We start from the raw sequence: 132478 nt of genomic DNA on the forward strand, positions 1-132478 counted from the left end.
CCAGTTCGTGAATCGCTCTCCATTGAAAAAAAAAAAACATGATTTTTAATGGGAAGATAAATATTGTCTGTTTATTGTGCACAATATGTTATCTCGAAAAATGTCTGTGCCACGGAAGGGCCCTGCTGAGCTGTTCACGTTTGTCCATCACACACACTGACCATTTTTGTAGTGAGAACACCTTTGCGGGCCTTTTTAAGAGTCCAGTAGGCCATTGTGGAACCCTGGTGTTCACTGGGTCTCTTGAACGATCCTGCCGTCTGACTGAAATTCCCTGTCCTTTGGCCCCTCTTCCCGGGGTCTCGCAGCCGCCCCCAGCCAGGAGGGCCCGTCTTTCAGCCCCGGCGTGGGAGGAGACCACACGTGCTTGTCTCTCTGTGCTCAGCTCACTTCACTTGACACCCTCCAGGTTTGTCCATGAACACCACAGCTCCAGACAAGTGACAGGAGTTCCTCCTTCCGAAGTCTAACCAGTACCCTGTTGTGTATCTACGGCACGTTTGTCTACCCATCCATTCTCCCACGGGTGGACACTTCATTGATTCCTATCCTGCCTTTTTATGGTGAGGCCTCACCTCCCACCAATTAAGGTGGCTATTGTCAAAAAGGCAAAAGCTAAATGTGCCCACAGGTCTCCAGATGAAGTGCGCACAGTGTGCCCATAGGTCTCCAGATGAAGCACACAGAGTGTGCCCACAGGTCTCAGATGAAGCACACATGTGCTGGTAGGTGCGGCTGCGAAGCCCAGAGCTGTCCCCTGCCAGCGCCTCACTAGGGTCTGCCCCGGGGATCTCTGAAGCGACGGCACCATGCATTCCCAGCACCAGGGTCCTGTTGCTCCTGGCAGTGTCCCATGCCCAGCTGATGGGCGTGAAGCAGTGCCACCTTATGGCTTTTCGTCAGGATGGCAGACGTGGCACCAGGGTTGCTTTCGTGAGCACCTGAAGACTGTGGGAGGGAGGCACTCAGGGGGTCCCCATTTTGCAGGCGAGGCAACAGGCTCTGGAAGCCAGGCAGTCTGCTCCCGCCCCTGGCCTCTTGGTCTCGGCTTCACTCTGCCTCCCAGGAGCCCAGGGCCAGGGAGCTACCTGGCGCCTGCTCTGTGCCAGTCTCTGAGAACCAACGCGCCTCTTTCCAGGGCTCACATCCAGCGTGGGGAGAGACAGAAGCCTGCAGCATCTCACAGGCTCTAGGAGAGCACAGCAGCCCAGGCCTGGGGAATAGTGTCCCCCGGGAGCTCCGGCAGCCTTCTCCATGAGGGACAATAGCACCGACTGGAATGGAGGAGGGAGCGAGCCTGCAGGAAGAGCTTCCCCTGCAGAGGGAGCACCCTGTGCCAGGCCTGGCGGGAGAGCCCCTGGGCGTGTCTGAGGAACCGCAGGAAGCTGTGGGAGGTGGATCCCAGTGCTGCCCCCCAAGATTCCCATTCTGTGGTTATTCAGTCAGTCGGGTGTGTTGGTGCTGCCGTGAAAGGTTTGCTGTTTAACAAAGTCACAGGTCAGGTGGCCTCAGGATATGGAGGTGATCCTGGGAGGGCCTGATCTAATCAGGACAACCCTGAAGAGCAGAGCACGGTCTCTGGCTGGCAGCAGACATCCGAGGGATTGGAAGAATTGGAAGAAGGAGGAATCAATGGCCCCTGGCTGGAGAGGGAGGGAGCCATGAGACTGGGAACACAGGTGGCCTCTCTAGGCAGCTGTCCTCAGTTAACAGCCCCGAAGGACCTGGGGACTACAGTCCTACGACCACAAGCAACTGAATCGTGCCAGTTTCCAGAACAGACTTGGGACAGAACTCCAGTTCCAGGTGGGAACGTGGCTGGCAATGCCTTGGCTTTGGCCTGAGCGGAGATGGCAGCCTTGCCGCCGGGCTCAGCAGGGGACCAAAGGTCCCCAGAGTACACAGCTGCCAGGCCTCCCGGGGGCTCTCACCCATTGCTTTTGTGCTACCATCACGCCCCCGTTTCTTCTGTCTGTCCATCTATCCTCGTGTGTATGTGAGTCAGTCAGGGCCCTGCTGAGTGAGGGACAGGAAAGCAGCACCGACCACGCAACCTCCAGAGCCGAGAACTGCAGGCCGAGCCGAGGCCAGCAGCTCAGTCTTGGAATCAGGTCCCAGGGTGCCCACGTCCCCAGCCCTCTGCTCGGCTTTCTTCATTTGTCTTTATTCTCAGGCAGGTTCCCCACCATGGTGACTGCAACTGTCACCGCCGCTCTGAGTCCACCCTTTGCCACCTTGGCACTCCAACAGAGACTCCGCCTTCCCCCGGTGGTTGCCCTGGAAGCCTCGGGGACCATGTGCATTGGCCTGGCTGGGGCACGTGACCTCTGCAGAACCAGCCCCCAAACTGAGAAGAGAACAAAGTTGGTGGCCTCCCCTGGCTGGGGACCTGTTTCTGGGGTGTGGGCAGAGGCTGTGGGCCCACCTTGAAACCCCCCGGACTAAGTGAAGGGCTGTCCTGTGGGGGTGAGGTTCGCTGGAATGCTGTGAGCAGCAAAAGAAGGAACAGATGTTGGTGGCCATGTCTGCAGATGTCCTGCAGAGAGGCCAGACAGGTCCCCGCCACTGGAGCACACGGGACAGGGCGACAGGGCTGCTGTGCGGAGACTCGGAGCCTCCTGCTCTGCTGTGCCCTGATGGCCCCTTGTTATCTCTATGAGATCTTGGCACTCGCAGCGGGAGTCGTGGAAATAGGACAGAACCTGCCTTTACCCTGATTGTTTACTGGAGAAATAAATAGAGAAAATCGGCTGAACAGATGCTTGGGAAACGGAGCAGCCCTGGGAGGCACATCCAGCTGAGGCTTGGTAAACAGGCACACGCTGCTGAGAGGAGCTGCTCAGAAAGTCAGTCCAAGCCCCCAACAAATGAGGACCTGCTGCCAAATGCGAAGCCAGCTGGAGGCTCCCCAGCCAGTGAGGAGGAGGACCCCAGATCGGAGGTTGACTGGGGGCCGGGAAGGTGGCGCGGGGTGCTCGGCCTGTATAGGGCTGGGGGCAGGTACTGACCGCTGGGCCTTCTCGTGGTATTTCCTAAGGGCAGTGTTGGAGATGGCTCCAGGAGGGTGGAGCTGGTTGGCTCTGTCAGAGAGCCCCTTCCCCAAATACCAGTGATCTCCGTATTACTGTAAAGACATCTCCAGCCTCCCTCCTTCTCAGTGCATGCCTCTGACCCCATCTCTCCCACCTCCCTCTGCTCAAACTTCTCCACTCACACGGCCTCCTCACTGGTCCTGAAATACACTGGGTATTCTCCTGTCTCAGGGCCTTTGCACATGCTCTCCCCTCTGCCTGCAGCACTCTGTAACACACACAGCCCTGTGGCTCAGCCCGTCACTCCTCTGCTCAACGCCGCAAGAAAGGGCAGAGCCAGCTCCTTGACCTCAGAGAGGCTCTCTGGCCCCAGCCAGTTGTGACCAGTAGGGCAGAGTCACAATATCCCAGCACAGCACTGAGGGTCCACCATGCAGGGGGACAGGAAGTAACAATGGCAGAAAACAGTCAGAGAATCCCCAGTTATCGAGTGCCCGACCCTGTGCTAAGGGAGGCACGTGCACCCTCTTAGTTCATGCTCCTGATAATCACTGGAGCAAGTTTGTGCAAATCCTCGTTGAACAGAGGAGAGCTCTGAGGGCTGACGGCTGTCCAGGGCTCAGCTCATCTTTCAGGGACTCTGAGGCACTTGCCCTCCAGATGTGGAGCTGGAGAACTAACCACACAGCTGCCCTGCCACCCTGCTGACCTCACATCCAGGGTATCAGCCCAGAGTCTGAGGCCCTGGCAACTCAGTGGGAGCCACTTTCCCTCCCTGACCGTGAAGCCCAGTGATGGGGACGTAGTGCAAGATGTTTCATCGAGCTGGGCAGCCTTGTCGCTGCAGGGTGGCTCTACTTCTCCAGCCCAGAGAGAGCCTCTGTTTTCTTCTGTGCGTGGGTACACAGGTGTGTCTCTGGCTTCTGCCTGGCCCGTTCCCTCTCCCGCTCTGCCCTGGCCTTCTCTCTGGATCGTTGCACAATTGTGTACAGATTGGGTGCAGGCCTTCCTCTCAGGTGCTTGATCCCGGTTCCAACCCACCCCTTACTAGCCCGTGGCTCTGAGCATGTCTCAGCCTCCCTGAGCCTCAGTTTCCCCACCTATAAAATAGGGCCTAAATGCATTGACAATATAAAGACATGCAGTAGGTGCTCAATAGCAAGAGCACCCTTGGTTCCGAGGCTCGAGTGGTTCCCGATGCCTCTTATAAAGCTTTGGGTGTCCATAAAAATGGGCAGAGTACCATCGTTCCCTCACTATTTGGAAAAGCAAAAACAAACAAACATTGCGGACACTCAGTGTTCAGTGATATAAGATCGATTCAATCTGTGTTTTGCATACATGCAAGTGCCACAGCAAGACAGGAACAAAGTGGTGCCTGTGTAGAATTTGGAAGAAAAACATAGTAAATTACATTTTGGGGACTTCACCTTCCATAGTCTGTGTTTCTAGAGTGTTTAAGCTGTTTTATAAGCTGTTTTTTTTTTTTTTTTGTAATCAGAAAAAATCAAGAAGAGACACCAGTTTCGTGTGATGGAATTCGCCTCGGAGCTTTGTGTTTCTGTGAGTCTGTTTCCCCACCTTTCCTGGCTCAGCTTCAGAGAGTTTTGGGATCCTGAAAACAGAAAACCTCGTTTCTGGTGTTTTGGGAACTCTTCATTTGCTGATGAAGAAAAGTGGAGTTCAGAAAGCGTTGAGGGCTTGACTGTGGTCTTGCTGTCAGGGCGTGGTGGCCTTCCTCTTGCCCTGCGCGGATGCCCTGCCCACCTGTCCTTATGAAGGTGGCCTTATGTGGTGGCGCAGACGCCCACTGGCCCTTAGCCTCTGTTCCGGAGCAGCCGTGCGTGGGTCGGTGGGTCAACATCTGTCCACCTCTTGCTGTGCTTTCCTCTACCCACCTTGAAAGCCATTTCCCCGTGCTTATCTCTCCCTGTGAAGGTGCTGCCCACGCTGCGCAGCCCTCCAATGCAACGGTCCCTCCAGCGTGATTCCTGCACTCCACACCCCTGCAGGCTCCCGCCCCTGGGTTTGCCTGCCAGCGCCTCGTCGGTTTCGTGAAGAAACATGCTCTGTGGTTCAGACCTTCTGGGTGAACTCATTAGCATGGAGTCCAGACAGGTCACTTTTGGGGGAGAAAACAGCAGGCAGGAAGAGGAGTGGCCACACCTGCTGCTGGTGAGCTTCTTGGAGACTGCCCCACGATGACAGGGCTCCTCCCTCTACTGGGTTTCGTGGGGCCTTGGGTTGGCATCTCTTTCAAAAAACTGGCTCGAGGCTTGGCTGTCAGGAGAGGCTCCCGGAGAGCGGGCCAGCTTCCCAGCCACAGACACCAATGAATAAAAGTGGAGTTCAGTAGGGGTGGGGGCAAGTCCAGGTGCAGTCCGAGGTTCCAGTGCACGGGCCCAGGGGACACAGGGCCACAGGCTGGGGGAGGCTTCTCTCCCGAGTAAGGAGCATGGGCTCTACCCACCAGGCTTCCCACCACCACTCAGGACAGCTGGTTTGCATAGATAGGGAGCAAGAGGAAGGGCGGGTTTGAGGGCCTGAAGACTGTGCTGAGACACGTGCTGGGAGAGGATGCTCTGTCCCCATCCTTCAGTTCCCCTGGGCTCTGCTGTGAGATGAATTCTGACTGAGGGCATAGCAACAGACTTCGGTGTTGGTGGCTGCAAGAAGTCGCCGAGTAGCCTTGTTTATAGAGCACTTAGCGCAGCACTTCTGCCTGCGTGGGCTGGATCTGGCTGGCCGCGTGGTGGCTGGAACACAGGAGCCTCTGACCGGGTGACTGCAGCAAAGCTAGCGCCCCAGGGGCTCCCGCTGGCCCTGGCTGGCTGTCATTCAGTGCGCCATAGCTCACTGAGTCCTTGCAAAGGGCGTTAGAGGTTGGCACTATTCTCATCCTCATTTTAAGTGCCAGGAAACTCAGGCTCAGAGACATTAAGGAGCTTGTCTAAGGGTCTGCAGCGAGTACGTGGGGGGATGGGATCTGAGTGTTGGCCTGTCCCTGACCCTCCAGCATTCATCTATCCAGGTGTTCCCCTGCGGCAGGAGCCCCGCCCTCCCTGGCAGGTGGAGGTACTGGCATGTGAGGCTGCACCTGTGGGGGGAGGGGCCCTCACTCCTGGAGCTCAGCTGCAGAGGCGGGAAGAGCCCCAGGCCCCTGGCTCAGAGGCCTCACTGGTAGAATTAGAGTGCTCTGTCAGGAAGCAGGCCACATCCTCAGGACAGAGGGACATGTCACTCAGCCCTGGCACTTCAGTCTCCCGGAGGGGTACAGAGAGGGCCTGTTAGTAACACACCAAGTCCAGCTTCCCTGAGGGAGCCGTTTTGGTTGTTGGACACTCTTCCTGTTTCTGTCCTGTCCCCTTCTTCTGAGGCCACTCTCAGTGTCAGCCTGTAAGACCCCAATTGCTGGGGCAGCAAATGGTGGTAGTGTGACCCCCTCTCTGGGGGTCTTGCCATCTGATCAGCCCGTGAAGCGGGAGGGAAGCGAGGGGGGTCCTGTCAACGTCCTTCACATCTCCTATGTAGCAGAATGCAGGCCAGGGGAAACCCAGGGACAGAAAATGTCATTTCTGTTTGCTTTGAGACCCTGCCCGACTCTGCCTGCGGATTTCCATGGCCACTTCACGGTCAATTCCCTGTGGAGCACTGGAGCTGGACGCTAATTAAGTCACCACAGAGCTCCCTGGAGTCTTCAAAGAAGGCAGAGAAACCAGGAGGCAGCAGCGGAGGCTGGCAGCGGAGGCCAGCAGCCTGCAGATCACAGCCACCCTGGGGCTCACGTGCCTCGTGACTCAGGACAGGGAGATAGATAATCGCAGGCAGATCTGTTTTCCTTCTCCTTATCCATTTATCTGCAGCTCCACGATTCCCACCCTCTTTGGCATCATATGCAGCAAGGAAGGCTGTCCTCCTCGCCATGTGCTGATAGATGCTCCTCTGAATTAGCGTCTTGCACTGGGTGGCTGCCGGGGTGCGGCCCTGTGCTTGCACCCTGTGGAATGCCACCTGAGGGTTGCGTTTTCTTATGTGCTGGTCACAGCTGATAAAGTCACATTTGAGGTTATGGCGGTCTTCTTGCCAGCGGCTGGACAGTAGGCATAATGCAGGTGCAAGAGGCCCCTTCCAAGATGTCCAGCTGCCTGCAGAGAGGCACGTGGCCAGTTCTTGCTGGGGGCTGGCCCCTACCCTCACCCTGTGCTGCTCTGAAAGCCAGGAGAGTGGGGTAAGGAGTCCACTCCTGGGCGACCTCCACAGCAGACTGTCAGGATCCCCGTGCAGCAACTGGGGCACGGCAGGAGCCTGTGGAGTGCTCACAGCTGGGGGCCATCAGGGCCCATCCAGCCCTCGTGGCGTGCAGTCTCCTGTGCCAGAGGAGGCTGGCAAAGAGCAACTGAACTATGCATCGCACTTTTGAAAAGATCAAGTGCAAGCTAGGCATGGTGGCACCCATAATCCCAGCCACTTAGGAGGCTGAGGCCAGGGGATCACAAGTTCAAGGCCAGACTCAGTGATTTAGGAGAACCCATCTTAAAAAAAAATGCTGGGGGTGGAGCCAAGTGGTAGATTGTCCCTGGGTTCACTCCCCAGTACCACTCCCCTTACCCACACAAAGGTCAAGTGCAGACACTGCTCTTCACTAGGACCCTCCCAAGCCTATGCCCAAACCTGTATTCCGTGACTTGAAAGCCTCGGGCTGATTCACCTGGTTCCACACAAGGACACGGGCTGGGTGGTGCCCAGGTGTCACGTGCTGTGGAGCTTTTTACATGAACTTTAGGCTGTTTGAAGAGCTCCGAGTGAACAGGGAGAGCTCCAGCCATATAGATCCCTACCCAGCAGTATGCAGGTGATGGTGTCAAGGGCACGCTGCTCTAACTCACTCCTAGGCCAAGTGCAGCTTCAGGGCTTCTGTACGTGCCCTCCGGCAGGGCACATGCTGACTGCCAGTTCCTTCCTGCTTCACAAACGCTGAGCCTGGAGATGCAGCCAGACAGCATGGCTCCTGCGTGCTGCTTATGCCCAAGGCTGAGACGCACTGCTCCTTGCAGTTCAGACCTGGGCTGCAGCCTCGCCACAGAAGCGCCCTTGCCCGGGCAGCAAGCCGAAACCTGCCTGGGAAGGGCCCACGGGTACTCATTACCTGGCCCTCGTCTTTGAACCTTGCGGATGGTGGTGTTTACAGTCTGAGGACCTGGCTGAGCAGACCGGCCTTTCCTGGGGGTGGGCCTCATTTGAGGGGTGAAGCCATCAACGAGCATGCTGCAGATGACTTCACAGAGACGTTCGAGGACATGGCCCAGGGCCGGCATGCTCCTCAGTCCTCAAGGTCACTGATGACCATGGGCCTTGTGGTAGACTCGGGCTACAACATCCTGGGGAGAGAGGGTCAAGTTTACAGTAGTAGCCATGAGTGCTTCCTCTGGGCCAGGCCCTTCTTTAAAACTCCCACGAGGAGGAATTATTATATCCACATCCCAGGAAAGGAAACTGGATCTTGGGGAGGTTAAGAAACCTTCCTGGATCACACAGCTGGGAGGTCGGGGCTTGGTGTCCACACTCGTGGGATGGATGACTCCAGATTCCATATCTGAGCCTTAACCGGTCCACAGTTCTCCTCCTTAGGAAACAAGACCACCTCTGAAGGAGAGAAGGGGAGAAGACGAAGAGAGACAAAGGATGGCAGTGACAGAGAGTGAGCTGGTGGCCTTGATGGTTTGCCCCAGGCCTCCAGAGGAGCCAGACCTGTTGGGCAGGAGGGTCAGCGCATGCCTTCTGCAGAACTTTGAGGGCATATCTTGGAGGTGTGGTCACCAAACCAGCTTCAAAAGCAGCCGGTCATGTGCTGCATAACGACCCCGCTGTGCAAACCTCACTTGATCCCTGCAGCCAGGTGGGTGATGGGATGTGCCAGGTTTGAGCAAGTGCATTGGGATGTCCCACCAGGAAAATCACCCAGTGACGCATTCTCGTTAATCAAGGGTGGCCGTGTGTATGAGTGTATGAGTGTGTGTATAAATGTGTGTGTGAGTGTGAGTGTGTGTGTGTGTGTGTGTGTTCTGCCTTTGGGTATCAGCATATCAGCAGGACTCCAGGTTGCAAGTGACAAAACCTAATCACACAGCCCAACAGAACAAATATTGGCTCATGTAACTGAAATTTGCTGAGTAGATGCTTCAGGCAAGGCTGTTTCCAGGTGCTCGGACAGTGCTCTTCTCTGCCGTCTCGGGCAGGCACTCTCCCAGAAGGATGGTGGTCAGGGCTGCAGCCTCGTGCCCCGTGTTCTCAGCAACTCTGTGGGAAAGAAATAAATGCCTCTCCCAGGATTTCCAAAGGGCAGCCCAGGCCTGAGTGGCACTGGCTCTGACTCACTGGCCTGTTCGATGTCCATTGCTGAGCAGTCTCTGTGGCTGGGTGGGGATGGCACCCTCTGATGGGCTCCTGCACACCCAGAGCCCCCGCCCCGCCTGAACCTCTTGCTGGCCTGGAGGGTGGTCTCCATGCTGGTCCCCCCACACTGCTGAAGCCCACTGCTGTAGGCTGGGGCTCAGGCCACAGAGGGGCACCTCCGGTTCTACAGGCTGAAGGTTCTGGAGCAGGGTACCAGCGGGGTCAGGGAGTGGGGAGGACTCTGCCAGGTGGGAGCCCACGTCTGCCTGCTGGTGTGGCTCTTGTGTGGGGAGTGGGCAGCAGGTCGGAGGGGCACTGTTCCCACCAGCTCTCCCCTCACCCTGCCCCCCGCTCTCCCAAAGCCTCCTCTTTGAACACCACCCCCTGGGGGTCAGAGCTGCAGAACCAGGGTGACCCCAATGTTCAATCCACATCAATCTCCAAAGAAGCACACAGAGGAGGGTGTTGAACAGGACGAGAAGGCAAGGACTCCGTCTCCCACTAGGACTTTCAATAAATAAAAATCTCATGTCCACACTGCTGCATTTCCAGTGTCACCACGGGAGCCACAGAAACCCTGGCTGTCACTCCCAATGTACCACCTACTGTTCCTCCGGACCCTGAGGGGCAGGCTCTTGCTCAGGGCTGCTCAGGAATCATTTCCCCTCCTAGCTGATCATGTGACCATGTAAGAAAAAATAGAAAAAGAAAACACCCATAACCTTGCACCCGAAGAAGCCACGTGTCCTTCCAGCCTCTTCCGTGAGCAGAGGCCCTTCTCCATCGCGGAGCTCACTGGGTGTCTCAGTTGTGTGTCTCCGCGGCTTAGTGTGGAGCCATTTCCCTGTATCATTAAAATCTTGTTGTAGGGATGTGGCTCAGCGGTAGAGCACTTGCCTAGCGTGTGTGAGGCCCTGGCTTCGATTCTCAGCATAGGAATAAATAAAATAAAGGTCTATTGATTATATATATATATATATATATATATATATATATATATATATTTTTTTTTTTTTTAAACTTCATCATAAAGGCCGCTGTGGTGCAGGGGTTTTTGGGTGGTGAGTCTCGTGCCCCACACCAGGCCTTGAGATCTGGGCACAGGGGCCTGCAGCCCCACCAGGACTGCGTAGGATGAGTTGAAGAAGGAGTTTCAGGTGAAGGTCGAGATCTCCCCCGTGCAGACGCATGAGTACCTGTGGGTTGTGCCTTACTCCCCAGGCCCCGCATGTCCTCGCCTCCAGCTGGGCCAAGGGACACACTGTGGGGGCCTTGCTCAGAGAATGGCCCTGCAGCCCCGTCCCTGTCCTCTCCAGGGTTCTTTCCCCACAAGGCCCTGGCTCCCTGCCTCCTGCATGTCCCAGCTGGAGACCACTCAGCCCCTCCCCAGCTCTGAGCTTTCCAGCATGTTTCCTGTGGCTCCTGCAGTGGTCACTCAGTGAGCATCCTTGGGGCACTGTGCTTGGTGCCAGAGAGACCACAGGCAGCAGAGAGACGTGGCCCTGTGCTCCTGGTGCACACATGACCATCCTCACACTCACACCAGGTGCTCTGGACCTTGAGGGCTACCCTCGAGAGACTTCCTCTAGGGAGTTGGGGCTGACTTCTCAGAGGAGGTGAGGCCCGCGCTGTTGTCTGACTGACGAGAAGTTACCTGGCCCAGGAGGCAGAGCCTAGCCGTAGGCTAGAGGAACTGTGTGTGAAATGCAGGGTTGGGGTCCTCCCTCGAGAGGCTGACGGGAGGGTGTGTGCCCCTTCACCCACATGGCACACCCAGAAGGCACTGTCCACGAGGAACAGCCCTCCCAGATGCCAAATCTGCCGGTACCTCCATCTGGGACTTCTCTGCTTCCAGAACTGTTAGCAACACATTTCTGTTGTTTATAAAGAATCCAGTCTAAGGTATTTTGTTACAGCAGCTCAAACAGACTAAAAATAAGAAGATAAACTAGCCCCAGGCATTAGTCATGCTTTCCTGCAGAGCAAATGACCACAAATTGAACAACTTAGAGCCACACATGCATATGATTTCAGCCTGTGGCAGGAGTCCACAGCCAGTCTGGCTGCTCTCGGCCACCTCGTTTCTCTGAAGGTTGCTGTCAGGCCATTGGCTGGGGCCGAGGTCTCATCTGAAAGCACAGAGGGTGTGGCTACGTTCCTAAGCTCCCTGAAGTTGTTGGCAGGATCTGGTGTCTCTCAGGCTGTGCAATCCAGGGCCTCAGGTCCTTGTGGTGGGACCTTTCCAAGCACAGAACCCCAGGAAGCCCCATCAGCAGGGGGCAGCTGGTCGCATGGAGAGCCACGGTCTCCTGTGGCCCAACCAGCATGGAACACCCCTATATCACTGCCACTTGATGTTGGTTAAAAGTAAGTCACCTGGCAGCAGGTCCCTGGGGAAGGGTCACACAGGACTTGGACACCAGGAGGTGGGGATGGGAACAGAGTCTTGGAGTCAGTCATCTGTGCCCAGTTTCAAAGACGCAGGGCAAGCGAAAGGGTGGACTTCTCTGCCGAAGATTCCAATCTTGCAATCTTGGGCAATGCATGGTGCGAGAGCCCTGGAGAGGAGTTTGACAAACAGAGAAGGTGTCCTGAGTCCTGCTGCTGGTGGTGGCTGGCCCTGTGGCCAAGGACCAGCCAGGAGGGCCTCTCGGGTCCCCAGCTTCACTGGGCTGCAGAACCCTGGGACGAGGTCTCCGCCCTGGAGTGGCCCCTCCCTCCCAGCGCACGAGGGCGCCAAGTTTATCATCTGCCCAGAGAAGAACAACTGATTTGTTCCCATCAACGTCTGAATCCGGCATCCTCCTGCTGGATGGGTTCCCTTTGTCTTTCTTTCATGTGTTCTTTCGAGTCACGAGATGAAACACAGAGTTTATGGTCAGTTAGCTCATTAACAGATAGACATCAGCATGAGTAATTAAGGCCACACCTTAAGATCTGCTCCATAAAGAAGCCCACATGTTTTTTTCTTTTGATCATGACAATTTCAAAGACATAAAAAAGTGGGGAAAAAAATCGCAAAAAAAGTGGGAAAAAAAAATCATACCGTCGACTCCCCTAGCCCCCTAGCCCCGGTTCCATCAGGAACATTTGACTCAAGTTGCTGTCTCTCGTATCTCCCTCCCCGTCTGTCTGCCCACCTGTCACTCCATCTTACCTTCTGGGCTTGTTTCTGAATAAGTTCTAGACACCAGTATAAGGAAGTATAGTTTTGAATGATATTGTGAAAGGCTTCAGATAAACCTGAAGCTCAATAGACTAAGGTTTTAAAGGATCAGGGTGGAGAATTATGTTGTACACTCATTTACGTTTTTGAAAATATGTGGTCATGTTTAGGACAAGTGTGTTCCCTTTCCCAACTCATCGAAATACATCAACTAGGTTTTGATCTAGGAATTTTAAAGTAAACTTTCGGTATGGCAAGTGCATGTGAAAGATCCTTGTTCACAGCCACTCACTCATTCTTGCATTCACTTCAAAACACTAATTGAAGCTGGAAGCAGTGGTGTATACCTGTCATTCCAGCTACTTGGGAGGCTGAGGCAGGAGGACTGGAAGTTGGAGGTCAGCCTCTGCAACTTAGTGAGAAATCTCACAATAAAAAAGGGCTGGGAATGTAGAACCCTCCTGGATTCCATCCCCCAAACACACAAAATAATAAAATAAAATATATATAAAACACTAGTTGAAGTCCTGGGAGGTGTTGGAGCTGTTTGAAGTCCTGGCAGCCTCTCGGGGCCTAGAGCAGGTGGACAGGTCGCTGGGTGGCAAAGACACTTGGTAAAAATGTTGGGCAACAAGATGAATTTCTGAAGAGCTTCTCCAGCAAGGACGTTCTTGTTCATTGATTGGTTTACTTATTGTTTTGTTTTGTGATGATTTCAACAGACAGTGAGTTGAAATTCCAGCATTTACAGTTTCTGACAATTGAACCAGGAACCCCAAGATATTCAAATTTGTGAATTTCACCATTTCTGATTTGTGTGGCTCTTCAGGTTCTTGACTGCCACCCACAGGCTTGTTCTAGGGTGCAGTGTAAGGAACACAGCAAGGGTTCAGCACGCTCGAGGCCCCCCCCGGGGGACCCACGATGACATCCTCAGTGCCCATGACCCAGAGGGCCCATGTCATTGCATGAACTCAGCATGGCTGAGAATGCTGTGTGAGGGACGGGGAAGGAGGGGTGGCTGGTGGCACCCCAGAGTGGAGGAACCCGTCTGTCGCCTCCAGACCCAAAGACACCATGGTTGGAGCATCCATGATCTCAGTAGGTGGCCCAGGTGGGCTGGTGGCACCGCGATCCCACTCTTGATCGCCTGCACCTCTGACCAGCAGACCATCTCCCAGCCCGGCCCTCGGGTCACCCATGTAAAGCCACACTTGGCACTTGAGCGTCCCTCTGAACGGTATGTGACAACCCTTCCTCCCGGCCAGGCGTCCTCCCACCCTCTCTAGGCAGCACCACCGAAGCCCTTCTCCTGCCTGCTGTCTTGATGGTGTTATTTTTAGATTACGGAAGTCCTATGTCCTCCTGATAAACCTGTGGACATGTGAATGTAGGAAGCAGATCCTTTTCTCCAGAAACGGGCTGTTTGGGAATTTCCCTGCCTCTCCTGATGACTTTTTATTTTTTTAAACAAAAAAAGGGACAGCACCCTGCACGTTGCTTGGTTTCCTCCCGTCCACTTCAGGCACACCTCGAATGTCATTCCAAACTGACCCCTTCTTTGTCAACAGCTGCAGAGAATCCCACGGTGTGGAGGAGCTGCGGCACGGCCCTAGGGGTAGGTATTCAGGTGGTGCCGAAGCCTTGCTCGCCCAGGCACTGCCACACCGGCCAGCCTAATACTGTGTTAGAGAGTATTTGAGGAATTGAAAAAGGTAACGCTGAAATCAGAATTGGAAAAATAGAGTCCCTGGTGAAGTAGGAGTGATAATATTCACCCAGCGCTTGCTCCGGCCCGGGCAGGAGGCACTGCTGGCCCCATTTACAGTGGGGGAAACTGAGGCACAGAGCCGGGAGGTCAGGTGAGATCACGTAGCTGGTAAGGTAGGTTTCGACTTGGGCTCGTGTTCCAACAGTCTTCCAGAAAGATGGCATCCAAGTGTGCTTCTGCCAATGGCCGTCTCCCACCCCCCATCAAAGCAGGGCACTGAGAAACCGCAGCTCTCGGTGACCGGGGCTTTATTTATTTATTTGAATCAGGCCATTGGGATCCTCCAGCCAGCCTGCTGGGTGGGGGCTGTCATGAGCCCACCTTTCGGAGGAAACCCAGGCACAGAAGTTAAGTGCTCAAGGCCACCCAGCGGGTACAAGGGGATTTGGGGGTATGGCATCCGTTTAATATCTAAATTAGAAACACTTTACGTGACGGTGATTTTAAGATGTCCATGGCCATTTATTTGAAGCACCCCTCCCTCTGTCACTCCCTGATTGTCATTAGGAATCTGGGGGTCATCATGGATGACAGTGATGATGCCCTGGAGGGTGGCTGGGCCCAGATGTCAGAGTTGGGCAGCAAACGGCTCCAGGGTGAGGCTCTGATGTCCTGGGGCAGCAGGGGGAGGCCAGGTGAGAACCCCAGAGGTGAGGAGGCAGCAGGGGCTGTGCTTGGAGATAACAAGGTCAGCCCTATCCCCAGCAGTGCTGGGGCCGTCCCCTGCCTGCCCTCCCTGACTCCCGGTGGCTCTTCTGTGGCCTGTAGGTCCTCCTCAGGGGAACTGGTCACTCACACCCCAGTGCCAATTGCTTTACTGGCTAATGAGATCAGCCCTCCTCCCCAGATGTCCCCTGGCTATCCACATGTGCACCTGGGCTGAGAAGAGGACTGCCCGCCCTGAAGGCTTAGCAGGAAGCAGACAGGCTCCTTTCTAAGGACCAAGTGGGAGTGACAACCAAGACACCTCCAGGAGGGCCCGGCACCAGGAAGTGGCCTTGTTCCCAGCCACTGAAGAAGGAGGCGGGTGGAGTCGCCCTGAGGTGGGCCAGAGGAAGGTGCTGGGCCTGGGATGGCTCGGAGGAAAGGCGGGAAGGCCCGAGGCTCCCGGTGGCCTTGTGCCTGCACCAGCGACACCTGGACTGATGCAACCGGGAGCTGAGCCCATGCCCTGTCCCAAGTCTGTCCTGGGAACCGGGGTCCTCAGCAGGTTCTTAGTATCTTTGTGGAGTCTTGGACTCCGTCTTCACTCATTCCCTTGGAATGAAGATGGACCCTGAGAACTGGCCAGGGGTCCCCCTGCCTGCGGGAGGCTGGGTCTGCCTCACACCACCCCTGCTGTCCCTCACCCCACCTCTAGCTGCGCCCAGCAGACCACAGCGTGCTCCCCGCTCTCTTCAGGTCCTCCTCCTCTGCAGACACCGTCACCCTCTGGGGAAGGCAGGATCCACCCTCTGGCTCACCTTCCCACCCCTCAGCTGAGATGACCTTCCCCCCAGCTGACCGCTCCTTGTGGTCGAGCACAGCTGCTCCCACAGATGCCTCAGCACGAATTTTTTAAAAAGATGCCCTTGAACGAGATGATGTACAAACCGGGGGAAAGGGGGTGAGGGGTGCACAGAAACTTGGGATGATTTTTGCAAATTTACTGTAAACCTAAAATTGTTTCCAAAATAAAAAGTTAATAATCAAAGTTGTTTGTACCTCCCGACAATCTCAGTGGGCTTGATTCCAGTCCCCACTGGTCCCATGGGCGGGGCAACCTGGGTGGCCAGACCTACTGGCCCCATGAATCCTGTAGCCCCAGCCCAGGTGAGTCCCCAAAATGCACACACTGGCTCACGGATACCCCTGGACTTGGCTTCCAAACACCTAGCACAGTCTGCCTCCTGACATGCTGTTCCGAAGGGCTGTGCTGCATGTCTCTGCATCAGTCAGTTCCCCAAGCAGACCCTGAGCCACCGGTTCACATGCTGGGGCCGGGGAACCGATCAGGGAAAGGAGGAAGCCCAGCCATGCCGCCTGATCCTAGGCACAATCCCAGCCTGGCCTGACCCCTGAGGAGCTCCGGGCTGTGGACACCCTGCAGAACTGGACCAGCCCAGAGGCAGGGACTGCACTTTCAATCATTGGTGGTGGACTGTGGGCCGTGACACTGGGTACTTCTGTCCCTACACCTGCAGGCAGAGCAGCGTGTGGGGCAGGTGCGGTGCCTGGGGGTGTTGGGAGGAGAGTGCAAAGCAGAAGGGTCTCCGAGAGCACGGGTCAGAACAGTGGCTCAAGGTCCAGACCACGGACAGGAAGGGAGGGCAGAGGCAGAGTGGGGACAAGCTGCAGCCTACAGGTTTGGGCTGCAGCCCAAGAGAATTGGGGCAAAGCCCAGGCCAGCTCCTGTGGCCTCTGACTGTGGTGCAGAGGGTGTCCTGGCCCCTGCATCATGAAGCTGATCACATACCTGCACAGGGTTTTGAAAAGCTGCAGGAGGAGCTAGAGAAGATAGATCAATATCAGCCCAGCTGCTGGGGACCAAGGGGCTGGGCCAGCAGATACGGTCACCACTCCTTTTCTGTGGGGATGCACTCTGAGAGCCCCAGTGGTTGCCAGAAACCACAGACAGTACCAAATGCTATATATCCTATGCTGTTTCCTGTACATACATGCCTCTGATGATCTTTGATCTTTTTAAATTAAAGCACCTTGTCGCTTCTCTTTGGTATATCCAAATTGCCAGCATCACTATTCTTGCACTTTGGAGACATTATTAAGTGAAATATGGGCTACTTGAACACAAGTGATACCAGGGCAGTCGGTCTGACAACTGAGACTGCCACTAAGCGACTAACGGGCAGGCAGTATATACAGCACGGATACACTGGACAAAGGCACAATTCACTTCTCAGGCTGAACAGAACAGGATGGTGAGAGACGTCAAGAAGCTGCTCACAAAATGAGAACTTGTGAATTGTTCCTTTAGGAAGTTTTCCATTTTGGATTTTCAGATCATGGTTGACTGCAGGTAACCAAAACGGTGGAAAGTAAAATCAACGATAAGCAGAGATGCTGGGAACCACAGAATTCAGCCAAGTCTCCACTTCACCCTCCAGGCCTCATCCAGGAATCTCTCTGAAGTGCGTCAAAAGATGTGGAGGTTCTAACCCCCAGCACCTCAGGATTTGGAAGTAGTCTGGGTGCACGTGTAGTCCGTTGAGTTAATGAGGAGAATCAGGGCAGGACGGCCCTTGATCCAGCAGCCCTGTGTTCCTCCTGAGGAGCAGGGCATTTGGACCTGGGCACATGCAGAGGGAAGACGGTGGGCAGCCCAGGAAGCGGGCAGAGCCAGCAGCCACCAGCCAGTCTCACTGGGCTTCGGAAGCTGGAAGAGGCCGGAAGGACCTGCCTGCAGAGTTCTGCAGGGATCCCGGCCCTGCCAACATCTTGATTTTGAGCCCAGCCTCCAGGACCATGGGAATGAAACACTCCTGTAGGTTAAGCCCCTGCATTTTGGGAACTGTCACAGCAGACACTTAGAGAAGGGGACCCTGGGAAGTGTGGTTTGGCTGGTCATGTTGATGCATCAGAAGCATCACAGCCTCCCAGGTGAAGTCACCTCCTGGTAGAGGTCCCTCGGAGCACCCAGCCTGGCCAGGCCACGGTGGCTCCTTGCCTGGGCGAGCATCCTGGAGACAGAGCAGCAGACTGGACCTGGACAGCTGGCCTGGCTCTCTGGAGCCTCAGGAAGTGTCCCGAGGGCAAGCAGGCCCACTGTTCCCTTCTCCCCTGTGGCCCAGAGAAGCACCAGGCACCTTCGCAGAAGCACGGCGGGGGTTTGCAGGAAGAGACTCGTGCTAGTCCTGGTGGCACGGCAGCACCTGGCCTGGGTGGGAGGTGGCCACTCCCAACATGCTCTGTCCAGCCATCAGTGACTCCATGCCCTGGAGAAGCCCCAGCCTGTGGGACAGACAGCCCCCACCCCTGGCCTCCCCATCTCCTCCCAGTGTTAATTGATCGGGATAATAATAATCCTCCTATGATTTACGGTTTGGAGGGATTAGCAGGCCTCCGCGGAGCTGATAGGCGTTTATTACCTCCTTAGCCATTTAGGTAGAACCCCAGGAACTTCCACGGTGCACAAAAGGTGGTGAGGGTTTCTGCCAAGACAACGATTAAAATGACTCACTAGCGTGACAGAGTCCCCGGCCGCCACACAGCCAGGAGCATCGGGAGGGACGGGCACTCTGGAGAGCCCAGGAATCGGGGTTGTTCCCTGTTGGGGGGATTCGTGGGCCGGCTGCGTTGTGGGGTGTGGGTGTTTACAGAACCCAGAGGTCCCCACAGTCTGCTGCTTACTGAATCTTCTGCCCGACAAGCACCACCACTGTGCCGTCTGAGGACGGGGCTGGGGGCCCTGCGGCTGACGTGTAATAGGCTGACTGAACGTTAATGGATGGAAACAGGGCAGAAAGACCACCTCGGAACAACTGACCACCTCGGAGCAAGTGACCACTGGAGTTGGAAAGTGGGTCGCGGTACTTTGGACTGGCCTGGGTTGGCATGCTCTTTGCCCTGCCCTTGCTGTGTGCCTTGGAGAAGCGACTCCTCCTCTCCGAGCCTCAGTTTCTCCACCTGTAAAGTGGAGCCGTACCTGGACTTTGTTCTTGGGTTGTGGCCAGGGTTCAGGGAGAGAAGAGCTTCGACCTGCGGGGCAGCTCAGACTTCCACCTGCCCAGCACAGGGGACCTGCTGCCAATGTCACGTCCCTGCGGGTCTCTTCAGCTGCCACGGGGCCTGCCCAGCTGCCAGTTCCACCCTGTGCGCCTCCTCCTCCCCCAGGCTGCAGGGTCCTGTTTCCCAGGTAAGGAGAAGCGAGGCTCAGGAAGGGTTAAGACAGAGACTCTGCCAAGGTCACACGGCCAGTCAGTGATGTGTGTCCAGTTTGAGCCCTAATCTGTCTGAATCTTTGCCTTCGGTATTTACAAATGTGTCTTGCCAGTTGGGAGAGGCAGGAAATGGGCAAGTGCTTCTTACAGAATCTCGAACCAAATCTCTCATGCCCTTTATCTCATTGAATCACCACGGCAGCACTTCAAAGTAGATACTCCGTCTTGATTTATAGCTCCTTGCTCAGAACATGTTAGCCCTTCAGTGGGAGGAACAGACTTGGGGAGGGAGGGAGGCTTTGGAAGCGAACCATGTTTGGGGCCCAGGTCACTATGGAGCTGTGTGACCCATAGTAAGCTGCTTAACCTCTCTGGGCTTCAGCTTCTCCACTGGATGTCTTGGCATCTGCCTTCCAGGGTGGTCCCAGGCTCAGTGAGTGTGTATCTCTAGGAAGGGCTCTGCCCAGTGCCTGGTCATGGTCAGGGTTGGGCCTCATTTCTGGGGACCATTTGGCAGCAGCAAACTGGCCACCTTGTCATTGCACGGGGGGCCACACTGATCTACGCGGCTTCGCTGCTGGAAACCGTCCACACTGACCTGACCCCACTGATCACTGCAGCCAGCAACACATCTCCCCGTTTCTTTTTAATTTGGAGATGAATTTATATTTCCACTATCTTCTCTAGGTGTGTCTGAGAGGCACAAAAGGAAGGAAAGAGTAGTTGAAGGGTTGGAATTCGAAGCCCTCGAGCCTTTGAAGCCCCAGCCAGCCGCCAGCCGCGGTGGACTGCAGTCACTCAGGATTATCAGGGAGAGGAAGGTGGACTCCAGACAAAGGCCCTTACCAGGGCGAGGGAAAGTATGAGAGGCATTTGGTCAGATGCCTCGGCGCCCGGCCTGCCCTGAGCGCTGGCCAGCCTGCTCCCCACTGCGCGGGCCTCCCCACGCCTGGGAAGTTATTGAGTCGAAAATAATTCGGGTTGCTAAGTGATTTTGCCCCCTGTGGAGCCCCGAGGAAAGGCATCCTGTCGTTGTTTAATTAAAAAATGAAGGGAAAGAAGGGAAAGAAGGAGGAAGAGAGGGAGGGAGGAAACGTGGGATCTGCCCGTGGACGGCCCGTTTTGGGGGGCACCTCTTCCTATCACCCTGCCATTGCCCTGGGCTGGCTCCTTGCTGGCAGGTGCCTCCTCTTTGCCCTGGGGGAGAAGGAGGCCTCATGGGCTGACGTCTAAGGGGACGAAGGGACCCAGCGAGAGTCAAGCAGGATTCTGACCCAGGGCCGGCTCCGGCTTCTCGGGTCCTGTGTCCGTGGGGACATGCCCTGTGCGCTTGCTGGACTGTAATCTTACTTATCTGCAAGACCCACAGAGCCTGTGCCCGGGTGGAGGCGGCCCCACCAACACCTTGGAAGGTCAGCTGGAGGGCGGCACTTCCATAGGCCCTGCCCGGGCGGTGAGCAGGGTGTGTGGCGGGCTGGAGTTGGGCACGTGCCCGTGAATGGAGCTTCCGCAGCAGCCACCAAGGCCACAGTGGCACATCTGTGCATGCTCCCGAGTCCCCGCCGCAAGCAGAAGTTGTGGGTCTGCCCCCGTGTGTGGAACAGGAAACCAAGGCTCCTGGGGTCCAGGGCACGGGCCAGGCGTGGTCCCCGGGGGCCAGAGCAGCCAGCCTGGCTTCAGAGTCTGGGCCCTTGACCGCCTATCAGTCAAGCATCGGGTATTTGCCTTCATTTGTTCAGGAAATGTTTATGGAGGTTTTGCTGGTTTTTAACAAACGTGGTGATGAGGAAGTCACTGTCCACTCGCTGAGGCTGGAGAGAAAGCCCAGCAGGTCAAGGAAAGGTAGGGCAGAGGGGCAGCCCCTGGAGGGCAGGGGAAGTGGGGCTGTTTTGATAGGGAGGTCTGCGCGGTGATGTTGGAGGAGGGGTCAGGGCGGCTGGAGATCTGGAGTGGGTCAAGAGAGGGAAGGGCAGTCAGACAGCGGGGCAGGTGTGGACTGCAGTGTGGGACTTGAAGGGCCGGGGTGGATGCCTGGCTGCTGTCCAGGCACAGGTAGCCAGAACCCTGCGGGTGGAGGAAGTGGGCAGAGCCAGCATCTCCTGAGGTCAAGGCAGTGGGACATGTTGGTGGGCCCGACGTGCAGGAGGGAAACCAACTTGACTGCAGAGAAGGTTCTAGAAGCCCAGCTCCCTCACCGGCAAAGTTCTCTTCACCCTCGCGCCTTCCTCGGGCCTCCATCAAGTGCTACCGCGTGCCTGGCACAGATACCTTCCACTTTCCCTCACCAGCGCCTTCGGGACCTGTGGTCCGTGGGTGTGGAGAGGCCAGGCCCCAACAACCCACCAGGGTGGGCCTCAGCACTCCAGGTCCCCTGGAGCCTGCAGAGGAGCGGCTACACCCTCAAAGCAGCCAACACCTGTTGACCATGTCTCGGGGTCAGGAGTGCGCCCAGCAGTGGACACTGTGGTCCACTCCCTGGACCCCAGGAGGGGGGCCTTTCTCACTCCCTTTGAAGGGATGAGGGATCCCAGGTGTGGAGCCGAGAGGCAGCGAGGGGCACGGCTGCTGGGGGTCCCATGCCTGGGACTTGGACGCTGCATCTCACCCCGCTCTGTTCAAAACCCTCCCCTACAGCCTTCCTGGAGCTTCCTGGAGGAAGAGAGGGTGGTGAATAAATCAATGTGTCAAGTACGTCGCAGGTTCCATTGCAGATGGTCCCTGGCGGTGGAAGCAGGTGCGTCTCCGGGGTCGCGGGGGAGGCTGAGCCCGAGCAGAGCTTGGTGAAGGGCCAGCGCTGCCCCCGCAGAGTCCATGTGAGCCCCCGTCACTTACGGACTTCACAGGACACGGCTCCGCGTGATTTATCCCTCTCAGAGATGGTGAAGTATCGTAACGTGAATTTGGCTCCATCTCCCTGTGTAATTGAAGAAGATTTAGTGCCACATACAGGCGAACCCCAAAGCCTTTCTTCTGAGAGCCACAGGCTGCCCGTGGTCTGAGGCGTCTGGGAGGGAGATGCGCTTCTGGGGGTCAGAAGGCAACTTGGCCTTCCCTGACCTCCGAGCCCCGAGGCTCCAGGTCCTTCCACCCTGAGGTCGGCGGGTGCTTTGAAGGGTCTGGGCACCTCCTCCAGCCCAGGTTCTCGGCCCCAGCCCTGTGGACGTGTGGGCAGACCCCTCGCTGTTGGGGGCTGTCCTCTGCCTCTCAGTGCGTTAGCAGCGTCCCCACCCCCGCCCCGTAGACGCCCTCTTCCTACCGTGACACCCAAAATGTCCCCAGACCATGGCACACATCCTCTGTGGGGCACGATCATGCCCTGCTGGGGACATCCACCTAGATGTCACTCCTGTGAGGCACGGGGCACACTAGGAACCTCACTGGCAATTACAGGGGCAATCGTCTCTCTGGTCCACGTGGCCACTAGCTTTCAGGTGCCACCTGGAGGCCCTCGATGATGGACCTCTGCCCACCAGGGCTTCATGGGGTGTGGAGCAGGAGGCCAGCTCCTGGCCCAGTGCAGGGGTGGCCGGTGCCCGGGGCCTTTTCCTCCCTCTGGGCTCCAGGGTCTTCCTGAGCCCAAGGCCTCCAGACAAAGGAGGCGGCGTGACTCCCCGCGTGGTCGAGAGCGGGGGCAGGCCACACATGTTGCTCCACTTCACAGACCTGCCCGGGTAGTTTCTGGGAACTCCTGTCCCTCCAGACGCCGTCTGGCGTCACGGGCGTGCGTGCGTGCGTGCCTTGGTGTGTGCGTGCAAGGCACTAACACTTTACAGGCACTAATTATTGAAATTCGAGGGACAGTCCTTGCCTCACCCAAGCCCTTCCCCTTTTCCATCTTAGACAAACAAAAGGGCCCGCTCTCCTCTGTGGCGGGACCACCAAGGCTGAGCAAAGGGCCGCGGCCCCTCCCGTGGGCTCCCTCGCGCCCAGCCCAGCTTGGCTCTTTCAGGGCGTCTCAATGAGCGGCCTTGTTGAGCGTCCGCTGAGGCCCAGCCTGGAAGGGACCATTAAACACAGTTTCATCAGAACAAAAGAAGTTTTGTTCTTATTGTCCCCCGGCTGCAGTTTGGACGCAGCAGCTGAAAATCTATCTGGACCAAGCAGCAAAGCCGAGTCCAGCCGGGTCTCCGAGTCCTGGCCTCGGCAGAGCTGTCTGGACAGATCCTTGGAGCAGATAATTTACGGCTGAAGCAAAACACAGGCAGAGGCCTTTTTATTAGGCCCAAGTGTTTTCTATTAAAAGCCTTCGGAAGCCCCTGGAAGCTGGAGCTCCATCTCCCTGCGAGGAGCTTGGGGTGATCGTCTGTGTGCACAGAGCCCCCACCCGAGATCCTGGTTTGGACGCTGCTCCCGTCTGTGGGGACAGTGCCCACGGGGCAGATGCCTGTGCAAGGAGAGGACCGTGGAGTTCCAGGGCCTGCCCTGGAAGCGCCGTGGTCGGGATTTTCTGCTGCCGAGAAGTGCCAACAGGCGGGGGCGTTGGTGGTGAACCTCCAGAACCTTCCGGATGCAGAATTACCCCAGAGGGGAGCTGCTTGGGTGTCACAGGGGAAAGTGGGGGTTTGCGGCCAGCTCTGTGGGTCAGGCGACAAGGTCAGTGTCAATCATTTTTCCGGGCAGATCACCCGAAAGACGTCATTTAAAATTTTCTAAGTCAGTTCTGGATGGCATTGGCCGTCCCTGTATTGGCAAAGGGGAGGTCTTGAGGGGGGACTGGGTTCTGGAGGCTCCTTTTGAGTGACCTCTGAGTTCTCTGTTCAGATGTCCAGATGGTCATCCTGCAAGCTGCCGGCTATGCGGGCTGGGCAGGGCCTAGTACAGTCCAGAGCCACTTTCGTTCAGGCTCCTGGGTTAGTTCAGAGGGGTCAGAGGGACAAGTCTCTCTGTTTTGAATGCAGAACAAGCCACGAAGGCGGAGGAGGACCCGCAAGAACTAGCCAGAGAGCGACGGGTGCTGAGCCTTCCTGCCTGATACGGAGTGAAAATCCCCAAGACAACTCCATGCCGGCGGGAGTCGCGAGACTTCCATCCGGGCACCCAGACGGGCAGAGCTCTGCTTCCCCTGAGGAATTTGGAAGTGCCCACTAAGGAAATATCTTTTTATTGTTTGGTCCTGGGGATTGAGCCCAGCAGCACTTATCCTCTGAGCTGCGTCCCCAGCTCTTTTTATTTTCATTTTGAAACAGGGTCTTGTGAAATTGCTTAGGGCCTCTCTAAGTTGCTGAGGCTGGCTTTGAACTCCCCATCCTCCTGCCTCAGCCTCCCCAGCCCTGGGATTGCAGGTACCACTGCACGTGGCTGAGGAAATGTCTTCTGTGCCTCTAGCGATTAGATATGATCCTAAAGCAGGGATGTGACACTTCCTGTGGGTTATCTCAGGGATTCTCTGAGGCAACACGCAGGAGATAAGCAAGAGGAGTAATTCTGCCCGAGATGCAGGAAGGTTTGGGAAACCGTGGGGTCACCCGGGAGTGGCGGGTTCTGGTTCAGGCCCAGGGGGTTCCGGCCACAGGTGGATCGCAGGGTTCAGTGCAGGGCTGGACAAACATTTCCTGTAAAGGGTGGGACTGTAAATCTGTTCTGGCTCTGTGGATACAAGGTCCCGGTCATGACGTCTCACCTGACATTGTAGGAAAAGAAAATCAGCCACAGAGAATACGTAAGCAAAAAAGCAAAGACCACGATTGCTCCAATGAAACCTTTCAGAGGAACCCAGGCAACTGCAGCTGGTCTTCGGCCATTTGCCGGCTCCTTGTCCAGTGAGGGACATGGTCCCTGCCTCGGATGGATGCTCGTGGTGAGCAGAGGCAGCCGCTGGTTGCTGACCTGGCGTCCTTTCTCCTCCTTCCTGTCTACCACAACTGGCACCGTGCCAATTAAAAAGGCTCACCCTTCTGCCGTCCTTGCAGCTAGGTGTGCCTGTGTGATCCTGTGCTGGCTGAGATGTGAGGATAAGATGTGATGATATCAAGAAAGGCCATTATTTTCTTCAAACAATGGGACAGATTCAGCCAGCAGTTGCCTCTCATCCTTCCTCTTTTTGCCATTCGTTCTTACTGGAAGGATGATGTGATACCTGGAGCTGGAGCAGCCACACTGCATACCATAGGCTAGGAATAGCCAAGCAGTAAGCTTAAGAGGAGGAGGGTACCTGCAACTCCTTCCAAAAAAACTGCATTAGTCTTCCTCCTCGTAGAATCCCCGCATGGAAAAAAGTGAATAAACAATCATACTCCTGGTTGGCATGACGGGCAGGTTTCTGTTACAGCCAAACACCATTCTCCAGATTTAAATCCTGAGCTCAGTGCTGGGCACACGGTGAATGCAGGACAAGCACTCGGTGTGCAGTGCTGGTCAGGGGGGGACCGCGCACCCTCTGGGGCGTCCTGAATGATGGGGTGGCAGTGAGGTGGCGTGTTTGGGCACGGAGTTGATTGAACACCTGAGTTTTTTCTTTTTTCCGATTCAGTGAGCAGTCGGGTGGGTAGGGAGGTGCAGAGGGCCACGCTGACGGCCCCTCTGCACAGTGTTCCCGCTGGTCAGAACGTGGCTGTGCCTCTCCCTCTGGGGCTGGCACCTGGAAGTCGTCCACCACGACCTGCGGAGCCTTGTGCCCAGCGGCCGCTCTCTAGCTGCTCTCTCCTGCCAGCAGGGTCAGGGCTCGGACAGCAGCAGAGCCAGACAGGACCTTCCCTCCCAGCCTCCCTTGCAGCCAGGGACGGCCATGTGACCTGCTCTGACCAATGAAGGGCAAGGGGCGGTCCCTGAGCACCTGGGAAAGGAGGCAGAGGAGGGCTCTACCCACCTGGCTTCCATCTTAACACCTGGAGCTATGGCAGCCACTTGTGACCTTAAGGTGTCAAGTCCAAAGAAGAAAAGCCAACTGCTGCAGGGGCACACTGTGGGGAGATGGAGACACTGGACTGCCCTTTGCTCAGCTGCTCAGGCCCCCACCTTAGTGCCTCTGGGGCCCTGTCTTCCTCCACCCACATCCAATCCATCTGAGAATGTTGGTGACCTACTTTCAAAACGGACCTGGAATCCTGCCACAGGGCCTTTGCACTGGGTTCCCTTGACCTGGATGCTTCTCCCTAGTGAGGCCTCCTTCCCTGTTGCCTTCAGGGGTCTCTGCTCAGATACATCTTCTCCAGAGGGCTGTTCCTGAGTGTCCTTGTCCCTTTCTGAGTCTCTGCTCTTGTCACCGGCTCCTCGATCTGACACCCTGTGAGGGTAAAATTCCCACAAGCCATCAGGACTGGCCACGCTGTTCCCTCCTGGACAAGCCCCTCTGCGCCTGGCCCAAAGCGACGCTCAAGGACACTCACTGTGTGAGGATGGAGCAAAGCCCCAGAAAAATAAACCCGAGAAGATAAACAAATGGGTTTAAAGGTAGGACGGAGACGGGAGGCGCCCACCACTGGCCCAAGTAAGCCCGTGGTGCCGTCTGCTCTACTTCAGCTGACCGGGCCCTGCCTGCCTGCCCTGTGGAGAGCAAGGTGAGCCCCCGCCCACGGAAGCCCCTTCCAGGAGGTGGGGGGGGCTGGGTGCAGGGCAGTGGGGAGCTGGGTGGGATGGGTGGTGGGCAGGGGCTGGGCCAGCAGGCTTCACTGGGCACTGACCATGCAGGGTCCCCTGTTGGGCACAGGAAGTACCTGAGCCTGCAGGCCAGTGGGCCTCAGCGTGCGTGTGATGACAGGTGACAGCCGGGCGGGACAGAACTGTGGGGTGGGGGTCCTGCTAATGGTGGGTGCCGAGCCCCAAGGCCAAGCCCCGTGCTGGCCACGCAGCACCCCCCCCCCCACCAACCTGCTTTTGTTCTCTCCCTCTGGCCCCTCCCTGGGCTTCCTGTGTCCTTGGGGACAAGTGCCCCGTGCATGACATGGTGGGTCCCACCCTGTGCACTGACCCCGCCCCGACTCAGGGTGGGCAGGTGGCCGAACCCCTCCACCGCTGCTCTGCTCCAGGGGCTGGGGCCTGGGTCCCCTCCCGGCTCTTCCCCTCCTGGGCTCACGAGCCAGCACTGTCCACCCCTAGCCGTGGCCGGGGCCAGCAGTGCTGGACAGCCTGTCTGTGGCAGGACAGAAGGAGGCCAGCAGACAGGCGCAGAGGAAAAGGGACAGTGGTCGCCCCGGCCCTGGGGCCAGCCGCACTCCCCTGCTGGGACACCACTCTGGTGGGCCTCGGTCCATCCTGGCCCCTTGCTCTCGGCAGACTGGGGTGTGGCTCAGGGGAGAGCCCTGGTCTGTGCCAGCACGAAGTTCCGATCTGTCCCCAGCACCACACGCACACACCCAGGCAGGGACAGAAGAGGGCAGCTGGGGGCGCCCCCCGCTCCCCACCACACAAGACGAGAAGTCCTGGTGGAGGAGGCTTTCCTGAGTGTGGGGCAGGAAGTCCACGGGACAGGTGCGGGCATTCTGAGGACCTGAGAGGAAGGAAGAGAGCGAGAGAGGGTGGGCAGGGGAAGAGGGCGGCCCCGGGGAGGCCCAGAGGGCGGTGGAGACCCCACCTTCCCTGCCGTGGAGGGCTGCAGTCAGACGAAGGAGCTTGCTGGCCACGCTCACAGTGCCACCGCTGAGTCCCGTCCCCCTTGTCACCTATGGAGACCTGCCCGGAGTCGGGCCTGGCTTCTCAACGGCTCATCTGCTGGGAGGGCTGCTTAGGGCCGGAAGGCTCCCCCAGGCCTGTCCCCGCCGGGGGCCACTCCACTGGTTTCTTCCCTTCTCCTTCAGACTTGGAAATGAAAGAACCAAACGTCTGCAGATTGAATTTTCTGGTTATAATGAAGCTTTTGAAGCCCGTGGCGCTCCCCTCTGTTCCTGGCCCCCCCCCAGCACCACCACATGGCATCTGGGAATCAAAGCAAGGCCAGGGCACACGGCCAGGGACGTGGGGGACGTGGGGAGCCAGGGGTCGCTGCCCGAGTGGGAGTGGGCAGCCGGAGGGGAGCTGGGGGGGTGGGCGGTTTCCACTGGGAAACCCTGGACCTGAGCCGCAGTCCCGGGACGTCCAGGTGGGGGCCACCCCCTCCTCTGTGAGTCCTCCTGTGTCTGGGGACAGCAGGGGCTCCTGGCCTGGCCGCTGCAGCCGGCTCCCCCGGACGCTCTGGGCAGCTGGGCCCGGGCAGGCCTGATGGAGGGGGAGACCAGACGCAGGTGAGGCCCAGCAGCACAGTGTCTGGGCCGAGGATCGAGGCCCCCTCACTGCCCCCAAGGAACGAGGGGCACAGTGGTGTCACCTAGACGTGCGGGGCCCCGCTCTGGGAGCCACCAGGCCCCAGGGGAAGCCCGCGTCAGAAAGCGTCTCTGGACCAAGCGCCCATTGTTCTTGGGGCTCTCTTGGGCCTCTGTTCCAGCCTGGGCCTCGACTCTTGGTCACCTGGCAGCCTTGTTCCCAGACCTGACTCTCAGAGAGGCCTTCTGCCTCCTTCCCTCTTGGCCCCTTGCCTGGCTCTTTGTCTGTGGCTCCTGTCCCTCATTTGTTTCCTGTCTGTCTCCCTCAGCTAAACAGAAGGAACCTTGCGTGTCTTTCCACGGCTGCTACCTCAGGGCTTGAAAAGAGACTGTCACGTGGTGTGAATAAGAAGTGCACATGAATGGATCAATGAATGAATGAACTTCCAGGGCAGCTGGGCCCAGGCACCCAGGGTGTGCACTGCACAACTCTGGAGGTCACCATTCTCAAAGATGAGAGAGTGGCAGTGATGATCAGAGGGTGTCAAGTGCATGAAGTATACCTTTTGACATGGTGGCCCGTGCTCCTTTATGATGCCAGCCTGCTTGTCATCTGCTGTGGCCCCACTTGTCCCACTCACAAAGCCTCATTTTCATAGAGTGTTCTACCTCAAATGGTCCAGAGAGTGAGTCTGATAACTCTGATCACTGGTCTTGCTTTGAGCAACAACATTGGTCACTCTGCCAGCTCGGGACGGTGGCCCTGAAGTGATACCGTCTTGGCTGATCATTTCTGCCTGGGAATGGGGCAAGGTCACATGTGTGGCCACTGCTCACAGCCCCGAGGCCCATGCTGTCTCCACCTCGTCCCAGGAAGGAGCATCATCGTGCCCATTTTCCCAGTGAGGGACTGGGCGGGACTGTGTCAGGCTGACCTCGTTCCAGTGTGGCTCACGGCTTCCTGGTCCTACAGCCCCATGCAGACCGCCTAACCACTCTGAACCTCAGTTTCCTCATCTGTCAAAGAGGCATCGAAGGAGACCTTTTCTGAAGGTAGAATCTAGGAAAGAGCAGCGTTCCCGATAGCAGCGCATGCTCTCCGAGTTCACGAGTTGCCCCTGCAAGCCGTCGAGGCCCTACTGTGTGTGAGGCGCTGTTCTGCATTGTGCTCACAGTAGTGCACAATGAGAAAAAATCCATGCCTATATTCATGGGGGGAGGGATGACCAACAGAGAGGTGACTACTATTTTGGGTGGGGGTAGGCTGTATGGAGAAAAAGACAACACGGGTGGTTTCCTGCAGGTGGGAAGGGAAAGTGTCCCCACTGAATGGCATCTGAGCAGAAACCCAGAGGAGGTGAAGGAGGGATGTGGGTGCTGGAGATGAGCTTCAGGCAGCTGGAATGGCGCATGCAAAGGCCCTGGGTGAGCATCTTGCTGCAACGAGGACAGAGCTGATGCTTCTGGCTTTACCCAGAGGAGCCCCTGGTATAGAAGGGCCGGGGGAAATATCAGATGCCTGGTTACATTTGAATTTCAGGTACAATAATTTGGGACCTACTTGTCCTTAAAATGTTTTTCTTTGTTTATCTGAAATTCAAATTTAACCGAGTGTCTTGCATTTTTATCTGCTAAACCTGACAACCCAGTTCAGAGGCCAGTCTTTATATGAGCTATGGAAATAAAAACTTTGGGCTGGCTGTGAGGGGGACTGGAAGGGTCAGGAGCCTGAGAACCCGGCGGCCTGGGTCTGAGTGCTGGCGTGGCCGAGTACACAGGGCTGTGCGTCTTGGCCCAGCCTCGGGCCTGTGTGCCTGCCGCCTCGGAGGACGGGGAGACGCAGCGTCAGGCTGCGGGGTTGGGGGTACAGGCAAACGCAACAGCCCGACGGCAGGTCCCCAGCTCTCAGGAGCCCACATCAGCTGACCCTAAGGATCACCTTTTCCACGTGAGTCAGGACAGACCCGTGTAGGGCGAGGGTTTACCGAGGGAGGCGTGAGAGGCCGAACCACAGAGGGCAGAAAAGGATGATTAAAAAACAAAACAAGGAGCTGCAACCCAGCGAGGGAGGTGAGAGAAGAGGGGAAAGGGCAGAGAGGGAAAGAGGCACATGTTTCCAGGACCGGGGCGGGTCCTGCAAGTTCTCTCTAGGTCTCAGTTTCTCCATCTTTGAGGTGAAGGAATTTGCCCGGTGCAGTGGTACACACCTGTCATCCCAGCGCCTTGGGAGGCTGAGGTGAGGCAGGAGGATCTCAAGTTCAAAGCCAGTTTTAGCAATTTAGTGAGATCCTGGTGCAGGATAAAAAATAAAAAATGGGCTGGGGACATGGCTCAATGGTTGAGTGCCTTTGGGTACAATCCCTGGTACCCTCCCAAGAAAACCCCTCCTAAAATGATAGAGCGGAACCAACAGATTCGCAGGACTTTGGTTGTACCCATGACAGCTTGAACTGAAAAGTCCTAGAAAGGGCTGGCTTCAGGCACAGCAGGCTCCAGGAGCTCACCAATGCCGTTGGTCTGCTGCCTCTTTTGCTTCCCTGTCCCCATCACTTGTTTTCCAGGTGGGCTCTCCCTGGAGGGAGGAAAACTGCTTCCACCACTCTGACCTGGCAACCCCTGTGGAAGGGAAGGACTCTTCCCCGGGAGTCCCAGCAAAATTCTAAAGTTAAGTCTTGCTGGCCTGGATGGAATCAAACCTGTGCTGAGCCAATCACATGCACCGGCTGGAACTGGCACACGCCCACTCTTGAATTTGGGAGTGGGGTGGGGTTGGGGTTGTCCCACCTGAAATACAGGGACAGGGAGAGAGATGCTGGCAGCGCTTCCCAGAGTGATTTCTCTGGACTCCTGGGAGCAGAGAAAGGGGAATAAAAGAAGTCGAGTTTGGGGACGGGGCGGGGACAGAGCCTCCAAACTTACCAGATAAAAGGCAGGCTGTTCAGTGTGACCCTCACATACACATAAATGAATTTGCAGTGTAAGTAGGCCCCATGCGCTGTTTGGGACATATTTAGACTAAAAACTCATTTCTTCTTCACACTGAACTAGTAAGTGGGCCACTCTGGCCTCCAGCCCTGCTCGGTTTAACCAGAGAAGCTCGGTTACTGTTTGTGTGTGTGTGTGTGTGTGTGTGTGTGTGTGTTGGGTGTCTGTGAAAACCTTCTTAAAGCTGCTGTAAAGGGAGATCGGTCAACTTGATTGACAGGACTCTCACCACCCCAGCAGCTCCGTGCCCAGGGCCCCTTCCTGCAGGCGGCAGCAGCCATCTTAGGCTGACTGGTGCAGAGAGGAGCTCACCAAAGGTTCTTGGGGGGCTCCCAGAACCCCAGGAAGGCCAGAGAAGCAGGCCTGGGACCTCTGTGGCCGGGAGCATGGCCTCTGTCACTGCCCGGCTTGCACCGGCAGCTCGGGAGGACGCCTCTGATTGGCTGGGACTTGCTCACAGGCCAGCACCCAGCGGCAGAGCTGGCTGGGATAGCTCGCGCTGTCTCCCACCTGTTCAGCTCCTACCTACCTCGGGGGCAGGTTCTGCTTCAAAGACGGGGAATCCCCAAACATAAGAAAGGATGTCACGGTCCCGGAGGAGGGAGACGTGAACACTCCTGCTCCTCCACAAGGAATTCTGGGTGTCCATGTTTCTGCAGGGAGGGGGTCTTGTGGAGCAGTCACCAGGGCCTGTTCCGCCTCTGCTTTGTGCCCTTGAGTAAGGAATCGGACGCAGCTGCCTTGAAAAGTGCCAAGCTCGGGCCAGGGGCGTGGGAGGGTGCCTGGGGCAGGGTCTGGATCCATCCTTCAAGCCCAGCAGAGCCCCCCCCCTTAGGCCAGGGGCCCACTGGACTTGCAGAACCACACCAGTAGAAGTGCCTTCTTTGACGTAATAGTTAAAACCAAATTGAGTTAACACAGGAATGTTGAGAGGTGTCACACTCGAACTCAGGTGGCCAGCTGCTTGCACTCAGAACCATCTGGTCACACTGGAATCACACCCCTGAACACACCGCCCAGATTGGAGAGGGCTCCAGGTTCCCTGGTCCCCCCATCATCCAGGCTGGTACCCCTTGCCACCTGTCATTGCATCTGTGCCCACGGTGCCCTTCGGTGGAATTAGGAGACAGCATGTCTTCCTCGGGCTTTCCAGTGTGGGCCCTGCCTCTCTGTGTTGGCTACCTGACTGATGCCTGTAGACGTTGAGGTGCCTGACTGACTTCCGCTAAAGGAGAGATGGGAGAGGGGCTCAGAGGTATGGTGGGCGTTCATCCAACACTGACAGGCCTCTGCTAGCACAGGCAGATGTGCCAGACACACCCTCTGTCTTGGAGGCCCTGGAACCAGAGGGTTTTCCCTGGGCATCAGTGTGACTTCAGGCAGGTGACCTCCAGTGTTTAGCTGGGATTGCTCACCTGTCCAATGTGGATAATAATAGTAAATATCTTATAAGGTACTTGGGAGGGACAATCTAGAAGGGGAGGTGCGGATATTTGATTTTCAATTTGAAGTCTCCGTTTGTTAGTGGTAACCTCAGAGGTCTGGAGCTTTGCTCCTCAACACGGTGGGAAGACTGCAGCTTCAGCAGCCCCGGGGAACGGGTGGCCAGTGCAGAGTGGCAGCCCCACCCAGACTTCCCACAACTTGCCTGTGGGAAGCTGCATTTGAACAGATCCTGGGGGCTCCCAGGTCACTAAGCCCAGCTGAGCACTGGGCTGTGCAGACAGATGTGGGTTGGGATCCTGGCTCGTCCTGGGGTTGTTGTGGGACTTGAGGCAGGTCGCTCTCAGAACCTCGGCCTTCTCCTCTGCCTTCTGGGTGATGTGAGGAGAAGAGCAGGCCACTGGGAGCAGAGGAAGACGTGGGCGGAGACCTGTAATCACAACAGGAGCTGCTGCAGGAGCAAAGGAGCAAATGATTCCCGCAGGCCAGGGGCTCTGGGTCCTCTCTTGGAAGGAGCAGAGGAAAGGGCTCCTTCCTCAACTGATCCAAAGACAGTTAATGCTCCAAACCAAACTGGGCTTTCTCCAGTAGAGGAAAGAACAGTGGCCATGATGGTAATGAACAAAACCGCGGCTCCCCTGTGCACCATCCCCTGGAGACCCATAGTGACATGGCCTTTCTCTGGACTCCTGCATGTATCTGTCTGTCTGTCACCTGTCTTTCTGAGTTATCCATTTGGAACTGGCCACTGCCACAAGTGCGTAAGGCCAATGGAAGATGTTAAGTCTCTTAGTTCACTGTTTAAAAAATTGTGCAAAAAGCATCCCAGAAGGCGCAGGCACCAGGAATCTGCATCTGCGGTGCAGTGAAGGCCTTGTACGGGATGGAGAATTTTGTGACAGGTGTGCTAAAACAATTTCCTTTGCAGGGTGGATTTCCTGGCTGATTGCAGGATTTCCGAAAACACAAGGATTTCCAAGTGTGTGCAGGAGCTGGCTCAGAGGTCCAGGTCATCTGGCCCTGGCCAGGTGGGGTGGGCACAGGGAGTAGACTCCCAGGCCCCCTTGGCTATGCTGGGTGCCCCCCCCCAGAGCCCCTGGCCTGGCTGAACTCCCCTCTCCTCGCCCCGCAGATGGAGTAAGAGTCCTGCCTTCCGAGGGTGAAGATGAGGTTCCCACCTCGCAGAACGGTGTGTGTCAGCAGAATTCTTTTCTTCTTTTTATTGCCTTGGAGACATATGCTGACTTGGTCAAAATCACTGCTGCAAGATGTGACGGATGATGGATGAAATGAAAACTCCCCGCCCAGCGCTGGGAGGCCAGCGAGCCCGGGGTGTGGGCCCTGGGCTGGGGCCCCAGACACAATAACACCCCTCCCCACTCCAGGCCATCTTTGATCCTGGCAGAGGCAGGCCCAGGTGTGGAGCAGACTGGGGCAGATCGGATTACGGCCCTGGAGCCCAGAGCTGGGTGCCCTGGCCTGGGGAGCCACAACTGGGGGTGTGCCGGCTGCTGGGGAAAGAAGATAGGCCCCAGGGGGAGTCCCTGGGCCCTGGCGGCCCTGAGCTGGGGGCTGGGGGCCACAGTGAGGAGGGGAAGGCCAGGATTGCCCTTTCATCTCTGGTGCCACCTCCCTGGGCCCTTGTGGAGCACCCCCTCTGAGTCAGGACAGTTTGGCTTTTCTCTGCTTGGCTCCTGCCTGCCCCTAAGCAGACTGTCATGAGAAGTTTTGTGGCTGTTAAACTCAGGAGGCTTTCCCGTTAGGACGCATTCCTCCTTATCCAAGGGGTACGCATTTGTCCAGGGGGGTTCTCGGTGCCCTTAGTTTCTGGAAGCTTACAGCAGCCTGAGGAGCCAGGTGCTTTACGTCCCCATGGGGGAACTGAAATACACCAGGCTGCCCCCTCCCACCCAAGGCTTTCCCCAAACAATCTTGAAGCCTTTCCTGGTGCCCTAGCTCCCACACCAGCGCCAGCTGCCCCTCCGCAGCACGGTGCTGGCCTGAGGTTGGCATCTGCACTGGCTCACAGGCATTCCCAACGGTCAGGCATCAGGCACAGCTCTGGGGACTTCTTTGGGGGAGGAAGCAGAAAAATGAAAGAAGCTGCCCCTCCCCCAGCGTGATCACAGGGAGATAAGGCTAAGGAGGGGGTGCGGGAGTTCAGAGGGAACCTTATCTCCCCAGGGCTTGGGTATGGAGAGCTCCTGCTCTCTCATGTCTCCAGAGAAAAGATGCTTCTCGGAGGGGGGTGAGGGGCCTGGGAGTCTCCCTAGCCAGGACCCTGCATGGCAGCCCCAGCCAACCCCAGACCCCTCCCTTCTTCAGGTTGGCCTGTGCTGATTGCCATTCACTCAACAGGTAGTTGTTGAGCACCTGCCATGTGCCAGGCGCAGGGGAGATGCACAAAGAACTCCCGAGCCTTCCCTGCAAGGCCTTCCCTGAAGCTCAGGGAGGACAAGACTGGCCCCCGACAGACTGGTAAGCATATGTAAATCATATGTAAATTGCAGCACCCAGGGTTGCTGCCCTGCAGTGGACCAGCCTTACTTGCCAGTGAGATGCCCACAAGAATTGGAGGGTGGGTTAAAAGGCAGAGAAGGCTCTGGAAGGAAGCGATCTCTTTGTCTGGCAAGCCAACACTGGGCACAGGCAGGGCTGGGCGGCAGGCCTGCTCTATGTCTCCACATCCTCTGCCTGGGATGCAGGTCAGTGGCAGCGCACCCCCATGACCTCACCCTGTTCACCTCCCCCTCCCTGTTGTCACTTAAGACAGGCTGAAGTGCCCTGGCTTTTGAGTTGCACATTCTCTGATGGACACTGGACACCAGTGACACTCCTGCCCCTCCCCAGTAGTCTCTGGGTCAGATCTCCTCACTGCACAATGCCATACCTGGTGTGCCTCCTCTGCCCGCTCCAGCACCCTTTCTGGAGAAAGGTGATGGACAAGCACACCTCTGCCCCAGTCCCCAAACCGTGCTGAAGGCTCCTGCTCCGTCTTCTGGGCCTGAACTCGTTTCTCCACGGAGGCCGCACATGGGCCCACTCTCCACTGTGTCCTCCTGCCCAGCACTGGACTTGGCACTGGGACCGGCCACATAATGTTTGGGGTCTAGTGCAGAATGAAAATGGGGTCCTTGATTCATTGTTTATTAAGAACTGCGGTGTGGTGACTGTGCAGCAGGAGACCAGGGCGGCTGCACAAGTTGCAGGCCCTGGGCCACCCCGCCTAGCCTCGGTGCTGAGGGAGAAGTCAGGGGCGTGGGGCGGGAGCGGGCCTTTCTGTGGGCCTTGACTGGCCAGGAGCTCAGAATCCGTGGAGTCTCCCAGCCTGAGGCCGATGTAGGAATGGCTGGCACCTGCAGACTTCAGGTTGCTGCTCCTAACCTGGCCTCAAGCCTCCCAGGCTGCCATGTTATCTGAAAAACCCAAAGGGACACCCACAGAGCCTCATGCAGGCTTCCTCTGCTCAAGGAAACTGTAAAAGACCAGGATGTCTTCCCCAGCCCTCCTGCTCCAGTCCCCAAGAAAGGCCTAGCCAGAGTGTCCCCGAACAAAAGCCCCTTTCCCAAGCTCAGTCCCTCACTGATCATGTCAGCCTGCCCCAGGATTCTCCATGGAAGCCCAGCTTCTGGGGAGGGGGCCACAAGGACAAACCTGGGGCGAGGTTCAGTCTTACAGACCAGGAAACAAGCTCCATGGAGTGGTGATGCCCTCAAAGTCCCCTACAGCAGAGATCTTCAGTTCTGAGTTGTGAGGGGGTCTGCGTGGTGGGGTAGGCGAATTGTCCTTTGTGATGGACAGAAGATTAGAGGGAAGAGGAGGGAGGTCTCTGGGCTCAGCCCCTGGGGGGCCCTACCTGCAAAAGCTGTGCTCAGGCAGGGTAAGGGGCGGACTGAGAGGGTGGGCTGGGGGACCTGTCTCAGGTTGAGGGGTGGGTGGAATGGTCTCAAAGCCCGGCAGGGCGTGGGGGACAAAGATTTCTCTTATGCACTCAATGGATATGGATTGTGTGGCCACAGTGGCTCCCAGGTTCAAGGCACCTCGAGCACAGGAGCTACCAAGATCACTGGGTAGCTCCTGGGTTTCTAGTGAGGGCGACAGGAGGACAAAGACGTCATTCCAGACAGTGAGAGAAATAACAGAAAATAAAACAAGTGTACGTGGGGTGAGGGGAGGAAGCCACCTTAGCTCTGCTGGTCTGAAAAGGTCTCCTGCAGGAAGTGGCACCTGGGCGGGGGAGGGGACCCGGAGAGTTCCAGGCCGTGAGAATGGCCAGCGCCAAGTTATGTTGGGGAGCTGTGCAGGGGTCGAGTGGCGGGAGTAGGGGGAGTGATGGGAGAACCAAGTGACGAGTCGGGGCCAAGGGTCGCCGCTCCCTAGTAGCCAGCTCCTATTCCCGCGCTTCCCCCCAACTTTCCTTTTCCCACCGCAGCCCTACTCCGTGGGTCGGCTCAGATCTCCTTCCTTGTCCCAGCTGCGAGTCCCAGGAGGGCAGGGCCGGCACGGATTCCTCCCTCCGCATCCCCTCGGCTATCGTTCCGGTACTGGGCACCCGGTGGGCGCTTGGTAAATATTTATCCAGCGCACTGTAAGGAATGAATGAACCCATTGGGCACAACTGGGGGAGGGCGGGGCCGAGGGCAGGTGGGAGGCCGCCGGCGCGGGAGGGGCCCTGGAAGCCCGTCCTCCTCCACCTCCTCCTCCTTCCAGGCCCCAGCGCGTACCACTCCGGGGCTCCCGACGCGGCCTCTCGTGCGATCCAGCGCGTGCAGGGCTGGAGGGGCGACTCCGGGCTCTTGCTCTCCGCGCCGAGGTCGGAAGAGGGTGGGTCGCCCGCGCCCGAGGGCGAGGGCGGGAGAGGAGCCGGAGGAAGGAGCGCTCGATCGCCGCCGCCTCTCTGCCTCCCCGGCACTCGCTCTCCGGACTTTTAGGTTTGCTGGCTGCTCCTCCCACCCGCGCCCGCCTCCTCGCTCTCTCGCTCGCTCGCTGGAGCTGGTTTCCAAGCCCTGCGGTGCGTCCCGGCAAGTGCGGGGCGAGGGGCCCCGGACCAGCGCCGAGCAAGGGGCGGGGGTCCGGGCAGAGCTCAGCCGGCCGGGGAGTGGCCATGTCTGGCGCGGGCGCAGCGGGGCCCGTCTGCAGCAAGTGACCGAGCGGCGCGGACCGCCGCCTACCCGCTCTGCCACCTGGGGCGGCGCGGGCCGGGGTGCCGCGAGCCCGGATCGCGCGTAGAATCGGCGCGATGCACGTGCGCTCGCTGCGCGCTGCGGCGCCACACAGCTTAGTGGCGCTCTGGGCGCCTCTGTTCTTGCTGCGCTCCGCCCTGGCCGACTTCAGCCTGGACAACGAGGTGCACTCAAGCTTCATCCACCGGCGCCTCCGCAGCCAGGAGCGACGGGAGATGCAGCGTGAGATCCTCTCCATCTTGGGCTTGCCCCATCGCCCGCGCCCCCACCTCCAGGGCAAGCACAACTCTGCTCCCATGTTCATGCTGGACCTGTACAATGCCATGGCGGTGGAGGAGGGCGGCGGGCCCGACGGCCAAGGCTTCTCCTACCCGTACAAGGCCGTCTTCAGTACCCAAGGCCCCCCTCTGGCCAGCCTGCAAGATAGCCACTTCCTCACCGACGCCGACATGGTCATGAGCTTCGTCAACCTCGGTGAGTGAGGGCAGGAGGGAGGGGTGTGCATCTGTGTCAGGGACGCTTTGGGACAGGGAGGGGACCTCTTCTTACTTCCAGCCCGCCCATCTTTCCATTCCTGGCCGTTTGCAAAACCGCAGTGCCTGACCGAGGGTCTCCCACCCCGGGCCCCAGTGGACTCCAAGCTGAGCGCCCCCCCTACCCCACCCCAGGTAGTGAGGGCCGGGCTCAACTTGGTCTGTGGGGGTTACTAGGAGGAAGGGATCGGTCCGAAGTCTCCTCGGCATTATGCCGTCGGCCCATCTCCTGGGCAGGAGGCTCCCGCCCGCCCCGCCGCGGCTCAGTTCAAAGAGCCGGGCTGGGTCATGTGAGCTGTCCCGGGCCCGCGCGGCCCGCGCTACCTGGATTTAAAGGGCCCTTTTCGGCGAAGCTGCCTTCCGGCCCCTCCTCGACCCCTCGGAGGCCTGCCTGGCCGGGGCATCGCGGGCGTCGCACTGCCCTCCCCGCCGGGCAAGCCCTACCTGCTCCCTCGCGGTGCGTCCGCCTTAGCCTGCTGCGCGCCCCGAGCGCCTCCGGCCCCTCGCCCAGCCGCCGGGCGCCCACCTCAGCTCTCTTGGCTGCAGCTGGGGAAGAAACGTTGCCATTGCGAGCTATTTTAAATATTTAATGATAGGTCCCGGGCGGGCAGAATCCATTTTCAGCGTTTATCACGTGTGGCGCGCAAACCACGGGTTTTAGCCCTGGAGTGGCGCGGGATCTCCGAGCAGCCGCCGCGGGGGTGGCTGGGGGGGCCTGGTTCCCGACCCCAGCCTCAAGGACCCCGGGATGTGAGGCTGGGGCTGCAGCGCGCCCGGGTGGCTCCCCCTCCCTCTTTGCTGCATGTTCACCGGACTCGCTCAAACTAACCCCCGGCAGCGCGCTGTAGGACTGAAGATCAAATATTTGGTTTCCGAGATAACGCGCCCGAGGATAGTGCTGCTTCCTGAGCCTCTTTCATTCTACTTGTGTAACTTGCTGCGAAAACCCCGAACTAAGTCAAGAAGGCAAACACGCCCACGGGCGCTGTGTCAACTTGGAAATAATGTTGCTCGGAGCCCCACGCTGGGCACCTGGGGCGTGGAGGGGGCGCTCCGGGAAGCGCGGGTCCGCCTGGAGGCTTCCATTCCAGATAAGGTCCCTGGGGTTCGCGGGAGCCCATTGTCTGTCCTTAATAATAGTCAAAATCAAATAGTGAAATGAGGTTCAGCAAGCAAGGGGTGGGGGAGGATGAGTTGCCAGAGTAACTGAAGGTTGACACTAAAGCAACCAGGTAAGAATGAGGCAGCCCCCTATGACCTAGTTTACAGCAGTCTTCCAAATTGTATGGGAAAGCACAAAGTGCGGGCTAGTGAGGTGACACTTGCTCTCCTACATCATCCCTGCTCCACTGGAAGAGGACAGGGTGAACTGGAGAGAGATTTTACTGGGCTGGGGGCGGGGCTTAGGGTGGTGGGAGCTTGGGTCTGATTTTTTCATTGTCCGTGCTGTTGTCTTTGTGAGATTTTAGCCTGTGTATTTATTAGCAATAGCCAAAACGAAAGAAGAATTCTAAATACATGCATATCAATACAATAATGAATGTCAGAGTTCTGTAGTTCTCCTGAGGCCAGGGTTGAGGAGAGTCCTTTCCTGGGGGAGGTGGGGGGGCAGGCGTGTATTTATGGCATCTCCTCTTCTGCTTAAGTCCTGTGACTCTCATTGAACACAGCAGGTCCCAGTGGATGCATTCAGAGCCTGGCTAGGGTCATTAAAAAAGTATTCGTAATCCCTGGCTTCTGTAGCAGGCTCTGCAAACCCAGCTCAAATAGTGCCCTGGTGCTTCTGGACCTGCGGTGTGGTGGGACCTGGGCTCTGCATCCCAGAGAAGGACCAGGCTGCTAACTGGGTACTCCTGGGAACTTTGGGGGCAGGGCCTGTTGCTCCCCCCAAGGCTTTGGGAGCAAGCTGGGACTTGCTTGGGCAGGCCATAGCTGGGTGGTTTTCCTCCTCTGGCTGTACACCACCTTTGAATCCATTTCTTTCATCTTGAAAGGACAAAGACCAGCTTGTCTGAGCCTCTTAATCAGTCGGGCTGGCTTTGGGCTTTGTGGGACGGTCCTGACTTTCTCAGGTCTAGCTTTCTGGAACATCACTCCAAATTAGATGGCAGAGTGGCTTTTAACAGCACACACTGACCTTATTTTCTTTTCCACTCTGTCCCTAAACTCAAGGTAATTAGTTAGGGGAAGACCTGGGCTGCCGTTTGGCAAGAGGCTTCCGGTAGGTGCCCCCAAGGGTGGCCTTTAATTTCTGCCCAGGATTTAACTAACTGCCTGTTCTTTCTGTTGTGCATGACTTGAAATTTCTCCATAAGAGGGATTTGGGGGTGACAGTTAGGAGAGGGGTGGGGGGTGGGATGAGTCTGCTGGGTTTGCTGAGGAAGGGCATGTCTTTCCTGGGACTGCCAATCCTGTTGACCTGCAACATGCAACGTTTTCTAAGGCCAAGTTTATTCTCACGTTGTCCCTAAGAGTGAGAAAGTTCCACATGTTTGTGTCCAGCCCCGGCTTGTTACCATAGGGAGGATTTCTTGGGCCCACCATGAGGGTCTTGGGGGGGCGGCTGACTTACTCTGCTGCCCCTCCCCCTCCGGCATACTTCTGCTGCCCGGCCAGGCTGCCTGCCTGGGGACCCCTGCCTGGATTCTGAAGGCTTTTGCAGACCTGGTGCCTTTATTCTTCCTCTGTCTGCAGCCAAACTGGTTTTTGTTCCTATAAGTCGTTCTTGGAATCCGAGCTTTTTGCCAGGCTGAGCGGGATCTAAACTAGAGGGGAGATTTTACGACAAAACCAGGTGCTGGGAGTGGGAACTTTAGGCTGCACCCATGACAAAGATCAGGGTGTGAGCAAGCCCTGTGGGACTCCAGCTGAGCTACAGGAGGGGGCTCACCTCCTCCCAGCCTGGCCCCCTTAAGTTCAATGGCAAGATTTGTAAACTGGTTTGGATTAACAAGCCCCTGACTCCTCTGTGTAGACTTAATTTTGGAATTCAAAACAGGCTACCCTCTCTTAAAGAGTCCCCAGGCGATGGCAACCCTGCGGACTGCCTCTCGAACTCTGAGTCCTCCCCACTCTCTCTTTGGAGAAACCCATTAGCTCTGTTTGGAATCTTCTGAGGACCCCGGCTGGCATGGGGTGTGCGACTCGTGTTTATCTCTGGGTCAGGTTATGAAGGAATGAAATTTGTTTAATCTTCGAAGCTAAATTGGAGAAAAAAAAGGAGAAAGTTGGAAACCTATCATTATTGGAGTCAGCGTATAAAAGTGGCTTTTGTTAATGCAGCCTGAGAGGAGGGGAAGGGCATGCAGTTCTGAGTTTTGCTTTATACCATCTGGCTATCCTTTTTGTTGACAAGTGTTTGGCATTACGAGGTCTCCTTTTGCCCCTTCGGAACAGGCCTTACCACTGTAGAGTATTAGAGAAAGATTCTGTTACAGTTTAGAAACGTCCTTCAGGGAGTGCTCCGCGCGCATGGCCGCAGGCATCTGCAGCTGTAACCTGGCTTGTGTTAGAATTTGGAAGGGGCTGCTCCGCATTCCAGCCCTGCGCGGCCCTCCCTGGTAAGCAGCCAAAGGTTAATATAGATGTCACACAGGCTTTCCTCTTCTTTCTTCCTCTCCTTCTTGCTACAGGAGTGTACCAACAGCTGTGTTTTTAGTAACCCTTTCAAAATCACTTCTTTTAAACCTCATTTTCCTGCTTATATAAATCAAAGATTCTCCCCCCCTTCCCCTTTTCCCAAGGATATATGTGACCCAGATTTGAACTTTTTGGATCTTCTATGTATTTGCCTCCTGGAATCAAGGCGAGGTCCGCCTGAGCCCTGGATGCCAGCTTGGATGGATGGTTTGGGTTTTTAACTCCGGGTCGTCAATGCTCTCGTCCCACCCAAAGGCCCAGATAAGAGCTGGTTCCGGGGCAGCGAAGGGGGATGATTCTTTGCATCCACAGAGAGGGAAGCTCTTCTGAGATGCAGCTGGTGAGAGCTGAGATTCAGGCCTCACCTTGGTGCGGCAGACACATCAAGCCTTCGCCCAGATAAACACAGCTGGTGGACGATCCCCTGACCACCGGCATGCCTGCGATGTGAGCGAATATCACATGTCCGCTGAACTCGGAGGCAAGTGATGATTTCATTCCAGGGAGAGTCCCGTGTAAGTTGATTGATCACGCGTATCGCTTTAATATCTCGCCCTCCCCCCCCCTCAGTAAGGTCATATTTGGCCCATGGTGAGCATCAGAGTGTCCTAATGCTGCCCTCCTCCGCCCTTCCCCAGCCTGCCCAGGCATTGCACGCTGGGGATGGGGAGCCCTTTGCACCAAACTGCTGGCTGCGGTCATTTCTTGAGTTCAGTCCTGGGAGTTAGTGGGGGGCTGTCGACACGCTGGTTTCTTGGCGTTGCTGCTGCAAAGCTTCGTCTTAATGCGCTGTGGCAGTGTCGCTGGGTGAGGGCACAGGCAGGGATGTGTGGGACCTGTCATGTTATTGTCAGGAGGAATGTGAGGATTAGCCTTGGAGCTGGTGGCAGGGAGTGCTGCAGCTGTGTACACTTATTATGAAAGATTTAAGCCCCACTGGTAAAATCAATATATTGAGTTGCACGACCCTCTGCTTTTAATTAGTTTAAATCAAATGCGCTGGTGCCATTGCGCCTCCCTTGCCTCCGTGGGGTGAGGAAATACCAATATTTACATAGAAACTGTTAATTTGTGGTGAAAATGATAACACATTTAGCTTTACACACCCCAACGGCTCCAGCCTGATGGATCCCAGATCGTTGTGGACTTGAGGGCTGACGTCATCGGGATGATGGAGCAGGGAGGAGACGCGGGTGACATCTGGGGCTTGGGTCCCAGATGCCAGGTCGCAGGTGGGTATGTCTTCAGAGCCCAGTCGTGGGGAGGCTGGGCTTGCCAGAGATTGGCAGATTCTTTCCCTGGCAGGTCAAATACTGGACCCCCCCTCACCCGTCTAAGATCCTTTCCCCTAGCAGTTTTGCAAACTGAGAAGTGGGTGCTTGCTCTGCGTTGCCTGTGAGTCTGTGCTGCCAGCCTGTGGGTCCTGCGTGCTGGGCAGCCCGGGGCAGAGTGCTCTATTTATCACAGAGTTTTCCTTCCCAATCCCTGCAACCGTTTATCCAGGCAGGAGGGCTTGCTCACTGCAAATGATCCCGTGTACAGCCGCGGCTGTTATGGGAGCCAGTTGCCGAGAGCTCTGTGCTCAGCTGGGATGGAATTCCGGGTTTTGCAGCAAATGGCATTTGACAAATACTATTTGACAAAAATGCAACTCGGTATTTCTTAATGGGGAACAGACATTTCGTCGTTAACCTTCTCCACGAAAAAATCGCTCGAACCCCAAGTGAGAGGGCACTGCCAGTGAGCCCCAGAGCCGCCCCGCACCCCCACCCCGGGGGAGTGTTTATGATGGGGGTGTTAGGCGTGCCCGGAGTCTGACACTTCCTGACGTCAAGCCCAGGGTAGTGTGTGCCACACTGTCCTTTCAACATTGGTGTCGGAAGGCGTTGTGGGGAGCGGCGCAAAGCCTGCGCTGATCCGCGTGGAGTGGATTGAATTAATGGCGACTGAAGGGAGCACCAGTTTTAGGGTAATTGCTTTATTGTTTTGGAGCCAGGGTGCTTATAATCCGGTTCCTGTACAAACATGTTTAACGTGTGTTAATGCATTTCCAAACCAGAGCCTCTCAGCACAGCCCTGCTTTTCATTAATTGATGTCGGTAGCATGGTACAGTATTTCAAAGGCCTGGCCAAGTATAGACTGTGTTTCCAATTTCCTTCCTTTCCTGTGTTTGGAATGCCAATGTTAATTTGTTCCCATGCAGCCGCAGGGGCTGCCAACCGCGGCTTTCTATAAAGGGCTTCACAGTGAAGGCTTCCAGTCCTCGCCGATGCTTGGGGCTGCCTGGCCAAGTTTCCTGACACTTTGCAGCTAATTCTGGGTGATATATGGAGTGGGGGGTTGGGGGGTTTCACTGCCGTGTAACGGAAGTTCTTGGTGACAGCCGTGGGTGTGGTTTGGCAGGGAGAATGGAATGGCATCCACAGTGATTCTCTGTAGACAGTTTAAACCCTTGTGTCTGTTTCCACTGGTTGCCTATTAGCTGTGTGACCTTGGGCAAGTTACTTAACATCTCTGAGTTTGTCTCCTCCCTTTCTAAAAGCTGGTTCGTAATCTCCTTCTCAACAGATACTGAAGAAGCGCAAATTGTATCACCGGTGCGCAGAGTAGGGCACTATCAGTGGTAGCTCTTATTGGGGTGGCCAGATCAAGCTTGGCTTTGATATGTGAATCCATATTTTTCAGTCTTGAATTACTTACTCTTAAAATACTGAGGTTAAGCTACTCAGGTTATTTTAAAGATGTCAAGAAAGTAGCCCTTCAGTTGTGTCCAAACTGCGCTTCCCTCCTCTTTCAGAGAGCGATGAAATTCAGACGGACACCAAACTCTTTTGAAGATGAACAGAGTGTAATGCCGACTCTCTCCATTTTAGCATCGATGGGCATTTCAAGTTTTCAGGGCTTGAGGACTGAAACTGAGGAAGTTGGCACTTGAGCTCTCTCTGTATTATCATTGCACCTGTGAATAGGAAGTGATTCCAAAACGAAAAGGCTTACTTTTGAAAAATCGCATTACTGAGAATTTCTTCCCGCCCCTTTCTGGACACCGGTCCTAGTGCCGCAGCCGTTCCCTTCGGGGAGCGACCAGCACTTCTACTTCCCACCCGAGCAGGTGCCTGCAGCCCACCGCTTCTGCAGCAGGGCTGGGGGACGAGGGCGAGGCCCTGTGTGGCTCCGGGGCCTGAGCCCTGCACGGGGCCTGCTCTCTCCGGCTGCCTGGGACCCTCCGCTCTCCTGTGCTGTCTGAGAATCTGACTCTGTGAGTCCAGGCTGCAGGGGTCAGGTCTGTATCTCCCCAGTAGCTTTCCAGGGTCAGTCTTTTGCTGTCTGCCTTAATTCAGTTTGGCTCTGGATGAGAACTTGCACCGGTTCCCAGCGCGAGGACTCGCCTGTTTTGAGGCCTGGGACCGAGGCCTGCGCTGTCTTGTAATCCCAGCTCTTTCTGACGTTCATGTCATTTGGCAAAAATACAAAGCAAAACAGAAGCTCTGAGCGCCTCGCCTGGCACTGCACCTAAGGGTCCCCGCGCTCAGCGCCCGGTGACCTCGCACACCGCCCCTGAGGTGTCTGGTGGGCTCTGTGGCTGTGCGCTGGCCTGTGGTCGGGGTCTCTTCCCCGAGGGCGTTTCCCAGACATCCTCGCTCCCTGCTCAGGCTGGCGGAGGAGGCTCCCGCTGGCGGCTCTCTGTGCGTCGATGGGACCAGGACATCCTGGGCAGTGTCCTTTGGGTCTGATTCTGCGTCCCACTAGTGAACCTTTGAGAGTGCACCCTGAGTAACCTGGGTCCCACGCCGTGTTGCCGTCCTTTCTACTTCATAAAGCTCCGGTGACGACGGACCATGAGGCAGGGGTCCTGAAGGGGAGCCGTACAGATTCTTCAGGAATTAATACGACGCTGACTGATCGTGGCGAGAGGCGAGTGGCGTCGTAACAGATGCCGTTTTAAAGAACAAACAGTGTTAGTTTAATTTCCTTTGTGGTCCCTAAAATTCGCAGCGGGATGGGATGCCCTTGGCTTCCTTTCTACTCCATGTTTAGCAGTTTGGGATCGACCGTCAAGCTCAAGGCCTGGCCCCCAATTTGGATGATTTTTGAGCCTTTTCTAGTCAGTATCACTGAAGTGGTGACAAGACGCCCACAGCCTCAGTGTCTGGTGATCACAGAGGTGGGTTTCCATGGGTCAAGTTACAGATCCACCCAGAGTGGCCCCCTGCCCCCTGCCCCCTGCTTTGGCACATCACGGGCACAGGGCAATGAGGGCAAGCTCGGGTCCTGAGCGTGTCACTGGTTTGACTCCAGAGGGAACAGGTGGGAATGACGCTCTAGGTGGCCGGAGACTTCGGTCTGGGCTGGGAAGGGTGGGGGAAGGGTGGTGGTTACTGGGCCGGTCACTGGGCGCAGGCAGGCACGGGGCGCAGGTGTGGGGGGTGCAGTGGAAAGGGGAGCCGTGCTGTTCCCTGCGTTTCACAGACAAGGTCCCTGTTCCCCGGTCTAGCCTTCAGCTTGGCAGCGTGTTGACACTGAGCTGGTAGATTTCCATGATGTCTGTCATTTTTCGTATTTATTTAACAATTGTAATTTTTTCCTGCATCCAATGGAGCCCTCTTGCCTTCCCCCAAGGACTCATACCCCTTTTGGAGACCAGTGTTTCTGGAAGCTTCCATCTCACGGGTACTCACGTGGTTCCAGAGGAAAGCTTCTCTCCGTTCCCGCTCGGGAATGCCTGGCCCCTTTAGGCCCTGTCACTCAGCAGAGGGGGCTTCAGCCTGGGCCAGGCGCTCTGCTCGGAGGCAGGAGCCCTGTGCGGTGTGGTCCTGGAGACCCAGGCCACGGCGGCTTCCTCCAGACGGACTGGGTGGTTTCCTCCTCGACGCACCTTCGCCCGCGATGGAGACCTGCTTAGGCTGCCTGGGCCTCCCAGGCTCTTTCCAGCCACACAGGGTCTTGTGTGGCTGGATGTAGACGCGGACATGGGCACTGGACCCCGTCATGTCCTAAGCCACTGCAGTAGGGGATGGTGCTAGGGAAGAGGGTGAGCAAGGTCCCTCCTGTCCTCGGGAGGTGGGGTCTGCAGCAGCCCAGTTGGGTGTGGCGGGCAGCGTTCATGTGAGTCCAGCTCTTGCTGAAGACAGAGCCTTTACTCTGTCCCCCTGACCGGGTGGGGCTGTGCAAACAGGGAGGGGAGTGGAGGAGACCCTGGGAACGAAGCCCCTCCCATGACCTTGGCCTCTAGAATGTTCTGGTGACTGAGGTGAAGATAAGCAGGCCCCCTCTCCTTCTGGTCACCCATCCTTCTGTGATGACGCCTCTCCCCTCTGTCTTTATGGCTTGGAAATAGATGTCAGGGCAGAGGCCCTGCCCGCCCACGTGTGGGCCCCTCTGTACACCTCACACCCCCTCCGTGGGGAAATTCCAGAGGCAGCTGTTGATGGGCACTTAATATCCGGGCCTCAAGACTCTGCGTGGGAGAGACACAGGAAGGGCCTCCCCTGTGCCCTGGAACACCTGCATGGGTCTGCTGTCCCTGAGCAGGGACTGGAGGGGGAACCGGTGCAGGTCTGGGGAGCAATGCCGTAGAGTGCTCCCGATGCATGGGCCTCCTCTTTATTTATCTAGGTAGACTCAAAACAGGAGGTTGAGAGAAAGCAAATGTGACATCCGTCACCTGAACACGAACCCAGGGCACCATAGGCCACTGCCTGCTCTTGGTGGACCTGCCAGGAGGCCTAGGTGGAAGGACCCTTTCTCTCCAGGGTGACAGCAGCCTCTGGGGGGGTGGGCGAGGGAGCGGGTGAGGAGAGGTCCTAGACAGACTCCGTCTGGGCCTGTCAAGTTTTCTTTCTTTTAATAATAAAAGAAGGAAGCCGGATCTTGGAACCGAACAGGGACATCAGTGGAAAGACTGGTGCCAGCTGAAAAGAGCCTGTGGTTTGGCTGATGTGACGCCGGTGCCGATTGCTTAGTTTTGACAAATGCCCTGTTTACGGAAGACGTGCCTCTTGGGGAAAGGTGCGCACGTGGGACCACTCTGTGCTGTTTTTGCCACTTCCTCATAAATCCAAAGCTTTCCCAAGACAGAGAGCTCCTCTAGAAACGAGAAGGGAGCAACCCTGGTTATGGCACCTGGGTCTTGGCGAGGTTTCCCTCTGCATTCTTTTCCAGGCCCAGCAGACCAGAAAACCCCTCTGCGGGAGGCGGCAGGACGCAGCCTGAGTGTCCTGAGGTTCTGGGGCGTGCTGTTTCCAAAGCCGGGGGCACGAGGGCCAGTCCTGCAGCGGACATGGGTGCTGGGCCCCCCAGGCCCACAGTGAGTCCCTCTTCAGCCCCATTAACATGACGGGGACTCGGCGAGAGCAAGGGAACCCCACACGCGGGGCCCTGGGACCTTTAAAACTCCCTCTCGTTGGTGAGACGCCCGACGGGAAGCAGCTTTTGTTCACGGGTGGGGAGAGCCTGGGGGTCTCCGTCTCCCTCCTGGCCCTGAACTTTGTGAATGCCCCCCACCATCATCCCCTTCTCAAGTTCCAGTTTCTGACTGACTTGACCTCAAAAGAGAAGCCCTTAAAAAATGGCAGCGGGCCTCAGAACCTTCCAGGGCTAGTAAATGTTTATGGGACCGAGGCGCTGGCCTGTCGTTTCCTCTCGGAGGAAACCATAAACAGAGCTACTTGCCTGTGCCCACTGGACCCGGCTCCTCATCGTCGTCACATTCGGTGGGGAGGGGGCAGGGGGGAGGTGGGACGGGGCCGGGACCCAGGGACTTGGAAGCGGCCTGCCTTGTTAGGAAGTCACAGGGGACATTTTAGCCAGGTGTTCTGGGGGTGGGGTGGGGTGTCTTTGCACTGTGGGGTGCTCAGTGGCATCCCTGGCCTGTGCCCTAGGCGCCAGCTGCACCCCTGCCAGACACTGCAGATATGCCCTGGGGACAGTCACACCCGGGGACGGTGGCCCCCACTGAGAACCAGAGCTGGGGGACGCCTTTCTCCCTCCACTGGGGTCCTCTGGGGAGGCTTTGCCTGTGCTGAGCGGGAAGAGAGGCTCCTGCGGAGGGATGGGGCACAGTGGACACAGCAGCCCTGGACGGACGCAGCCCTGTCCTGCCCGGAACACCCTGAGACCGAGGGAGGCCCGGGTTGTCCTCCGCTCCTGGGACCCCAGGGGTTTCCTGCACCTTCCGCCCGAAAGACCATCATGGACACACGGGGTGGCCCCTCTGGCTCCCCTCAGCCTTCCCTGAGGGAAGCTGGGCAGCTCCCCCTCATCGTGCTCCCTGGGGCCAGGGTCCTGGGGGGCTGGGCAGGGGCGGCAGAGGGGGTCTTTCCCACCTCCCCTCCGGGCCTGCGGCTCCTTCAGGCGGAAGCTGCTCCAGGCAGGGGACCTGCAGGCGGTGGTTCGCGGCTGTGGGCCACCTTAGCCGCTGCCTGGTTTAGTAGCCCGCGAGCCCAGTGCAGTTTGTGATAAACTGTCAAAAGGAGGTGGACATTGCACAGGGAGAGGACAGGAAGTCCACACACGGGGCGCTAGGTGCAGGTGCTCTGCAGCCGCAGGGCAGAGTGGATTTGTGGGGCTGTCTGATGCCCAGGGCCCGGAGGGGTCAGTGTGGGCCCCTGAGGATCCCTGTCCCCTACCCGTGGTGGTGACTTCATCTGCCCTTTGGTCCTTTGTGGCCTGGCCCCCTGGGCTCGCCTTTCTGGCTCACTTCTCTCTGGAGAGGGCCCAGGAGTCCCCTGTGGGCCGTGGGCACCCCCGCGGTGCCCACCTCTGCTTGGTCCAGGCCCTTCCCTGTGTGTGGCCGGGAACAGGGGCTCAGGTAGGCATCAGGACTGAGGCGCTGGGTCTGACCACCTGGTTAGAATCCTACCTCTGCCTCCGGTCAACCCCGTGACCTTGGGCAAGTCATTGAGCTGGAGTCCTGGTTTCTCCCCTGGGGGGGATGTGGTGCCTGGCTCTGGTGTGGTGCAGACCCCGTTCCCTGGGGCCACGGGCCTCGTGGGACCTGTGGCACCAGCCCTGGCTGCCTGCCGTCACTACGCCGCATGCTGGTGCCTACCTAGCTCCCTGGCAGCCGTGTAGGGGACATCGTAGGCTGTGTATATGATGGGAGCCCTGGGCGCCACCTGTCTCTGGGGATGTGGGTCTGTGGTGGCCCTCCCAGCTGTGACACTGGCTAAAAGGGGAATGGACAGGTCCTGAGGCAGGCGGGGAGCTGTGGAGGGCCAGAGGCCCGCTGTGCTGGATGGCCAGCTCCTGTGGACTCAGATCTGTTCCTCAGCAATGGACCTAGATCCATAGGAGCCACCAGGCCTTCTCTAGGTGTCCCCGCTACCCCAGGGCCCTGTCATATTCAGGCTCAGGACCCTGTCACATTCAGGCTCTTTAAACACTCCATGAGTGGGGTTCCCCTGGAATATCGCCCAGGTTCCTCCTCGTCTCTTGGGTTATTGTCCTCTGACTTGGGGGTGGCATGTCCAGGTCCCCTCCACTCCCTGACCTGGACCTCGCCCTCTCTCTGACCTCAGTGAGGGCCACCTGCACCAGCCACTCTGATGGCGTGATGCCCTATTTATTTTGAGTGTGAGGAAATGGGATCAGGATGACCAGTGGCTTTCCCAGCTTTGGGGACGGCAGTCCTGTCTGCCCAGGAGTCCAGGTCACTGGTGTGTGGCTGAAGGGGACGGTGTGCTCTGGGCCTCAGTGCCCCTCAATTGCCAGGGGGCTCGGGCTCAGGCAGATGGGCTCCATGAGATTGTGGGGGGAAGGGGCTTGGCCCCACTGCAGGGGGCGCTTGGGGTTGGGTGCTCCCAGGGCCAGGGGGCTGCGCCTTGGTCCGCTGCAGGGCGCCTTCCAGGCCCGCCTGGGAAGTGACGGTGACCTGGGCTGTTTCTCCGCCCTCTGAGTCCTGGGAGGTCAGTGTGGCCTCGTCCTCGAGGCTCTGCGTGTCCCCGAGAAGCCTCTTGTCTGGAAGCCTGTGTGATGTCATTTCTCAGTTCCCGCCGTGGACCTGGGCAAGGGCCAGGGCACTGACACAGCGCTGTGCGCCCCCGCCCCAGGGTCCAGGCTGACAGTGGGGGCAGGACCGAGCGGGCGGAGTGAAATCGACCCTCTGTGCCCCGGGCATCTGCTCCCTCCTGGGTCCCTGCACGTGGCACCAAAGCCCTTCTCCCCACACCCTGGAGCTGCCCTGCCACGGTTCGCACCTGGAGTGTCCCCCAAGGCTCTCGAGTTGAAGGCTTGGTTCTCAGGGCAGCGGCGTTCAGCGCCAGGGACGTGGGGAAGCGACGGGGTCATGAGGACTCTGGGCTGGTCAGTGGGTCAGTCCATGGAGGGGTCAAGGCTGAGGGGGCCACTGGAGGGGGTGGACACTGGAGGGGGTGGGACCTCGCTGGAGGGCGTGGTCGCTGGGGCCTTCCCTGGGGACTGTGCCTTGTCCCAGGCTCCACTGCCGTTCTCCGCCCGCCTTCCCTGTGACGTTCTGTCTGTGGCCACGGATGAAACCTCCAAAGCCACGCGCCGGAACAAAGCCTTCCTCCTCCAGGTGGTTCTTAGGGATCCACCACAGTGATGGCCGCTGACGGTCACCCTCTGGAGACATCACGAGGTTCCCATGCCAGCTTCTGTGCAGAGGAGCAGTGGCTCATTTAGGGCTTTTTCACTGCGGGTCACACACCTGGGGCGGCTTCAGCACACAAGCACATCATTGTCCCCCAAAACCGCAGGTCTTCAGGGGCGTGAGTGCAAGTTTAGGGTAGAGCTCAGTGATTCCATCCAGGTAGCCACAAGCTTCCCCCAAGCCCAGGTCCTCCGACCAGCCAACCCTTGGATATAAGATAGCTGCCACAGCCCCAGGCATTGCATCCTCATCCAATCTCACATTCAAGGCAGCAGGAGGAGAAGGGTCCAAAGAGCTCTCCTTCTTGGCCTGGTTTCCCTGAGGTAACTAGAAGACTTCTTGTCTCGTGGGCTGAACAGGTTCATGAGGATAGCTCTTGCCACAGGGGAGGAGGGGAAGCTGTAGAAATGCCCTGGAGCCTACGCAGCGGGAGGTGAGGTACACAGGCTGGACGTGCTGCTTGGGTGGCTGCATTTAAACCATTTAAGTTTTTTCTCTCCCTCTGGGGTGTGTGCTGTGTTGTATGTTGGTGGATTTAGGAAGTGTGTGCATGATTTGGCTCCACTGTATGCACAGACAAATGGAGGCCTAGCCGATTTCCAGCCCCTGATGAATAGAGTCCCACAGTGAACACGCAGAGGTGGGTTGCCGCTGGCCTTGACTGCAGCCCACAGAGAGGTCTCACTCTCCAGGCACACCGTAGCTTTATGTGACCGTGCCTGGTGCTCAAGCCAACGGCAGTGGTTGGCTGAAGATCCTCCTCGAGGTTGGCAGCATTGTCCCTGGAGGAGGCCGAGGCCGGGGCAGCGCTTGGCCTGAGTCCTGCTGGTGGCTCAGGTGCTCCTGCTTCCTCTGGGCAGAGGACGAGCAGACGGAGGCACCTCCGACAGGCTGAGGCTCCTCCAGCGCCTGCTAGCCAGGGGTGGGCTGGTGGGAAGAGAGGTCCACCCTGGTGGAGGCTTTGCACTCGGAGCCCGGGGAGCTTCTCCCAGCAGGCAGGGTCTAGTCCAGGCACCCGGGCGCTTCTGCTGCTCCCCGGGGACACTGATACGACAGGGTCTGGGGTTGCAGGAGGAGGGGGACCGTGCTGTTTCCAGGAGCTGATTCTCTGCAGTGTACACTTGGTGTGAACAAAAGTACAATTTCCAGAATTCTCTGGCTGCAGGCAATAGAGGTCGATCCCGAGGGCCTTGGTGGTGTGGGGTGGGGAAGGCTGCGTCCCGAGCCTTAAGGAAGGACCCGCGCGGCTGGAAGGCGCTGGAGGATGTGGGGATCGTCCTGTCCACGCCTCCCGTCCCCGTTGCTGGACAGCTTCCCTCCTTACTCTGCCTCACTCATTCCTCGCTACCTGGTCTATGGGTGAGAGGGGGCCACTCGCAGCAACCTGAGGTCACAAGAGGAGACCTGCTGGTGGCGGAGGGGCCAGGAGGTGGTGCTGAAAAACATTTGCTTCCTGATGAGGGAGATGGCTAAGTGGGTAGGACTCGTTGTCCTTCCTGCCTTTCTTGCCTCGAAGGGGGCTTTATGGGGTGTGATGCTTGGAGCCAACCCACGGTGGAGCCCAGAAAGTGATAGAGCGAAAAAGAGTGAACCCGAGATCCTGGGGGTGGGGTTGCGCTGCTGCGTTCAACTCGGGTTTTTTTTGGGTGGGAGGCGGCTTGAGTCACATGTTGGCTCATGAATCAGCTGCTGTAAGGTACATGGGACACATAACAGCCAGCGCTGCTGGGAGCCAGCCTCTGGCCCCCGTGGCCGAGTTGGGGGCGTAGGCGTGTCTGCTGTCTAATTATAGAGAAGTTACTCATTATAATAATAATCCTAGTCGCTGAAATTTGTTGAGGGTTGACTGTGCCAAGCGCCCACCCACCCCCTGCTGTTATTTATTTATTTTTTTAAACTTTTGTAACCTCTGTTTCAGGGGTGGGGGGTGCTATTATCGTCCCTGTGTTACAGACTGGAAAATGGAGCACAGAGGTAAGTGGCTGGCCCGGGGAGCACGGCCAGTCCATTCATTTGGATTTGGAAGTCCAGTATCTGAGCTTCGTTCCGACACCCGTGTTCCTGGTTCAAAGGTCGGGGTTGGAACAGCTAACGAGAGCACCTCGCGGGACCTGGTCCCGTCAGGCTCCTGTGGTGCTGTGTGTTTGGCCTGATGCTCCGTCCTTGGCTTTAACGCTTCTGAAGCCAGACGTCTTAACACTGGTTGACATGTTGGTGTCTCCTTCCAAAGACCTGTTGTCCATTGATGGCGCCTCTTATGCAGAGATGGGGTGACATTCGTGCCCAGCAGACCCAGGTGGACGAAGCCCAGGCACTTACTGCTGATGCAGCTGTTTGTGGAGATGAATGTGTGGACAGCACGGTGTGAGATCCAGAACGCTGGTGCTTTTTGAGGAGTGAGCACATGACCAGTGGGTGCCCAGATGGAGGCACACAGCGTGTCTCAGGGCCATGGGACCCGCACCCGCAGTTACCACCGCCCTGTTCTCACGGCACGGATTTCCTGCCTGTTGGTGAACCTGAATCAGATTTAGTTGTCCAAGAATCTTGTTTGAAACGAGTCCTAGGAGCCTGAGTCCTAGGAGCCTGAGTCCTAGGGCTGCCTGGGGTCTGCGTGCAGCTGTTCTGGTCACATCTGTGCAGGACACGAAGTGTGACTTAGAAGCTGTTCGCTGGCTGGAGCTCACACCAGAGACAGGCTCAGGGTCTGCAGTGCTGTTTCGCAGGGGGGTTCTAGTGGTGCAGACCAGGAACGCATGGGGTCCTGGGAGACTTCCGCGTCCCCCACAGCGGCCCCGCCATGACAGCCCTGCACCAGCCCCTTCCCAGAGGTGATGCTGACACTCTGGCCACATTCTGGGGCAGGCTTGGCATTGCAGGATACTCTTATTTTGAAGGGGAGGTGGGGGCCGTGGAAGGCAGCAGGACCGTCTCTTCTGCTGCACCTGCATGCCCTGGGCCTAATGAGCCTAGGTTGATGGGACCCAGACCTCAGGAGGGATTATAAATTCTCATTTGATTTGATTTGCTTCTAAAGTACCTTAAACCAGCTGTGCCTGCCCAGCTGACCCGGGCGTCTGGCTGCCTGTGGGGAGGGTCTGTGCCGGCCCCTCCTGCCGTGGGGTGGGAAGGGAGGGCAGGCGGGACACAGCTCTGCCCCACCAGCTGCTCTGCGACTGTCACATCAACCCCTCACCAGGGGCCTCTGTAGGTCCCCATTTCACAGGGACGTTGAGCCTCCTACAGGTGGATTAACTTGTCCTGAGTCCTTGTGGGGGGTTGGAGAGCCTTCTGTCCACACCGCCAGGTCCGAGGGCCCGTGGGCGACCCTGCGGCGTCCTCAGTTGAGTGGGGTCGAGGGGGTGAAGTTCTTCTCCCAGGGTCCTGGGGGGAACTTTAAGACTCTCCCCCGGGTGGCTCGGGAAGTTGCCAGGCCAGGCACGTGGTGTGGCGTGGTGGTGGACTGGTGCTCACAGCCAGAGACGACAGCTCATGTCTCGGGGCTGTCAGTGTGTCGGAGACTCCAGGACGCGCTTTCAAAGTGGGCCGAGGCCGGCACCGTGGCCTGGGGGTGGGCTGGAAACGCGTGTTCTCCGCCCACCTCAGGCCTGCTGGGGTGGAAGTGCTGCCCGTGGGGCCCAGAGGTCACTGTGTTCCCAGGCTCCCGGGGGACCCTGGACCACACCAGAGCCGGAGAATCCCGGGTCTGTTTCAGTCCCGCAGTGTGGAGTGGCGGTCACTCTTGTCACAGACGGGTAAATGCCCACCTGGCCAGGGGTGGTAGGGCCAGGACTTGCTCTCTGGCTGAGCGCCATGGTGGAACCCGCTGGCCTTCTCCTCCCCTCAGTTGAAATCAGCAGAGAGGACGGAGACGGAGCAGCCCTCAGGCCAGGCGGTAGGCAGCCTCAGTGCAGGTCCTGGGCGGGCAGGTCCCGGGAAGGGAGGACAGGCCGAGGAGGGCAGCGTGGGATGGTGCAGGGCTGTGCGGGGCCTGGGGTCCCCCGAGCGCGGCGTGTCTGCCTAGGGACCTGCGGGACACTCCCCTGCCTGGGCTCGGCAGTGCACGTCCCCTCCCAGGGACCCTGTGACCACAGCAGGACCGTCCAGGAGCCATGGACCACCAGCCACCAGGGCCAGCCGGGCCTGACACCGCAGCTCTGGGGTGAGATCCTCCCCACGTCACCTGTCTCGGCTCCTGCGGTGGGACCCCTGGGACCCCTGTTTGCGGTAGCTCATAGAGACCTCGGCCCAGTGCGGCCCTGTGGCCAGTGCTGTCCATAGAACTGTCTGCCATGAGGGTTGCTCTCTGGGCTGTCTGGCGTGGAGGCCGCCACATGCAGCTCTCTAGGTTTGAACTGATCACAGTGAAGTGAAGGGACGCTCTCGGGTCCCCAGCCTCACGGCCACCTCTCCATGCTCAGTGGCCACCTGTGTTTTGTGCTGGGAGACTGGACTGCGCAGACCCAGGGTCTCAGACCTGCAGAGGCCTCGGGCCCTACCGTCCATAGGCCACAATTGGAAGATGCTGGCCACCGTGTGGCACAGCCCACCGGAAGGGAGAGGGCTTTCGGGGTGACCAACTCCCTTCCTTCACTGAGGGAAACCTGGGCTGGGCGCCTGGTCACGCCCAGCCAGGTGACAGCTGGAGCTGTTCTCACCAGCTTTCCCGTCCTGGAGGTCTGCCTGGTTAGCTTGGGGGTTTTCAGCTCAGCCCTGTTGACATCTGGGGCGGGTCTCGCTGTCCTCCAGGTGGCCTTGCACTCCTGGGCTCAGGCGATGCTCCTGCCTCAGCCTCCCAGGGGCCTAGGACCACAGGGGCGTCCTCTGTTGTGGGGCGTCCTCTGTTGTGGGGCCATCCTGGGCATGGTAGGACACACAACAGCGTCCCTGACCTTGGCCACTCGATGCCAGTCCACCCACGCCAGCTGTGACAGCAAAACTGTCCGCAGATGTTGCCTGGTGCACCTGGGTGTGGGGAGCAGGGTGGTAGCTGGAGCACCCTGGCCATGGACCCCTGGCTCTGCTGAGGATCTCCACCTGCTTTCCTGTGTCCCCCTTGTTTTCCGTTAGCTGTGGTGAGGGCTAGGACCCAGGGAACCTGGGGACGGGTTCCTGGCTCTGAGTGGGATGCCGCAGGTCAGGTCAGGGCGGCTGCCTCGGTTGCCCTGGGGGCTGCAGGTGCGTCTGTGGCCCCTTGGTCTCTCAGCTCCAGGGTCTGGGTCTTGACAAACAGCTGGGCCCAGCTCTGCAGATCATCAGGTCTTCTTCCTCCCCCTGCCCGAGCCCTTGGGTGCTCGGGGTTCACAATGACGTCGTCGTTTGAGCAGAGCCCGTCCACGTGTGGACGCTGAAGCGTTCAGTCCTGGGTACCGTTGCTCCCTGACCCCAGCCCTGCCCAACACCTGTGCCAGCTGCAAGGTCCAGGACAGGAAGGCCAAGAGGGATGCCTGGCCTGTGGCCTCCCTGGCCGCACCCCTGGACATGGTCCTGTGTCTCAAAGGCGGCAGCCCCTCCCAGTCCTGCATGGGGAGCTGCAGTGCCCCCTGGGATCTGGGTGACGACTGGCGCGTTTGGTGGAAGGTTCCAGAGCAATAGGCAGTTCGGTGGTGGACGGAGTGGCTTGTGTGCTGCTCCAGGCAGGGCCCTGTTCCTGGCTTGGGATAAGGGGACACAAGTGATGCCACGAAGCCTTCGTGCTGTCGACTTGAGGTTGGTGCAGGCACAGGCAGGAGCAGTTGCAGCCAGGGGACCTGGTCCCTGCGGAGGCTTCTCCCTCCATGTGGTGTCTGAGGAGATGGACGCTGTGACCTAGAGATGGAGCTTCTGTGAAAGCAGGTGCTGGCCGCGACTCTCCTTGCCCCTACAGAGGCTCTCCTCCCGCACAGGAGAGGCCGGGAGGCTTGCCCACAGGGCACAGGGCACGGGAGACCTGGTGCTTTCCTGGTGCTGTGCGTCAGTTCAGGCTGCTGTGCCCTGCTTGTTCCCTGGGCCCCGGGAAGCATCCTCCTCCTCCGGACTGTGTGGCCAAGTGCTCAGGTCCCCAGGGAGGCCTGACTCACGCTCGTGGGAACACGATGCGCGTCCTGTTGGAACGTTGGGCCTGCGAGCTCCCACGGCCGGCCTGCGAGGCTGTCTCAGGCTCCTTAATCTTGCCACGTAAATCTCGAATGAATGAACAGCCCTGGTCCAATTTCATACCCCGGAAGCGGCAAGGCCATGAGTTGCCTCTCAACAGCAGGTTGTAAGTTAAGTCAGTTCCGGTGAGTTCTGGTGTGTGCCAGTACCTTCCAGATGAGTCTTGAGTTGTGTCCCTATTGGAAGGGAAGGCACTTGCGTTGGTGGCTTCTGAGTCAGGACTGGGCAGGTTCTGGGCCATGGGACCCTCAGTTCTGCTGTGGTTCTAGTGTGGTCTTCAGCAGGTTCTGCGATCTCCTCACTGAAGGAGTCTGTCCCCGACCCGACCAGGATCTGAAGAACCCGGACGAGTCTGAGCTCATGAGTGAGGAGCTCGGGACCCTCACAGGGTCTTGTGGTTTTCCAGGTGTCCCCGACCCATGGAAGATTTCTTCCTGTCTCACAGCCTAGTGGCCTCTTGTGGGGACAGAGAGAGGGCCTCATGGTCTGAAAGGTCAACCAGTTTTCTTAGGAAACCCGTAAAGTTCAGGAAGGCGCTGGCCGGTGACTAACTTGCTTTATCTCTTGCGGTGCCCGGGGAGGGGTTCAGAACAAGTGAGGACAGCCCTGCGTGGCTGACAGTGCCCTCCGTTAGCACAGACGTCCCTCGTGGGCAGCTGGCTCTGCTCTTCTGGTATCTCTTCTGCATGGCTGTCCCTAGACAGGTACTTTCCAGGGTCTCTGAGCAGCCAGCGACGAGGTCTCGTAAGCACTGCCCCTGTTCCCTTGACCTGAACTGGCCACTGTTGGGTCATCTGCCCTGCCTGGTCCTGTTGCCTGGTCCTTTCCCCCCTGGGCCAATTCCCTAGGTGTTGTGGTTCTCCATCTCCCACCGGCTCCTGTGTGTATGGGGAGCATGGGGGTCCCCTTGGAGAGGAGGGGCCGGTGCTGGGAGGGAGCCGCGCCCCTGCGTCCCAGGTGCTGGTGGTGAGTGCGCCGGGCCCTGTCTGGGGCTGGGGAGCTCCTGCTGTCTGTGCTCATTACTGAATGCACATCATTAATCAAATAGGAGGACTAGAAGGGAACTCTGCAGAGAGGACTCTGTTTGACTCAGCAGAGCCGGATGGAGACGGTCATTGTCCCTGTTCCTAAGAGAACGCTCAAGGCTGACATCTTGTATTTGGAAATCATCCACGTCTAAAGAAGGCCGTTGGAGCTGACCGCGCGACCACGTGCCTGCTGCCCACTGATTCTGGATGTGCGCTGTTCTGGCTCAGAGGGTGCATCTGCAGGGGCCCGCACTTGAAGCAGCTTGGCAGAGCTCCCAGGTTGGGAGAACGGAAGCCCAAGCTTCAGGGGGACGGGGACCACCAGACCCGGGGACCCAACCTGGCAGGCTCGCCCACCTGTCCTGAAGCTTCTCGCTCACACCCCAGCCTTCTCTGCCTGGTGGAGGGGAGCAGCTGCCCCGTGAACTGGGTCACATCCTTAAAGTTCAAGCAGAGAAAATGAGCCAGCTTTCAAAAAAAAAATTAAAAGAAATGCCATGTTTGGTTGAGCTCCCATCCTGTTCCTCAGGAGAAGGGCGTCATGGGACAAGATGGTGGCCTCACGACCCCGTGGCTTGACTGGGAAGGTGACTGGGGACTCTCCAAGAGAAAGATGTACCACCTACCTGTGGCATCACACAGCTGTGTGCCCGCTGCCTTGCTTTCCACCTGGCTGTGCCCCAGCTCAAGGGGACCCACTGGGAAGGAGGGGAAATATTGCTATTTTCTGTCCATTTTCTGACATTTGTAAGAATTTGTTGCATCCATGTGCACCTGTGTATTGTTGTGTACATGTACGTCTGTATATATCAGGGTTCCCACTCCTAATTTTTAGGGTGTTGGATCCAGTTTTGTAAAGAGGTTCTGAATGCTCACACCTGGTTCCCTCTCAGCACAGGCAGCCCTTTGCCGGTCTACACTGCCAGCTGCTCTGCGTGTGCTATTGTGACCCCCTTGTATGGAGGTCTCTAACCTGCTGCAGGGTTCACCTGAGCATTTTCTGAACATGCAGGTGGCAGGGAGGTCTCAAATGCTTCTTGGTGACTGGGGACAGGTGTGACTTCCATCTGGGACCCAGATCTTCCTGATATGTCAGAGGGTCGTGAGCGTCACCCAGTTCGGAGGCTTCTGTTCCTTCCTGCCTCTAGCCCTTTACTGATGCCTTCTAGCACAGAACTTCCCCTCCCAGGGTCAGTTCAGGGCTTGGCTCAGCTTTTGGAAAGGAAGGGTGCAGGACCTGGCTTTGGGGACGGGCACGGGGCAGTTGCCGTCAGGATGGTGTTTTCTGGAATCCACTTTCTTTGGACTTATCCTTTGGTCTCGGGGATTTGGGCCCCTTTAATCTTGGGAAGATGAAAGTGCTTCGTTAGTGCCTGTGAGCTCTCTGGCCCTAGAACTCAAAGGCGGCCCTGGCTCCAGGGCTCCAGGGCTCCAGGGCAGGCTTTTCTTCACGAGCTTAGACAGATATCAACTCTAGATACTTATTTAAACCCCAAATCCTGGGTAATCAATTCTGGAACTTAAGACAGCATCAGCCACGTTTTTTCACTATTAAGTACCCACAAGCTTCGGTGTGCTTTAGTCTGCGAGTACAGCAGGCCTGGGGCGACCTTGGTGCTGGCAACGAATTCATTTTGCACCTGAGTTGAAAGTGCGTCGAGTGTAGTCGTAAAGCGGGAAGATGAAATTTGGAATTTGGTTTGTACTTGGAATCACTCACAGCTCATTTTGTGTGCGTGTGGTGGGGCGGTGAGCTCACAGTGACAGTTTCAGAAAGAACAGGAGGGACATCCATGGTTCATGCCTCTCCATGTCTTCAAATAATTAATGAAGGCAATTCACCTAGGAAGCTGTTCCAAAGCTCCCACAAGTATTTACAAGAAATTTAGTTGCCTACTTTATCTGTGAGTTCCTTTAATTAGAAAAGAAAATCTTTAAGACCTCAATAGCTGACCTGTCTTACCAGTACCGTACACATTAAACATATTTTGCATAAGCTGGGCGCCGTGGTGCACACCTGTAATACCAGCTCTACCAGGGACTAAGGTAGGAGGATCACAAGTTTGAGGCAACTTGATGAGACCATGTCTCAAAATAAAATAAGAAAGGGCCCAGGAAATACCTCAGTGGTGCTCCTGGGTTCAATCCCCAGTACCAAAAGAAAAAAGAAAGTTATACTTAGCTGCTGCAACAACCCCAGGTTTGTGATTCTGTCTGTCTTTGTCGTTGGGTGTGACTTTAATGACTGTACCTGTGCTTATGTCATGCTTACTCAAACGTGGCCTTTCTGTTTGGTCTATTGCAATTCTTGTTTCCTTTTGCAAGTAAACTCGTCGCAGCTGAACCACGGGGTGCCCCCGTGCACCCTGCCTCTCCTGCACTGGCACTCACTGACCCGGCTCTCCTTTTAGCAGCCCTGTCATGGTGGCAAACGCGCATTGCTGCCATCTGCCAGGCACTGTCCCAAGTGCCAACTCTGTGGCTCTTGGAGGAAGAGGAGGCTCACAGAGCTTAACCAGCGGCCAAAGGAGCTGGCAAGACAGTGGTGCAGCTGACAGCTCGGGCCACTGGGCTCCGGAGTGTGAAGAGTGTGGGCTGCAGAGCTCAGCACCCACTTCGCCTGTGGCCTTCTGGAGCCTCACTGGGTCCCTCAGACGGTGGCTGAGCCTGCGTAGTGTGGGGCACATCAAGAGGGGCACTCAGGAGACATGCTTTTTGCACGGTGGTTCTTCAGCATCCTCAGTTGTTAACTGGAGGGCGCCCACCCCCGTGCTCGGCTCTGGTGGGTCACTGTGTTTGCATTCTGATGGCGTGGTGGCAGGGTCCATCCTGCAGCCCAGAGGATGCAGTTTGCTGGGGACCCCCTGCATTCCAGGCAAACACCCCACTGGGCTCCTGTGTATGATTGCAGGGCGGTCCCTGCTAAAAGCTGAGGGTGCTCAATGAGAGACTCTGCCAGCCCTCCTCTGCTGGGGTAGGAGCAGAAAGGGACTTCATGAGAGCTGTCTGCAGCAGGGCGCCTGCAGTGTCCCCATGGTCCAGAGCCCTGTGCACACCTCTAAACAGAATTAGCTAAGGGCATGTTCCCACAGTAGCCCTTCCCCACCTCCTGACAGAGTCCCTGAGATTGAGTTGGTGGAGCTGCAGAGAAATGAATAATTGAAGATCTAATTGATAGGACTTGGTGTGGATGTGGGACCGTGACGGGAGGGGAGGTACCGAGGTACTCTGGGGAGTCTGACTTGAGCACAGGGATGGATGAGGGTCCATTCAGCTGAGCAAATGTTAGAAGAGAACCAGTTTGAGCAGAGTTAATTCATGAGAGCTTTGGGAATTAATTTGGAATTTCTTTTTGAGGCTTACAACTGGAGATATGAAGAAGGTAATTGGATGCATGTGCAGAGTCAGGGGAGACATCCTGGCTTGAGATAGAGCCATCTGCACGTGAGGGTTGTCTGCAAGGAAGGGCCATTTGTTTGTGGGGTCATTTGCATGTAGGGAGGGGGACATTTGTATGTTGGGGTTTTCTGCATGCAAGAGATTGTTTGTATGGAGGGGTCATTGACATGTAGGGATCATCTGCAGGTAGGAGTTGTCTGCCCATAGGGGTCATCTGCCCACAGGGGACATCTACACATAGGGGTCATCTACCCACAGGGGACATCTGCATGTGGTCTAGAGCCACCATGTGTGGGTGGAGGAGTTCTCCCCTGGGAGCCTCTGGGGTATGAAGAGGTCAAGCCTGTGTCTGGTTTGGGTGGGACCTCAGTTTGAGTCCCAGCTCTGTGACCCTGGGAAGGCCACTTGACACCTCTTGGGTCTCAAGTGCCTTACCCATGTGATCTGCTCACCACTTATGGTGGCGTGGGGGCTGGAGGAGTAGCAGGAGGCAGGACGGGCCCAGGCTCTTTGCCTGCCCTCCTTACCTTGGGGTCACCTTTCTCTTGGACTGTGTGTGTCTTGGTGTTGGCCACCTGGGAGATGGACGTGCTTTTGCAGTCTAACGTCAGTGCCAGCAGAAGGGGCTGGGCTGAGTCCCTTTCCCTTGTTTTGTCCTGGAACCAATTCCAAAGCTCCCGGCTCCGACCATTGCCTTCCTGCTGTCAGCCCACGGCTGTGGTTGTAACCCTGGCTGCTGGTTAGAAATATCTGGGGGTGCTTTAAAAAGAGTGCGTTACCAGACCCCCTCCCCAGAGCTGTGGCTCCTGGCTCCTGAGCTACTGTCCACTCCCTTCCCAGTGCCTCATTCAGGGGCCTCACCATGGGACCTTGAAATCTGCCTGGATTGTGGCATTTACACCATGGAAATTGGCAAACTCTACAGACCAAGGCCCAGAGAGCTGGCCAGTAAATGTTTACCAGCCCACCACGGGTCAGGGCATCCTTATTTTTTCAGAAGCATCCACAGTGACTTATGGGCAGCAGGCCTGAGAGCCACTGGCCTAAGGTCCCCCAGGTAGGCCCAGTGAGCTCCGAGTTACCCACAGGGGCTAACAGTCATCTAGTCCTGAGAGAAGACGAGCTGCTTCTGTGAATCAGGCCACTCACTCCTCGCAGCATCCCGTGAAGGAGGGTCCTCATCCGTTTTTAAAATGGTGAAATTGAGTCCAGATGGTCTGTCTGCACCTTGTCCAGGGCCACCCTTCTAGTTAGTGGCTAAGGGGGGACTTGGACCCAGGTCTGAGCTGCTGGAACTTGAGTCTGGTCAGGGCTTCCTGGGTGGCGTGGGCAGTGCCCACTCTTCCCAGCGGGTTGGATGAGACTGAGGCTCTGGTTGTTCCTGATGACCATGGGGTCCGAGCTGCAAGTAGGTCATCGTGGCGGTGGGGGGGGGGGTTGTAACCAGGGTCGCGGTGGGCGAGTCTGCCTGGGCAGGGTGCTGGACTCTGAGCCAGGATGGGAAACCCAGAGACTCACGGGCACTGCTGTGTGCTTTCCCCTTCCAGTGGAGCACGACAAGGAATTCTTCCACCCACGCTACCACCATCGGGAGTTCCGGTTTGATCTTTCCAAGATCCCAGAAGGGGAAGCGGTGACGGCCGCTGAATTCCGGATCTACAAGGACTACATCCGGGAACGCTTCGACAACGAGACCTTCCGGATCAGCGTCTACCAGGTGCTTCAGGAGCACTTGGGCAGGTGGGTGCCGGGGTCTGGGGGCAGTGCTGCCTCCAGCTACTGAGGAAGAAAGGGTGCAGGCCCAGGATGGGCCAACAGGGCAGCGGCCGTCACACAGCTGCCACCGTGGGACACCAACCACATTTGGACTTGGTGTCTCTTTAAAGGAGAGTGCATGATGTGTGTCACAGTTTTCTAAGATGACCATGGGGTCATCTTATGACCATGGGGATCATCAGCAAATCTGGGCAGGAAGGCAGGAGGCCGGGAGGCCCGGGGTGTGTGGCCCATGCAGGGATTTATGGGTGGCCTGGATCAGGCGGGCCCAGGGGGAGCATCCTGGCGATGGTCTCCCACCCTCTGATCTTCACTCTGAGGCCCCACGTGGTGTCAAGCCACCAGTGAAAGTGGCCATTGTAATAAAATGTTATTAGAGGGAACACAACCCTAATCCCCGCAAAACATCCAGAGAAGTCCCAGTGTTGGAAGTCCCCAGGTCAGGAGCCAGAGTCGGTGCTGAGACTTTAATTTCGGGCTGTGACACTCCTACTGTCCTCTGCTGCTGTGACATGGTAGTTCATGAAGAAGGGTGGTGTTTGCCTCTGATGGTCAGCCCTCGCCCTTCAGGTAGGAAGGGGGTGTGTTGACCACAGACAGCAACCTACAGTCCACCGCCGCATGCCCGCTGAGTGCCGCTGTCTCGGGGGTCATCTTGACCACGGGGAACACGAAACGTCAGTGGGAGAGCGCGCGCTTGCCTGGCATGCATGGGGCCCTGGTTCCATCCCCCCGCACCGCAAAGGCAAGAGAACGAGGCTTGTGTAGGGCGTCCCGTGTCTTGCCTCACCTCACGTCACACTCACGTAGCCTTCTAAGGAAGCTCTGCAAAGTGAGAGTGGAAGTGGCCTGAAGCCAGAGCGCTCGGCCACCTAGTGAGAACATGGCCCCATGGGGACTTGGGCCAGGGTTTGGGAGAAGCTGGAGCCGTGTCTACAAAAGTATTTCCTTAAAAACTTGTATTTGGATATAGGTAAGGCTCCCCCCCCACCACGGAGGCCATTCTTGTCCCTGACATGACTTCCTCGGGTGCCTGAGTGCGTGGGGCCTCTCATCCTGCTGGTCAGGATGGCGCCACGGCAGGTGGTCTCCTCCACACTTGCCTGTCCATCTAAAGTCCTAGACTGTGGGCCACTGGACACACACGTTGTTTCTGTGGACGTTGTCTGGACATCTCTCCTCGAGCCAGGGAGGGGACAAGGCCCGCTCCTCTGTGCTCACCAAGGTCGCTTAACCAAGCTGTCAATCCCTGTCAGTCTGGCAGGGGACAGAGGGTGTCCCTGTGTGGTTTAAATCTTCCATTCCAGAGGGCCCCGCCCAAGGCCACCCTGTGCTGCTTCCCTGCTGGAGGGGATGGTACTGGGAAGGAGCTGGGATGGCCCGAGGGGCAGGGCCAGCCGTGTCTGTAATCACCTCTGAGTCTTCCTAAAGGCTTTCGGGCAGGTGCCCTGGCAGCCTGGCGGGCTGTACCTGGTCCCTAGGCACAGCTTCCAGAGAAGTTTCAGATTCATTCTTGGGGGTTTTAGAGGTTTGTCTATCCTCTGACAGATGCCCCAGGACTTTCTTTATTGTTATTTTGCAGAGCTGGGGATGGAGCCTGGGCCGCAGTCCTGCTTGGCACGCACCAGCACAGCCTCCCCCCAGGACTCTGGGACAGACCTGTGTTTGATTTTTCTCATGAAGGCGGGTGACTTGGGGCAGGGCAGGCACGCTGAGGCTGTTTGTCAGCAGCACTAAATGGGCCCACTTGTGCCATCCTTGAGCCCACTCCCCCCGGGCCTCCTGGCAGACTCCCCAGATCTGCCCTTGGCCAGCGGTTCTCTTTGCCCTGCTGAAGACCCGGGGTCAATGGGCCTGGGGGCGCCTCTGCAGCCACGTGCTGCTCTTCCCTTGAGGGGTGTCTCCATCCATGGTTCCCAAGTCCGGTGCTCGCCTGCCCTGCTCCACCTGGGGAAGGTGCTGGATGGAGGATCAGGGATCAGCAAGTGGGGCCTGGGCTGCCGACGTGGAGGTCAAGGCTGCTACGTTTGTACAGAGATGTGGGTTCCTTGATGTATTTGTTGAAGCTCCACTGAGCACCCCACACCAGGCACCGCTCTCAGAAGTCAGATCACAGGATCCAGTGAAAGGGGCTCACGAGGGCAGGCCTCATCCCATGTTTCTTTGGGTACTGGGGATTAGACTCAAGGGCACTCGACCACAAAGCCACCTCCCCAGCCCTATTTCGTATTTTATTTAGAGACAGGGTCTCACTGAGTTGTTTAGTGCCTTGCTTTTGCTGAGGCTGGCTCTGAACTCGAAATCCTCCTGTCTCAGCCTCCCGAGCCGCTGGGATTACGGGTGTGTGTCACTGCGTCTGGCTCATCTAATGCTTTGATTGAGGGCGTTATCTTTCCTAGGGAGGCGATAACAAGACCGCAAACTGGGGTGGCTGAAAGCAGCAAGACTTATTCCTTGAATTCTGGAGTGAAGCTCTCAGTGGGCCCTGCTCCTTCTGAAACCTGTGTCTGGGGTCTTTGCTTATCTCCTGCTTCTGGTGGTGACCACTGGCTGTTGTGCTCCCAGGCTGCACATGGACCAGCCCCGTCTCGGCCGCTGTGGTCACGTGGCTCCCTGTTTTCCCATGGGTTCTCCTTGTATGGCTCCTCCTCTTCTCACACAGGCCTGGGTGCCACCCATAACGGAGATGCTACTTCCAGATAAGGTCCGAGGCCAGGTGCCAGGTGTTAGGAGTGTCTTTACGGGGGGTCTGATCCAATCCATGTAGGATCCAGAAAGTGAGAAGCAAACACAGGAGCCAATAAGCAGACCAGGTAGCTGTTGGGACTGGCTGGAGCAGGTGTGTGGGCAGGTGTGCCTTAGGTAGGGTGGTCACGGAGGGCGCTGAGCTGGGACACTTGAATGACAAGAAGTCTCTGCAGCAGTGGGTGGGGCTGCAGTCCTCAGGTCAGGTGGGCTGATGAGGGTCGTGGGTCTTGCTGAGGGTGAGACGGAGCCTTTACAGGAAGCTCTTTTTTGGGGATTGAACACAAGGGCTCTGGACCACTGAGCCACGTCCCCAGCCCTATTTTGTATTTTATCTAGAGACGTGTCTGACCCCCTCTGGGGTCTATGCTCCCTGTGCTGCCTCTGTCACTTGCTGACTTCCTAGTCACTCGGTCCTGTCTCAGTTTGAGGTGGCTGCCTCCTGCCCCTTACAGGGATCTAAGGGTGGGTCCTGGGTACCCAGGTGGGGAGAAGGCCTGAGTCACTGTGGCTGATGGAGGGAAGGTGAGACAGGTGTCCTCAGCTCCTGGGCAGGTGGCCAGGCTGGCATAACAGGTCACTGAGTCTGTCTCTGATGGCTCTTGGCTTGCTGGGAGGTCATGCTCCTCGTTAGCAAGTGTCCCAGCAGAGGAGGTGACCACAGGGTCTGGGACAGCTGGTGGGCAGGACGTACCTGGCAGCCAGGGGGCAGAGTTGGAGGCGGTGGCTGGAGGAGGGCTCGTGCTGTGTGGATTGCTTGGTTTTCTTCCTGTGCCAGAGAGAAGGATGAAGAGCTCCTCACCTCTCCAGAAACGAAAAGGATAAAACTTTTAAAAAAGTTACTTATTCATTTCCCGAGAATCTTGTTTTAGTGTTGACTCTAGAGCATGGATTTGAATCCGGTCACCAGGTACCAGTGTGGCTTTGGGGACCAGGAACCTCAGGGCCTCAATTTCCTCCTGTATAAAATTGGGGGTACCTGGCCCTCCCTCCCAGGCCTGTGTGAAGGGAGAAAGGAGTTGACCTACTCAGCCATTGCCACCTGGTGGGTGCTCACTGCAGGCTCAGCGGTGGCCCGTCATTGTCATCGTGGGAAAGGGAGAGCTGCTGGCTTTGCCGTCTCTGCCTTTTCTTTGGCTTTGGCTAAATCGCTGGGCTTTGTGGTCGCTCAGCGGGAGAAGGTCTGAGCTCAGGATGCTCTGTGGGCCTCCAGGCCTCTAGCCTGTCACCTCTGCAGGGGTGGAGCGCACCTGTGCTGCCCCTAACCGGGCCCCTTGTCTGAGTTCCCCAAAGAGCCCGGATCCCACCCACCACCCCAGCCGGCCGTGGAGCCACCCTGGCCTTTGTGCTGAGGAAGCCGTGGCCTTGCGCCAGCAGCTGCCCAGCTGTGCAGGGCTGAGACATCTGGCTCCCTGGCACGCTCTGCTTGAGCTCCAGGAAAGCCCGGGGTGCCGGGGATTAGCGGGCTTGGGTCGGCCTCAGCGTCTCCCCTCCTAGGAGTCACTTTCCACCAAGTCCTCTTGATCTCTCGGAATCCAGATTAAATTCCGATAATGAGCTGAGCTGGAGGCCTTCCATGGCCCTGGGCGCTGCGTGAGCTCGGCCCCAGACAGCTGGTGAGACGTGGAGGAGCCGCCCTGGGCGGCTGCGGAGCAAGTGGGGCTTCGAGGCAGGTCTGGGGCTGGTGGCCTTGGCTCTGGGCACCTTGCGGAGGGTGGGGAGGTGAAGGGCTCGGTCTTAACCCTGTGCTCTGAATCATGGCCTGAGTCTGGACAAGCTGGGCCTGGCTTCCAGGGCTGGACCTGCCCGTCCCTGTTGGCTCCAGCTTTGGTTCCAGCTGCTGGGGAGGGTATTTGGGGTGGGGGGGTCTCTTTAGCCACGAAACCAGGCCAGAGTGCTCCATCCCAGCCTCCCCAGCCCAGGGAGGGACGTGTTGAGAGCTGGCCTCTGAGAACTCTAGGGAAGTGGAGGCCAGGCCCCCTGGCCACCACCAAGGTCGAGATGATGTCGGCAGCTGGATGAAAAATGTCCCTTGCTCCATCTCAGGGATTTTGGCTGCCAGCAGGGTGACCTCAGAGTGGTCTCCTGTGCCAAGATTTGGATCAGCTGCAGCCTGAGTCACTCCGAGGAAGAGGGGGCTGTTCTGTGCCTGTCCCCCACAGGGGAGAGGTCTGTAGGGGAGGCTGAGGTGTGGCTCACAAGCTCCTTTTAGCCAGGCCAGCCCTCTTGTCCCCGCCCTGCCCCCGGTGGGAATGCTCTGTCCAAGCAGCTCCTGCGGCCCACCCCAGGGCCCGGGGCCCTGCCTGCATGTGCAGGGGTGGTGGGGGGTCTGCTCGGCCAACCAGCGCCCCAGCCTCCAGGAGCACAAGCGCCTGCCCTCAGCTCGATCCTTCTCCTCCTGCAAAGGAGCTTCCTCGGAGCTCCCTGGCCTGGGCCAGGGTCCTCCTCCTCTTTAGGGCTCAGCTCTGCCGCTCTCACCTGCCCCCGGGAGCCAGGCAAGGGCAGCCTCTGATTCGGTCCTCCAAGGGACTGAGCTTCTGGCTCAGAAAGGGGCTGGTGACCCAGGAGGGCTTGTGAGGCTGGATGCAGTCCCTGTACCCCAGGGCGGCCTCAGGGTGGCCCCAGGGATCCTCACCCCACCCAGTCTTCCCCTGAGGCCTTTTGGATGGGGATCAGGTTATATACAGGTTCAAGTCTTGGTGACAAAACCCTGGGCAGGTTTTGATCTGACTTTAGCCCTGTGAGCATGTTGGGGCAGAGAGAGGGACAGCCACGCTCCAGAGCACGTCCCCACCCCTGAGTTCGAGGCATCTGTTTTGGTGCTTACTGTTGGTGACTGTGTGGCGATCACTCCACCTTTGTTATGTACCTTGGGTATGGCCCTTTGAAGACTTGTGGTCCCCGTTTTACAGGTGAACAGACCGGCTCAGAGATGGGAAGTAACTTACCTGAGGTCGCGTAGCTAGGAAGTGCCCGGGTGGACTTGAACGCGGGTCTCTTAGATTCCAGCGTCACACCCTGAGCCACAGTAGCACCATGTGCTTGTCTCTATGGCTTCCCTCACCTGGGCTCAAGTGTGTGCTGTCTCTCTCGACCTTGGCTGTGCCTTAGAATCGATGACGCTGATTGATTAGAATCAGTTAAAGCCTGAATACATGGCAGGTTCAACGGGCATTGGGGCTTTTTAAAAAGTGGTGATTCCTGGGTACCAGGCTGAGAACTGGCCGTTAAGATCTGCGTCCCACCTGTGGGCTGAGATGGAGGGGAGAGAGCTCTCTGGCCCAGGCCCTGGCACCTTTGAAGACTATTTTTCTTCCTCCAGGACGGAGCCCAACTCGTGGTCCAGACCATGATTGTCAGTCTCAGTGGCACAGGAAAGGGCTGGCTGCGGGTGGAGATCCCTTCCGGCTCTGGCTCCTGAAGGCCTACGTGCCGGGTCCCACGTCTGCTGGCTTCTGCCCCTTGCCACTACACCTCAGCCCCGGGGCGTGAGCTCTGGTTTGGAGCTGCCTTCTCAGGAGGTGCTCTTCAGCTCCCCAGGAGCCTCCTCAGAGGGTAAGGCAGGAGCAGCTGGCAGTCACCGCACAGCCAGGACATCCTGGAAGGCTGGGGACAGCCGCCCAGAGCAGGCTTGGTCAGGGCCACCTTGGTCCTTTCCCCTGTGGCCCCCTTCTATGGGCCCCACTCCAAAATCCCAGCTCTGAGCTGCTTGGGCAGGAGTGACGAGCCCTTAGTGCCTCTCGGTTCCCCTTGGGGTCCTCTCACTGGTTTGCACAGATCATTCTGGAAGAAGCCTGTGTTCAGCACCACCCAGCTGGGCAGAGACGGCAAGCCACTGTGTCCAATCCAGGGAGTGCTGGAAGTGCCTCTGGCCTGCCCCACTCAGCATCCCGCTGGCTTCCTGTCCTGCGGTCTGAGGCCATCTGGTGGGCCTTGGTGGCTTTTTTGATCTTTGTGCCTTTTATTTCCTTCCGTATTTCCTCTCGAGTCTGGCGTCTTGGGGACGGTGCCGGTGGTGGTGGCGCATCAGTTGTAACCGACTTGTCTGCCCGCAGTGGATGTGGAGTGGGCCTGGTGGTGGCCGGGATTCTGACTTCCCACAGGCGCTGGCCCACCTGGGGCAGGTTGGGTGGACATCAGTCTTGCTGCCCACGTAGGCCCGGCCTGGGGAAGGGCTGCTCTCTGGACCACTGGATGGATTTGACCACAATCCCCGCGCAGTCCTTCAGCCTCTACTTTGCCTCAAAGCATCCATGTACCAGGAGAAGAGTGTAGTGACGACAAAACCTGCCTCCTGTGTGCCCCTCCTGAGTTCTTTCCATAATAGCTCCCCATGGTGGGAAGCCGGGGCAGGGCAGGACGGGAGGGGCCACGTGGCCGCAGCCTCCCAGCACCCTCCCCGACGTGACCTGTCGACACACATCTCCTTGCTCCTCATGGTGACCTTATGAATTGGGACACATTGTGTTTTCCCCAGAAGGAAATCGAGGCAGAGAAGACAAACGACCTGCCCCCCTCGTCGGCTGCACCACTTGAAGCGGCGTGACCTTGAGCAGGTCCAGGCGTGACCTTGGGCAGGCCCACAGGCCGAGGCTGAGCTGAGTGGGTGCTCAGCAGCTGTGTGGGTGGCCCCCTGCCACGATGGGCGCTGCACCTGTGTGGGGGTTCTCTCTCTCTCTCTTGTCATCTGTCCTTTATACCTGGAGTTGGGCGCACAGTAGGCGCTGAGTAAGACATCTGTCCCGTGGGTGGATGGCTGAACCAGCTTATCATCTGCTTGAGGGTGCAGGCTTCCTGGGCTCACAGACGGCGCTGTCTCTTGCGTGGGGACACCATGCTGGCACGAGGACACGCAGGCCAGATACCTGTTGTATGAGTGAGTGGTGGCCAGTGGCTTTGCCCCGAGGCTGGTCCACCCCAGCAAACTTTCCAACACGACTTCTCTTCCAGAACTGAAAGAAAGAATGTCTTGTTTGCAATCTTTCTCCAGCATCTGAGCTCAATTTCCAAAAAGTGAAAATTGCCTGTAATTATACTACTTTCGATCCTATGCAAGTTTCCCTGTGATGATTATAATTATATTATTTGGAGCTGGTGGGCATCCAGGGGTAGGCTGGCTCTCACTGACAGCGCGGGGAGATGTCCGTGTGTGTGCTGTGACCCGGGTTCCTGAGGCTGGAATGCATCTGGGGAGAATGGGTTTGAGGATCGGGCTGTCTGGATAACTTGATCTGGCACTTTAATTCCAAAAGCTCTTCGTACTCGGATCAGGACCTCTGCTCGCCTATAGAAGCCTATTTTTCCAACTGTATTAACATCTGTGTTTCATATCAGGCCTGTAATTGCTTTAGCCTTTTTGGCAGGAGACAAAGAGAATTAATATTTTTCAATTTGGTCATAAGCGGTCATCTGTAGCTGGGAGAAAAGTGCCTGTTCAAATGTCAACTCTGTAGGGATGGGGAACTCGGGCGCACCAGGAGGACGCGTGGAAGAGGCAGCGGTGGTGAAGGCCGACCTTGGTTAGGTCAAGTGCAGGCCAGGGGTAGGCCTCTGGGTAAATGCTCAGGGTTCTTCAGACACTGGCTCTTCCTTTGTCCACTCCGGTCAGCCCCGTTTTCTTCTTGTTTCTTAAAAACGACCGTCGCTTTCCATTTTGCCACTCTAAGAATGGAGGAAGAAAGCCGACATTGGCCCGCATTCCGGCGTGCCGGCCACCCTCCTCCTCTGGGAGACGCCACGGTGTGGCTGGGGGATCTGGGCCTCTCCTGCTGCACCTGGGCTTTCCTGACTCCTCGGTGAAGCTGCCACCAATGGAAGCCTCTGGGCCCCTGGTCCCAGGTTGGGTTTCCCCAAGGCCCACACTGAGACAGGAATTGCATGGGGACAGATGCGAATGATAGAAACTGCTTCCAAGAAAGGCCCAGGGGGCCAGTGAGGGCTTGGTGTCACACAGAGGGGCACCCTGCAGGGGCAGGGTGACTTGGGCTCACTCCTGCAGGGGGTTCCGAAGACCAAGTCTCACCCCTCCTTCTGCCAGGGGCTAGGGACTCAATATCTATGTCTTTATGAGCCGCCATTTAAGGCAGTGTCTTAGCTTTGGCACGGCTGGCATTTGATCTCTCTGTGGGGCCAATCTGCGCCCCACAGAGAGATCAAATGCAAGGTGTCGAATGGCACCCCTGCCTCCACCCACTAGGTGCCAGTCATACCTCCTCACACAGGTGTGAGACCAAGACACTTCCAGACTCTGTTGTGTCCCCTGGGGTGCAGATTGGCCCCTGACGGAGTAGCAGGGAGCATGTCAATGTGCAGGAATGCCCAGTTTGGATGCTCATGGCATCTAGAAGGAGAGCCCCTGGGGCCTGGTGCCCACCTAGGTGGAAAGATCTAGAGATGCTGCATGGTGGGCTAAGGTGAGGCTGGTGGAGCTGGCCACATGTGTCCCCTTCCTGCCTCCTTTTCATCTGCTCAAGCTGCCGTGCCACCACCACCACCACCACCACTCAGCTCCATAGCCCACAGACTTCCGTCTGGGGCAGCAGGGCCTGAACTAACCAATGGTTGTCAGAACCACCTGGCAGCAGTAACTCCACGTCTAATGCTAACTGATCTGATGCAGGAGCTAAAAGATGCTGTCCCTGGGGTTGAAAAACAAGCTCCCAGGACCAGACACACAGCTTGCAGGGCCCAGAACCAGGTGTAAATGCATGCTGAAAATGTGTCAGGGATTTCAAAATGGCGGCAGCAGAGTGCTAAATGGAGTGTGGAGTCCTTCAGCAGGTGGCCCTGCTCGGCTGCATGTCACAGTATGTCACGGCTGAGGAGCGGCCCTGTGGGCTCACCAAGTGGAGATGTCCCGTGGTGCCTACATGCATTTGGATGGTGACCAGAGCTAGTGGGTGAATCTGTAGCCCCCCGTCCTCCCCAGTTGGCCTCCAGGTCTCCATGGGTTTGTGCCCTGGATGCCCAGAGCCCTGTTTGGTTGATTTTCATGCCTGTCCTCCTGCTCTGACCTCCAGTTGGTTCATGGAGTCACCTCTCAAACTACTTGCTTTCAAGTACTGACTCGATATGCCTCTGAGAGTCCCTAAAACATGACAGGGTGAGGGTCTGTACTGCTGGGTGGCCGGCAGGATCTGTGGCTCGAGGCCTGGGCAGCATCTGGCCCAGCCCCGGTGCCCCGAGTGCAAGACATTTTCCTTCGCTTTCCTCTCCTTGGCACCCCTCTTGCTTGGGGATGCTGTCCTCAGGATGAGTCTCCGACAGCCCCTGCACCTGCTCTAGGTGTCCCACTCGCCTTTGCCATTGAGAATCTTGCGCCTGGTCGTGGCCTTGCTTTCATCTGCACGCCCCACCGCTGGGTCCAGTTCCTTTCTGAGTCTGGTGCAGTTTTTAGTCTCTGGATTTGGAACCTTAAAACAGCCTCCGGTTCTTCTTCTTTTTTAACGTTGGAAAGATGACGCAGCCTGAAAACTGTTTGTGTTGGTTTGTTTATTCCCTGAGTGTTCGCAGAGAGGCCGAGTTTACCTTGCTCTATTTTGGTCTGGAGCTGGAGGCTGGAGGAAATGGGGCAACCAGGGAAAGTCTAGAAAGATCCACCTCCGCAAGCCAGACCCAGGCGGCTGCTCTCCCCCGTGGGACTTTCCAGAGCTGTGGGGACAGCTCCACGGGGCTCCCTGCGAGGCCTGGTGGGGGGGACTCCCAGGGTCCTGATGTTCACTGAGATCAGAGCACACAGCCCTCTGCCTGGTTTTCCCAGTGTGGGGAAAGGAGGTGGCCCGAGAGTGACAGGGGACAGGAAACAGGAAAGGGATCTGGCAATTTCCAGATGGGGGCAGTTTGGGGTGGTTTTACAACTGGAATCCACAGTCCCCGGGTCACAGTGGGGCTCGCGGGAGGCAGCCTGGGGATGGCCTGGGATTCTACCCAGCCAGTATGGATGACCAGCCTGCGACCTGGGAGTGGCTCCCAGGGGGTTAGGGCAGAGCTGGTGGGCTAAGTGCCCCAGGAAACGGGGACTCAGCTGTTTCTGGAGGTGCCTTCCTAATATGAAAACGCATTCACTCTTCTTTCTTTAACAATAGGAATTATTGGAAGTGAAGCTGGCTGGTGAGGCTGGTGGCCTCCTCTTCCATGAGAGGCCTGGAGGTGCCTGTGTACCAGTCCACATGTTCTCCAGGCCCACTCTGCTCCACTGGGTGCTAGGCGCAGGGTGCTGGGCTAGTGCAGTTGCGCTTTGCCAATAAGGAATTTAGAATTGGTAGGGAATGAGGGGAACCCAAAGAACGGCATGAACCCCCGTGAAATCTGGCCTTGGGGCTGCACGGGGGGCATGGGCTTTGAGATGCCCAGTCTCTGGGGACTGGAGAATGGCAGGGGTAATGGAGGTGAGAGGGTAAGGACTGGTGTGCTAGGGAGAGGGAACAGGGAGTGCCAAGGCCCGGGGTGGGCTGGAGTCTAGATGAGGGCCTGAAGGCAGCTGAGGCCCCTCCACAGGGAGGGTGACCAGAGCCCCCATGTGCTCATCTGGAAGTTTTGACAGTGCCTCGTTCTCTCCCTAAAGTTTCTTGGTCAGATACACAGTCTCCCTCGTTACAGAACATGGAGGGAGTTTCGCTTTTACTCTTAAGAGCTCATAGGGGATTTGAGGCAGGACAGTTGCATTTTTATCCTATGCAAGCTGCTCTGGGGAGTGGGTCATGGGCTGAGAAGGGTGCAAGTAGGACCCTGGGGCCGCCCCGGAGCATGCTTAGCTCCCTTCACTTCTGCTGGAGGGTCCAGGCCCGCTCCCTGGCCACCAGCCACCTGACGTCAGGCCTCCACTGTGAGACGGCTCCAGGTGTAGGGCCTCAGCCTACTCTAAGATCATTGCTTCTGGAACCAGAGTCCATACGATGTGGCAGTGAGCTCCTTGCTTTAGGGCTGGGGCTGGGGCTGGGTCAGCCCAGTGGTGAGACTCACATTACGTTGGGCTCTGCTCCAAACATCTAGGAGCCTCGGCCCCTGGCTCTGTGCTGGCATCTTGACTGCATTATCCCATGTAATCCATGCCCAGAACGAGCCCATCGTTATCCCATTTCACAAACAAAATAGCCTCCAGACAGAGGTCGGGTTGCTCAGGACCTCTCCACTGGGACTCCACTCCCGCTTTCCTCCGCTCAAAGCTCGTGTGTGATACTTACCATCCCAGGCCACCCAATATGTGACCCAAGGACCACCCTGGGACACCCTCACAGAAAGGATGTGCCTTCCCCCCAGACCTCTGCTTGCTTGCTTGCTGTGATTCCCTTCCCTCCTGACGCCCCACTCCGTCACCCTCCTGCATGCACGAGCTGGGGAGTTTCTAGGCACCTCTGTGCCTGGGGTGGACATTTCTTTGCAGCAGGACTTGTCAGAGTCTTGGAGTGCTAATGTGCAGTGTGAACCCTCCAAGGAGTGCTGTGTCGCCGGTGCTTTGCAACTGTGTTTAACTACGGAGCCTTTTTGACTTCCGGCCCTCTGTGTATATGCCTTTGAGACCTCGATGAGCTCTAGACCCTTCCTATTGCAGCTGGGGAGAATGAGGCCCGGCACTTAATGGCTGCTGTCTTGCTTCCTGACCCTGACAACAGCAGCCTCCTGGGTGCTGGACAGGAGTGGCCCAGGCCCTGCACACATGCCCAGTGGGTTCCCTTTGCAGTGGCTGGCAGAGTCTTGCGGTGGGTAGGAAAGCCGTGGGCTGTCCCTGCTCTGTCTGCGGCGGGAGGATATTGTTCTACTTTGTGTACTTTTCCACCTCTCTCCCAGGGGACTTAATTTTAGTCTTCCTGGATGTGCGCAGCCTTAAGACAGTGCTTTAAAAAGCTCTGGCCTCCCCTGGCTTCGTCTTCCTGTCTTGGGGCGACTGGTGGGAAAGCAGGGCATTCCCTGAGGTGGAGGTGGGGTGCTCCCTGCCCAGGGCACGGGAGGGCCCTGCAGCCCAATTCAGTGGTGCCTAGCGGCCACTGGTCACCAAGGCCAGCTTTCTGGGGCCCTTTGATCCACTTCCAGGCTTTCCTACTTCCGCGCAGGCTGCTGTCTGTGCGCTGGCCTGGCTGCAGGTGCCATGCTCACCCCTCAGCCGCTGCCACTCCGCCTAACCTCCCGCTGGCCTGGGAACGCTGGCCGCCCTCCCTTGATGGCTCCTCTGAGGAATGTTCTTGGGCCCAGCCGCCGTTCACAGCCTGCCAGCCTTCAAATGTCCAGCCTTGCAGTTTTCCAAAGAGCAGAGCGGGGGTGCCCTGAGCACGGGGAGGGGGGCTGCGTGGTGCGCAGCGCCCTCCGCTCCCCACGCAGCAAGCTCCCAGCACCCGCCTTCCTGCAGCCAGAGCCCTGCAGTTGCACCCCTGCTCACCTGGCCTCTCCTGCTGTCTCTCTCACCACGCGGCCCACATCCTGCCCTCTGCCAGGAGCACTGGTCCAACCCCCGGCTGCCTTGGCCCCGCACGTCCTTCTGGTGTTCACAGGTCGTCCTCTCACACCCCACACCCGGGGCTGGGCCTCCTTTCCTCTTCCGCACCCGGAGGACCCTCTCCCTGCACTTGATCAGGGTTTTCAGGACTTGCCCCCAGCCTCTGGGCCCAGGGCTCTGCCTCTCTCCCCAGCTCCTAGCAGAGCCCCGAGGGAGAGGACGTCCCGGGTGGCAGGGATGGAGCCTTATTGCTGCTGTGGCAAGTGACCAGCGATTCAATGGGCTCACCACACATGGGTGTGCTCTCCTGCGGCTCTGGAGGGCTGGAGTCTGAAGAGGGTCCCCCTGGTGCCCTGCGCCATGGGCTGGAAGGGCTGGGCGCCTTCTGCGGGCCCTGGGAGAACACGCCTCCAGGCCTTGTCCAGGCAGGACAGGCACCTCCTCCTTAGCTGGGGCTCAGCTGTTGCAGCCCCTTGGCCTCTGCTGTCACGGCCACCTTGGCCGCTCCCTCATGAGGACTTCTGACATGACCCTGGGCCCATCTGGATATCCAGATCTTCTCTCAGCTCAAAATCCTTTAATCCCACCTGAAAACCCTTCCTCCCGTGTAAGATAGCGCACTCGAGGGCCTGAGGCTGGGACGGGGCTTTTTAGGAGCACATTGTGCTGTCCACCTTGTCATCTGAAGCCCACTTTCCTTTCTTTGGTGGCGGGGCCGCTCGGCACGGATGGCCACATCCTTCCACCTGCCTCCCCTAACCCCAGGTGGGCCGTGTTCCCCATGGCTGTCTGCCTGGGCTTGTGCTCCCTACATCAAGAGCCTCCTCACTCCTGGCCTGTGCCGCCTGTCTGTTACACGGGGTCGCGTGCCACTCTGCTGGGCAGGAGAGCAGCACTTCAGGGGGTGGTTCTAGGTGCTGAGGCCGCAGCCCTGGCCCAGCCTCCTGGAGAGACTGTAGATGGTGCCACACTGGACCCTTCCAAGCCCCAGCTTGCACCTGTCCCTGCTGGTGGTGGACTGTGTCCGAGTCCCTGGGGAGTTGCATGGGTGTGGTCAGCATTGTTTGATCATCCCACCCACGGTTATGGCCGGGAACTAGATTCTAACTCCCATTTGGTCACTGGCAGTCTGCACACAAGATGGAACCCCTCCCCACACTGGTCTGCAGAGCCCCAAACCCAAATGGCTGCAGTGGATCCCAGGTCCTGCTCAATCCCTGAGACCCTGGACACTGGGTGACTGGCAGGAGGCATGGTTCCCACAGCTCTGAAGCTGGGCTCTGAGACAGGATGTGGACCATCCCGAGGGACAAGACAGTGGGCACTACACGACCCAGATGGAATCCACGTTTCCTATGGCCTTTTAATTATAGTGGGAGTGCCCAGGGCCAGGGCCTCCTCAGACCCCAGACTTAGCTTGGTTTCCAGGGCCGGTGTCAGGGCTCTCTTCCCTGGAGCCGTGTGTATGCAGTTGGCAGTTCCCCAGAGGTCCTGGTCTGAGGGGTTGCACCTCCTCCCACAGTGGAATCTTTCTCCACCTGGGAGAGGTTGTGGGTGAAGGCCCTTGAGGTCACAGCCTCTAAATAGCCTCTAAGTAGCCAGAAAGCAAAAAAAAAAAAAAGGACTTCCCTCCTACACTCCAGATTCTAAAATACCCACTTTCCACGGGGTGGAACTTTCCAGGGGAGTGGGCCGAGAGGGGCTGGGAACTGCAGTATGATGAGCGGCTCCTCCGCTGCCCCTCCAGGTGGGGTTCAGGCGCTTCACGTCCCCGGGAGAGGTGTCCTCAAGCCTGGCAACAGTGTCCCAGGCTGGCAGTTAAATATTAACACCACCAGTGCCCAGGGTCAGGGAGGGCTCTGGTCGAGCTGGGTCATTTGGAAATGATGCTTATGTTTCCCCTTTTGGGAAACTGTCCAGCCGCTTCCCCACCGATGGCACCATCTCACCTCCCGTGGCCAGTGTGTGGGCCTCGTTCTTCATTTCCTCCCGGATTCTCGGTCGTGTCTGAGCTTTTTATTCAGCCTTCCTGAGGGGGTCAAGTGCTGTCTTGTAGCCGTGATTTACTTTTTCCTAACAGCTCGTGATGTTGAACATCTTTTTGTGTGTCCTGTGGCCATCTGTCCGTCTTCTCTCGAGACGTCTGTTCAAATGGGCCCTCCCGGATTTGGCAGTCAGCGGCACACTAGCTGTACGGTGTGGGCTCTGAATTGCCCTCTTCCTCTCACACTTCTGGAAGGAGGAGTTACAACTGGTGGCCTAGAGATCTTGGTAAAAGAGCAGGGTGCACCCACCTGAGGTGTGAGGACCAGGAGATCTTTTATTCCTCCTTTGACTTCTTTCATGCCTATTCAACTCTTGAAATTCTCCGTTTCTTCTCACACTCATTTGAGCATTTTATCTTTCCCCAGAAACGCACCTGTGACACACCGTGTTTTATAACACCTTTTTCCTGACTCTGTGTTCCCCTTGACTGCAAGTGGATTGACAGGTCCTGTGCAGCAGCTGTGCAGGGCATGCTTGCCTTGGACGGGCCTCGATGTCTTGGCCAATCCCCCAGGGGGCAGTTTCAGCTTTTGTGTCATAAGCAGCGTGACCCTTCTTTGGATTATCTCTCTTGGACTACCCAGGAGTGGCTCAAAACAATTATTTTATTGCTCAGTAATATGGGCAGGGCTCGGCCAGTGGTTCTTCTGCTCTGGTGGTTCCCGTGTGGTCCCTGGGGAGGCTGGACCACCCGCACCTGGGCTTCCTGGCTCCTCTCTCAGCCCCTTCACAGACCCTCATCCTCTGTGGGCTCTACCTTCCCCAGTGCAGTTGGGTTTCCTGACGTGGTGGCTCCCCAGGGGCAAAACCAAGAACTGCCTAGGCCTTCGAGCCCTGCCTAGACCTGGCAGGGCTGGCCCCCAGGTCCTCCAGTCACAGTGGACTTCAGAAGTGGGTGCAGATGCCAAGAGAGCAGCACGGGAGACAGACAGCAGGAAGTGCTGGATGTTAGCCTCCCACAACTGCTAACATCCTTACCTGTTTTGGGGTCAAAGGTGAGGTCTTTGGATGGATATGTGGCGGCTTGCCTGGAGGATCTTGGCGAGCTGCGTAACCTCTGGGCCCAGCTGGAATTCCTGTGGCAGGGAGAGCCCACACCCCGATGGCACACATGTCCTGGGAGCGCTGGCCTCTGGGGCCAGGCGAGCTTCTCTTCTTCCTCCCAGTTGTCTACAAGGACGGCCCTGTCCCCACTTTGCGGAGGAGCAGACTGAGACCCAGATTAGCTGTTCCACCCCTGGATCTGCGCCCCTCAGCACCTGCTCCACCCCATCGTGCGGTGAGACAGCAGGATTCCCAGCTCCCTGCGTCTCTGGGCCCCCAGGAGACAGTGGGCTAAGGAGGCCGCGTGGCTTCTGTACCGGCTTCTGGAGCAGGTTTCCTTTGCTGTGGCTCGGTTCTGCCACGAGTAAGGCCTGCCACTGTGGGCAGGTGGCTTCCCCTCTTCCACCGTCACTGTCCTCTTGTAAAACGGGACCCGTACCCTTACCAGGGTCTGGAGCTGTCAGGGAGAGTCAGGGAGGGGAGTTTGGAAAGCACCTGGGTTTTCAGGAGTGGCGAAAAGGGAAGATCATCTTCCGGTTCCTTGGGGCGCCTTCCCTACCCTCCACTCTCCCTGGGCTGGGTCAGGGAGGCCATTGTATTTAAGGTAAATAAAACTGTCACAAAGGGCCCATTCAGCGCTCTCCTGGTGGTCAGGACGGGCTGCTCGTGGGATGGCGACTGCAGCTGCCCTCTCCCAGCATGCCTGGGCGTGGCAGCTGCCTGGTCCTCCGTGTCTCTCTGTGTCCAGCCTCCCACCCAGCTGCCTGTCTGCAGGCAAAGCCTGTGCTCAGCGCACGTGGCCTGTCTCAGCGAGGCTCCCCTCTCCTGTGCCTTCCGAGGAGGCCTGGCTTCCAGGCGTGCCTGGGACACACTGCACACCATGATTTGGGGCGGGAGTCACCTCGTTCCTGCTGGTTCAGGGGTGAGTCAGCGCCAGCCTGCAGCATCTGGCCTTGGTGTCCTGGCCCATGATGAGAGTGCTCAGTATCGTTTGGCAGGGCGTCCTCTGTGTGAGGCCGAATGCTGTTCCCTCGGTTACCATTCATTGTTTCACTGTCTACCAGGGCCTGTCCAGATATCTGGTCATATTTTCCTACAAATAATGATTTTCCAAAAAAATCACCACCCAGGTTTGTGACTTCTGTGCTAAGGTGTGGATGTTTCCTGTGGGGCGGGAGCCGGCTCAGTGGGGGGGCGTGTTTTGACTTGGACGGTGTCCCTGCTCCCATCTGTGAATTGTCCAGAGTAGCTTACTGGTTCATGGATGGTCTTGGGAACTCTCCAGGGATGGGAAAGTCATCAAGGCACACTGGAGATGAAGACAGCAGGAAATTCTTGTTTGTGAGTTTGAAAGCCACGTGGACATCCGCTGAGCAAGTTCTGAAATAAGGGCCCTGGGAGAAGCAGAAGGAAATGGGTCGTGAAAAGTCGACTCATTATTTTGATTCACTTTGGAGAAGAAAGTCCAACACAGGGTCTTTAAAATCCCACGTGGCTCTAGAAGGACTTCCTTGCTGCTGTAACCTCTCTGTGTCATGGAGAAGGACGGGCCTCTGGCGGATCAGGAGGGCCTCCAGTGTGGCTGGCTGGGGATGACGTGTTGTCTTGTGTGTGGCTGTTTGTTGGTCCTCAGACTAGAGGCCACTGAGCACACTGGCCCATTGTCTTAGTTCATTTGTGTCATTCTGACAAAAATACATGAGACTGGGTCATTCATAAGGAATAGAGATCTATGGTTCACAGTTGGAGGCTGCGAAGTCCCAAGCCAAGACATTGGCAAGGTTGATGCCTGGCCAAGGTCTGTCTGCTCCAAGATGGCGCCTTCTGTGTCCTCCTGTGGTGAAAGGGGGAAGAACAAGAGGGACTCCCACCTCAAGCCTCTACCAAGGGCTAATCCATGTATGGGGGTGGCTTCCTCGTGGCCTAATTGCCTCTGACAGGTCCCACCCCTTAATACTGCCACATTGGGAATTAAGTTTCAACATAGGTTCTGGGAGGGACACTAATATTCAGACCAAGCCAATGATAGAATTCAACACTCTCTGAATCGAGTTCAGGACTTTCTGAATCTGAATTAAACGGTGGGGTTGTAGGGGCATGGGGTGGGGAAAGCCAAGCCCCACCGTACCACAGAGTGTGACTTGACCCAGCCAACTAAACTCTCTGTCTCCAGACTTTTGGAGGGAGAGATGTAAAGAGGGCAAAGAAGAGCAGGATCCCCGCCCCACCTGTCCTGCACCATCACACCTGCCTCCTCCATGTTTGCTTTCTGAGCCTGGTTCTTCATCCCCGTTGGGGCTTCCCTGAGCTGCCTGTTCATTCCCAACCCATTGCTAGTGAGTTCTGAGTTAAAATCATCAGAGACACTGGCTGATACAAAGACTTGTTTCCTGTGCCGTACTTGCTGATGTGCCTGGGGAATGTCTAAGGGACTGTGGCTTCAGCAGAATGGTAATTCAGCTGCCCTTGCACACTTAGAGGTCTCTAGGAATGATGAATGGAGGTGATTGGCAGTTGTTTGTAGGAAGAGGGGACTGGGGCCAACCTGAGACATGTGCCTTATCCAAAGGGGCATGGCTGCTTGGCTCCAGCAGGAGATTTAGTGGCGTGTTTTGTAACAAGCTACACCAGAGCCAAGGTAAAGTCCACAAGCTCTGTCTTCATGTGACATTGCAGGCTTGGGCTTGCAGGCAGCCTGGTTGGGCTCCACCTGCCTGGACCCTGTCCCAGTGGAATAACCCTGGGCAGACAACTCCACCCTCTGAACCTCAATTTGAGATCTGAACAATAGCATTGGCAATATTATCTGCCTTGTAGAGTTGTTGTGAGACTCAGTGACACGATGCTGGTCAGACGTCTCAACTCAGAGCTTGGCACGTGGTAAGAACTCAGTTAAGAGTTGCCACATCCCACATCTTTATGTATGAGCAGAGAAAATTCACCTTAACCCCAAGGAAAGTTAGTTAACTCCAGGGATGATAGAGACTACCAATGCCCTGGGGCAGGGGCCAGACTGGTGGAATAAATTACATTTTATTCATCAGACTGGAGCATGTTCCTGGCCACCTGTGGCCTCTGACTCACTAGACTTCTAGTTGCTACCCACATAGTTGTGCCACTCCAATCCCTGGCACATGGCACATTAGGGGTTCCAGTATTTTAATTGAGTATTGAAGGACCCAAAGTATTAAAACTGAGTCTTTGCAATTAAATGTTCACAAGAGATATTATGAAGACCTTGTAGGCAGAATACATCCACCCATCCACTCATCTAGCTATCCAAACCTGCACCCACCCATCTATCTGCCAATCTACCCACCCACCCACCCCATTCACCCATTCATCCCATTCACCCATTTACCCCATCCACCTTCCTATCTACCCATCCATCCACCATCTTCTGCAGGGTGAATTTCTGCTGCAATAAGTGAGGAATCGTCACTTCCTGCCCCAGGTCTCTCCCAGCCACATGCAGCCTACAGGCCTTGGGTGTCTTGATGACTCTTCTTGCTGGAGCCCCTCCCCCAACACGTGGTGGAACGAGATTTCCTGGTAGCACCTGCGTCCTCTGCATGTGTCTTTTTGTGATTCTTCTGCGTTCCCTTTCCCCACCACGACTCCTGAGAGCTCTCTGTGCCTGGGTCTTGGTCTGCTGAACTCACTTTTGGGAAACAAGTGGCCCCCTCGTGGCTCCCTGTCCCACAGACTCTTTTCTCTGTTGGCTTTGGGGGAACTGAGCGGTGCTGGGCTAACCATGGGCCTGTGTCTCTCCCCCTCTCTCACAGGGAGTCTGACCTCTTCCTGCTCGACAGCCGCACCCTCTGGGCCTCTGAGGAGGGCTGGCTGGTGTTCGACATCACAGCCACCAGCAACCATTGGGTGGTCAACCCAAGACACAACCTGGGCCTGCAGCTCTCCGTGGAGACTCTGGATGGTGAGTCCCTGGCCACCGCCACCACTGGTTCTGGTGCAGCCCGTGCTCTGGGTCAGGATGTCCGAAGCTGTGTGTGTGCTGTTTGCCCCTGGAGCAGGCTTTCCCACCCCTCCCCCAGGACTCAACCCCCAGCCAAAGCAGCCCCTTCCCCTCACAGGGAGCCAGCGAGCTTGGCCACAGGCCTCACGGCTCCGTGGACCCACATCCGTGGGGCGGGGGTGCCTCATGGTAGAGATGCAGAATTAGGGCTGCCCCAGGACTGCTCTGTCAGCACCTCACCTTGGAGTGCTCTGAGGTGAGTCCTGTAATCACAGCGGTCCAAGTGCTTGTGCAGCTTCTCCACCTCGTGACGCACGGCAGCCTGGGCTGGCCCGGGCACCAGAGCACATTCAGTGGCACCCGTGGCCTCTCCCTCTCTAGGCTCCGTAGTATCCTCCTAGTCTCCCCTAAGGGCCTGCAGACATTGCCAAACGTCCTCTGAGGGACAGAATTGCCCCTGGCTAAGGACCATTGCACCTGCCAAAGCATTAGTGCCCTCGCTGTTAGTGGTTCTGAGTCCTCAGTCCTGGAATCCATTGTAGCTGGGCCTCCCGGGCACCTGTCCTCCCTCACAACCCACCTCCTGCGAGAAGGGCAGACAGGAAGAAGAGTGGGGAGCTAGTGGTGGGCCGTGCCATTTCTCCTCCCCACAAATGGTGTTTCTAATTAAGTGGGAGTGGTTTCTGGGCATGTAGCTTTTTCCTTCCACCAGTTTTAAGGAAAAAAAAATGTTTTTTCATTTATTTTGGAACAGGAAATATAGGCCCATGACCTCATAGTCAAACAGTATGGGAGTGTGTGACAGTGAATACTTTCCCTCCAACTTCCTTCCCGCATCTGCTGAGTTCCACTTCCCAGAGGCAGCTGCTGTTTCCCTGTTACTAAGTTCCTTTTCGGAGATGCTGTCTGGGTTTTCAAGAGCTTACACAGAGATTCTACTTTCCTTTTGTTCTTCAAATGATGGTGCAGTGTGTTCTCCATCTGACAGCTTATCTTGGAGATTGATGCTGTTCATCATTAAGAGGTTCCTAGTTCATTGTAAGACTTACGTGACTTTGTAGGGTCCATGTGCTCTTACCTCCCGTCCCTATGTGACTTTGAACAACTTCCCCGACCTGTCAGAGCCTTGGCTTCCTCATCACCACTATGCAGGTGACAAGAATCTGGGCCATGGGGTTGTTTTGGGTTCATATGAGACGAATGTTTAAAATAGTGCCTTAATGTGCATGGGGACTCCCCAGGGTTCTTGTTAAAATGTGGATTCTGAGTTGGCTGGACTGGGTGAAGGTCCTTTTTGGACAGCCCCCAGGGCATGCTGAGGCTGTAGGTCCCCAGATCATACTCTGAGTACGGAGGACTTAGAACATGACCTGACTACAGGACCCACGAAGGAGAGCCATAATTAACAGAGTTGAAGCTGTTATTATTGCCTTTTGGGGTGGATGCCTGGGGTTTTCCAATCTCTTGCTCTTACAAACAGGTAGCCATAGCAAACCCAGGCATGCAGGTCATTTTCCAGTGGAGTGGGTGTAGCTCTAGATGAATTCCTGAAAGTGACATTGGCTGTTGCTGCTGTGATATTGTCAGTTGGCCCCGCTCAGAGGCCGTTCATCTGCACTCCTACCTGTCCATGAGCGAGCCTGCTTCCCCTCCTTCTCTGTCAAGTTCTCGGTCTTGCCCACCCTGGCTAGTCTGATGGAGGAGGGACAGCACCTGGGGTTCCCGTGGCTTTCCTCTCTGGGGAGGCGGAGTATTTATCCGTGTTTCCTCTCTGCACACCCCGTTCTCACCCTCTGCCGTGCGCTGGTCTTTTTTTCCTCTACTTTGGCTCTTGGCCGCTTAAAGCAGCAAATATTTCCCCAGGGTTTGGCTCTTTCTACATCGATGATGCAGGATTTTGCCAGGTGGACCCAGACACCAGAGCTGGTCCAATCACTGTGTCCTTTGTAGTTCCTGGGCTCTGCCCTTTTTCCTTCCTGTCTGGGGCCACCACTGTGGTCTGGAGCTTGGGGAGAAAACTGGCCAGAATCTCGAGGGTGTCTCTTCCTACCTTCTTCTCAGGGACGTGGCAGTAGGATGTGGGGAGCAGGAACAGTTTACAAGACCTATGAGGGTCTGGGTGAGAGGAGGGAGCGCCCTGACCATCCAGAACGCCCCTCTGTTGGGTTTCAGTACCCTCACCAAGGCCACAAGCCATGCCGGGGACCACGGAGCAGAGAACCACACTCTTGCCCTGCTCCCCAGGTCTCTCTGCTGAAGGTACCCCACTCCTCTCTCCATTCTTCATCCCCTTTCCATGTTCCTGAGACTTGAAAGGAGGCTCTAGAAAGAACTGGAGTTTTCCGTTGCCCTGTAACTGAACCCTGCTGGTGGTCATAGTCAGCCCACAGCCCATCTGGGGCACCTGGGAGAAGAAAAGGCCACACACACACACACACACACACACACACACTTTACTATTGCATATGTATAAATATGTCCTTTTGCAGTGCTGGGGATGGAACCTGGGGCCTGGCACAAGCTGGGCAAGTGCTCTACCTCCGAGCCCCACCCCCAGCCCTCATATTTTTAAATGACTGGGGAAAATGGGGGAGAAGAACGCCTGGAGACCTGGGAGGTGACGTGCGCGGTGACGTGCCAGTCTGTTGCCCTTTTGTCCAGGGCCATTCACTTGGGTGCTTTAACAGCAAAGTCGAATGACTGGCACAGAAATGTTGTTTCAAGGAAAAGATTGTAAGTCTGTTCTATGCCAGCCTTTCTCAAACTGTGTCAGTAGGTGTCAGTAGGTGCCCCGGGGGGCACAGGCAGAGGGCTTCACGGTCAGCTAGTGGGAGGAGTGCTAGTTGGAGAGAGTAAACAGGAGGCTCTGCAGGACATATCAGAGCCTTTATTTTGCTTGTGTCCCTTGCAAATCTCTGGACCACAAATTTGGCATGGAGGAATTCCAGACTCACCCGGCAACAGAATCCTCCGAGCCTCCTGTTCCTAAAACGTCCCTGGGAGCCTACGGGGAATGGATGAAAGTAAAGAGGGAGTGGACTTGAGTCCCCTCTTCCAAGTGACTATTCCTCTGGACTTGTGGATGCTGGCTAGCCCTGACCACTTGGCCCAGCGGGTCCTGTGTGCCTGTCTGGCTGGTCCTGGTAGCTCGTGTGGCCCAGGGCTGATTTTTCTCACAGGTGACACTGACCCCGTGATCAGTTCCTCCTGATGTCAGGCCTGTGCTCCCCTCTTTCCTCCAACACCAGATTCCTTCTGTCCCTCTGGCCTCCAGCGTCTGCTCCACCCCACACTGTGGCTGAGGCTTGTCATCTGCTGGGGTAGCACGGTGCAGGGCCCAGAGCTAGGGACTGCCCTGGCTCCAGCCCCAGCCCTGCTGTTTCTAGCCCTGTGACCCAGGGTGAGTCACCGAGTGTCCCTCATCTGGAAAATGGGGCTGATAATAGTTTCCGCCTCCGAGGGTGGTTGTGCAGGATCAGATGAGCTCATGCAAGTGAAGTGCTCAGTTGCTTAACACGTGCTGGCCACAAGCACAAAGGGCATGACACATTGTTTCTGGTGACGCTCCCCGTCACCACGCAGGGGGTGCTGTCATCACCATGCCCACAGCACGGGGGGAGGTCCGAGCACCCGGGAGCCCTCCCGAGCTCCATATTCCCCAGCCCACCATTCCTGGTGGCTTGGTGGCTCTAGATCCTCTCCACAGGCAAGACACTGAGGGCTGGGGACCGGTCCAGGTGCCATGGATGGCACCTGGAGAGGCCAGGAACCTGGAGGGACCCAGACCCCCCATTCCCCAGGGCTTCTTCAAGAACTTGACAGTGGCCTGCCGGGAGCCCTGCTCACAAGGGCTCCAAACCAAACTGGGATTGCACAGGCTTCCTGCCCATGTGGCCCTGGTGGGGTCTTGGGCCAGAGGTGCCCTTCTGAGACCACCCAGGAACCTGTGCTGCTCCCTCTCCTCCCCAGCCGTGGCCCTCCTGTTAGTCACAGCCATGGCCCAGCTGGGCTCCACTCTGGCCAGCAAGCTGACCGCGTGGGAGGGAAGCCTGTAAACCCCCAGGCACCTACGTCTCCTAGGGAGGCAGCTGGGTGGCACGGCCTCATCCCCTGAGGGCAGCATCTTGGGACTGGGGCTGGTTCCCCACCTGTACCATGGCCTGTGCTCCCACATCTGGGCCAGCCATGTTCTGCACCCCCAGTGGGTGCTGGGGATGGGGGCAAGCAGAGCATGACCAATCAGGGCAGGGAGGAGAGGTGGGTGCCCTTGAGCAGAGGGACTCCCATGGACTTTGGGTCCTCCACCAAGGGGTGCAGAAGCCGGGGTGGCTCCTGGGGTCCCCTGGTGTGCCCCTGCCTGCCCCTTCATCTGTTCCTGAGACACAGCATCACTTGTCTGCAGGTGGCCGGCAGGAAGAAGAGGGTGGGCCCTGGGGGTTACTGAGCCCTGGGCGGCTGCACGTCTGTGCCCATGACTGTGAGTTTGATTAGCGTTTCTCTGTGATGGTGGTAGATTTATTTAGTTCTCCCAATAACCCTGCCCATGCAGCCCGGTTGTCACTGCCACGTTGGGCAAAAGAGGAAACCGGGGCTGAGAAAGCCGAGTCCCCTGGCTCCCGGGGTGGACCCAGAACACTGACTCCTGCCCCCTCGCTCTTCCCTGGAATGTGGTCACCAGGGACCAGGCGTGGGTGGGGCTCGAGAGGGCAGTGCCCAGTAGGGTCCGTAAAGTCATCTACACATGCACCCCGCGAATGCTGGGTCCTTCTGGCTGTCCTCACCGTCCTCTTCCCTGGGAAGAAAAGATCCTTTTAAAGAGCCCTCACTAGCGCTGGCTTCCTGGAGGACCGTCTGGGCAGTGTGTGACTTCCCTGAGCTCCTCTCCCATTAAAAAAAAATTAAAAAGTGTTTTTTACGGCCATGTTGATATAAAGATGGATATAATCCTGGCTGAATTAAACATTAAAACATTTTCTTTGATACTAAAAGTTCATGTTTTGTCTTATGTTTTAAGGGTCATTAAAACATTTTCATGGGCCCTCAATGTACATTGGCTTCCGGCCCCGCATGCTGGGATGGGAGCAGCACAGATCTCTCCTCTGCCTCATTTGGTTGTTAGAAACGGCTTCCTGCATCTGACAGCCTCTTGGCCCATGTTGGAATCACATATATTCACTCAACAAACCGCCTAAACAAGTCTTAAGCTTTGGCCGTCACGTGGCTCACGATCTTGCAGAGGGGGCTGTGAATGAGGGGCACTCTGTGGAGGAGAGGGCTGAGGCTGTGCCCATTGTCCTGCGCGCTGTTCGAGGGTTTCCTGCTGCTCTCCTGGGGCCGATTTCCACCTCCAGAGCCCGCTGTGGGTGATGAAGACCTCTGGAAGCACGGGCTCCTTGGTTCCCAAGAAGAGAACTCTGCATCCCGTCCTGGCTCATGGGGTCCCTCCCCGCTCTCCCTGTTCACAGAAGAAGTCACTGGGAGGTGCAGGAGGGTGGCGCCTATCAGCCTCTCTGATGAAGAAGATGATCTGGTGGCCTCGCTTGCCCCCCTCCCTCTTCCTCAGGGACCCCCTTCTGCAGCACCTGCAGGCGCATGCATGCTCTATGGGGCAGAGACATCTTCTCCCCGCCCCACCGCTGCCTCTGGAAGTGGGCACCCTGTGCACAGCCTAGCCTCTGTCCTCTGACGTGGGAGAGCACGTGTCCCGCTCCTTGACCCTGGCAGATGTGCCTGGGTGCAGAGGGGTCCACGGGCCGCGCAGTTCAAGTGTGGTGGTCGGGGAGGACGCGGAGGTGAGCCGCTGGCTCATGGCTGTGCACACCCGCCCTTCAAGCGGCTGCTGACGCCCGCCCCTGAGCAGCTGGCCCCCAGGTGCCTTCGCCTTGTGATTTCTTCACTTCCTGTTTGTCCAAAGCCAGAGAAGGAGCAAAAAAAAAAAAAAAAAGCCCGATGGCCCAGCAGCTGGGGTGGGTCCTTCCAGGGCCGGGTGGGCAGTGGTGGCGAGGACGGAAGTGGGTCACGGGGCCAAGCAGATGTCGCAGTGTTAACTGTGTTCTCACTTGTCACTCGGGCTTTGGTTCATGGAGAGGAGTGGTTGGACTTGAAGTGTTTCCCACCGCTAATGAGGAACACTTTTATGCTGGGGCCTCGGAGGGGCAGCTGGTGGCCTCGGGCCTGGAAAACAAAGGGACCAGAGGAGAGCCAAGACGCTGCCCTCTCTGGGGTGGGCTGTGCCCCCTCTTGTCCTGAGAGGCTCCGGTTGTGCTTCCTGCCTGCTCTCCGGGATCTTTCCCAAGAGCTTGCTGGCTGCCCCGGGTTGGGCCACTGCTCGGCCCATGGGGCTGAGGTGTACCTGCTGGACTCTCCTAGACCCCTGGGTCTGCCTGGCTCAGCTCTCCGTGAGCCTTCCCTCCATGAAACGGCGGATCTTCCTACTGCTGGAGCCTCCGCAGGCACCCCACAGCCAGCCTGGAATCCTTTCTGGATTGGGGGGCCCTGTGCCAATATCCGCCTGGACTCATTGACAGATGGTGCGGGGGTGAAGTGGGTAGCCTCGCGTCAGCTGGACCCTGTGTGAGCTCGTCTCTGCCCCTGAGGAGTGCAGGGGCCCTAGGAAGGTTTCACGCCCATGACCTTGTCCTCCCCTGCTGTGAACGTGGGTCACAAGTCACAATTCTTGTTTTGAACATGCTTAGCACGGTGCCTGGCACTGAGAAAATGCCCAGGAAATGGTTTTTATTTTTGTCAAGGACCAGCAATGTAGAGAACAGACGGTACCCAGAGGGCCCAGACGTGCGTGATAGAACATGGGCGTGTCCCAGCTCAAGACAGGGACAGTTTCCTCCATAGGCTGGAAGCAAATTGGTCAAAGGTTGGTTGGCAGGGAGCTGCCAGTGTTTTTGTGGTGCCCAGGGTGGGCATCAGAGGCTTGGAGGGTCGGGCATCTGCCTGCACAGCAGTGGCCTTTGGTGGGAAAGCAGCCTCTGGTACCCACAATGTGCGCTAACGGTATTCCAATAAAACTTTATTTGAAAAAGCAGGCGGTGGCTGGATGTGACCTGACCCCCTGGGCCAGTCATCAGCGTCAAGCCTGTGCCCTTCTGGCCCACCATCCTGAATGTGCTAGCGTCTTGTCCTGGGGCTCCTCACTCACCCTCGGCAGGAGGGCTGCCTCCGTGTCCCCAAGGACGGAGGAAGGCAGGATCTGGTGGCCAGGGTAAAGGACATTTCTTGATCCCTGTGGCTGCCTTTTAGGAGGAAGACACTTCCAGAATCCTGCAGTCCCCGGCCCCAGAACACGACCCCAGTGAGGCAGGGAAGGGTGGGAGGGAGAGCGGGGCCGGGCGGGGCACGGCGTGTGGTCCACAGCTCACGCACCTCTTTGGATCAGGCCTCTGCACTCAGACTGAGCCACCAGGCGAGGGCCCGGCACATGGCTTCCCTCGTCCCTAAAGACTGGAAATGTGAGACACCTGGAGCGTGCAGAGGCAGAGGGGGACAAGTGTGTGGGAGACAACTCCCGCTCCAGACCAGAAGAAACGAAGGGGCGGTTCCCTCAACGGCCTGTGCCCAGCTGTCTCTGATTATCATCATCAGAACTGGAAGGAGCCCCAAGACCTCACCTGGTGAACGGCTAAGCAATGTGTCCATGCATAGCATGGAACACCCTCGGCCATGCAGAGGACGAACAGGGGCACTCGGGACCATGTGGATGGACCTCAGAGTCGTCATGCAGACTGACGTCAGCCGACACGGGGCTCGGGGAGTCCCAGCATGTGGAATGTCTACAACATGCCACACCAGGGGGAGGCTCTCCACCAGGACTTTTGCCTCCCAGGGGACATGTGACAAGTTCTGAGGCATTCTTGGTTGTCACAGCTGGGGGTGCTGCTGCTGAGCCCCCTGCTATAGTGCCAGGATGGCCCCCCCAGAGCCATCGGGCCTACTGTCCCTGGAGCCCACCCTCTCTGGCTTGTGTCCTCCCTGTCCCCAGGTGAGCCACACCGTCCTCAGGCCTGGCATTTGTCTCAGTGTTCTGCTTTTGTGCCTGTTGCTGCTGTGCCACTCACATGCAGCTGGTCACGTGACGCTGGGCTCAGTTCTCCTGGGCGTGTGCCGAGGAGCTTTGGTGGGTCACGTGGGCATTACACGGTCAGCTTCTGGGGGGAATTGCCGTCCTACCTTCTGTGTCCCTGTCTTTGGTGAAGGTAAGTGAACCACTGCCAGGTGTCTTTCAGCCACACCTGCTGAGGGTCTGCTCCTGACCAGGCCCACCATGGCCTGCACCTACGAGCCCTGTCCTCAGCCACTTAGAAAGGGGCAAGAACGGCCCCAAACATCGGCTTGGACTCCATCACTGGGGGAGGTCATTCATCTTGCTGGCCGGCTCGAATGTGCCGCTGGTTTGACCATGACCTGGTGACATCATGAGAGACCCTGCCTCTCTGTTGCTCCTTCTGCTGGTCAGCTTTGGTTGATCCTGTTCTCCCTGTGGTTGCTAGGTGGTGGCCGATCCTAGGACTCCCTCCATTTCTCTTCCCTCAGTCCTGTTTGTAGAGAGAAAATTACTTCTGAAAGTTAGAGTGGAAAGTTTCCAGAAAAGAAACTTCCAGGGCACTTCTCTTGCATTCACTGACTGAATTGGGTCACATATTAATCCCTGAGCCAATGACTGTACTAGAGGATTAGTGGCCTCTTATTAAACCTCAGTCCCACCCGTGAGGCCAGGTGGAGTCGGCTTATGGCACAGCTGCCTCAGTGAAAAGGGGTTGGTTACCAGGAAAGGGATGGGCAGGGCTTTTGCACATGAGGAGCTCGAGGCCCTGCAGGCGACATGTCCAACCCTTGTAGATCTCCTCTGTCCCCTGACCTGCTGTCGCTCAGCAGACCTTTGGGTCCCTGGCCAGGTTTTCCCACGGTGCTGTGGACTCCATTCCCAGCACTTGGACTTAAGGTGTCTGGAACGGCACCAGGTTTTCAGGTCAGGCATTTTTATTTTGCTCTAAAATCCTTCCAGGGGGGAAGCATAATTCCTAGGGGCTCAGCTTTAATGGTTTCTTTTATAGAATCATTCGAGTTATAGGTGGATGAACTCAAGGAAACCCTGCTTAAGAATGCAGGATAGCCGGCGCTAAGAGGGGTGGAGGCCAGGCCATGGCGGACGGAGAGGGCTTGTTTCTTTAAATATGAGCTGTTAAAAAGCCAAAGTGAACCCCTGGTGCTGATCTGGTCTTGAGAGATTTCCTTGACTCCTGGCCCGTCTGGCAGAGTTAATTCCAGATGTGGATGAGCCAGGGCCCTATGGAGACATTGTTCTTGTGGCCTTGACTCCTCTTCCTGACTTTGGGGCATCCTAGCTTCAGTGGTCAAGAGTCCTCGAGAAGCCGGGCGCAGTGGTGCACACCTGTAATCCCAGAGGCTCAGGAGGCTGAAGCAAGAGGATTGAATGTTCGAGGCCAGCCGCAGCAACTTAGTAAGATTCTGTCTCAATTTAAATAAATAAATAGGAATTAGGGTGTAGCTCAGTGGTAAAGTGCCCCTGGGTTCAATCCCCAGCATCAGAAGAAGCAGAAAAAAGATTCCAGATTCTCAGGCAGCCTGACTTGGGTTCAAGTTCTGCACTGTGGCTCCAAGTTGTGTGTCCCTGGGGGCAGCACTAGGCTTTGTCTTCATCGGATGCTTCTTTCTCCCCTTGGAACTTGTACCCCACCCCAGACCTGACACTAAATACGATTTCCAATGATCTCATCGTTGTCCCAGCCCAGAGACTGACAGTCGGTGCACGGGCTCTGACTCAGGCTGTCAGCAGAGGATGGGACACAGGGATCACTTCCTCCACTGGATGATCCCATCCCCTCCTGCTGGGCTTCTTCCGGAAACTTCCTTTGAGGCACTCCTGTGCAGTCTCTCCGTACGCCCCCACCTCTTTGTGGAAGAGAAAAGGCCCCTGGGCCCAGCTTGTTCTGCCACACGCTGTCCCCAGGCAAGCTCGTGGCCTCTCCTTTAAACCCCTCGCTGGCCCTGCCTGCTGCCCTCGCTGGCATTTGACCGCTCCTCTGAGCTCCGCACGTGCGCTGTGCCCAGAGGTTGGCTTTGAACGCAGGTGGCTGGCCTGAGCCTCCCCAGGCCAAGCGTCTCTCTCTGGCTGGATCCATAGGCACACTCAGACTGGGACCTTTGGCCACCTGCCTGGCTGCTCCCCTCAGGTGTCAAGTAGGGACTCCAGACAACGTCCCCTAACCCAACGACTTCCCTCTCCACTGCCGAGCCCTGCCTTGCTTTCCCCGCCACGGCAAACAGGCGGCCTTCCTTTCTCGGGTCCCGAGGGAGCGTCTTGTCTCTGGTCTCCACATCCTTCGGCACGTTCCGGGAGGTTCCTTTTCAAGACACTCAGAACCTGCCCTTCTCTGCTTGGGACGTCATGTTCTAGTTGAGATGTTTCCACTGGGGAAACTGGGTGAAGGGTACGTGGGACCTCCTGTGGATTTTCCCCAACTTTCAGTGAATCTATACTTACTTAAAAACAAAGAGTGAAAATAAATCCCAGATATGGGTTTAAAAAACGAACCTGGAGAATCCGACCATTTCTTACGGACCACTCAGCGCCCAGGCTGGGCCTTCTTCATCTCTGTCTGGGTGGTTCCTCCACCTTTTCCTCTTCCCCCTGCTCCTGTCCTTGATCTCTGAAGTCCGGTCCCCAGGGACAGACCGAGGTGATCTTATAAGAAGCGGTGTCTCCCACTCAGGGAGTGCCCCGGTGGCCTCCCTGGACTGTGGGAACACAGTTCCACAGCCTAGGTGGCTCAGAACAGCCTGGCTTTGTTCTCTCGCTGCCTGGAAGACCCACATCCGTGACCGGGGTGTCCACAGGGAGATTCCTTCCCAGGCTCCAGGGAGGGATGCTTCCGTGCCCCCCTGCTGAAGGTGCTCCCGGCAACCCCAGCGTCTGGGCCCGTCTCCCTCCCTGGTGCCTCTGCCTCTGCCTTCACCTGGCCTTCCCAGGAGGACAGCCTGTTGGATCAAGGCCCATCTGGCCTAGTTTGGCCTTTTCTTGAATTACATCTTAAACACCCTATTTTCACCCTCTCCTGAGGCTCTGGTGGGACCACTGCTGGACCCAGTGGACAGTCAAGGCAAAAGCTTGCTGCTGCCCACAGGACCGACACCATCAGGGCTCCTGCTGCCCCTGCCCACTACCCCCCCTCTCCTCTGCAGCCCTCACCTGTGGCCCCCCGCCCCCCTCCAGACAGCTGCCTCTGGGCTCCCTCTGTCTGGAGGGGTCTCCTCCTCATGGTCCTCAGCTCTCCGCTCCAGTGGTCCCTCTGCAGTCGTTAGGGCTGTTGGCAGCTGTGCCCACCCTCCTTGGCACAGAACATGAATGGCCCCCTCCAAATTAGGTTGACTATGTGACCCACTTTGGCCATGGAACTGTGAGTGGGACTTAGGTGCCCCTGGCATGGGACCATCTGCCAACTGCAGCCTGCCCCTCCCCTGCCTGTTTTCCTCCACACCTACCAGTCCCACTCAGTACCCAGGGTGTCCCTCGGCCGCCTCCCCCCTGTGCAAAGTCCGGGAGTGGGGGCTTTTCTCTTTTGCTTGTAGCTGCTTCCAGGTTGCTAGGACAGCTCCTGGCCTGGGGTTGGCTGCGGCCAGGACTGGTGGGTGGCAGAACCATGGATGAAGGGCAGAGGAAATGATGTCTGCAGCACCAAGCTGCCCTGTCCCTCCCGGAACCCACCGTCTGTGCGTCTGGCTGCTTCCTCCCTAGGGCAGAGCGTCAACCCCAAGCTGGCGGGCCTGATCGGGCGACACGGGCCCCAGCACAAGCAGCCCTTCATGGTGGCCTTCTTCAAGGCCACCGAAGTCCACCTCCGCAGCGTCCGGTCTACTGGGGGCAAGCAGCGCAGCCAGAACCGCTCCAAGACGCCCAAGAACCAGGAGGCTCTGAGGATGGCCAGTGTGGCAGGTACGTCCAGGGTGGGTCGGCGCAGGGTTTGAGGACCCCAGGGCCCCACAGAGCCCCGACACAGGAACCACTCCAGATCAGTGTGGGAGCTCCACAGGCGGCTCCGGAGCAGACACAGCTGAAGCAGACCCACATCCCTGCCTGCCCAGAGCCTACCAGCTTGATTATTAATAAAGCTAATAAATCAACTTAGAAATGCAAATGAAAAGCATTAGCATAGCACGATGCAGATTGTGCAGATTTGTACTTAGAGAAAACAGTGGCCACACTGATGCCTCGGAAGGGGAGCTAGGAAGACAGGCAGCGGGCGTGGGTGGGAGGGGAAACAGAGGGAGCTGTTGGCTGTATCTTTCACTTATTTCCTAAAATGAAAAATATTGAGAACTTGTGACCAATTTGATTCCTTGAAAAAAAATATGGGTGGAAAGTGTTTTTGTATATTATTTGGTATACTTTTAGGTGTGTTTGAAATGTTTCATTACTCTAAGAAAAAATTTAAAAATAGAGACACCTGTAAAAATAGAGACACCCAGAACCTCTGGAGGCTGAGTCAGGAGAATCGTGAGTTCAAAGCCAGCCTCAGCAAAAGCGAGGTACTAAGCAACTCAGTGAGACCCTGTCTCTAAATAAAATATAAAATAGGGCTGGGGATGTGGCTCAGAGGTCAAGTGCCCCTGAGTTCAATCCCCGCCTCCATAGAGGTAATATCTTCACTGAAAGAAATTCAAAGATTAATGAAAGTACTAAATGTAAGGCATCCCCAAAGGACAATCCTAGGAGTGGCAGCATTCAGATCCTCACTATAGAGCGGGACAGTTTTTAGCACATGAGGTTTTATAGTTCTTGAGGCTCCGAGACTCCAAGGCTTCCTATTTTACAGAGAGATAAACTGGGGCTCAGTTTAAGTTAAGTAACTTGTCCAAAGGCACGGAGTAAGTGGCAGCCCTGGGATTTGAGCCCCAGGAGCAGGCTGGCTGTCCATTACACCGGAACTACATCCTTATTTAGAATTGCCTGGAGATATCTGCCTGTCCTAGATGAGCCTTAGTGTCCCCAATAGTCCTCTTGAGGGGTTTTGATGATTCCCCAGGCATTTGCCAAGTCCATGCCTGAGCCTGTCCTTGTCTGGGGCTTTGGGAACATGGCTGGCTGGCACACGGTCCCTTTCCCCACAGGCTGACTGCACAGTTGGACACTGATGGTGTCTGGTGGCGTAGGTTGCTGGAACCCAGGATGGTACATCTTGATCTTGATTTAGGGAGCCAGAATCCCCTTCCCAGCCCTGTGGTCACCTGTGGTCACCCACCCTCGCCCACCTTATGCTCCCCTGCACGTGGAGGTCCCTGTGCTGGTAGGAGACGCACCTTTATTTCCTCCCAGACTGAAAGGAAAATGTCAATTAACATCTCTAGCAGACGGTTTCCCGGGGACTGTGGTGGTGGCCACCCAGATCCTTGGAGCCCAGGTTATGGCTGGAAAAAAAAACACCAAAAACCTCTAAGCCGCCCTTTCCAGGTGACCTGAGCCAGGGAGAGCAGGTGACCTCTAGCTGGAGAAGGTGGTAATGGACTCTCCCCAGAACCCCCAGAAAGAAGGCAGCCATGACACTTAGACTTCAGCTGGCGGCCGAGCTGGACTTAACTCCCGAGCTGCCAGATGGGCAGTTAGCGTGACCTGGAGCTGCCCTGTGTGGTGGTGTGCACCAGGGCAGTGGGCAGGAGCTTGCTGCTGTCCACATAGCTTTCTCCTCTGCTGGTGGGCTGGGTGTCCCCCTGAGCTCAGCTCCCAGAGCTGGGACCCTGGTGGCTATCAGGAACAGTCTGAGGCACAAACCTGCCCTGGTCAGCAGCTGTGGCAGCTGCGGCCTCTGATCAGACTCTCAGGCCTGGGCTGGTCCATGGAACCACCCAGAAAACTGGGGTGTTTAGAGGTCTCATGGCGAGGCGGCAGCAGCGGCCTCCCAACCCACTTCCCATTGCCAGTGGCCCCTTCCGCCTCACCCAGCCCCTCCTAATGTTCATTTTACTTTCCCAGGGAGAGGTAGCCTGCTGGGCCGAGGGGCACTTTTGAGAGCAGGACTTCCTGACCCCAGTGGGCTTCAGTGGCCCAGATGGCTCAGAGTGTGTGCAGGGTTCTGCTTGGTCTCCATTCATGCCCTTTTTTAGGTTTCTTGAAAGGGTCTGTGATTTGCTAAATCAAAGATCACCTGATCTGTTCCTTCACACCAGGGGCTCCTCCGAGCTGGGCCTTAGGGCTGGGGCTCAGTGGGGAAGCTCTCCAGGCCCGGCAGGAGGCAGGCATCGTTATCACCCTGTGTGAGGAGAGGCCCAGGATGGAGGACAGTGACGTGGGACTCCAGCCCATGCCAGGGGCAGGCAAGGCTTCCCCTGAGAAGTGAGCAGGGGGCGCTGAATGTGGCCAGGCTGTCCCCAGGGTTTGGCCAGGCAGTGGGACCTGCAGCTGCAGGGCCCGTGGCGGAGGCTCCCTGTCACGCTTGAGGCCGTGTGGCTGGGGCAGGTGAGGAGCAGGTGTGGATCCCTCCCCTGCAAGCTGCAGCTCAGGTCTGAAATTCAGCCCAAGAACATGGAGTGGTCTCTCAGAGCTCCACGCTATGTGCAGTGGGGTGGGAGATGGTTCTGGCTGCTCTGAGGATGGCGAGTGCGGGTGGGACACGGGGCTTCAGCCAGAGCCTGGGGGCTTGGCCGAGGCTTTTGCATCCTAGCAGGCTGGAAGTGCTGGCAAGTTCCACCCCAGCAGGCTCTGTCCTGGAGCCCTATCAGAATGAGGGGGGCAGGAAAGAGGCCTCCAGGTCCTGGCCTCCCATACCCGATTCTCCATCAGATCCTCACCAAGTGTCCAGGGACGGAGCCCTCACTCCCCATGGGGCAGCTACTCCACCTGCCACCTCCCTCCTTCCTGTGGATTTCAACTCCCTGGCCTTGTTAAAGCTCTTCTAAAAAAATCCCAGGTCTGGGCCCCACCCCAGACTTCATAAGCCAGTGCCCGCCCGTGCATGGGCGTGCGTGCCGTGTGTCTTGGAGGTGTGCCCATCTCACGTGATGTGACAGGCCAGGAACCCTGCTATGGGGCCACACAAGCTGAATCCTCTCTCGCACGCAGCTCTTGTGTGTGGGTTGGGGACACAGGCTGCAGCCTGCCGCCTGCCATGGAGCTGCTTGCCTGTGAGCCACCCCCAGGGCCCAACGGCTCTTCAGATGGCGTGCTTGGGTGGAGGACCTGGGCCCTCGCCCCACTTGAGCCCAATGCCCTGGTGATCAGCCGCCTCCACCAGACGACCTGTGGGGGCGGCAGCTGGGTCTGCGCACTGGTCGAGACGTGCTGGCTGCTTGGGCAGGGCCTCGTGGAGGTGGAGGCCACCAGGGCAAGTGGCATGTGCTGCCTCCCGCTCTGCTGTGTGGGCAAGTGGGGCAGGACTGGAGAGCCGGGGGCTGGGAGCCTGGCTTGGCTTTTCTGCTACGAAGTCCTTGTGAGACACAGGAGTTCCAGCCACTTTCTCTGGGGCCATTCGGGATCCCAAGAGACCAGAAGTGCAGAGCAGGTGTCTAGGGTCCCTGATGGTAGTGCCAGTGTCTACCCCCACAGCATGTCCACAACCCCCCGTTGGGCCTGGGGTTTGAACAGTGAGTCAAACATCATTGCTTTCAATGTGGTTGGGGAAGTGGCACTTGGGCCTATGGACCCCTCCTCTGCTCCTGGCTGACAATGTTGATCTACCCTGGTGCTGAGCCCTCACGTCAGCTCAGGGTCTTCCTTTACTCTGGACACCATGTACTTGGCAATGTCCCTGGCCCGAGCTGACGTGCTAAGACCTCTTTCTCATTTGGGGCACTTCAGGCAGGCTCCCTGGCCTGTAGGATGCTCCCTGGCCTGTAGGATGCTCCCTGGCCTGTAGGATACTCTCTGGCCTATAGGATGCTCCTCGCCTTCTGCTGCCCCCTAGGCAAGAGCGAGGAGGCTGTGGGTGGAGGGAGCTTCCTGCGACCCCACATTGCCACAGCGAGGGTGCTGACGGAGATTTCTGGGCAGCCAGGGGAAGCTGCCTTTCCAGCTCCCTGGGCCCTTCTCCTAGGATGCCCTGGAGCTCGCCCTTTGTGCTTTAGTGACAGCCTGGCCCCGACCCACTTCTCACTGACCTAGGATTCCTGTGGATGGTGGAGAGCGGGTGTTGGGGGTGGTTCCCTCTTCATCAGACACCCTCGTGGTGTGTCACTGGTTTGAGGGACACAGCCGTGATACTCAGTGGTTAAAAGGTGTGCCTGTGTGCAGTTTTAAATGTCCCTCGGGTGGGCTGGGAGCGTGGACTCCTCTGTGTGAGAGCCCTGGCGAACTGCTGCGAACACTCAGGCAGCTGGCCTGGCGTGGAGGTGCCCACTGGAGCCAGCAGCTGGGAGAGTCCCCGCTGGCCTGCAGGGCTTGCTGTGTGTCTGGGCCTGCACCTCCAGGGCACCCCTGGGGGAACTCAAGCTGATCACACTGTCCTCAGTGGGACGAGCCTGCGCTGGCAGGACCAGTCGGGATGGACTACCTTCAAATTCAGAACCCCACGTCCCGTGCTTGTCAACACTAGAACATGCACTGCCCACAGAACCGAGGGGAGGTTCTGATCCAGGAGCTCAGCAGTGGAATCGCGGCCCCAGCTCTAAGGCTCCCTGCCCTGCCATCTCAGCACCGCTTCATCTCAGGGCCCTGGCTACCCAGGGGCCTCATTGTTCTTTTGTTGCCAGGCAATAGGAGAAAGCAGGGCATCTTCCCATGGGTCTTCCTTAGGATGGAGGGCCCTCTTTGCAGAACCCCCAGGCCCATGGTTTGAGCTAAGCTCCTTCCTGAACAGTGCCTGCCTCTGGTGGCAGGACGTGCTGGCGAGCTCAGGCCTGGGTGTCCCAACCAGTCACTGGGAAAGGGAAGGTTGCCATGAGGGGCCAGTACCAGATCTTTCAGGAGGGCCACACTGGGTCCATCAGAAAGGTGTGGGGACACAAGCACCTGAGTCCTATAACCTGGGTCAGGTAACGCAGCAAGCTCTCCCTCACCTCCTGGGCCTGCCCTGTCCCTCCTCTCAGACGTTCTCCGGGCCACCTTGCCCACTGGGACGCTCATTCTCTGGGCCACCTTGCCCACTGGGACGCTCAGCCCCAAGAGCATGAGAGGGGTGAGTGAGGCTGAGGCTTTGACCCTCCTTTACCTGTGCAGTGTGGACTCGAGGCTTTGGAGATGCAGCAGTGAGACTAGAATACACAGTAGGAACCAGACACAGGACGGAGGACCACGCACTGGAGCCTTCAGGCTGTGAGAAACGGCTAAGGGCAAAGGCCCCCGTAGGAGCAGCCTGTGGCTGATGGTTCAGGGTTCAGAGCCACCCAGGCCTTCCAGGCAAGGGCCGGAGGTGGACATCACTCTGGGTAGATAGAAAGGTGGAGGACAGACAGGTCATGTTTAAGGAGAAAGCACGCCCAGCCGCAGGTGGAAGCGTGTGTTCAGAGCGTGCGTGTGCGTGAGGCGTGCGCAGACTCTGCAGCGGTCCCGAGTGCCCGGGCCTGACCTGAGGCTCACCAACGTACACTTCTGGAAAACCCCAGGGCACTGTGGCTGCTCCCGTGGGAACCGCAGTGGGGTGTGTGCTGGCCATCCGTGGTTTGGCTTCTGTCATCTCTTCCTGGTGCTGTGGGGGACTCTGTTCCAGGTGTTTCTGCACACCTCTTGCCCCCCAGATGGAAGAAAGTCTAGGGATGCTCTGGCCTCACTCCTAGGCCGCACAGTTGAAGCAGACCCCTCTGAGCAGGGCTGTGCAGCCATGTGTGGGGGGGTACGTGTGGGGTTTGACCCCTCGTGGACCCCAGGCACAGGCCAGCATTCCATCAGGGAAGCCAGTGTCCAGAGGGGTCCTGAAGGTGCTCTGGCTGAGATGGTGAGGGAGAGGAGGGGCCGGGCACCCTGTGCGGGCAGCGCCAGGCCAGATCTCCCAGCCACCCTCCGGCTGGAGTGATCATGCTCCCGCTGCACCAGGCGGAGGGACGTGAGCGTGTGTGCTTTCCTCCCTGGGTGCTGCTCCTCCACCTCCTCGGCCACACAGAGAACAGCAGCAGTGACCAGAGGCAGGCCTGCAAGAAGCACGAGCTGTACGTGAGCTTCCGCGACCTGGGCTGGCAGGTAAGGGCCCCGCCGCGCTCCCTGGGGCAGCGCCCCCATGTGCACAGGAGTCACGGACCTCATCCTGCCACTCAGGCTCCGGGTGGCACGTGGCCCAACTGGGGAAGAGGCTGCGGGCCAGGGTCACGGGGACGTCCCATGAAACCCCTAACAGAAATGTGAGCCTCGACCCAGATCCAGGAGCCCCCACACTGTGGACTCTGAGCCTCGTGGCCCTCCCGCCCCTCATTCCCATCCTGTGACGTCTGTTTCTCTGTCACATGGCCGGGCCCTGTGTTAGTGGGCGGGATCCCCTCTGCCCACCCCTCCTCCCCTCCCATGGTTCCACCGGGCTGCTCCCCCTGGAGCCACTGTGGGGGGAAGGGGGCAGGAATGAGGGTCCTGCAGGCCGGCAGGCGTCTACCACAAGTCCTGATGGTCACTCACCCAGCACCTCATGGACACTCGTGAGTGTCCACAGCCCCTGGACCTGCTGTGGGTGCTGAGGTACAGCCAGGAAACTGGTCATGTGTCTGTCCCATGGAGGTCAGTGCACTGTCCCAAGATCACCGGGCAACTCACAATGTTGTTCAGCCCGTGGGGAGCTTGTAGTTCAATGGGAGAGTCCAGATTCTTCCATGGGGACTGTGCCCAGACACCCACAAGGCAAGGTGCATGCAGCCAGTCAGGCACCCTACTGTGAGTCTATCCTTGGGACCAGTGACAGCATCCGTGTTCCAGGGAGTGCTGCAGCAGCATCCACACTCCAGGGGTCACGGCTGGAAGATTCTGTGCCCCCGAGAGTCAGTGAGGGGTGCATGGATTGCTGGACAGTGTTCCTGGGCTTGCAGACCCTGGAGGCCAGCGTGGGGTGTGCTGCTCACGGAGCTGTGTACACAGGTGGTGCACGCTGCTGGACTTCCCCCACAGCGCTGGAGGGTCACTGGCCTCTCCTCCAGGCGGGTACACCCAGGCATGGAGGCTTGGCTTCCAGTGAACTGTAATGTGTCATCACCTGGCAGGGGCAGTCGGTTCCTGACTGGTCCCAACACCAGAGTCCTCTCTGCTGTGCCACCTCCTGTCCAGGAGCATAGCCCTGGCTCTGCCTGCCCTCTGGTGACTCTACTTTTTTCTGCTGGAGCTACAGGCTGCTCTTGTTCCTCCTGCCTCTTCTGGACCCCCCTGTTTGGGGGTGTGGCAGAGCCCTGAGCCCATCTGGCCGTGGCCCACGGGAGGGGGGTGTCCACATGGGAGGCAAGGCCCTGCTACTTAGGTTTTCTGTGTGGTTCTGAAAGTGGCCAGCCACTCCCCAGCCGCTGCCCTCTCCTGCAGGACTGGATCATCGCCCCTGAAGGCTACGCAGCCTACTACTGTGAGGGGGAGTGCGCCTTCCCTCTGAACTCCTACATGAACGCCACCAACCACGCCATCGTGCAGACACTGGTGGGTGCCTCCGGGTGCTGTCCAGGGGGTGGTCAGCTGGGGCTACAGGCTGCGGGACCTCAGGTCTTGCTGTGCTGCCTCCAAGCCGGAGCCTGAGACGCTGTCTGGTGGGCCCTTTGCTCCATAAAAAAAGATACTAAGAATTATATTTTACGACTTCATTGGAGTAAAGATGATCATACGTCTGGATGTGAAGTTCCTTCCTTTGTTCTAACTTTAACAGTAGAACAGGTTCACGAGCTCCCAAAGTCCCAGGTGCTGGTTACCATGCCTAACCAAGAAGTGGGCCTGGGGCTGCCGGTCCGTCAGTCTGGACTGTGCTCTTGGGGTCAGATGTCTGTGCTGTGTTGAGACAGTCTTGTCTGCAGGCTCTCTGCCCACCCCAGCATCTGGCCATCCCTGGGGAGGGGTCAGCTCGAGAGTGTCAGGCCCCTTGATGAGCTCGTGCATTCCCCTCCAGGCCCTGAACGTGGGGAGGCAGTCCTTCCAGGGCCTTTGTTGTATTGAGGGTCTAGAGTATGTAGACCCCGTGCACAGAGCCAGGGGCGCTGCAGGGAATAACCCGGAGGGGGTCCCTGGCCTCTGGCTTCATTGTCTTGTGTGGAAAACAGTTCAGTAAACAGATGGGGAGATTTCAGAGGGGAAGAGCGTACCAGGAAGAGGGCAAAGAGGATTGTGTGGTAGAGAGATCTAGGAAGCCCTGGGCTAGTTCAAGTTCATCCACAGGGTCACTGGGAAGATTCAATATGCTGATGAGGTCCAGCATACAGAGATGCTCAGGAGATGCCATTAGCACTACTTTACCCAAATTAGCAAGAGTGTTGGGAGTTAGGCACTTTGTTCTTTAGCTTGGAATCCCAGGTGCAAGGACTTCGTTATCTGGCTCCCTGCCACCAAGGCTGACTGGCCTTTCCCTGGCAGCTGGTCATGCACCTGGCTGCAGTGCTGCTGGTGACCCGGAGCCCACCACCAGGGCTGCTCCCTCTGCCGGCTGCTGCTTGATCCTGGGCTTCATGCCTATGCTGCGACCTGCCTCTCTGCTCCTCCTGGCCGGCGAGTTCAGTCCTGGAGAACAGCTCATCTGGTCCTTTCATCTGGTCCCTTGGGGGCAAGAGCCTTTTGTTTTTTTTAAAGTATGTGTTTTCCAAAGCCTTTCCTTCCCTGGATTATAAACTCAAAAGCCTTTTTCGAATTGAAGATCCTTAGCTGGAAGCGGAACGGCCCTCCCCTGCTGGGCCTGGGCCTGGAGAGTCTTACTGCAGGGAAGGACTGCCTCAGGACCCTGGAGTGTGGGGGGCATGTCCCCGTGCTGCCTTGAGCTCATTCGTATGCTCTTCCAGCCCTCCCTTCATGGCCCATGGGACAGGGTCCTGGTGGCCTCAGTCAGCATCTCACTGGAGTTCTTAAGATGGAAAAGGGCTCTCGAGTGACAGTGAGATGATGCTCTGTGGTCATGCTTAAGTGAGGGTGACTCCCCGTCCTCAGAGAGTCCTGGGGGGATGCTCACAGAGGAATGGGCTGATGTCTGAGGTTTGCTTTTAAAATCATTCAGAGTGCAGGGTGGGGTAGGGAAAGATGGACAAGGGCCCATCCTCGAGGATGTAGGAAGCCATGTCAGGTCCGAGCCTGGAGGCTGTGGGCAGAGGCCCAGGTTTCTGCATGTTGGCCTAGCATACCTCCTGTACTTGTGATCTAGAACATTCTAGAATAGCTCCATCTCTGGCCTGTCTTGAGCACTAGCCACACCCTTTGACCTGCCGTCAGCTTGGGTTGAGTGGCAGCCTCTCCCTTCGCTTTGCCCCAGCTCCCGCTCTCCGTGTGGCCTGCTCCGGGCTGACTTGGCTGGTTGGTGGCATCATGTGGTCTCTGCGGGCATTTGGGGGTTTATTTTGCTCCTGTTCCAACCCATGCTCTGCCCAGGTCATGATGCCCACAAGCAGGAGAAAGCACTTTCAGTGGCAGGACACAGAATACCTGGCCCCAGACGGCCAAATCCTACTCCTTGCATAGCAGCTGTATCTGTGAGGATGCCCTGTGCTGTGGTCCCCTTGTCTGCACCATGGGGACAGTCCCAGAACCAAGGGAGTGTGTGTAATGTGCTTAGGTCAGGATACTTCTTGGTAATGTCATCTGGGTCATCTTGCCCAGGCAGTAGATGTCCCTTAGGGAGAGATGGGGGCCAGGCCTGCCCCTCACCACAGGCCATGTTGGGTGTGTTGCAGGTCCACTTCATCAACCCAGACACAGTGCCCAAGCCCTGCTGTGCCCCCACCCAGCTCAACGCCATCTCCGTCCTCTACTTCGATGACAGCTCCAACGTCATCCTGAAGAAATACAGAAACATGGTGGTCCGGGCCTGTGGCTGCCACTAGCCCCTCCTGGAAGCTGAGCCTCTGGGGCCACGTTTTTCTGGATCCGCTGTGTCACCCTGCCCAGTATCTCTCACCGCCTGCCTTGGTTAGGAGCCAACGGACCAGCTGCCTCTGTTGGGACATTCCCTTCCCCTCCCCAGTTGTATAGGTATAAGAGTCTCAGGGTTGGAGTGCCAAGTGGCTGTGGATCAGTTTTGCCTCGGCAGCATCCTGTGGACAAGCTCCTACAAGCTGCTGCAGGCAAAACCTAACAGGAAAGAATCTCTACAAGGAAGATCTCGCAGCCACAGTCTTGGGCTGTGCTGTCCCCACGGTGCTCCGACTCGTTGACTCTGGAGGCAACGAGGAGACCAGGAGACCATCCGCCAGGCCACCAAACAGGGAGGAAGGCATGGCCAGGGGTGGGCCCTTGTGGCTGAGCTGAAGGAAAACTGGTGGGAAGGTCCTGTAACAAATGTCACAATAAAGCCAATGAATGCAAACGGCTAGGACGTTACAGATATGTTTTCCTCAACAGTCTATCCCCATTTCTTGATTTATTCTGACTTCATAGAAGCTGTGGCCACTGGAGGGTGGGAAGTCCCCAGTTCCATTCCTGTTTCAGTCCGAGCCTGCAGGGCCCCATGTTTACCCAGATCCGCCCAAATGCAGCTGGAGGGAAGGACCAGGTGCACCCGGAAGTGGCCATGTTGGCCCAAAGGAGAAGGTGTGTTGTGGCAGGGATGGACTTGGTGACTGGTTTCCCCTGTGAGGACGGAAGTAGGGCAGAACTTGGGCTGCACCCTGAGGTTGGGAAGCACAGAGGAGACAAGTCCGCCGGCCTGCGGGGAGCAGAGTGTGCTTCTCCTCTAAGGGGACCCATGCTCTTCTCTGAAGCCGGGCCTGCGGGGGCACTGTAGCTTCCTCTCTTCACTTGCTGACCCCTCTTAGAGGGCTCTGCAAACAAACTGTCTCCTTGAAGTAGGTGAGAGGCACCTGGTGGGAGGGCTGAGAGGCCCAGGTGCGCTGGACTCCAGCCGCCAGCAGGAAGGTGACCTCCCGAGCATGTATCCTGGCTGGGGTGACAGTTCTCACATGGTTCTTGGTGCACACCCCCTTTGCCTGGGCCGATGGGTCCCCCAAATGCTATTCACTAGCTTCCAGCTGCAAATGCAAGGCCGTGGGGAGGGCTGGGCCGTCGGCCCGTTTCCTGCCCCCACAGGAAGGGGAGAGCTGTCCAGGCAGCACCCACGGCCCTGCAGAGCCCAGGCCGGTGAGGAGCACGGGCCTGTGCCTCCTGGAAACATCGGCTCTGCTTTTCTTTTTCTTCTTCAGTAGCTTGGGCTGCAGCCTTTGCTGCCTGGTTGTTGGGGGAAGGTGTTTTTGTTGAGATTTGCTTTGTTTATTGGCAGAGCGGGGAGCTTTTGGGTGACTCCCTCTTGGTTCTCGCTGCGGCTCCCAGCCTCTGGTGAGCATGGTGTACACGTCGACCTGTAAATAGCTGTGATGAGACAAAGAAGTTATTTATTTCCACCTGAAGCTCTTCTGAAACCCTCCTTGCCGCTCTCCCTCGGGACCGTGAGCGCTGGCTTTCCACCTGTATGTCTTCTTATTTAAGACTATTTATTAACCGTTGGATCAATGTACCCACGGCTGTGGCCGAACAGTCCTCAGTGAAAATTCTGTACAAAGAGACAAAATAAAAAGGGTTTTGATTTGTAATAAAAGGAGACGTTTGGTTCTGGTTCTCGGGCCGCGTGTCTGTGCGCACCGCATTCCCTCTGCGCTCCTGGACGGCGGGGCGCTCTCCAGCTGCTGAGGACCTGGCCTTGGCCTGGCCGCGGGGGTGTGGGGTGCCCTGTTTATCGCACAGGCCTGGGGGCAAGGCGCTGGCTCTTCAGTGTTTGGTGCAGCTGTGTGGGCTCCGGGAGGGACACGGAACCAAACAACAAATGTGCATTTGGTCGTCGGGGCCGCGAAGATCCTTGGTTGGATTATAGCTCAGCTGTCAGCAGCTGTTTCAAAGAGACAGGGGGTAAATTAGCTGTGTTTACTGCTCACATAGTTGAAAGATTCAGTCATCCCAATAAAACAGAGGCACAAGAGAGAGAAGGGGGGCACACACCCAAAACTCTGCAGCACCGCTGGCCCCAGGACCGGCCTTGTCCAGCCTGCCTCACTCGGGCAGTTTAGGGGCTGCGGTGGAGCCCAGCTCTGGAGGTGCCCAGCTGTGGACATGGTGAAGGCGGGGTGCCCAGTGCCCGGCTGTGCTCCACGTGGCCCTCAGTGGGCGTGGGGAGAAGACTGTGGCTGCCTTTTCTCCTCAAATCTGCAGCCCAGGCACCTGACGCTTCCAGCCTCTCAGCCCGCTGCGGACACGCCGCTCTCTCCTCCCCTGTTGCCTCAGACCAAGCTCCTAACAAGTTCCAGCCCCTGCGATTTCCAAACGCTCTTGACATTGTCCTGACGTGCAACGTAGCTTTTGTTCTATTTTCCAGGCCCAAGACCAGAGTCCCAGGCGGAGGCCCAGATGCAGCTCTGCAGACAGGCCTCGTCCCTCGCTTGCTGTTTACACGTTTCTAAAAATGTGAATTTGTTGCCAATGGGTTTTTGAAAATCTGAAGTTGGGGGTGAAAAAAAATCCCTTCATCTGGCTTCTCTTGAGCAATCGGCAGATGTGACCACCCTGGGCCCCCTTCCCGTGCAGCAAATTTTGGGCTGAGCAGAGGGACAGCCCAGGCCGCAGTCCCCACCATGCGATATGGTCCCTCTCACCAAGGGGCAAGGCCCAGTGGCCATTTAGAAAATGGTAGACAAATTCATCTGCACCCATGTCCCTGTGAAGTAGCAAAGTATCAGGAGAGGACAGAGCCGGGGAAGGGCCAGCGCCTCTGCTCCCTGGCTGGCCTGCTCCGGCCCTGGGCAGGCCCTGGAGGTGAGCAGGCCCTTCCACCCCTGGCTCCCACCCCCCTGTTCGCACGCCCCTTGGATTCTTTCCTTGTCTCTTCTCAGCCCTGCTGCCTGATGGGCACAGAGAGGTGATGGAATTTGCCCCAAGTCCCTCAGCTAATAACTGCAGGAACTAGAAATGCGCCACCAAGTTTGGGTTTCCCCCTGGGGCTCCCCTAAGTTGGAATCTCCTGGGGCTGCTCTGGAAAAGTGGGGGTTCCCAGGCCCCAGCTCCAGCCCTCCGATGTCCTTCCCTACCTGAGTGTCAGTCCCTAGTCCAGGCTGAGTTCTGGACCACGTGCTCGGGACCTGGTCTCCCTCCTGCTTCCAGGCTGTGAGGGCCTTCGTCTGGGGGCATGACCCCCCTGGCTTTCCCAGGCTCTACGATAGCCTCCCCTGTCATGGACCTTGCTCATCTGCAGACCTGCCCCTCTGTTTTCCTGTGCCTGGTGATCACCCTGCGTGGATCTTGCTGGGCACTGGGAACATTGCCAGTGGCCATCGGCCAGCTCTGTGGGAGCTTCTAACGTGGCTGTTTGAGCCTCCTCTCTCCAGATCTTTTGGAGAAGGTGACCATGAGTTTCCTGGGGCTGCCATAACAATTTACTACAAGCTGGTGACTTAAATATCTATTCTTGCAATTCTGGAGACTGGATGTCCAAGGTCAAGGTGTACATGGACTGCGTCCCTCTGAGGCTCGGGGGCAGGCCTCCCTGTCTCTTCCAGCCTCTGTGGGCTCCTGACGTTCTTTGGTTGGTTGCTGTGCCACCCGCCTCTGCCACTGCTTTCATGTGGCCCTCTGTGTTTGCTCTGTGTCTCTGGTAAGGACACTTGTCATAGGACGTAGGATCCACCCAGATAATCCAGGTTCATCTCATCCCTAGATTCGTAACTAATCTCATCTGCAAAGACCTTTTTCCCGTGTGGGGTCCCATTCACAGGTTCCAGGGCTCAGGGGTAGACAGATGAGGTTTGGTGACACCGTCCAACCCGCTGCAGTGAGAGTACAGGTTGCTCTCCCAGGCCACACCCCTACCCAGCCTCCCCATCTTCCCCCGACCCCCCGCTGGTGATGCACTCCGGGCTGGGCCAGGAGCAGGGCTGTGGGGCTCAGAAGGTGTCCAGGGGACCTGGCCGGCTCTGCAGGGCGAGGGTGGCCTTCAGGAGCAGGGACTGCTCCACAGACCTTCCTCTGGCTGCGGCTCCTCGGCTGACTCACGCTGTGTCTGCGCCAGGCACTGCTCTGGGCAGTGGACAAGGGACAAAGCCCAGCATCTGCAGGCAGGAAGCTGCTCTCGGGCGACCAGTGAACACACGGCGGCACAGCCTGCTTGTCGGGACCCTTCTCCATAAAAATAAAATAAAAATTCTATTTTATGACCCCGTCGGCATAAAGACGAATATAAACCAGGCTGAATTATATTCATTTATTTTCTTCTGATTTTCAAGGTCATTAAAATATTTTTTGTGGGCCCCTCACAGCATCACGACCCGGGCACGGCCTACCGTGTCGATGGAGACGCCAGGCCCGACGGCAGCTGAACACCACGTCGGGCCGCGGGTTGGGGAGCCACTCAGAGGAGGCCCTTTCAGTGGAGACCTGAATGGGGGACAGAGGGGGCCTGTGGAGGGGATGGTGGCCAGAGGGAGGGCATCTCCACCTGCGGGGTCCACAGGTGTGGAGGTGGAGGTGCTGCTGGGCAGGAGGGAGGAAGGGTGAGCAGAGAGGGGCAGCAGTGAGGCCAGTCAGGCAAGGGGACACTGGCCATGCACGAGTCCTGAGGCCACAGAGGGCCTCTGGCTTCATGTGAAGTGCTCAGGGCCTCAGGAAGGGCCAAGGCCAGGGACGGCGTGATGGGGAGACCGGGAGGGCTGCCAGGAGGAAGCGGCACTCTCTCCCTTCTAATCACCTCATCCCCTTGGGAGGCAGCTCTGCGGCGGGCAGCGGGGGGAGCACTCAGGCCTCTTCGCCCAGGTGTGGGCCTCGCGAGGTGGCAGGAACTGAGAAGACAGCACTCACTGCTTCTGGGAAAGACACCTGCCGGCTTCCTAGAGAAATTCACTGAGATGGAGGAGCTTCTCCGGCCACAGAGCAAGAGCAGGGTGCCCAGGGCAGAGGAGCACGGGCCTGCTCAGCACAGAGCCTGCCCAGTTCTTGAGTTACCTGTGAGCCCTCCACCTTGGGCAAACCACTACCCTTCCTGTGCCTCAGTTTCCTCATCAGTGAGATGGGTTTGGTGCCCACCCTTATTAAGGCTGCTGCTAAAATGCTAGTAGCTTGAAGAAGACAAAATCTCTCCCTTAAAAGAGGCCTCAAGGTCAGCCCTTCAAGGTCAGGATGGAGCTGCCCTGTGTCCTTAGGGACTTAGATTCTTCTTCTCTTTTTGCTGTGCTATCTTAGTTCATGGTTTCGTCCTCACTCTGTACTCAAGGTCCAGGAAGGCTGCTGCAGCACTTGCCTTCACAGTTAAGTTGGGCTGTATGTTGCCTTGGTAGCCATCCCAAAGGTCAGACCAAAAGGCCCACTTGGCTCTCATTAGCAAAAATGCAGTCACATGGTCACTCCTAGCTGTAAGGAGGACCAAGAACTACAGGCATTTATCTCGGAGGCAGTGTACACAGCCAGGTCAGGATCCTGTTACCATCAGAATTCTATGGATTCTGGACATTGGCGATTAACTGTCCACGCTAGTCTTCTGTGCAGTGTTAACAATGACTGCAAATTCAGTGTCTTCCATCACCACCCACTTGCCGTCTTAGGAGCCCATGGACAGGAGTCCAGGCATGACCTGGCTGGGTTCTTTGCCCAGCGCCTCACAAAGGAGAGCAAGATGTTGGCAGCATGTTCCCTGCAGCATGGGGGCCTCTTCCACCCCAGGTCAGGTTCTGGCCCAGCCTGTTGTCTTGTGCTTGCGAGACGGAGGTCCTCATTTTCTTGGGAGTATCAGTCAGGGCTCTCCTTCAGCTCTGAAGGGGGGCCTTCTCCTGGGCCCTCGGGACACGACAGCCTCGCTCAAGGGTTCACCTGACTAGGTCAGACCCACCAGCATGACCCTGCCATAGGTCAAAGACAACAATTAGGATCACGCTGCAGAGTGATGGCATCATGCTCACACCAGGGGGCAGTTTTCTTTGGGACCAACACCATGTTCACTGGGGCTTTATACAGAGGACAGAGCTCTTGGGAGGCTCCTTAAAACTCTGCGTTCTGTGGCACCTAAGTTACACTACCCACCTGGGGATCTAGAAGACAGAGATCATGCACCTCCAACAAAGTCCCTGACGACGGTAGACACTCCATGAAATAATAGGGCCTATGGCTAAATCCATGGTCCTCCCACCAAGAATCCCCCACCTCACCAACTGTCTGAGCAATTTGAGTGGTAAGTCTTACGCACCGGAGAAGGGTCCTGGGAAGGGCAGTGGAATGTCCTATCTGCATATACAGAGCACAGGGCCAGCCAGCTGCTCCCTGGGGGCAGGCACCTGCCCACGGCTTGCCTGCTTCTCCCCTGAGACCTCCGAGTGTGCCTGGCCTTCCACTTCAGACCTCGGCCATGGGTGGTGATGTCACCGTGTGTGGCTAGCTGAGAGTGGTCTCCTGGGTCTGGGCTTGGCGACCATCAGTAAGAGAGGGGCCTCTGGGTGGGCAATTCAGGCTTCCCTGACAATTCAGGGCCCCCACAATCAGGTTGGAATCTGTCTGTCCCCCAAGGACACTCGCAGTGACCTCTCCAGACGTTTCCCTCAGCCTGCGGTTCCATCCCCCTTGGCTCAGACCCCTCAGGGCTCTGGCGCTGGCCTTTCTTGGTCCTAGATTTGAGGAAATAAAAATAGAAGAGGAAAAACACACAGCCCTCCAAAGCCTTGGAGTCTCGACAGCTGCTTGGCCTGAGGCGGACTGTACTGGACCTGGCCAGCCGCGCTGCCCGCGCCTCCCTGCCCTTGCTGGCTCTGAGGTGGTGGACAGGGCGGGCAGGGTCAAGCCCGACTCTGTGATGAAGCCCACCCACTAAGCAGGCCGTAGGTGGGTGTGAGGACCAGGGCCTCGCACAGGGGGCCCGCCCAACCCCAGTGGCCAGTGGTTGGCCAGCCAGGACACCGGCTCCATGCTCGGAAGGGCCCAGTGTGTTTTCACGTCCCATTGTTGCCGTCTTGAATCTATTAGTCACCCTGGGACAAGGCGCCACCTTTTCATTCTGACCTGAGCCCCGCAGCCTCTGCCCAGGCCCTGTGCCCAGTGCATAGAGCCAGTTCTCAGGGGCCAATTGGCTTCTGCCATGGACGTCATTCAACAAGCACATTGGGCATCTGCGGACTCAGGCGGTGTCCTAGGACAGAGGACACCCTGCGGCCAGCAGGTGATGAGGCCCCTGCTCTTGGATGGCACTATCAGTGGCAGAGAAAGGACAAGTGAGACCTTAAGTAGTGAAGGAGAAGGCTGGGCAACGGCCAGGCCGGGCAGGAGAGTGGTCAGGGGCCCGGGAGGAAAACACTCACATTGGGACCCTGGGGCGAGGAGCCAGGAGAGGGCAGGGCCGTGCGCCCAGGGCTGTGAGGACCAGGGCTGCATCTGCAGGGCCCAGGCAGGCCTGAGCAGAGAGCCGCACAGGGAGACCGCGGGGAGGAGCCGCTGGGTCAGATGGGCCTCCCAGCCAGGCACAACTAGGGGTTGGACCGTTTCCTGTGGCCGGCCGGCCTGGACATGGCAGGCCGTGCAGCAGCACCTCTGGCCCCTACCTATTAGGTGCCAGTCCTATTCCCAGTTGTGACAGGCGTAATGTCCCCAGACAGGGCTATCTGTCCCCTGGTGGGCACAATGGCTCCCAGCTGACAGCCCTGCATGAAGAACTGAGAGCGTGGCCAGGAGGCTGCGGCCACGGGGGTGAAGGGGTGAGCCTGGAGAGTGAGGGGAGAGGTCCACTTCCTGAGGGACCCTCAGGCCTCTGGAGGCCCTGAAGACGGCCAGCCTGCCACGCTGGTGACACCTGTGGGCGTCTGGCCCCAGGTTCCCCTGGAGGACAGAGGGAGGAGGGCAGCTGTCCATTATTTTAGGAGAGAAACTCCTGCAGCAAGTAGGGGTCATGAGACACAAGACCTTGATGTCCACTAAAGGAAGAGCCTGGACCTCTGGGAGCTGAGGCCCCGGGCATGCATGGCCCTGAGGCTGCAGGTTCCCCTCTGTGACTCTGACCACAGTCACGACCTCTTAGGGACCTACAGGACGTATCCCTGGCTCACAGCTCTCCAAGGCTCTCACCTGTCAGAGTGAAATCTCAGGATCTGCCCTCCCGGCCTCCTCGGCCACGAGGGACCGCAAGGGAGCACGTGAAAAGGGCACACATTGTTCTCTTTGAGCTGGAAGTCTAAGGAGCTGGTCCCCTTGACCACTGGCTCTTGGGCCTTTGAAGCCAACACAGGGCCCCCTCCCTCCTCTCTGACCCTGCTCGGTCAGTCTCCAGGTCTCTCATAGGTACACTCTGATTGTGCTGGACTCAGCCACATAGTTCAGGATAATTTCCTGGCTCAAGATCCTGACTTCATTACACCTGCAATGTCTTTTTTTGAAAGGTCTCATATAATAAAAACGTATATTTGTTCTTTGTCCAGGGCACGGAGCTCCTACAACCCTGGGAGTTTCCTGATAGAGGGGACAGGAACATCCTTCATCATTCATAACCCACCTTATGGCCACACCCGAGCTTATGCTAATTAGATGACTCTTGAATGGCCAATGATCGTCTGCCCCTGGGACCGGGGGTTGTAGCTGTCACCCTGCCCCACTCCAGGGTGGGGAGGGCTGGAAGCACGGCCAATCCTCAATGACTGTCAGTCACACTTGTGTAACAAAAAGCCCCTTGGAGGCTGGGCAAGGTGGCATACGCCTATAATCCTAGTGATTTGGGAGATGGAGGCAGGAGGATCACAAGTTCAAAGCCAGCCTCAGCAACTTAGCAAGGCCCTAGATAACTTAGAAAGACCCATCTCAAAATAAAAATTAAAACGATCTAGGGATGTTGCTCAGAGGTTAAGTGCCCCTGGGTTCCATCCCTGGTACCAAAAAAAAAAAAAAAATCCCTTTTTCTCACAGCACAGCTTACTGGACGAGTCTTGGAGACTATGTGTCACTATCATTATTAACAGACTGGAAATTGAGAGACACGGGCCCTGGTCCTCAGCCCAGTAAGATGCTGGCCTTACTTGGGGGAATTCATCGCATAGTCCCCTTGGCTGTGCCAGGCAGTGTGGGGGACGCGCCTCAGAGGGGCTCCAGTGGAGCCGTGGCCTTGCCCGCTGGCCTTCATTCCAAACCCTGGGCCGCTGCCTGCTGCCTCCGCTTCTTCTGTTGCTGTTCTGGAAAGGAAGTGGCTGTGGGCGTCGAGTGACGCATCTGACCTTAGAGCCGTGTTTGCCCAAACTCACGTCATTGTTTAATGCCACAAGCAAGCCGCGGAATAACAGACTAAATAATCCCTGGAGAAGTTTACGTGCGCGTGAGGGAGGCATGGGCGAAGGCGGGTGGGTGCAGGTGGAGGCTTCGCCCAGTAAGCTCAGGGGTCCTCGTCCTCAAGCTTGGCCCCAAGGGCACAGGTCCCCCTCAATGAAGTCAAAGAAATGCTGAATAAAAATGGTTTTAACTGCTTTCAGCAGCACAGAAGTCACAGAGCTGAGTGCTGACCCTTTCTAACTGGATCCACCTGGACCTCTATTTGGGAGGTTGTGGCCTGTCACCTTAGAGATTCCCTCTGGCCTGAGTTAGGCAGCAATGCTTTGCCCTTCCACCCTGAAGGTCACCTTGGCCTGTGAGTATGTGCAGGGTGGGTCACCCAGAGGTGCTGCGCACGGGATGGAAATAGTGACTTTGAACCATTTCCGTTCCCAGCCTCGTGATGGTGTTCCCGCCCATGGGAGCCTCCCCAGCCTCCAGTCAAGTGCTATTCTTTGTGGATTCTTGTGTGGGGTGTTGATGGAGGAAAGGATGACAGATGAGCAGGGCCTCCATCCCAGCCTGTCCTCTGAGTGGTCCCTAAAATAATACCATTAGTGGGGCCAGGGCAGAGCTCCTTATCTGTGGACGGCCTGCCGATAACACTGAGCAGACGGGGAGAGGTGGGCGGAGGCCTGGGCGTCAGGCGACTGCAGAGGCCTTTGCTCCCAGTGGGTCTGATGGCATTCCAGGGGCATCAGGAGTCTGGCTGCAGTGACTATGTAGCTGATTACGCAGCACAACATTGGCCCACAGGCTGGCACCTGGCGTGAAATCCACCCAGAGCCACAAGCACAGGGACTTGTTCCACCCCACCCAGAGCCAGAGCTGGGACTGGGTTCTGGGGACATAGGGGGACTCAGCCTCCCAGCCTCTGCCCACCATGACCTCCTGGTCCCTATGTCAGCCAGGTGATGCCACCTTCAGTGTCATGCTGTGGCACCTCCTGGCTGCTGAGAGCTCATCATCAGGGTGCTCCTGTTGTGCACATCTATCATTCCAGATGCTGGCTCTGGAGGCGAGGAGAGGCACACAGGGAAGGTGGAAAAGTGCCTGAAGTCCCGCTGCTCCTCTCCCTGGTGCATGCATCTTGGTTGCACTTATTTCCATATTTTTTCCTAACCTTAGTTATACTCTTCTGTTAACTTTTGTTTTAATTCAAAGGGGATTATATTCTATTTTGTATTCTCTTCTCACTAGATCACAGATGTGGTTCCAGGACCATAGTCCAGTTTCAACACCCTCCTTGAGGGTGGCCTCTGGTCTTGAGCAGGCACCTTGGGGCCGAGCCATCTGGGGTTCACACCCAGCTCTGCCACTTACAGCTGTGTGACTTTGTGCAAGCTACTTAGACTCTGTATTGGTTCTCTCACATGTAAAATGGGGTTTGCAACCATTTCTAACCTTGTAAGAGTGTTGTGGGGACTAAATGAGTTAATACATAAGGTGCTTTGAAGTTGCTGAGTCATCATTGTCCTCAGTCACCACCTCCACCATCACTGCCATTCACCACAACCACCACCACCACCATCACCACTACCATCACCACCACCACCACCATCACCACCACCACCACCACTACCACCATCATCATCACCACCACCACTACCACCATCATCATCATCACCACCACTACTACCACCACCACCACCACCATCACCATCACTATCACTGCCATCACCACCACCACCACCACCACCATCGTCATCACCACCACCACTACCACCATCATCATCATCACCACCACTACTACCACCACCACCACCACCATCATCATCACCACCACCACCACCACCACCACCATCATCATCACCACCACCACCACCACCACCACCACCACCATCATCATCACCACTACCACTACAACCACCATTACCACCACCATCACCACCACCATCACCACCATCACCATCATCACCACTACTACCACCATCACCATCATCATCACCACCTCCACCACCATCACCACAAGCATTACTGCTATCACCACCACCATCACCCCCACCACCATCACCCTCACCATCACCACCAACATCATGATCACCACCATCATCACCCTCACCACCATCACCCTCACCATCATCACCACCACCATCACCACCAACATCATGATCACCACCATCATCACCACCACCATCATCACCACCACCATCACCCTCACCATCACCACCAACATCATGATCACCACCATCATCACCACCACCATCACCACCAACATCATGATCACCACCATCACCATTGCCTTCCCTTTGCCTACTGTTCTCCACATACGTGACACTATTAAATGGCTTTGGGCAGGGAAGTGAGTGCACACTGAGTGGATGCAGTCAAGGGGCCAAGCAGCAGCCAGCCGGTGTGGCCACACTTGAGCAGGGGGTGGCTGCCCACAGCCCACACTGTGCTGGCTGCTGCAGAGTGGCCTGGAAACTCAGACGTCCCAGGGAGCTGTGCGTGTGCCAGGGATCCAGCCCAGCACCAAGCCCACACTGCCAGACACCCACTTACACATGGCCACTCCACAGCTGGGGACCAGAGGCCAGGAGAGGCCCAGGAGATGCCCTGGGTCTAGCAGCGAGGAGGCCTCTTGGTCACAGCTGGGCTCTCCTTTACAGTCCTCGGGCCTCGCTGTCCTCTGAGCCTGTGTTCTCTCCTGTAAAGTGTGGGGCCGATCTCATGAGGTTGGTGCCGTGTTTTATTATCAATTAGCACTTTAACAATCTGGACCAGACACGAAGATGCTCTGGCTGTTCCCGGCAGTGGTACTCGGTGTTTGCTATGTCCACATCTCTGTGTTTCAGATTTTCTACCTGCACAGAACCTAAGCATGCGTTTCTCCTTGTGCCCACAGCTCAGACCCTCCCTCTGATGATCCTTCCTTCTTGAGTCCCCGTGACAGTCCACGGGTCCCGGGGATGGAGTCTCCCTTCCTGGTCTTCTCACCCTGCGCCAGCACACTGTGCATCCACTGAGATTCTGGACCTTCTCGAGGTCTGGGGCGATTGTGGTTCAGCCCTGTCTCTGGCCCACTTCAAGTCCCCCAGGAGACCTAGAGCTGGTCCCCTCCACCTGCTTGGGCCCCTGCAGAAGGGCTGTCAGCAGATGGGCCCTGACACCTCCCAGCAGGCTTGCACCCCCTGCAGGTGCTCAGGGACAAAAAGCCTCACCTTTAGGTTGGGTTGTGAGCGCTCCCTGCTGGCTACCGCTCTGCTCCTCATGCAGGGTCCTGCTGGCCCCTCCAGGTCCACAGGCAGGAAGCTGCCCCATCCCAACCCCAGCCCGGTCCAGTCATGTCCCCACAGCAGGAAGCCCCAAGTACACCCCCTCCCCAGGCTTGCTGCCTCCCCCCACTGCTTGGGCTCCCACCAACCTCTTCGGGGTGGCCTTGGTCCTGCCCTGAGCTGGCCTCTGCCTGGGGCACCTGCACTGCCCGCCTCCTGCTTAGACCTTGTGACTCCCTACGTCCCTCACACCTGTATTTTGTAGGAGAAAATCCTGGAAGAAAATACATAAATTGTTGATATTGTCCTCATAGCTGATCAGGGGTATTTATTTTCTTCTTTTTGATTTTCTGTAGTTTTAGGACTTTCTCCAATGAGTAAATATTTATATATATTTAAAGAAACATTTAGATACACCTGAAGTATAAGTATGTAAGATAAAAATATAGAGATGGATGCATTTTAAGGAGGAAGACACTTTGGTGGCCTCCTGTTGACTTCACGGGGAGGGGTCAGTGCCCCTGAGGCCCCACGACCCTCTCCCTGTCCTGTCCTCAGCTGCCACCTGCCCCTCCAGTGTTCAGCCTCGTCCCCCGGCCGCCACAGCTCCTCCCTGCGGGCCTGCTTGGCCACGCACATTTCTGCTGCTCTGCTGATAGAACTCCGCCTGGTCCCTTCCACCCCCAGCCCCCACGAGTGCTCATTCTGCTCTTATGCTGCACCAGGGAATGTTCTAGAAACAAGGCACACAGCAGGAAGCAAGACAGACAGGCCTTGCTTTCAGATGCTCGTAGTGCGAGGAGGAGATGGACAAGACGCAGTCCACAGCAAGTGACAGCTCGTCAGCCCTGGGGAGCACGGCACTTCCCAGGGAGCTGGCAGGCAGGGCCACAGTGCTCCACCTCTGACAGGTGGCCTTCAGCAGAGACAGTGACAAGGGGACTCACTCTCACCCCGCATGCATAGCTTTGTTCAAAAGGAAGCAGGATCCCGTTTATTCAGGGTCTCCATCTCCAGCTTTCTGCTCAAGTCTGAAAGCCACGCAGAAAGGGCCTGGAGGTGAGCCTGTCAGTAGAACAGGTCAAGAGACCATCTTCGTCCCTTCCAGCCCTCCAGTCCTCGCCGCTCCCCTGCAGGTAGCAGCTGCCTGGCTTCTCAGGCTGGGAATTGGCTTTGCTGTTCCAGAAAGTTCTATTAACGGGCACGTAGTCCATGCCTCTTTTCCTCAGCTCGTTTGGAAGGTCAGTTGCAGTTCACCAGGCTCATTCCTGCACGTGCTCCATGAGTGGGGGCAGCCAGGGTCCCCCTGCCACTTCTCGCAGTGTGTGGTGGTTTCCAGCTTCTGCCTGCTGAGAGCGAGCCGCCGTGAGCGCCGTGGGCACCGTGGGCACCGTGGGCACACCCGCAGTCTGGGGAGCCCGTATGCACTTCTGTTGGGTGTGACCCCAGGGTAGCCCTGTAGGTCAATGCTGCAGTTTGTCCACTGTCACAGGTTCTTCCACCTGCTGTCCAAGGGCATGGGTGTCCTGCGTCTGGCCAGCAGGGTGGGGGGCTCTGGCATCCTCGCCAGCACATGACCCGACCTTTTTCATCTCATGTGTCCTGGTGGGCTCTTCCTCTGAGTCTTGGTTGTTGGTCTTTGTTCTGTCTGCGATGCTGGGGATGGAACCCCGGGTCTTGCCCGCGCAGGGCCAGCACTCGTCCTCTGAGCTCCGCCCCAGCACTAGGCCACAGGATTCTGAATTTCCTGATTTAAATTTATCTCTGGGGGTGTCATGATCACACATGGCTGTTGAGTGGCATGATTGGAACCAGAGGCAGGAGGGGGGCCTGCTCTCTGCCGTGAGCTCTCTGGGGCCGAGGTCTGCAGGTTTGAGCACGGACATCGTCAAGCCTGGGCCTCGGGTGGCTCTGACGCTGCTCCAGCTGACCCGGGGTCTGAAAGCTGCCCAGGTCCTCTGCCAGGCTTGGGGTCGGCTTCCACCACAAGAGCATGCTCCCAGGAAGACAGCTGTGATGAGGGGCGTTGGTTGATTCAGGACTTATGGACGGCCTGCTTCCAGGAACAGGCGAGAGAGGCTTAACCACAGGGTTGAAAATCAAACATGAAAAGGTGGGGGGTGATCTAAAAATAGAATTGGGGTGTTGTTGAAGGCAGCTGAGTTAAGGTGATGGTATGTTTGGCGGACAATAAACCCACGGCCAGAGCTACCTGTCAAACCTGAGCATGAGGTGGCACCCTGGGGGCCCTGGTAGGACGACTGGCCATCTGGTCAGTGGTCTGAATGTCCTGCTGTGGTCTGAATGTCCCCCCTAAATTCCCGTGTTGAAATAGTGACTCCAAGGTGGTGGTGTAAGGTCTGTGGGCGATGGGGTCTTCAGGGGAAGTCCAGGTGGAACCCCTCGCCCGCCAGCCCCAGGCTCCATCTCTGGACCAGAAAGCAGATGGGCTCTCTCAGGAGGCCAAAATGTTTGGGCTCAAACTGTGAGAGTCCCTGGCACACAAGGCTGAGTTGTCCACCCGGCCCTGGTGACGTCACCTGAGCCCGGGATCCAGCCGCCCCAGGCCCTTGCCTGTGTATCCCCATCTGGACTCTTGTTGTATTTTTTCTGCATAGAAAACTCCTTTTGTTGCTTTTCAAACTCGATTCCTGTGTGCACAACGGTAAATAAAAGTCGAGCTGAAGAGGTCGTGAGCTACGCCCTGCCATCACTGGCCAGTGGCCTGCAGACGGGCACCTTTTATTTTGAAGTTTACTGTATAGGTGCTTGCTGGGCCCTTGGAATCTGGACTCGTGTGCCCTCCCGGGGAAGCCGCTCTTTCTTCCGACTCCTTAGCTCTTCTTTGTGACAGACACACTCTTCTTTCTCCATGTCCTGTTCTAGACGTGTCCCCTGCTGTGGTCTGAATGTCCCCCCTAAATTCCCGTGTTGAAATAGTGACTCCAAGGTGGTGGTGTAAGGTCTGTGGGCGATGGGGTCTTCAGGGGAAGTCCAGGTGGAACCCCTCGCCCGCCAGCCCCAGGCTCCATCTCTGGACCAGAAAGCAGCCTCCACCAGACACCGGATGTGCCGGCCCTTGGTCTTGGGCTTCCAGCCTCCCCAATGGTGAGGAATTGTTCTCTGTTGCACATGAGCATCCCCAGGGCATGGGATCGCATTGGAGCAGTGGAATGGAAGACAAAGACTGGGATCCTGACGCTGCTGGACAAGTTAGGAAATGTGGACGATGGCCGTGGGAGGACACCCCGAGCTGGACCAGGGCACCACTCGGGCTTTGCTTGTCCTGGAGTTTACAGTGGCCTTTAGACAATGACCCTTGGTTTCCTTTACGTCCACTCTCTCGTCTCATCCCGACTCTCCCAAAGAACCCCAAGGTCAGGCACCCAGGTCGTCTTTTGGGGGGTCTTCAATTTGCTCCTCCTGGTTCCTTCCAGTGGCTCCCAGGCCTGCTGAGCAGTGGGCACCTACTGCCACCCCTGGGACAGACCTGTGCTTCCCTCTGCCCTCCCCTTCCTGGTTCCTGGGCAGCCAGAGCGGGCTCCCCATCGGAGGCCGGGGTGAGGCACGGAGCAGACATTTGAAACTGTTAAAACCTGAGCTGGGACCACGAGTCTCTCCCTCTCGGCGCAGTCCTGCCTGGGAGTGGTCTTGCTGCCCGTGGGTGAAGGCCAGCAAGGCGAGGCCCTGCCCCTCTGGGCCCTGGCTGGTGTCCTGCTGTGGCGGTCCGGAGGCTGGCTGCCCTGACTTCTGTCATTTGCATTTAAACTTTCCTTCTTTCTGCCACCTTCTTTGTCCCCAGTTTTCTGGAGACGGCAGCACTGTGCCATGTCCCCTCGGTTCCCTTTTCTCTTTCTGAAATTCCCAACAGCTGGAAGTTGGGTCCCAGGAACAGCCCGGGCTGTGTCCTCCTGTTCCCTCTCATGTCCTCTGTGTGCTCTTCGGCCTTCTCGGGAGCCTTCTTCACCTTCACCTCTCCCCTCCTCCGTCGCCTCTCGCAGTGCACCCTTGCTCCTTGGAAGATCCCCTTTTCTTTGTGACAACTTCTCCTTCTTGTTCCATGAATGTGGTCTTTGGTGTCGGTGAGGACATTAACGATGGCCTCTGCGGTTTTCTAGAGAGCATCTCCTTTCCCGGCGCCCTCTCGGCTTCTCTCCCCCTCTGCATGCTGGTTTCGGGTTCCCAGGACGAGGCAGAGACCTAGGGCTGTCCATGTGACCTGCGCTTGGGTCCTGTCTGGCAGGGCTCCTCCCCCCTCCCCGAGCTGCCCTTGGCTCAGGGGACCCCAGGGCTCGCGGCCTCCTGCCGTGGTGCTAGACGCCCGTCCTGAGGGGCCTCCTGCTGTGGCTCTGCAACCTGTGCTCCGGCATCTGCTTCACAGGACCCTGGGGGTCCCTCCGTGGGCCACATCTCTTCATCTACCCTGTTGACCCTTTGGCTTGTGCCTTTAATGGACGATTCACACGCTCCCTTTGAACACAAGTCTGGGGAAAGAAAACGCACGTGTTCTGTTCCTTCAGGCCACAGAAATCGGGTGACCCAGAATCCTGGTTCTTTCTGGTTTAAAATCGCAAGTCCAGCGTCCCCCCAAGTACTCACCAGTGTCGACTCTTGCCAGCTGTCCCGCCCTCCTGTCCTGCGCTCCGTGGGTCTGAACCTGCCCTGCTCACTCCATGCTCTAGCAAAGCCACCGAGAGCAGCCGTGCGGTCCAGGCTGCCCTCGGGGTCACTCCTGTCAGACGCAGGCCGGTGTCTGGAAAAGTCCTTGTATTCCTGGAAACCCTGAGCATAGGTGGCGTCCACGGCTGTCATTACTGAAATTGCTGGCTGCAGCGGGCGCGCAGGTCCCGGGGCTCCTGGGTGGGCAGCCCCCGCCCACGCAGCCCCTGTCATTATAAGACAGGTTTCAAATTGTTCCAGTCCCAACAGGACCTGTGGGGGCAGAGCACGGGCTGGTCATCAGGGCCGGGGACGGCGGCAGTCATGGAAGAGCCTGGGTACGCTGGGCCAAGGACCGGCAGAGGGTGCTGGGCCAAGGGCTGGCGGAGGGTGCTGTCCCTGTGTTGGGACGTGAAGCTGGGAGGGGGCTAGATGGGCCTTTCTGGGCACCCCCAGTCCCCGTGGGGATGGGCGTGTGGGAGAGGCCCTCCAGGGGACTGGCGCTGCCCACGTTCCACCATTAACAAGCATCCAGATGAAGTAGCCCTGGATGGAGACCAGCGAGCGTCAGGGATGAGCTGAGCTCCACTCGTGGAAGAGGAAATTCCTGTCTGCAAAGAGGGTGGGCGCCGCCCCGCTGTTGCTGGAGGCCGAGCTGGAGGTGGCAGTGGGTCAGGGGAGCCCGCCACCCCGTGTGGCTTGATTCTCACACCCTGGACGCTTCCCGGCTGGGCCACTGGACACCCAGCCTCAGTTTCCTTATGGGAAAAGTGGATGTAACTCTAGTGCCCACCGCACAGGGCTGCAGTGAAGCTGTAAGAGAAAAGGACCCCCGGTGCTGGGTGCGCTATGGCCTCAGGCGCCACGGCCTGGTTACCACTGCTCTTGGTGTGACTGCCACTTTTATCTGGCTATTCTCCAAGGGCCCAGCTGACTGGTGGCCGTGCAAAGCTCCCCACTCTGCTGCAGGTGGCCGTGGGGACCCAGCAGGCCCAGGAAGGGACAGATCTCTTGTTGAGGTTTAGCAGAGACCACCATCAAATGAAATTCAACTCATCATCCTGCCCGTCCACCAGACCCTGCTCCTGCCAGCCCTAGCTGTCCACACTGGGCTGAGGTGTTTCCTGTAGTCCTGGGCAAGGGCTGGGCACGGCCAGCCAGAAGCCTGTCCACCCACCTCCAGCAGGCAAGGCGATGCCCCAGCTTCCGGCTGGAGGTGCTGATGGGGGTCTAGCCCAGTGTGGGGTCTCGATTGTGGAGAGGCAGGCCCAGGGGTCAGCAAGATGTCCACATCAGGGGACATGGAGAAAGGTGGCCAGGATCATCCAGGGTCCCCATCTTCTCTGACCCAGAGTATTCTAAATGGGGGCGCTTGCCCTGGGCGGGAGGCACCCGGTGCAGTCTCTGGGCCCCGTACCCTTGTTCTTTCTGACCAGCACGCAGCACGCAGGGTCTCAGTCTCGAGGACTCAGCAGCCCCCGTCCCCCGGGGAGACTGACAATCACCAATCACAGGAATGGCCAGGAGGAGGCCAGCCACGAGCTAGGGACAGATGAACAATGGAGCACCTGCTGCAGTAGTGATAGGTGCCACCTCAGTGGGACCCGAGGACAGAGCAGATGGACCTCGGCCTCCCTGAGATGAGGCAGTCCCTCACTCCCCCCGTGCCCTGGCCTCCCACCCCCGTCCCTGGCAATTCTCCCACCTGTGCTTCCTGAAAGTCCAGGCTGGGCTGGGCTGGCTTGAGCCACAGAAGAGGGGCAGAGGGGAGCAGGTGAAGTGAGCGCTCCCTGCAGGGGCCATGGTCGAGGGTGCACAGGCAAAAGAAGGGCATTCAAACATGAGTCGATTTCCTTTTTGTCTCTGTCACAAGTATCTGGAAGAAATATTTTGAGATGTTGATGAATGTTTCTTCTACCTTTACTTCCTCCCTGGGATATGGATGTGATGTCTGGAGGCACAGCCACCTTGTTACAGCTGTGAGGTAAGAACCAAACAGTCAAAGAAAGACACAAATAAATATGGGGATTGTACAGAGAGAGAAAGGAGGAGAAAGGGAGGGGACACCAGTCACCCAAGTCACCACAGCTTTATTGGTATGTCCACTGCTCTGGGAAGCCCCCTGTCCGGAGCCCTCTGTCACCTGCATCCTGAACCAGGCAAGAAGTCTCTTCACCTCCTGGCTCAGGTAGGAAGCGTGGCCTGCCCTGAGGAAGGCCCACGTCCCATGTGTCCCACTGGGGACTCTCTGGCCTGTTTCTGCCTTGGCATGCAGAGGGAGTGGGCAGCAGAGGGGCTCCTGGACCTGGTGCTTGGTTCCTCCTCATGGGGCTGCCACTGGGGCCCGTCCCCAGCGGACTCGGCAGGAGCGTGGTTTCCCAGGGATGAGGAGTGAGCACCGAGTGGGGCCCGGCGCAGCCTTGTGACCCAGCCCAGGGCGTGCGCCTGCCTGTGGGTGGCGGGCTCCGTGCTGAGCTCACGGTCCTAGCGCGTGGCCTGGCAGAGTGTGCGTCTTTACTGAGGCACTGCTGTCCCCCAGAGCACCGTTCTGGGGTTTTAGGACCCTCTCGGAGCCAGCAGCCACTTGGGGAGCGTTTCACTGCCCAGAGAAACCCTGATTCCCACCGTGGCCCTTGTTGGGAAGGGGTGCTCGAGTCCTCTAAGTCACCTGTTGGGATCCCAACGCCCTGTGGTGGGGTTAGCACTGGGCCTTCTGGGAGGCCACTAGTCCAGGGTGGTGTCCTGCATGGAATTGGTGTCCTGTGGGAGCCCAGGGCTGTCTCTGTGAGGACAGGGAGGAGTCAGCCACCAGAGCCACCTGAGCCACTCGCTGCACCAGAGCTGGGACCCGCCTCTGGAAGCATAGGCTGGCTACAGCTCAGAAGCAGCCGGACCCGGCGTCCAGCGCAGCGGATTCCTCCCAGCCCTGGCCACGCCTCTGCTTTCTGTGCCTCTGGATTTTCCGATTCTGACGTTTTCCCCAGTGGCAGGGTGGGGGGAATCCTCGCGTGTGGTCTGGGTCCACTCCCTCCTCCATGTCCCACCCGTCTTGTCGCCCATCAGTGCTTTGCCGTCGAGGCTCAGAGATGCCCACAGGACGGACGGGCTGCGGGTCCCTCACCTTCCTCAGTCGACGGCACGGGCTGTCCTCCCTCTGGCTGACCCGTGCTGCCGTGTGTGTGGACAGCGCTCGTGTGGCCTGCGTTTCTTCTCCCCTGGGTTTGCGCCTCAGGTGGGTGGCCAGCGTGGTGACCGTGCTGGTCCCAGAGGTCTCCCGAGGCTGCTTCCCGGGTGGCTACTGCTTATTCTTCTTGCGGGCAGGTCAGAGTCTCCTGGCCCACGCTCTCTGCTTCCCGTCTTATCGCTGGAGCCCTGTGGGTGGGACCTGCCACGTCCCCGTGGCTTTGACTAGTGACGTGACGCCGGGCACCTTCCCTGCCTACAGACCTCCGCACGTCCTCGTCAGAGAGCCGTCTGTGCAGACCCTTGGCCCGGGTTTTGGTGGGGTTGTCATCTGTTGGCAAAGCCCTGGTGCAGGCCACGCTGAGCCGTCCCACGATGCTGGGGCCTGGCACCGCGCCCTCCTCTCACTTGCAGAGGAAGAGCTGAGGCCCAGAGCGTTTCACTGGGAGCAGCCACACGCTTTCCCAGCCCCAGGGCAAAGTGGGAAACCGAAGCCCCTGTTCACAGGTCACTAGGACTTTCAAGGCAGAACAGGACAGCGTTACGGGGAGCGTGGTGCCCGTGTGACTGCACAGCAGGGTGCCAGGAGCTGCCAGGGAGCCAGGCCTGCTGCAATGCCAGCAGCACCCTCCGGGGTGCCCCAGGGTGAGGCCGAGCTGCACCAGCCCTCGCCACTCAGCACGGAGCCCGCCACCGCCTGGCTCAGGGAGGCCTGTGCTCAGGCAGGTGTGTCCCTGGCCCTGGCCACAGGTCCCCATGTCAGAGCAGGGCTGGAGCTCATGCTGTCAGCAGGGGCTGGAGTCATCTGGGAGGCCTGTGGGTGGGGGTGAGGCCAGGGAGTGAGGAGGCCAGCCAGGGACAGGGGAGTAGCCAAGGGCCTGCTCAGAGGAGGACACGGCTGTGGGGACTCAGGGGACAGGCACTTCTGAGTGGGGGCAGGTGAGACACTGATTCCTCAACACTCCTTTCTTGCTGAGGCCACTCTCGGCCCGGAATTGCCTTTCTGGGGTGGGCCCGGCTGGCCACACGTGGTGCTGACCACCTCCCTGCTCCAGCAACCTCAGAAGGTAGATATGGTCCTTCCTATTTTATAGGTGGGCAAACTGAGGCCAGGAGGCTGACTAGCCGGGGCGGCTGCCCTGCGATCTGAGCCTGGGTCCTCTGGTCCGGGGCCTGGCTCCCCCTCTGTGGGCCGTGTCGCCTTGTGCCACTTGGCTTGTGGTGGAGCAGCTGTGACCCTGCTGTGACCCACTGACCCTGAGCCTGGCCAGCCCCCTGGGCTCAGAGGTGCAGGGAGCTCAGGGTCCCCAGGTTCTCAGCACCATCCCGGACCTGGGCCTGTCCCCACCATCCCTGCGTCCCCCGCTGGCCCTGAGGGACAGGGCTGGGGCTTTGTCACTGCTCTGTGTGCTTCCTCGGGCCCTTCCGCTCCGGCCGGGGCTGTGGCCACTTTGATGTGGTTTGGGCTCCTGGTCCTGCATCTGGCCTGCACATGGGGCGGCTCTCAGCTGTCCCCACCGTGTCCCTCCTGTGCTTCTCCACAGCTGTTCGAGGTCCTGTCATCCCCCAGAGTCCCTCTTCCCATCGGAGCTCTGCATGTGGGGGCTGGGGCGGGGCTCGGTGGCCGCTCCTGGGGACACAGGCACCTGGCTCCCAGCCCCCTCTCATGGCAGCAGGATAGCGCTGGCTCTCACTCGCTGCCGGGAAAGGCTGCCAGTTGGTGGGGCTGGCCCCACACCAGGCCCTGGGCTCAGTGCCCCCAGGAGCCCAGCCGAGCAGCGGGCCGCCCAGCACCCTGCCGAGTGCTCCAGACCCCGAGCTCAGACCAGCACCCGGCAGAGCGAGGGCCAGGCGGGGGCATCTGGGCCAGGCACAGGCCAGCTCTCGGCCACACCCTCTCCTGGGCCCATGGAGCCTGCGGTGAGGTCCCCTCGGGCTGTGCACCTGCCGTCAGCACCTGCGTCCAGGAAGCCCAGGTCTGGCCTTGCCCCAGCTTCCTTCTGCGTCCCCACCTGCAGGACTGCTGGGCAGTCTCAGAGTGCCCACCGCAGCACCCAGCACCCAGGAGCACCCAAAAGGCAGCATGGCACAAAAGTTTAGAAATAAGCGGTCATCTGTGCCGATTTGTGATCCGCCTTTTAAACTCAACTCGAGGAGCTGGCCACAGGAGGAGAGCTGCTCCGCCAAGAGCCCGCGAGCAGCGGAGCCGACGCAGACGGTAGTCGGGCTGGCAGTCGGGAGTCGAGCGGCCTCAAGACGTCACTCAACCTCTCTGAGCCTCACTTTTCCCTTTTATGAAATGGGAATGAAGTCAGCAGCTGAGCAGAGTGCTGTGGGGAGAGTGAGATCAGCCAGTCCTGGAGCGCTAGGTCCCGCGCTGGCTAGCAGCGGGCTGTCGAGATGAGTGGATCGTGTCTTTCCCGGTCATTCTCGCCATCAGGACGCCCTGATTTCGTTAGTCCGACTTCTCATTAACCTCAGTGGGATCCCGGGAGCTCTCAACTCTGGGGTGGAAGTTGAGAAGGAAGGGTTTTCACAAACCCCGAAAGTGCCCGAGGCCACCCCAGACTTAACACCTGCGTCTTCCCCTTGGCCAATGGTCCCAGCCCAGGCTCCTGAGCAGGGTCGTGAGGGAGCCCCTCAGGATGGCTGTGAGCCAGACATGGCGGTGAGTGGGAGCCGAGCCCACGGACCACTCTGCTCTTAAGGTCAGAGGGCTGAACGCGAACCAGATCCAACACTGCCCTGAGGTTCAGAAGCCAACCACCACCAACCCTCGGCTTCCTCGCCTGAAAAGTGGGAGGAAAATAGAGCGGTTTTCCTGAGAATCCAGAACGTGGTCCCAGCCTGGACACCGGTGGGGAAGCGGCTTGCACCACCCCTACAGTTGGCCAGCAGTCAGGTGCGGCTCAGGAGGGTCCAAAGTCTCCTGTGTGGCTCAGCTCCAGTCCCTGGAGTCCCCATATCACCCAAGTGCAGCACAGGCCCTGGCTATGGCACGGCAGTGGACACTTAAAGTGACCAATCCTTGTATCTGGCTGCGTGGGGCAGGTGGTACCGACTTCCTCCTCTGCTGGTGTTAAAAATCGCTTTGGGGGTTGGGGTCAGCACAAAAGGACCATCACGGATCTCAGCACCATGGACCAAAGCCTCAGAGGCCAGGGCTGCTGGAGCCTGTGGCCATTTGGCTATGTGCACTTTTATAGACTTGCTTTTAAGTATCATTTAGGGGCTGGGGTTGTGGCTCCGCGGTGGAGCGCTCACCTAGTACGTGCAAGGTGCTGGGTTCGATCCTCAGCACCACATAAAAATAAATAAATAGAATAAAGGTGTTGTGTCCAACTACAACTAAAAAGTATACATATATATATATATATATATATATATATATATATATATATTTTTTTTTTTTTTAAAAAAAGAATCATTTAGTGTGTTGCAAAGAGCAGACATTAGTTTGATAACAAAAAAAGAAAGCACCTGAGTTAAACAGATAGCGAGGTTGTGCCATGAGCTCCAGCTGCGATCCTCCAGGCCTCTCTCGTTGGCATGTGGCAGGCCAGGGGGACGGCACTGGGCGGGGCCCAAACCCTGTTCACTGCTGCTTCATCTTGGTGAATTTGCACTGTGACTAGGACCCCTCATCTGCAAAGTGGGCAGAAGTCTCTCCCGAGGAGCCAACATGACCCAGGAGCCCCGTTCCCAGACGCACACCCAGGAGGATTACAAGCAGGGGTTCTCCTGGAGGAGAGCGGCTCGGGAGGCTGAGGCAGGAGGATCCCACGTGTGAGGCTGGTCTGAGCAACTTAGCGAGACTCTGTCTCAGAATGTAAAAGAAAAAGGTCTGGGGTGCTGCTCAGTGCTAGAGCACCCCCGGGTTCAGTGCCAGAAAAAAAATGAGGTTTAACCAAAATCTGAATCTGAATGTCCACAGAGGCAATAGCCCAGAGGAGGAACCAGCCCGACCCGTCCACTGGTAGAAGAAAGGACAAAAGGCGTCCGTCCAGTCAATGGCTGTCACGCTGCCCACACGGCGGCGGGAGCTGCACCCTGCAGCGTGGCTGAGCCTTGAAAACAGCTGCCCAAGGAAGCCAGCGCAGAGGACCACGTGGTGCCGGCTCCCAGTGAGAGCCAGTGCCCAGAACAGGCAGATCCAGGAGTCAGAAGCTGAGGGGCTGCTGCATGGAGACGAGGGTTGTTTTCCGGGGATGAGAGTGTTCTGGAATGATGGTGGTGATGGCCCCTCGGCCACTGAACTCTCCTCCTAAAGGTAGTTGACGCGGAGGAGGTTTACCTTAATAAAAACAAGACCAGCACCACTGTCCTAGGGAGTCGCTGTCACGGAGCCCCTCTGTGCCTGTCCCTGGCGAAGCTGGCCTGGGAGCCCCGCTAGGAGCAGACAGGAGGTACCCAGATCGCCCTGCTCTGCCCAGTGCGCGGGAGGCTGGCTCAGACCCTCTCTGCCCATGGACCTGGGAAGCCAACAGCAGTCCCAGCTCTGACCCCCTCCAGCCCCGGTTTACGTGGAGGCCCAAAAGGAAATGAAGGCCACGCAGGGAAATGGCGAGAAAGCGAGCCGAGGGGCTGCAGAGCCATGGAGCCCCTTTCTTCACCAAGACCAGCCCAGGAAAAATAAAGCTGCTACATGTGACGGTCCTTTTCCCGTTTAATAACGAGCCCTCGTTAAAGTGCGACCTCCAGCAACAGATGGCCTTACCGCAGCCTGCGCACTGTCCGATAGCAGTCGGATTCCAGGGCCAGCTCCTGCCTCTGAAGCAGAGGCTGTGGAGCCCCAGGCAGAGGCGTAACCTCTCTGTACCCATTCCTCATCTCTACCTACCCAGCTGGGGAGTAGTGACAATCTGATACACGGTCCTCGGGCCCGTGTCTGGCACCACAGGATGGGTGTCAGGTCTTCCTCGAGACACTGTTGAGTGACAGCTCTTCATGAGAAAACAAGCCCTATTTTCCAGCTACCAAATATGGACTTGTGGGCAGACTTCAGGAGCGCAGCAGGGAGGCAGGTCCCCAGTCCTGCAGGTGGCTGGACTTCGGGAGGGAGGCGGGTCAGGTGATGACAGGCCAGGTCTCTATGGGCACGTGGGGAGCCAAACCTTCCCTCCTGGGGCCATCTCTGGCCTCCACCTGCCATGTGTCCTCCCACCCGCCATGGTCACAAAAGTGTCTCCAGGCATGGCCAACTGTCCCTGGAGCTGGTAGGACCTTAGCTGAGCGGCAGCTCTGCAGAGGAGAGAACAGAGGGCCATTGCTGCGTCGTGTCAGGCTCTCTCCGCGGCTGGGGAGTCTCCAGGGAGCTGCACTGGGGTGCGTCTGAGGACATCTCACTGCAGAGAGGCACATGCTTCCCGGTTTGGGGGTCACAGGGGACCCAGCGTCTTTGCCTTGGCTCGGCAGCAGTCTGCGGTGACGTCAGGCCGTGGCATCTGCGGCTGCTCCCTCCATTGGTCATCCGGCCAGTGTCCCTGGTCTCCAGCCAGTCAGCTGCGCCCTCTCTGTCCTCACCCACACCCTGGCCGTGTGTCACTTGGCATCCAGTTGAGATCCACCTTCTCTGTGACGTAAGCAATCCCCTCTGTCGCAGGATTGTTATATTTTTTTCTAACACATTAAAACCTAAATACATAAGATAAGGAGGACGTTGTCGTCCTCCCTGAAGCCACCTCACGGGCCACTG

General features: G+C 57.5%; 1 protein-coding gene across 2 annotated transcripts; it reads left to right on the forward strand.

Annotated features, from left to right (window-relative positions):
* Window positions 1-37557: 37557 nt before the first annotated feature.
* Bmp7 (bone morphogenetic protein 7) lies at window positions 37558-106794 on the forward strand. Of its 2 annotated transcripts, XM_046433811.2 has the most exons (7): window positions 37561-38497; window positions 63916-64108; window positions 84194-84342; window positions 96149-96346; window positions 102438-102514; window positions 103826-103936; window positions 106159-106794. In XM_046433811.2, the coding sequence occupies exons 1-7, from the start codon at window positions 38080-38082 to the stop codon at window positions 106306-106308; spliced, it is 1296 nt and encodes a 431-aa protein (XP_046289767.1). In that variant the 5' UTR covers window positions 37561-38079; the 3' UTR covers window positions 106309-106794. The 2 variants fall into 2 exon arrangements, with proteins under 2 accessions (XP_046289768.1, XP_046289767.1); XM_046433812.2 differs by lacking the exon at window positions 103826-103936 and having other exon boundaries at window positions 37558-38497.
* The last annotated feature ends 25684 nt before the right edge of the window (window positions 106795-132478 follow it).

This window comes from Marmota monax, unplaced genomic scaffold (genome assembly GCF_021218885.2).
Source record: "Marmota monax isolate L192 unplaced genomic scaffold, Marmota_monax_Labrador192_F-V1.1 WCK01_AAM20220418_F8-fsc00014, whole genome shotgun sequence".
NCBI lineage: Eukaryota > Metazoa > Chordata > Mammalia > Rodentia > Sciuridae > Marmota > Marmota monax.

Excerpts from the sequence above, each read along its gene's own strand:
- Bmp7 (XM_046433811.2), top strand. The coding sequence starts at position 38,080 with ATGCACGTGCGCTCGCTGCGCGCTGCGGCGCCACACAGCTTAGTGGCG. Across the intron at positions 96,347-102,437 it reads GAGGATGGCCAGTGTGGCAG|AGAACAGCAGCAGTGACCAG; the intron begins GTACGTCCAGGG and ends TCGGCCACACAG. Across the intron at positions 103,937-106,158 it reads ACGCCATCGTGCAGACACTG|GTCCACTTCATCAACCCAGA; the intron begins GTGGGTGCCTCC and ends GGTGTGTTGCAG.